Genomic DNA, 144179 nt, shown 5'->3' with positions numbered 1-144179 from the left:
GGAGCTGTGGGATCCTAGACACGGAGTCAGGGGATCACTAAACAAAACGTATAGGCAGTTAGGTGAGAGCATAGCCGGATGGACGGATGGAAGAAACAGGATCCATTCACCCGACATGCCCAGCCGTGCACCTGGTGCCACCCTGGCTGGGGGCTGGGACACAAAGGCCAATAAGCAGATACGGTCTCTCCTCTTAGGATGTTTTCTGTCAAGTTGGAGGGTCAGACAATAAAAACAAGAAACACATAATTGAAGGTACAACCACAAATTGTGTAGGACTCTGAAGGAAAATGAAAACAGGGTGTGGTGATTACAAACAGAGCAGCAGGGCAGACACTCAGGGTGGCCCCAGGAAGGTGGGTGAGAGGGGAGGGGCGGGCAGGGAGGTGGTGCAGGAAGCCAGCCGCCTGCAGAGCCGAGGAGGAAGGGCCCCGGGCGGGGGGCACCCGTGCCGCGGGAACGAGGTGGACAGTCATGGCACTGATGCGTCCAGGGCCACAGAGCAATGGCGGGCAAGAGGCCCAAGATGAAGCTGGACAGAGGACACGAGCCAGCCTCGACCTTGTAGGTCATGGGGAGAAGTCTGGATTTTGTTTGAGGCTCAGTGGGAGTGTTACTGCGGGATTTAAGCAGAGGAATAAAGATGAACTTTTGTTAAAATGTTCTCTTGGGCTTTTAGGCAGAATGTAGTTAGAAGAGCAAATATGGGAGCAGAGGAAGCAGACAAAACTCTGAGGAGGCTTTTCCAGGAGTGGGTGAGCGATGGACGATGCGGGAGGAGCGGTGGGTGGATGGGTGGACGAGGTGCGGGTTGTGGGGAGGGCCGTGCACGTCAGTCGTGTCAGGAGGCAGAATTGAAGGGACTTGCTGGAGGACTGGGGTGCGCTGGGGGCCGAGTTCGGGATGGCACGGGTCTGACTCTGGGACTTGGCTTATGATTGTGCCTCTTACTAACACAGGAAGGTGGGGTGTGAGTGAGCAGGTGAAGGGCCGAGAGAGGATCAGGATCACAGTTAAGTGAGCAAAGGCCCACAAGACAGTGAGGCCAATGTATGCATCTGGGCTATTGGGGGGAGAGGGTTAAAATAAGAGTTTTATTGAGGGGATGCTATTTAAGGCCACGGGAAGAGATCGTTGAGGGGGAGTGTATAGATAAAGAAGAAAACAGTAGCCTTCAAGAAAGGCTGATACTTAGAAATCAGAGCAGGGGGAGCCCGTGACGACAGAGAGAGGAAAACCAGAACTGTGGAAAGAAAATCGAGCACATGGTGTTTGTGCCCCAAGACAGTGCATGTAGGAGGGAGGGCACTTGGAATGCATTCTGTTGGTAGGACGTGGAAGGGAAGGAATGTTATCTTTTGCTTTTGGGAACCTTTGATGTGAGTCTTTTGGGAGAGATCCTGGGGCAGAGACCAGATGAGGTCTTGGGAGGGGGCTGCATGGTGGGGGATATGAAGAGAACATACAGATACAACTCTGCACAGTGTGGATTGGAGTTGACCCTTCAGGTCAGTGGGACTCTGAGGTCCATGAAGTCAGGAATTGAGCATTCCATAGTGCCAAGAGGGATCAGGGGACAAGTGTTCTCTATTACTACATATACACATGTGTGTATGCGTGTTATATAAATACAAAGCAGCTGGCCAGAGCATGTTTTATGTTAATGGGTGAATGGGTGAATGGACAGATTATAGGTGCAGGCAGAGGGGATACCCTAAGGAGTGAAGTCTTTGAAAGGTACAAGGATGCATCTTACTTTGTAAGAAGATGGAAGAAGGGGGTGGGGGAAATCTCAATTCAGCCGGGAAGGATGTAGGAGTTGCTGTCCGGAGGCTCCTATGAGGCTGGTCCTCAGCGCAGTGATCGTGTGGTTGAAAAAGAGAAGCGAGGAGAGGAGATGGTTATGTCAGAGGCTGGGTGAGCAAGGGAACTAGCCTGAGAACCAGCCCAAGACTAGGTGCAGTTTCCTATCATGAATGCAAAGAGAACCAGTCAACTAGTCTTTTTATTTATTTATTTCTTTGTTTACCCCCAGCAAATGTCTGTCTCTTAGGCACAGTCAGGAAGAAGACTGATGGTTGAGTTAATCACCCAGAGTAGGATTTTGTTCCAAATATCAAGGAAAGAAGGTGCAGAAAGTTGAATTTATTTGTAAGGGAGGGCTTCTAATGACAGACTGTGAAATCCAAGCTGCAATAGAGAAAGAGGGACGGGACCAATTCACTGGAGACCTGTCAGGGTTAAAGGACTACCTCAGTGGGAGCCCTTGAACAAGGGAGTCAAAGATTAAGGTTGGAGAGTGTCTTTGATGGGGTCAAAGTTTGACCAGCCCCTCTTTAATCCTCATCAACTCCTCAGTGACACCCCAAATAAACATACACTCTAAGTAAAAAAGTGTGCTTGCCATGCAAATACAGCTGTAGGATAAGTCCCTAGTCTTATCCCATTTCTAAGGAAATTGCTACTTCTAAGCCCCTCTGTAATTCCACCGACCTAGGGACCCAGAACCATATAAAACTTTCATCATGGGCCTTCAGCAGTAGCCATAACCGGCTTGCCAGTTGGATGAGTCTTTAGGCGCCAACATTGTACTGTTCCTCCCAACACCTGGGAACTCAACAGCACTTGAGATGAATTCTGTCTCCTGGCTCTGACAGCCAACTCCTGTGGTCTCCATCCAATGTTATTTAACCAGCACAGCAGTTAAAATCTCAAATCATCTTTATTGCTGCTGTGGATTTTACCATCTGCCTGAGAATGGTCTTACCTCCACATGATTAGTAAGTGATGAATGGTTCTCTCCTTTTCCAACATTTCCCCTAGAGGGTTATTGATGCCCCAGAGAGGAAAAAAATCCCAGAAAATATGGTATCCTCAGCCATTCTGGAGTGGCCTTGTAAAGACCAATCTATGATAGTAAAAACATGATCTATAGAGGCAATAGGCAGAGGAGAGAGAATGGTAAAAGTTACTGGAGAGAGAGAAAATTGACTTCGTCTTGGGAACAGGAGGCACCATAAATGCTTTCATAACTGTCTAGAATCCTGAGTGTTGCTGGCTGCTTCATCACTAAGCCAGCATGTTGGCTGTTTGTCTTTATCCCATATCAGAATGGTCAGGACCAGGTTACTTTGGTTAAAGTGCTTTTCCTTGCCAGCGAAGGTCAGTTGGCACTGTAGCCATAGTGTCTAGCTAAAGAAGAATGTTCTATTTGCAGAACTGGGTTTTGGATGACTAAAGGTCAACAGTTTCCTTCTGAATTAAAAAGAAAGGGAATCTATTAGGACAAGTCTTCTCCTGTAGGATCTCACAGCCACGTACAGTCCTGCAGTCTACAGCCCGATGCAATGAACAGTGGTCTCTGTCTAGGATGCATTAGGTGGGATCAAGGCTGCAGTGCGTTGGCTCCATGTTTGGGGACATATGGTTCTGTTCTGAGGTAAAGTCTTCAATTCCAGAGAGAAAATCTTTGTGAAATTAGTTGATTTTCTCTAAACGGACTGTGATGGCTTTTATGTGCCAACTTGGCTGGATCACAGAGTGTCCAGATATGAGGCTTAATATCACTTCTAGGTGTGCCTGTGGGGGTGTTTCCAGATGAAATAAGCATTGAATCAGGGGACTCAGTGGAGCAGTTTGCACCCCCTCTCCCCCCATGGGGGTGGGCATCTTCAGACCTATTGAGGACATGGCTAGAACGGAAGGGCGGAGGCAGACGCCGTCTCTCTCTTCTCGCCTGGTTGCTTGAGCTGGAGCATTGGTCTCCTGCCCCTGACGCTCCTGGTTCCCAGGCCTTTAGGTTTGGACTGGAGCCGTACCACCACCGGCTCTCCCGGGTCTCCAGCTTGCAGATGGCAAATTGTGAGACTTCTCAGCCTGCCTGATTGCATGAGCCGATTCCTTGTGACACATCTCTGCCTGTAGATGCATCCTAATGGCGCTGTTTCTCTGGAGAACCCTGACTAATACAAGGACTAATCGCTCTGGTGCCAACAGCACGTTCAGGAAGAGCAAACACTCTCATGCTGCCACTCTGGCTAGGTCACATTTTTCAAGGTATAATGGCTTCTCTTTGCTTAGGAAGAGAGCCTATGTTCCTTAGCCAGGGAACACAGCCTAATCAGAGACGCCCCTGCCTCTTAAGCCAGACTTACTCCACATCTTCCTGTGCACACCGGGGATCTAGGTGACCTGCATGTTCTCCTTTCCTTCAAATCCAATCTTTGCTTTTCCAACACCATGCATTTTCTCTTGAAAATACCTGTACTCACAGGAAATATCCTCTTTGAATAAAAGTCTCTTCTGATCCCAAATATATTCTTTTTTCTAATTAATTCATATAATAGATATTTACTGCATACCTTCCATGTGCTAGAAAGTTTGCTTGGATGGACTCTTTATCCAAGGGAATGAACAATTCCCACGTCACTTTTCAGAATGCTTAAAATATTTAGTAAATATTTTACGAATGAATGTGTGCTTTGGTTTTTTGTTAATCCTTCCACTTGGTTATAAGCTCCTTACTGGCTCAGGGCACACATGTTGCTTCTACTCCCTGTGAACATAGTAAGCAATTGACTTGTTCTTAACCACTGGGCAGAGAGAACCCTGAAGTCAATTAAGTCAGTAAAAATCCATCAGTTGAATTAGCCGTCATCATTTCCTAACGTGAAAGCAATCAGAGAGGCCACATTCCCAGTTGGCTGTTGGTAGATGGTTCTTTCTTGCTTCGTAATTCACTTCCTGTGGCAAACAGGCAACTCTTCTAATATTTTCAATTCTCTTTATTCATTACTTGACTTGATTAGGAGCAACCACTCCAGTATTGATAAGCATTTAATATTCTGGTCCGGCCTCTTCTGTGAGAGACTGTAAATGGGGTAAATTGGAATATTTCATACAAAGCTGAATAGGACTTCAGTTCTGCCATTTTCACTTTGTAGCTGCAGTCTTCATGGGGTGCTAGCTGTCAATGCTGTGTCTGGGCACCCGTGTCAGTGAGAAAATCCTATCATATTCGTTCCAGAATGTGTTGTTAGAACGGCAAACCCAAGCACTGCAAAGACTCCAACTACTGGGAGGACATGATACCCTAGAGTCATGGAAATGAAGGTCAAGGAATGACTACAAGCTGTCCACTTGGAGCAGATACCAGTGCCTGCCATGAAACTCATGTTCAGTAGGTATTTGTTGGATTAATAAGTGACCCGACCTATTCCTTCAGCCTGCACCCAAAATTTCCCTTAAGTCCTTCCTAACATAAGGAATTCTTAGTATCCTTCTGAGTAAGAAGGGGTTATTTGGAAAGCAAAGACTTTCCTTTTATTTTAGCCCTAGTCCAGCAAAGTACCTACAACACTAAAGGTGCTTTATCACTTTTGTTGAATAAAGACACCAAGCCAAATGTCCCCATATAAAGCTCAAGGAAGTGAAGTTCTGTTGTTAAAATGACAAGGACCTCTTCATTTCCATTAACCAATGAAATTGCCTCAAGCATCTTGAGAGAACATAATAGTATACAGCTAAAGATTATTCTTATATAAAGGTGCTTCTGACTACATTAGGGATCCAGGGGGGTTTTAGATGTATCAGGTACCCTGGAGTATTCCTCAGACACCATATAACTGACTATTACATTTCATGTCCCCTCAGTTAGGTCTCAACTCTGTTTTGGATGCTGGGGACTGATATATCTGTGGAACTCTCAAGTTGCTGACCTCTAGGGTCCATGAAGGGCACAGGATAAACTCTGGTCTTCTTCAGGGCAGATAACAGTTGTGTGTTTTTCCCTAAGAATCTTTATTTTATTCAGAGAGCTTGTTTTCTGTATCATGTAATTGAGACAAATGGAAAAACACTCATCCTACATAATGGGTAGTCTAACCTCTTTGCTTTCATCTGACTCAAGTTTTAGAATCCAAGATATAACAGAGTCCAGTCAAGCTTCATGGGAACCAAAGAGAATGTAGCTCATGGTGTAGAGGCTGAGAACTTCCAGAAAAGGTGGCCTCCCTCCTCATTGGAAATGGACACCCAGTGGAAAATCTCACTTGCCCTCAACTACGCCCCTCTGGTTGTGCTTGAGAAACATTTTGGGAATTTTTAAAGAATGACCAGAATATCTAGCATTAGTGCCTCCACCATGGGACAGACTAGAAAACCCCATTATTCAAAAAGCAATGGGTAAATCACTCAGAAGCGTCCCTCAAAGGTAGTGGGCAGTAATTAGCCCAAGACTAAATGCTGCTTTGCTCATACCTAACACATCTTACAAGCAAAACTATAAAGGAGTGAACTGTTTCTGAGTAAATATCTATCACCCAAAGGGTAAAATTTACAATGTCTAAAATCCAATCATAAATTGCCAGACATGCAAAAAGCAGAAAATATGACACATGATGAAGAAAAAATATCAGTTGAAATTGAGCTGGAACTGATATAGATGATAGAATTCACAGACAAAAAAATTAAGACAGTTATTAGAAATCCATTCAGTTTCCAAACAATTAGTAAAGACTTAGAAGACATAAACAAAACTCAAACTTTTTAGAGATGAAAACTATAATGACTGAGATGAAAAATGTAACAGATGGGATAAATAGCCAATTAGCCATTGATGAAGGAAAATATAGTGAATGTGAAGATAGTCATAGAAACTATTTAAAATGAACCACATAGAAAAAAAATTAAGGAAGGAGCATCAGTTACATGTAGAACAACCTTAAGTGGTCTAATTATATATATAACTGAAGTCTCTGAAGTGAAAAGAAAGAAGGAGGGGCAGGAAAAACTATTTGAAGAAGTAGTAACCCAAATTTTTCCAAATCTGATGAAAAGTCTAAACACACAAATCCCAAAAAGCCCAACAAATTCAGAAATGTGAAACACAAGAAATGTGTTAACTAAAGAAATTAAATTAAGGCATATCAGAATCAAGTTGTTCAGAATCAGAGATGAAGAGAAAATTCTTAAAAGCAACTCAGAGGAAACAAAGATGATAAATAGGACAGCAGATTTCTTGTCAAATAAAATGCAAGCACAAAGACAGCGGAGCAACGTCTTTGAAGCGCTAAAGAAAAAATATTGTCAAGGAAGAATTATATACCCAGGGAAGATATATGTACAAAATGAAGGTAAAATGAAGAGTTATCTAGACAGACATTACAGGAAGAATTCATCAACAGCAGATCTACACTGAAAGAAATGTAAATGAAAGTCCTTTAGGGCAGAAGGAAACTGATAACCAGATGGAAATGTAGATCTACATAAAGAATGAAGAGCACCAGAAGTGGTGACTACCTGAATAAATATGGACTTCTCTTTTACTATTTAAATCTCTTTAAAGGAAAGTTGTAAAACAAAAAAATAATATATTTTGGGTTTCAGAACATATGTAGAGTAATATGCAAATGGTAGTGGCATAAAGGCCAGGCTAGTATGGATGAAGTGGTATACTAGCATTTGAAGATACACTGTCATAAGTTAAAGATGTATAGTATAATCTAAAATATAAAGAGGTATAGTTAGTAAGCCAACAAAGGGGATGAAACAGAAATCCAAAATAAGGCAGAAAGAGAGGAAGGAGACAAATAATCACACAAATAAAAAACAAATAGTAAGGTCATAGACTCAAACCTAAGCATTCAATGATCACATTAAAAGTAAATGTCCTAAACAGCGAAATTAAAGGGCAGAGATTATCAGGTTGGATTAAAAAACAAGATTAATAAAAAAGATGCAGACAGGTTTAAAGTTAAAAGACAGAAGCAGATATACCATGCTAACACTACTCACAACAAAGCTGGAGTTGCTACCGTGCAATAAAATACTACTTGGCAACAAGGGAGAAGGAGCTCTGCATATGCAAAACAGCACTGAATCTCAAAATAATGATGCTGAGTGGGAGAAGCCAGACTCTCCACTGCAAAGAAGACATACTATAACATTTCAGTTTCAGTTCTATAAAACACAAATTAATATAATCACAACAGATAAATGGTGCTGGGGGTTGAAGGATGCAGGAGGGAGGGATTAAAAGGGGGCATGGTGAAACTTTTGGGTTTGATGGGCATGTTCTTGATTATGATATTGGTTCCAATGGCATGTACATATGCCGAAATGTATCAATTGTTTATTTTAAATAGGTGCACTTTATTGCATGTGAATAGACTTGAATTGAAAAATTAAAATTAAAGTCATTAAGATAATGATCTCCTACACCTATAGATTCTGGTTTAATTTGTCTAAGAGGGTGTCATGTTCTTAACTGTGGTCCTCCCAATTTCCTATGTTGAAGACTTAATTAACCCCATTGTGTCTGTATTCTGAAATAGGACCTTTATTGAGGTGCTTAAGGTTAAATGAGGCCATTAGTGTGGGTTCCTTCTCAATCCAACTCGTGTCTTTATAAGAAAGAAAGAGACAGAGGGATGTACATACCCAGGGAAAAGCCATGTGAGGCCTCAGCAAGAAGGTGGGCATCTGCAAGCCAAGGCAAGAGGCCTCGGAAGAAGCCAACCCTGTCCTTAGCTTGACTTCAGACTTCCACCCCTCAGAACTATGAGAAAATAAGTTCCTGTTGTTGAAGCCACCCACTGGGTGGTATTCTGTTACCACAGCTGAGCAGACCAACCAGGAGAATTCATAGGTGGCCGTGCTTTTGAAGGGCTCCCAAGATTTTCATGGGGAGCCAGAACTGAGACCTGTGCCACGAGGCCAGGCACCTCCCCTCCAGGCTGTGGAGTGAATCAGACCCTGAGACTGGCATGGTCTTGGAGCTCCTTGATGTTCATTTTGGCACCACCATCAAGAATTGTCAACTCGCTTCGGGTTTCCAGTTCTCTTTCTGAGGCTACAGCTACACCTCTACATCTTTTTGCACAGAAATTGGACAAGTTCCTTATCAAAAATTCATGTCATTCAAGTGAACAGATAGGTGTGCACACTCCACACCAGGTAGGGAGATGAGCATTCCAGACAACAAAAGGTCTAACAAGACTGGGCCAGACAAGAGCTGTGACTTCCTACCACTGAAGTTCCACACACTCTCACAGATACATAGCTGAGCACGGCATTTGAAGCAAGCTGGATCTTTTGATGTGGCTGTAGTATAACCACTTCCTGGATGTTCTATTTATTTTTATTTTTGCACTAAAAAAAAAAAAATCAGTGAACAACTTATATAAGAACCGTCAAATTATTTTTGAAGACATCCAGCCTTCCAAAATGATTGCAAAGGATTTGAGTTACAGAATTAAAAGCAGGTTCAGTGAGAACCTTCAAGCCAAGAGTAATAATTAGTGCATGCACCATAAAACTGGGTTTTAATTAAATATGCCTTTGAATAAAAAAGAAGTTTTATGAAGTGTAGTGTGCATAGAAAGCTCTCAAAGTGCTCGATGACTTCCAGAGAAATGTCAAATATACTTGAGACGTTTAAAAATGTAACTCATTTGAAAGTGAATCCAACACAGAAGAGTGATAATTTACTGAGATGTACCCTGAATTTATTTCATTCATTCTTAAATGATCAGAACATCCTCCAGGAAGCTTCTCAAGTGGCCGCCCTGCATCTTGTACATTGCTTATTTCACTGCCTCCTGCCCTTTGTCCCCACACTAGTGGATGCACAGCAAATGTCTGCTTCAGTGAGCTTTGGGGAAACACAGAACTTTTCTATCCAAACAAATACTGTCTAGAAGGGTCAGATACATAAAAGTTAGTGGCTGTCGCTTTAGTGTTTCATGAACAAAAAGCACCATTTGTCATCTAGGTACATCGCTCTGTTATATTGCTTCTGATTAAGACGGTCCTAAATGAATGTTTAATGACAGAACACCGTGTCTCTGCAGATTTAGAAACTGTAAATTAGGCTGGCCATCTCCATCAGAAGCATCTGTCTGCTTCCATATGTGTCTCTCATAGATAGAGAGAGGTGATCTTTCCTGGGGTCCCTGCAGATGTGCAGTTCCATTTGCTGGCTCCTGAAAGTACTGTTCTGAATCCTAATGGCAACCAAGCATTTATACTTCGAAGACGGTGCCACCTTGATTTCCTTATGGCTCCAAGTTGACATGCCAGACAGGTGACATCTTTGTTGATGGAAGGTAGAGAAATGGAGGTAGTGTGGTTCTCCTAGCCAGGGAGACGCCCACCCTCATGCATACAGACAGCGGAAAGCATCACCCCAAGGCCTGGGGACACTTAAATGAGCCCCTCTCCGCATTTTAGCCCACCAGCCAGCTCGTCTTTCCTTAGGGCAAAAACTCAAAGATAAAAGGAAAGTTCGGATACAAGGCGCTCCCAACTCCCTCCCACCCCTATCGAGCGATAGCAAGCGGATTTCTTTTTAAAATTCAAAAATTCTTTTCAAATGCACTTCCTATTTAGCAAATCACTTCTGGCTCATTCATACCCCACACAATGTAATACAAAAAACATCTATTTGATATGACAATGTCTGTGATGTACAGTCTCATTCTATGAATAAACAGTAGCTTGAGGCAAAGACAAGGCCTTGCTCAGACGCTAATAGGGATTGGAATTACAGTGAAACTCTAAACGGACAGTACTTATGGTAATTAGTTAAAAACCACTGACAGAAACTAAGTCCCAGGCTAGAATAACATCATTCAGATTTCAGCCTTCATTAAAACGGAAGCTACCGATTGTTCGGGAAAACGAGCTTTATCATTTGGTGTTTATCTTCCAAATGAGAGGAGTGCCCGCAGCTGGTGCGGTGTTTAGATCTTGCCTGCTCCCCTTGGGGGGTGCCCCTGCCCCCACTTATCCTGCTGGTTGGAGACATGCTCTTGGGTTCAAGGAAGTGGTCCGACCCACCCCCATCTCTCCTACACCCTGCTGTGTCAGCCCCCTGGCTTTCGGTGCATTCTTCACACAGCCATTACATGTCAATCTCCCTGTACTTGGAATAAAACCCAAACTCCTTTCCATGGCTGAAGGGCTCTGCAGCACCCAGCCCCAGCCTGACCTCCCCCGTGGGTCTCCCACCAGTCTCCTCCCATCCTTCCCCACCTCCACAACACCAGCCTTCTTCCAGATCCTAAAGCTCAGCAGGCTCCCCACTTCCTCTCCCTGGTAAGCTCTTCTTCCTGGTATTCTCCTGGCTGGCTCCTTGTGGGAGCCCCTGGACCCTCTTTGCAGCAGGCATGTCAAGTACTGTCTGTCTGCATAAAGACAGCTCAGTTCCCCGTGCCTCACACAGAGTCTAGCACAGAGAGTGCCCTTGATTAATAATGCCGAGTCAGTTAGAAAGGACACACGGCAAAGAACACCTGTTGGCATGAGAAGTCTCCCGTGGCTGGTGTCCGTGTGCTCCCCGACTCGCCCTGAGACGGCCCGTCTCAGGGACAGCATGGAGACTGTTCAGCCCAGCCACCATTTCTGTGACAGCTTACCAGGCAGTACGAGGAGGAGGGACCCAGAATCAAACCCAAGTTGTGGCTGGGATCCTGGCTCCAGATTTTGAGAAACTCTGCCTCTGGGAGAAGATACTGCAGACTTGTGAGTTGCATCGAGAGACTGGTTTTGTAGCGTCATCCCAGAGGCAGCCATTTCCTGAGCTAGACGGAATATTCATAAAAGGGTCTGGTCTTCAGTGAATGTTGCCCCGAAGACTTCAGTTCAGGAGGAGCTTGGCAGTCGTCTTGAAACAGTCGAGAGAGAGAGAGCTCTCTGTGCGAGGAAGACGTTTTCCTCCGTGGGAGCCATGTAAAGAGCTGCAGTCATTCGATTCAAATCCGAGTTCCTAAGAGAGACTGAGAAACACAGCGCCTTGTGATGAACATCTGTTGGGTGCCCGGGCCTCAGTCAGGTTCTCGGCTCTCTCTGTCTCTGAGGAATCCATGGCCTTGTGACTTAGGTACCAAATCAGGGCTCCGCAATTCTTGCTTCCCTAGGGACCCTCCCATGTGTGTCTGTCTGTCTGTCAGGGATTGGGGCAGGAGGAGAATCCAGCTAATGGTTAGCTCAGTTCAGGATGGGATGGGCAAGGTCTGCCTGTGACCTTACATGGCAGGCTTAAGGCCTCGTGGAACAATTTAGAGTTAGGAAACGATCTACCTTAGCAAATCAAAACGTGACTAGAGAAGACAGATTAATATCCTGTGAATAAATTATTTTTAATAAACTATCCCTAGAAATCAGTATGAATAATGCAAGTCACTCGATACCTAAATGAGTAAAGAATGTAGCAGGAAATTCGTAAAAGTAAACTCGAACAGTCAAAACACATGAAAAGATACTTAACCTCACTTGCAACCAGGCAACTGCATGAACAGTACAGAGATCCCGTTCTACACCCATCGAATTGGCCCACGACAAAACAAAACATAAAGCAGTCTTATTATGCCAAATATTGGTAAGGAAACATCCATTTTGGAGATGTGTTTGGTGATCACACCATAAGACAGTCATACTCTTGAGATTCAGCACTTCCCTTGCTCAGCACATATGCTAAGGGAACCTTAGAACCTGTATACAACAGGTTCAGCAGAATTCTAGTAACTCTAGGCAATTGGGAACTATATAAATGTCTACCAGTATGAAAATGGGTAAACAAATTGTGATGTGCTCATCCAGTGGAATGTTATTGTGGTCGATATGAATCATCCAGAATACAGGTACCAGCAGGGCCAACTTGGGAACCATATTCAGAAAAAGAGCAGGTAAGAAGGAGCAAAAGACGTTGCTCAAACAAAGGAGAATCGGGAGCGAACTGCAAAGTGATAGGAGACCTGAGAAATCGTTATTTTCACATTGCAGACATAATCACGTTAACCTTTCTGTGTAATGCCGTCCCATCCCATTTTTACATGTCTATGTGTACTTCCTATTTATTTTTACAAAATGAGGTTCACATTGCATTGTATGTAGATTTATATATATTTTTTTCAGAAACAAATTCATGTCACATGCCTTTCCCTATGCTATTAGTATTCCGCAAAGCAGGCTTTCCTATGGCTGCTTGATAAACTCCACTTTTGCAGGAGTTTTCATGTGTCAGTTGAACTGTGTCTGCACCGAGAGAGATTTTCCACCATGAGGCAGTGGTCACCGTGAGTCCATAGATAAGAACCGGTTGAATTAATTCCCTAAATCCCGACTCACTTCTAGAAAAGATTAGAACTGAATTAAAAGAGCAAAGGGACAGTAACTCAGTGATGAAATCTGTGTGAATGATTTGCGGGCAGGGGAAAAAGAGGGAAGAAAGTTAATTGTATCTAAAACAGTTCTTAAGAGAGGATGAGCTCTGACAGTGGAGCTTGAAGCTTTGCTCCATATTTCCTGGCAGGCACGAAAAGCGGGTGCAGGACGAGGCACATGGCTTCCGCATCTCAAGGAAAGAAGTCCGGCGCTCCTAAGAGGACCTTGTCACATGGGTCATAGGATGCTTGAAAGCGGCAGGGACCCATTGTCTTCTGTGCCATACATATGACTGTTTCTTATACTGACCTTGAGGCCCATCAAGGGCAAAGTATAACTTGCCATTCATTTGGGATAATTCGAACCTGAAGCGCAAGTGTGTACCTCCCATGTGGCTGTGTCCCAAGGGGGAGCAGGGCTCTGTGACACTATAGAATGACTTAGTGATTCTCAGTCACACCAGCAGGGCGCACGGACAGGCGCCGGGGAGGGTGCACCTTCAGAGAGGAGCATCTACAGAGGGCCAGCTGGGATGTGTGGTCATCCTGGGCCCGGTACAGCCTGCAGAGCCACCCACAGGGGCCCTTCCTTCGGGAACCTTACCAGCCCCGCTGCTCCCGGGTTGCACCGCTGCGTTCCGAAGCTCCTGTTCTCCGGACTCACTAGTACGATCGTGGTCACCAGGGGCTTTAGTTGTTCCTGCGTCCGTCATCCCCTTGAGAGCAGAGAGCTTATGTCTGAACTCCTGATACCCAGTAAGTGATAAGTCAGCTTCTGTGGGATGGGGGAAGGTAACCGGTTCAGCATGCTGGCGTGTGGGATTAGAGGCAGACAGGTCCATTTTGTAAGGACTGGCTGGCTCGCTTCTGGTGAGAGTGTGCGAGGCTGGAGACCTTTCCCAGCTGGATGAGACGACCCAGCGCCTCGTGGGATGTTTCTTAGGTCTGACTCCCTCATAAGAGTTTTGCAGATGAGTCCAAACCACAGAGTAGGTTCACCGGTGCAAGTCGCTCTTCAGACTTTGGTGGGGGTGCCGGGGTCCCCCTTCCGTGGGAGACTTGCTGGTGCATGTCCCAGGCGTGTCTGGGTTGCTGCCACTCTGGTGGAACTAAGGGCAATGCTTGTCCTCACATTTGCTTGGTAGGAAGCTCTCTGCACAACTCATCTTCACCTCTTGAGTTCATCGGTGTTCATGAAAGACCCCAGACACCTCCCAGCTTCAGGACCCTGGGGAACGGAATTTCCTTTCCTTCTTTGCTCCTTTCCCTGTTGGGGAAATGGAATTTTTGCTCCTTGCCTCCTTCTCTGCTGTGCATCGTGTGACCTACACAGAGGGCCTGGAAGCTGTAGTGAAATTTTACAGCTTAGCTTTTAACTGGTTCCTGTCTATAAAATTAAACACTCACAATAGATTAATAAGTGTCTTAAATTCTTAACCACTCGCTCAATTAGGTGGAAAAAACATAACACTGTCTAACAGTGGATTGCTGGGGAATCGTGCAGAGCATTGGATTTACAGACTGCAGTTTACGGGGGGAAAGCTGGGCTGGGGCTTGGAGGAGAAATAGAGTGCTTCTTTCCGGTGAGGGACAACAGTTAAGGCCTTGCACCTCCCTGGCCGGGGTCACCAGCAGCTCTCCCAGAGCCTCGTGGGAGCCTGTGAAATGAGGGGGCCTGCTGCCACCCAAGCCCCTCCCTCAGTCGGGTCTCTGTCCCGTATCCAGGGGGACCCTTCGTGAGATCACAGCCATGGCTTCTCTGCTCGGAATCCGGCAGTGGTGCCCTAGCTCACCGTCTGAGCCTAAGTCCTTGCCACGGGCTAGCAGGCCCTGCACGATGTCCTCCCCTGCCTGTCACCTGTCAGACCTTAGAGGATCGGCACCACTCCCTTGCAGGATCAGACCCTCCAGGACTTGCGTCCCTTCCTGACCTGTTAGTCCTGGAAGGATTTGGCCCTCCTTGTCTATCAGACCCTAGTGGACTGAACCCCCTACTCAGCAAACCCTTCAGGACTTGGCCCTGTTACTGATGAAATCTGTAGGAGGTGCTCCTCCCATCACGCCCGGCCGCCACAGGCCCCTGTCTCATCACCTCCCTGATTTTATTCCTCCTCCTGCCCAATGTCGCCTGCTCATCCTCACTACTCTGTTCGCAGTGTGTCCAGGGCAGCAACTGCTTGCACCTCAGGACCTTTGTGCCTGCTACTTCTTTTGCCTGCAGGGGCTCCTCTTTCCTTAGATGTCCTCCTGCCTGCTTCCTGCACATATTGACTGAAATTTTCTTCTCGGGGAGCTTTCCTCAGTTACTTTGTTTGTCTCAACAGTCCCTCCCTGACCGTCTTCTCCTTTGCTTTAGTTTTCCTCTCTGGGCCTTCGGTTGTCTTGTGCCCTGCAGGAGCAGAAGCTCCATGAGGGCAGGGCCGTTGTCTGTTCTTTTCATGCCACAGCCCTCGCTCCTCTCATGTGCCCGGCCCAGAGCTGGCATGCAGAAACTCTTATGCATGAGCGCGGCTATGGGCGAATGAATGTGCGTTTCCCGGGGTGCTCTGCACCACGCCCACTTGGTGAAATGGTTCTTGCTGGCACTGACAGATAGGAAAAAGCCCTGGACACCAATGATCTGGAGAAGTTCTGAGTAGGGTGGCATTCTGCCCTCTCGGGCTCTCTGAGCCCCCTGTGAACACCCACAGGACGATGCCGTGTGCAGTTCTTCCAAATCCACGAGTGTGTGAGCCTCTGGGAGGATGCTTTGGGGGACACTCTGTGGGACTGGGAGGGACACTGGAGTCCCCCTGAGCACCTCCTCCCTGTGCGGAGAGAGAAACCCCTCTGTGAGTTTGGACTGCTCTTGGAGCTGCGTCTGAGCCCCTGGGTGCATATTCCCAGGGCATCTTGGACGAGGCTTGATGCAGGACATGCCCTTCACAGGGATGCTTGTTAGAACCGAGACAGGGAACTCGGGGCGCCAGTGGTCCTGGAACCCCAAGTGAAAAAGCCAACAGTGCTCAGTGAGGCCTCACGGCTCGGGCGGTGCCGCCTCTCCCCAGATCTGGTCTTAATGGGCCGACCCAGGGCCTCCCGCTGAGATCAGCGCCAATCTCCCTTTTAAAGGGTTTTCAAAACCTGGAGTGTGGGAACTGCTGCGTCATCCTCTTCTGACATCTGTGTAAGGTGTTCCTGTGAATTCCCCCGGATCCTGGCCTCTCTCTGTCTCTGCACAGGGACACCAGCGACCCAGGTGGAAGGCAACCGGGGCGGATGAGGGCCACTGTGTCATGGGACCACCACATTTTGGAGCCTTTGGGAGGACTGGATATGCTGAGGATCCTGCAGTCAATGGCCAAGACAGAGGCAGACAGACCCTCTGCCTGATGCTGCCTGCCCTTCAGGCCTCCCGTCACTGGACAGGCCTCAGGGGCCTTTTCATGGCGAGAGGCCAGACAAATCCATTTTCAGAAGAGATGTGTCCCTCTTTAAAACAAAAGTCATCTATTTTCCCAGCTAGAGACCCTGATTTATCAAGTCATTTCTTCAATGTATCCATGGTTAGATCAGGGACCCCGATTCATCTCCCGTCTGTCCTCCATCTGACCCTCAGGTGCCCCTCTTCTCCCAAATGGATTGGAAACATCCAGGATTCTCTCCTCCCATTCCCCTGCACAGCGGCCAAGGAAATGAAGTGCAGGTGTGCTGCCATTTCACTCAGGAACATGGCTGTGGCTGACAGGCTCTGATGCAGCCCCTTGGTCCCCACTTCCTGGTATTCCCACCCTTTCCCCTGTCTCCTGAGTGTGGGTGGAGCACGGGTCTTGCTGCTGATCAAAGAAATGCAGTCACGGAAACAGGGTGTATGAGATCAGTGTATGCAGTCCTCCAGCATAACAGAGTGTAAGCTCTGTCTTGCCAGGTGACACTCACTCTCCTGCTGAAGGAACAGCCTCCCACCTCCTGCCCCCATCGTCCAGCCAGCAAGCCTCAGTCAGGCAGCCTGCAAAGAACACAAGCTGTCGGAGGCAGACCTTACCTGTCCCAGTCGAGCCTCGACTGAGCATGCAGCCCCACTGACAGCCTTGCATAGAAAGCGCTAAGCGGTGCTGGGATTCCTGACCCACTGGAATGGTGGGATGATGCGTGCATACTGTATAAAATTTCTGAGTTTGTGGCAACATTATCTTGCAGAAATAATGAATAGATAACTTCCCTTCACATGTCTCCCTTACTAAGCGCTGTCACACAATTCCATTGAAACTTCTCAACTACTTCTGTGCTCTTTGACCTTATAGCCCTTTGACCTCAGCACTCCAGTATGGCTCAAGGGATTCCTCAGCTGTGCTCCCCACACACACCTGGAGCCTGGGATGGTTTGAGTTCCAGTTGGGTTCTCAGTTCACATTCTGTTTAGGTACCTGAGTGGTCTCCTGTACCCGTTGGGGGTTGGCAATCAGAGAAACCTAAAACTATGAAGCCCCTATTCCTTTCATCTGTTTTGGGGATCCAGCTGTCCCTGAAGATGAAGCCTTCATGATGCTATAGGGTCAAGTCCTAGAATCCTGGGAGATACTGAGTTGGTGAAAAAAACGTGTTCTTTGCTGTGGTTGAAAGAATGTCTTGATCATCGGTCTAGGCAGATACACAACCAGCTTTCAAATACAGAATGAGGAATGAACCTAACTTTGCTGATGCTCCAGTACGCCAGCTGCTGAACTAGGCATTTTGCAAACATTTTCATTTAATTTAACCTGAGATGGAATAAGAGATGCATGCGGGAATTTACGTGCATTACACAGCTAGTAACGGTAAATGCTCATCAGTGCAGCTGTTAGTTTTAGAGGCTGGTCACCGTACGGGGTGTTTTACATGCATTATTTCATTAAATCTAACAACAAGCGTCTGAGGCAGGATCAATCCCTTCTTTCTTTTTGGCTAGAGAATGAAATTGTGGCTTCATCATTTGCCCGAGTGCACTAGAGTTTAGTCCTGAGACAAAGGCTGGAATCGTGGTGCACATTCCCTGAGCATCTCTTTACATATATTAGCTCTTTAGGAAGCGGTCAGGCTAGAAACCAAATTCAGGTCTGTAGGACTCCAAATTCTATACATTTAACCCTGATTAATGCTCTCTCCACTTGTGGGAGTTATGAAGAAAGCAGTGATCCCAGATGCCCACAGCCCTCGAGGCCGCTATTGCCCCCACAGCTGGAATTTCCTCTGGGCATATTTGTAGCTACACAACTCGGGGAGCCCATTTCTAACAGTTTCCCCATTGCCTTTTGGCGTTATCCATTTTTAAAACCAACGGGTGGCATGGAATCTCTGATGTTTAAGCTGTAATGTCTTCGGTTCAAAGATGTGCCATCTAACCGATTCTTTCCAGCTGGTACGTCTACCTCTTTGAGAAGCTGAAACTCACATGGTCGGTTGTGGACTTCGGACAGAAGGACGGCACGGAAGTGCTCATCACTCTGGACACAGCGAAGCACTGTCAGCTGCACGGAAATTAACTACCCGATCAAATGATGGGAAGTCATGTCTTTTGCCTTAAGATTTCTCTTGAAGAAGGGCAATTTGTTATTTATGGGTCTGGCCGAGGTACACTGCTTCCTATTATGATAAGTCTAACTGAATGTCCAGTGGCAGAATACGGTATCCGCACAGAGTCAGACACTGCAAATTAGACTGACCACCTCTGCGCGGCACACCGTTCCTGTGGAGCTGCCTGTCACCTCAGCGTGGTGAGCGGAGGGAGGCCCTTGCAGATCTGGCATCAGCTGGGGGACTGGCTCCCCCGGCTGCTAATCGTGCAGGTGCTGCCTGCTGGAAGGAGGCTACTGCGAAGGCCCGGCTGAAGTCGGGGCTGCAGGAGGACTCCTGCCCTGCGTGCCGCTCTGGCCCCTTCACCCCCTGCCTCTGCAGTGCCTCACTCTCCTTCAGGGCTTCCGGAGCCCGTTGTTCCTTCTCTCCGCAGGGCCCACTGACCCTGCCCTTCCTGTCTGGAGCACGTGTTTCCTGCCTGCGCTCTCATTTCCCCCTTGCCTCGCTGCCCGCCCTGCATCCTTCTGGCTTCTGCAGACACGTCCTTCCCCGGGGATGCTCCCCTCGGCCACCTGCGCAGGGACCGCACGCACACTGCCTTGGCCTGCTCTGCCTGCATGTGTGGATGACTATCTCCTGCACGAATCCTTGGGGCCTGGGGGGGCTGCTCTCTGCACCTCGGCAGCCCTGAGGTCAGCGCAGTGCCTGGCATTTTCCTAGGAGCAGTTCCTGCTCTGCCAGAGGCAGAAGGATAGTTTGTTCCAGCAAGACAAACACAGTGAGTGTATTTTTCAGCTTGCCCTTTATCACCCTTCTTTCATGGCTGTGTGTTTAAATTTGGCTAAAAACAAACATGAGTTTTAAGATAAAGGGAAGGGGTATTGTGCGGCAGAAATTAAGTAGCTATGGCTGCTGGCATGGTTATTGACCAGCTGTGTGTCCTTGGGCAAGCCAAGTCACACTCTGGTCCTAATGTCCTCATCAGTCAGGCAGCAATAACAGTGCCTGCTCTGCATCTCCACAGGGGTGTCCTTAGGACCACCTGACACACTGCAGAATTGCTCTGAAAAGCACAGAGAGCTCCACAGATATACAGAGGCATCAGCATATTCATTAATAATACAACAGGCTGTTCATGGCTCGCTGATACGAACCCTAAAGAAGACGTCCGCATGGACGAGGCAGCCAGGAGTGAAGTGCCTCGCGGCTTCAGCGCTGTGTGTAACCATAACCGCAGGTGGGTTGCAGAGATGGAGCCGAACAACTGCATTTCAGGATGACAGCAAATAAAATGTGTGTAACAGTCTCCAGGGTCCTGGTGCTGAGCTCGGCCTTGGAAGGCGGGCGGAGTAAGTGTTCACAGCACCACATGCCCCCCACCACCCCAGAGATGGTGGTACAACCGTGGCGAGGACTTACTGGCCTGAGTTCAATGTGTACCTTGGTGATTTTAATTTATTGGGGTGACCTCGTGACAACACAGAGAGGCCACTGCCATTGAAAGATTCATTGCTTACATTTCCTGAGAAAAGAAGTCACTCCCATGGGAGGCATCAGTGCTTGGCAGAGACAGAAAGTGGGCAGTGGAAAGCCCAGGCCGTGGCCTTTATTGAGGTTTCCAATGGAAAATCGGGCAAGACATGGCCCAGTATGCAGTTGAGGTTCGGACAGTCTGAATAGTCCCGGTGGGCCTCAGGCTTTAGGGATGGCCTCTAGCCCTTGGCGCCTGGCCCTGGGGTGATGTAGGGTCGGGGACGTGGGTTTGGTGAGTGAGCCAGATACAGGTGGTGGCTGCTGAATTCATGGTGGGTTGGTGGGGTCTCCCTGGATGCCAGGCATCCATCAGAGCCAAGTGTCCAGCCCAGTTCTGAGGTGCTGGTGGCCAGTTCATGTCTAGTTTGGACTCTGCTGATGCTCAGCACCCCCCGTCACCCCCGGCTGGTCTCCCTGCTTCTGTTCTTGGTTCCTTCCACCCAACGACCACGGAGCAGCCAGATTGCTTCCAGCGGGGCTGGGCCTGCAGGGTAAGCTTGGGGCCACAGCTGGAGGCACTCAGCCCCATCCCTGTGACACAGGGTGGATGGTCTTTGCATGTATGACATGTGCCCGTAAACAGACGCAGGTTTAAACACCCCCCCAAAATGTTGGCGGGAGTCAAGCCCTCCGAGGATTCAGACTGTATACCTTCTAGAGGCTCCTGCAGCAGGAGGTGAACCGGAGGCTTTGGCTTCTGTGCAGTCGGTGGGGATTGAGGGCGTGCTCCTGACTGCCTGTTACGGCCCCTGCCAGAGAGCTGTGCAGCCCACCTCCTCTCCCCTGACGTGCAGAAGCCCACAGCCCCAGACGCGCAGGCGAGGCCATGGGCTCATTCTGGCCACTGCAGTGTGGCAGAAAGCGGTGTCAGACGCTTCCAGGCCCGACTGCTCACGGGTCCGTGTGCGTCTCTCCTCTCGCCATCTGCTGGCTGGTGACGCATCCAGGGAACTGCTCTGAGGCCCAGCAGACAGCAGAACCACAGGACAGAAGGAGGGGATGCCAGTTCCCTGGCTCATCACTTAGAAGGCTGCCTCGGAACACCCAGCACGTTATGAGCAAAAGACAAATCCTGTGGCACAAGGCCACCGAGATCTGGGGCTGTTTGTCACCGTGGCCTGCAGAAGTCACTCTAATGCAAGAGTGGAGAATGCAAATGACAGGGAGTGATGCTATGATCCCGGCTACCCTTGCACCCGGTCTGATGACCTGCTGTAAAATCAGCATTACTGAGGTGTGCTTTATGTGCGGTGACGCACACCCACTTTCAGGGCACAGCTGGGTGACTCTTGACAGGTGGGTTTACCCAGGCACCTGCCACTACCACCAGGACGTGGGACACGCTCATCATCCCAGAGTTCCCTGTGCTGATGGAATCTCTCCATTGAACCCTTCACTGCGTTTTATTCTTCAGTTTCTGTTCAGACAGGTCACTGTTTTGGAGGTGCCCGGCTCCTCAGGCCCTGTGAAAACCGCTTCGTGTTCAGCAGAGGTGTGACGTCTGGGTCATGCCCCCAACTGCCGCGCCCTCTGGCTTCTGAACGGCTGGGACTGCGCGGGTGACGGGTGTGTTGGATGGTTGGCTCTGACGGTAATGCCAAGGGAAGGTGGAGGGGGCTGAAAACCTCCCTGAGGGACTGGCAGCAGGCAGGAGAGAAGGTGCTCGCATCTGCATGAAAGGTGGGGACACTCACAGCGTGGGGGTGGTGGGGGAACAGGATGGGGTGAGTTTGAGCTGGGCCCTGGCTGAGAGCTGGGGGTGGCAGAGTGTCGGGGCCCTGCTGTCTGTGTGGTGGCCCCGGGACATGCGGGCGGGTGTCTCTGGCTGGTCCTTCCACTCAGGACAGGAGCTACTCAGACCTCAGAGACACCCCGGTGCCAGTGGTGAGGGAAAACAGGAGACAAAAGAGGGTGTGCAGGGAGACGGGGGCTGAGGTTGGGGTCCCAAGGCCTGCAGCTCTGTAGGGGTGAGGAAGGTGACTCCCCGGTGGACCCAGAGAAGCGACCCATGGGCTGAAGGAAGGCATGAATGTCACCTTCTGCCTGGCACCTCCCACCGATCCCGCGTGGTGCACCGCCTCCCCTCCCCACCGCTCTGTGCCCGGGGGCCGCCCTGATTCAGGCACCACGGGCCCTTGGCCGTCCAGCTGGGCTTGGCCAACGGGGCCAAGAAGCAGAGGCTGGGCATTCATTCCACTGGTTCTCCTTCGGGGTCGCAGTGGGATGGCAGGTCCTAGAATAACGACATCAGCTCCCTCCAGGCCCACCCCTAGCCCCTCTGATCTCTGGGTCCCAGAGGCTGCTCTGCCCGTCTCTTAGGCCAACTGTTACCAGCCCCAGACCCCGTGGTTTCCCTACACACTGCTCACACCTCTGTGAAGTTTCTTTCCTAAATGGTGCTCCAATGCCCATTTTGAAGGTGCCATCTATTTCCCTTTGGAAACTGATACAGACATCTGTCATTGGCTTTAAAAGTAAATCTACATTCTATCTATTGAAACTGTTCCCTGTAGGATCCTCTCCCAATCTGCCCAAGTTACAGAAGGCACGAGAGGACTTCACTGTCCATTAGCACTGTGGCTGTGCCCAAAACAGACGCATTTGGAAGACGGGAAAGACCTTGGCTTTCTGGAAAACCTGTTTGACACCCAATGATGTTTCAAGAATTACCGAAAATTTTCAAGCACAGTTTTTATTCTCTAACCTTTCCTTCTGGTCCAGACACCATCTCTTACCTCTAGGTGCTCCAAAAAACTCCTTTCAGGGTGCTCATCATTCGCTGCCTTCTGGAAATGCAGGTTTGGGGCTCAGCACCCCTCCTGCCCTGCAAAGGCAGGCAGGGGTGTGGCTAGGCTTCCTCACGGATGCCTTGCAGGTAACAGACCCCAAATGGCCCTCCAGGCAGCCTCAGGGAAGAGCGTCTTCTGTCTGCAGGTGGGTGGGCTCTCCTGGTGTGCATTCTTTAAATACCACCTTTGTTTTGGTATATTCTAAGTTTATTTTCTCCGATATTGAACCAAGTGAATGGGTTTCCCAAACTGTTAATAACCAGTTATGGTAACTGATACACAGACCTGAAGAAGAACCTTCTAGAAGCCTACTAACTCGCCACTCCAAGCATTGTTTTTCCACTGGGCTCAGTAGAGGAAGCAAAAATAAATAAAGCAGGAGCTGTGTTTTGTGTACCTCTTTAAATTGCCATTGTCTCAAAAAAAGTCAAGTTACCTCAAGAGAAGGAACCAGCCATGAGCCTGATAAATGCCAGAGGGGCAGAGGGGCACCCAGCAGGTGGCTTTGCCAGAGGGGCTCAGAGGGGAAATGCAGGAGAAAATGCCGCGATGGGGGCCGCAGCACGTGAAATCACCCCTAATGTATTCAGACTGTGAGAGAGGTCTGGTTTTTAAGTTAGGTTCAAAAGCCCATTTAAAAAATATGAGTTGATACTGTAAACTTGGAACTGCGGTTCTCAAATTCAGAAACAATTCTCTCATCCTTCCACGCATATTTCTAGCACTCAGATTGCATCCAGTCATAACCTTGCATATCATTTTATCAGTTAATGCGACATAAGAGCTGTGGGCAATTTCCACATCAAAATCACAGGGCAGAAAAATACTCAGTTGGCTTGGAGGAAGCTAAGATAGCCCATCAAAGTGATGGGTGCATCGCACACAGCTTCCGACCTGCTGCATTAACTCGTTCCGAGGCCAGGAACAGTTTGCACCGTCCCATCTCACTGCCTCGTCCACGTCTCCCTCTGTGTTGGCAGTAAAGAGAATTATATTGAAAACCTCTGTTTTCCTCATGTTGTGTTTTTGAATGGCCTGAACCTACGTGCTGCCCCAGGGTGATTTCACCGCAGCACAACGCCTTTGCTGCAGAAAACAACACATGATTACATCAGCTTCACACACAACAGAGACTGTCCTGAGAGCAAGACTTCCGCCACGTTAATATGGATGCTCCTGGAAGGCCTGTTATGGGGTAACTACTCTGTACACCCAGAGAACGTCCATCTGAGCTGACAAAGCATGACAGTGTCATTGCCAGCGATGTTTACAAGTGTATCTGTAACGTGTGAGCATGGTGGACATGCCTTTAGAGACTGACTGTGTGTGTGTGTGTGTGTGTGTGTGTGTGTGTGTGTGTGTGTGTGTCCCCCACTGTCCACCTGAGGAGTCTGCTTACCTGACAGCAGACAGGGTCACCTGAGCACACAGCCCACTGTATGGGAATCACTTTCCGAAGTGTCAGTCTGGGGCTGCAGAGCGGCGACAGGGAGAAGCTTGCATTTGGGGAGCAGGTGCAAAGCCCCTTTTGGGTTTGGTGGAATTTGAACTGCATGGACTTGCAGTGTGCCACCTGTCACCTCAGATGGATGCCACTTCAGCTGGATGCCACCTAGCCTGATGGCTGCAGCTCTTTGTGACTCTTGCTGAGTGGTGTCATGGGCTGACTTGCGTCCTCCTGATATTCATGTGCTGGAGCTCTAGGCCCTGGCTTCTCAGGGTGTGACTGTATTGGAGCGAGGGCTTTAAAGAGGTGATTAAGGTACAGTGAGGTCCCATGGGTGGCCCTGATCCAGCAGGACTGGTGTCCTTATAGGAAGAGATTAGGACACACATGCACACAGGGACGACCCTGTGAGAACACAGGGTGTGGGTGGCCATCTGCAGGCCTAGGAGAGAGGCTTCAGGAGAAGCCCACTCTGTTGACATCTTGGTCTTGACTTCCAGCCTCCAGGACAGTGAGACATAAGTTTCTGCTACTTAAGCCTGCCAGTATGTGGTGCTTTGCCATGGCAGCCTGGGCAAACTGATGGGTGTGAGGCCACCGTGGCAGACGTTCAAGCCCCCAGGCAGCACGCGTCCTGGGGACCTGCTCGAGCAGAGAGGAGGGCACCGTGAGGTCACATCCTGCCCAGCTGCCCAGCGGGGGAGCAGGTGGGGGACTGGGAAACGCCTGGCTGCACTGAAGAACTGGCTTGTCTGGAGAAAAATTAGGAGAAGGAGCTCAGGCGAGTGGAAGGAGCGGGGCTGCAACGCCACAGAGGTAGGGGGGCACCTCTCCTGCTCCCGCCTGGCCCCGGGGGCATGTCCGGCCTTCCTCTGCTCTCTGCAGAATCCTCCGAGGCCGTCGGCTGCCACCCGGCTTTCTTTGTAGTTTACCTACAGCAAACATCCATGGGACATCTTCCCAGGCGCCTCCCTGCCCTCCACAGCCCGTGTGCCCCACGCCTTCTGACCACACCTGACGGCACCAAGGGGGTGCCTACCCCCGCGAGCCTCTGCTACTCTGTCTGTGGGAGTTTGGGATTGGTGACTGGAACCTTCTTTTGTCAGAGCAGTGGACCCATCCTGTGCACGCCCCACCTGGACCACGAGGAGCCTGACATCTTCAGAGAGAAGGGGCAGCAGGCGTCCCGAAGAGTGGGGGAGGGAACCACGTGGACACCGTGCTCCGGTTCCGAAGCTCCGTCCTAAGGCCCCATGTGAACCCGCTCCTGGGTTCTGGAAGTCACCCCTGTGGGCTTTTGAATAAACGTGTGCCTCTACCCATCCATTTTTGTAGTTCTTGCCCTTCACACCAGCTTTAATCGGCTTCCATGACTTGCCATCCTGGAGTCCCAATTAATTCTGGCCACACACCAACATCCTCTTATTCTCTGAGTACAGAAGAAGGTGGCAGTCGTATCTGATTGCAGGATTGATTTCTGGCTTGCTCACTGCTGGAGACGCACCCTGGCCCGTTGCCTGGCAGTCCCGATAGCCCGATGGCTCAGTACCTGACCACCTCTCATCCTTCCCACAGCCGCCTGGGGGTCAGCTGGGCCCTGTGCTAACTTGTTACTGGGGTGGCCAGAGCACAGCCCATTGGGAGAATCCAGCTGTCAGATGGGAGCAGAAGCCACTTGGACATCATCTGACCCCAAATGCATTCTGTAAGCTGGGAGAACTTGCCTTCCTACATAAATACGGCTGCCCACGGGGACCCCGATTGCTCCAGGGAGAGCCTGCCCACCAATCAGCCACAGCAACCTGACTCTACTTTGTAAGCAGAGCAGGTTTCTCTAGCTCCAGCCCCGCTGAAGTGTTCATTCTGCTCAAAAAGCCATTGTCCTCTCTGGGCCTCCCGGGCTAACTCACACGTGCTCTGGGCACGTACCCCTAACTTGACGCCTCCAGGCCCCGGGCTCCCTCCCCTGCTCTCCTGTCCCTGTCTTGGTGTTTCTCTCCCACATAGCTAACATTACATAAAACAGAGACGCATATTCAAAAGGCACTTTCTGCTTTAATCAGGTTTGCGGGAAAGCATGTCTAACATGCTGCTTTACCCAGCTGATAAAATGTTTGACATCTCCCAGGGCCGTGGAGGATCTTGTCTAAGAGCTCCATTTTTAAATGCCACTCCAGATCCCCCATCTCTCATTTTTAAAAGCACTTGTCCTACAAAGTGTTATCATTACCAAAAATATTAAACAGAATCTTCAAGCTCTCAGAGTTGTCATGTGATTTTGCTGGAATACAAATCAGCGCCGCAGTCAGATCTCCCCTCTGTGAGGTGGGTGAGCAGGAGGGCGATGGACGGGGCTGGGGGACCCCACCCTCACCCTCACGGGGCATCCGTGCCATGCACGCACAGGTGTCAGGGGTCCCGTAGCTGCTCGTGTCTGTGTCCAGGCGCAATGTGGGCCCTGAGAAGCAGGGCTTTGCCACGGCCCCCTGGCCATACTGGAGTCGCCTGCTGGTCAGCTGGTGCAGTGGTGACCAGCTTCAGAGCCCAAGGTGGACAAACCTGCCTCTTCCAAGGAGATTTGCCTCTTTCATCAGCTGCCCAAAGTGGGCCTGGGTGTAAGTCAGCTAAAGGCAAAGTACACTCCATGTGACTATTTGAGCTTCGTGAGAGGCGCTTGTGGGGTCACCACTGTTACGTGTGTCTGACTTTTCCCCAGTGCTTGGATACAATTCGCATTTACTGTGGCCCTGACACACTCCCAGAACTCAGGAGTAAAAACAAATCCTGCCAGTGTCCCCTCTACAGCAGCATTTGGGTGGGTGGGTGTGGCCTACTGGAAATGGCGTCATTAACCTGGCAGTGTTACATGAAGAGCTGGCCACGGATCTTGAACTTGGAGTCGGGCCAGGGGAGCTCCGCCTCGCTGTCTCTTTGGTGTAAGGGGGCCCCCATCGCTGGAGGGGCCGGATGCCTCTCTACTGGGAAGGGTGAAGAAGGGTCTCCCGCAGTAAAGGGGCCTGGATGGGATGACTTTGCTCTACAGGAACTAGGGAGTCATCGAAGGTTGTGAGCGAGGAGTGGTTTCAAAGCAGTGTTCGGAGAGAACAGGCTGCTGTGGCCGTGCGGGGTGTAGGCTGCGGGGGGGCCCTGCAGGGGTGGTGCTCGCCCCTGAGGGCACGAGGGGTGGGGATAGAGACAAGAGGGGAGGTGTGGAGACGTGAACCCACGGGATGCACCTTGAGGTTTAGGGACAGGGCCGGAGCAGAGGCGAGTGGAGGATGGCCAGCCTGTGTGAGAAGAGGCTGCCGCTGGCGGGTGCGGGCCTGACTGAAGCCACGCCACCCTTGAGGTGACTGGAAGTGTCCTTGAAGTCTCTGCCTTCCAGCTGACGGGACTCGGCAGCCCCTCCTCTTCCTCTGTCCAGAAAAGGATCGTCAGGCCTGATGAATGAGAGCCCACAAATCCTCCTCCTTCCTCTGTGTGTGGAACGTGCCTGAGCGTCAGGCGAAGACCTAGGCCCGGTGTGTCTGCACACCCGCGGTCACACTACCCAGGACCTGGGGGTTTCTCGGGACCAGACTTAGACTCTGATCAGCCCAGATTACAGCCGATGAACTTGGCCATGTGGGAATGTCGATTGCATGTACAAATTTTGCTTTGGGAGAATTCTGTGTTTGTGTGTGTGAGCGTATGTGTAGTGTGTGCGTGTGTGTGAGAGAGACGGACAGGAGGTATATATAGAATGATGTAGGGAAGCACGTCTTTGTGGGAAACCGGATGGCCTTGAGGAAGGGGGCCGAACGCAGGGAGCCCCCTGCTGCAGCTGCCGCGCCCGGCGTGGGCCTCGGAAGGCAACTGAGCGAATCCCGTCTGATTGCGCTCTGGCTCTCCTCACCCAGGTGGAATAAGTGTGCATCAGACTCTCCTGCCTAATGAGAATTTAAATTCTCAACTTCTTTGGAGACGTGAGCCTGCAGTCTCGGCGTGACGCACATTCCTACGCCCTCCGCTGAGACAGGAGGCCGCCCGGGGCCCGGCCCTCCACCCCTCCTGAGTCCCCCACACGGGCCCCAAGGCCTGCAGACCGCACCCCGACGGCAAGGGTAACAGCATGGCAACCATTACAGCCTCCGGCTCAGAGTCTAACTGGCTTCACTGGGTCCAAGAATGTTTACGGAGCTGAGTGAGCGTCTTCCCTGGGCCAGGAGAGAGGGGCCAAGGGACGCGCAGCCGCGGAGGAGAGACGCTTGCTGTCTTGACTCACGGGACGGCGCAGAGCCTGCGCCTGGTCTGGGCCTCACCGCCCCAGCTGCCGAGCTGCACGGCCTCGAGCAAATTACCGAACCCCACACAGTTTCCACGATCGCATCCATGAAGTGACAATGACAATCGTCCCTTGGGGACCTTGTGAGGAGCCAGTGAGTGATCTGTGGAAAACAGCTTGCCCTCGGCCAGACACATAGTAAACACTCAACGAACGCCCGCCATGACTCGGAGCAAGCTCACAGGCCCAACATAGGGGCACAGGCCTCTGGGACGTGCTGAAGGGGCTTTTCAGAAGCATCATGAGTGATTCCAAAGTGCGCTTCCACGTCTCTGTTCCCAGGTGTCTCATTTTTATTAGTTCGCGCCTCCTGATACGCTCTGGGAGGCAGGTTTAGGTATCTAAGGCAGCGCTGCTGTGCTCCGCATTTACGGAATGAACGCTCACGGTGCTCGGAGAGGGGCTGAGGTGCATGTGTGGATGGGCAGACAGGAAGCCGGGGCAGCGGGCTGCGGGGCCTGGGAGGCCACCTCCCTGGGTGGGCGCGTCCCTGCATCTCTGGCTTTTATGGAAATAAACTCTCCTGTGCCCGCAGGGTGTCCCTCCCCAAACTGCCTCCGTGGCCCCTCGTGGTGCGTTACCCTTGGAGCTTCTCCCCCCTCTGGCCCTGCCTTGATGCGGAGGAGCGAGGTCACCAGGTGGTCTCGGCTTTGGATTTCCTGCTGTTCGGGGGTCCCTGCCCCGAGTGACCATGGTAAGGCTTCACGTTTTGCCAGGGTCACAAATACTAGTAATCACGGAGCCCAACATTCGCCAAGCACCGCTCAGTTGACCCAGGCGGGTGGCGGGGGCCTCAGCACCTCTTGGGTTTGCTGGCCACTTAACCAAGCCCAGTGGAGTTGTTCTTCTCCACATGGGAGATGAGGGGGCGCACACAGAGCGGGGTCACTTGCCCAGCCACGCAGCGAGGACGTGCCAGAGGGATGCCATTGGAATGGCCCCCTCGCATGCAGCCCCCACCGCGCTGCAGCCCCTCACCAGGCCCCCCCAGGGCCTGTGCTGAGCCAGCCAGGCGGAGTGCAGGACGTCTGCAGGCACCGACTGACGAGGTCCAGGGGAACTCGAACTTATTTGGTTCTCTCCATTAAAAACTCATCTCCTTGGGGATGGGAGAATTCGATGGCCACCCCAGGACCACATCCAGCCCTCAGGGGCGCTGCCCGTCTCAGTCCCCCTGAGCGTCTGGGTGTTGGAGGGATGTGCCCTCTGATAACAGTGGCCCTTATCTCAAATTTTTGCTGCCCCTGGAGTCCCAGACAGATTCTTAATCTGGCATTTCCCTTCACATCCTCTTTCTGATGATGTAAAACTACCCTCCTTGGTCCAACCCTACGTCCTCCTTAGACTGGAATTTATCCTTGCGAATCAGGCTCCTGGGAATCAGACGGCGAGGGTGCTCATTGGCCGTGACGTGGCCCACAGACTGACTTATCCAGGCTGAGGACTTATTGGGCATCTGCTCTCGACCAAGCCCTGAATGGTTGGTGCCGCGATGCACTGATGTGACCCACCCCACCCGCGAATGGGCAGCACACCTTTGCAGACTCCTCTGTCACAGGCACAGACCTTTCTCAGGAGTCCAGCTGCACATGGGAGCCAGGGCCTGGTTATGTAAGGAGACCCTGGCATTCGCATGGCATCATTTTCTGAAGGCATAACTCCAGAGACCCTTCACGGGCCTGAGGACATCCTACCAAGGAGGCTTCAGAATGAGGCCCTCACTGGAGCTTGTATCCTGCACTGATTGTGATGGTCAGTGTTCTCTCGCTTTCCAGTCTTTCTGAATATATGCAGTACATATTCCTTTTAAATGTTTGTTTTGAAGTAACTGTTGACTGACAGAAAAGTGGCAAAGAGAGTAAGGAGCATTCACGTAGACCCTTCACCTGACTGCTCTGAAGGTGACAGTCTTATGTAACCACAGTACAATTACCCAAACCAGGAAATGAAAATTGATGCGATATTAGTAGCTCAACTTCCCAGACCTCAGTTGAGCTGCCAAAATGCACCCACTAATGTCCTTTTTGGTTCCACATTGCATTTGATTTTGAGTGAGTAAGGTTTGTGGACCCCGTGTAATGGGAGCTGTGAGAGTCTCATCAATGGATTGAAATCTCTGTCTGTGGGTCTATGGACACCTGCTTTTGTGGCCTCTCATTAGATGTTCTGATCCCAGAATTTTGAACAGAGAGAGGTCCAGTTTAAGACTTGAAGAAAAAAAATTAACCTTTACAGTTCTTGAATTCTCTAAAATTTGAAAGAAGACTCTTTTCTCTGGGAAGCATTTTTCCTCTTAGTTTTTGACACATCTGTTATTTTCCCCAACAAATAACCTTGAGCCTTCTGTCCTGCTTTCCTGATGGTGAAACATGACAGTGGCTTCCTGATAATATATCAGGGAGTGGTAGTTCCCCCACATAAATACAGCCTTCCCTCCACAGTGACCAAATCTTAGTTTGTCAGAGCAGCACTTATGTTCCTTTGCAAGAAAGACACTGGGGAGAGTAATAACAGAGGAACTGACAGCAATGTTCCCTGACTTATTTGGAAGAATAAAAATAAAATATATAGAGAGATATGAATTTTTTTCCTGAAAGAAAATGAATTATTCTTTGAAAGTTAGTCCATCTCTTGGGGGCACAGTGTGGAAAATTAGATTTTAATGGCTTTGAAATTGAGGTTCCATGGGTCAATAGTACCGGGTACTTGAAGTAAAATGACAAATCTATTAGAAGAAAATCAAACATTTTCCTGTGCATCAGAAAGGCAGTCAGAGGACAGCAAACATTGTCTTGGACTTCTTCTTGTGTACAGAAGGCAGCAGAAAAGTACCGTTTCTGCTCAGTCTTTTGAAATCATTGGGCAAGGATCACTCATGGATGTTTTGACTCTCCCTGAGTCAGAAAGGTTGCTGCTTTTGGTCTGGATTGCAAAATTTTGTTGAAGGCAGTTTTGCAAGATGGGTGTTTTATATGCCTTTAATCTTTGTGTTGCATAGAACACACTTTGCTGTTTCTCAGATGACTTTCCCCAGTCAATCCTGGTTTCCATTTGTTTGGCTGGCTTACACCAGTTCTGAGGCACAGAGCTTTTATGCTTCTGGTGGGTGATGATGAGATTGGCACTGCTGCCATATGCAAAAGCCAAGTCTGATTTTTGTCTTGTGTTCCTGACTCAGAATCTTATTTCCTTTTAACAGAAATGAACGTTCACACTGTATATGAATGCATCAACTCATTCATTAAGTCATGCATTTCTTGATCCCCTCAACAATAATTAGTCTGGGTACACTAAGTGTGGAGTACATTTCTGGGTATTTGGAATACCCTGCATTCCTAGAGCAGATAAGTCAAGAAAGAGAGAGACAGGCATATATAAAAAGGCCCACAGCCACCTGTTTAATCCCAGATGGGGTGAAGGCTATAAGGCAGGTTCAGTGTGTGATGAAGCATCAGATCAGCTAATGATGACCAGAAGTTGGCCAGGAGAAGGGCTTTCCAGGAAATCACATATGGATGGCCTTTCAGTCACCTTCACCACAGCCCAGGAAAGGACATTTTCTGTTTTCTAGGTGAGCAAACTGAGGGGTGGAGAAACAGAGAACTGGCTGGTCACACAGCTGACTGGGTGCAGGGTGGGCAGCCTCCCTGGCCACCCCTGTGTTCTTACAGTTAGAAATGGGTTTCATAAGAAATGTCATTATTCTCAGTCTGCGGGGAGGAAGGAAGAAGAGGATCAGATAAATGCCCAGCGTGTGTAAGTGAGTTGAGAGTGGGGTGATTTTGGAAGACAGTCCTGGTGTGGAGTGCAGGGAGCCCTCCCAATGATGCCTCCACCCCCAAATCCTAATGCTCATGGTGACAACCTGGAAGACACAGGCAGATGGTTCTCCTGCTTGAGGACTTGGTCAGTGCTCAGATCCTGTCCCGTGATGACTCTGATGGAGGCACTGGAGTTCTCTGGACCACATTTCCACAGGAAAGGAGCCACGGCAGAAAAGTGGGCAGGCTGGTCAATTCAGTGACAGAGTCAAGATCCAAAATGCTCACCCCTGGACCGGACCGTGTGCCCTATGGGCAGGGGGCTCCCGTTCCCTCTTACCTGCTTCTTACTCAGCACCTGGAAGAATGCCCCACAGCTCATGGTCTATTGAAGGAAGGAGGAAGGGAGGAAACTTTGCTAAAATTAATATGAATTATGAATTAATATAAATGAATATGAAGGTATGACATTTTTTGAGTGTTGTCAGAAAAATCCTGCCTTAGTTCCAAAATGCTAATGTACACAAGATGACCTGGAAGACTCAGTTCCCTAGCATCCAGGATGAAGATGCACAGTCTCCCACACGTTCACCGCCGCTCCCTGCTCAGGCCTGGCCCCATTCCAGGAGCCACATTTCAAGGAATTTTGTGAAACTAGCGCATCAAAAGAGATGCCTTGGGGGAAGGATGGGGTGGGGTGGGGTGGGGGCGCAGATCACCAGCAGTGGAACATTTCAGTCTTCGAGGAGTTAACTGGGAGTGTCCACTCTTGGGGGATGAGATCTGCCTGTGTTGCCCACACTCGGGACCTTCCCTCCTGCCTCTGTGCTCTGCCCCTGCTGCTCTCTACCCGGAACGCCCTTTCTTGTTCTACTTTTAAATGCTTTGCCCGTCTTTAAACCCAACTGAGATGCCCACCCTTGTGCATTCCCCAGCTCCAACTCATCCAGAACTCAGCTGACGCCTTCCCCATCCTGGGGAGCCGGAGCCCCCTTACCGGTACTTTGGGATCATGGTGCATGGTGGGCATTTGGAAATAATACCCAGAGTCCTCTCCAGGCCAGCGGGATTTCAGGTCCTGAGTGGTGAGAATTGGGGACGGGGGCCAAGGTGAGGGGCCTGGGATGGTTGTCAGTACAATGCAAGGCCAGGGAGGGGTCTAGGCAGGGGGCTTCGTCAAACCCCTGCGTGTTCATCTACGGGCTGCAGGGCCGGGCCTCAGGCCCGCCTGGCGTAGGTGCTTAATAAGTGCTGAAGACAAGGATGTAGCTTGAACATTCTGCAAATGACGCCAATATTAGTAAAAGTCTCATGCCCACTTGGTTTTCATTTTAATGGGTCTCCTCACAAAATAAAATCACACATGTAAGAGTCGAGAGCTCCTGGGGTCTTTCCATTTCTTCAATCCATGCCGCTCTTCACCATGAACTCAAGGCCTCTTTTGAAGCCATTCACACATAGAAGGGGCTGAAGTGACCCCAAGCCGTGGAAAAGCCGGAGTCACTTTCTTTCCTCCCAAAAGCTTCCTTTTGTTGGAAAACTTCTGCCACTTTGGGGGCTCCTTATATGAACTGAGTTTTTAATGGTATGGAACCCCCAGCCCCCCTCCCCTCCCCCGCCCCGAGCCTGACCGCGGCCCCCCCCTGCCCCCCGGCAGCCTGGTCTAATGGCCTCGGTCAGGACGTCTGTCCGGGATGGGGGGGATTCGTCCTGGGTCTCAGTCCTCGCAGAGCTGGGTTTGGAGGAGCCCCCTGCCCCTCTCAGCAGCCACGCTGTCCTGCCACAGCCTCTGCCAGCCTCTCTAAGACACAATCTCCTTTTAAATCTGAAAATTACCTTTCCCTAGATGCGTGGGCGGTGCCAAGCAGCAGAGCCTCAGTATTCCCTTACCTGAGAAATGCAGTTTTCCTGGATCCAAGACACTAACCTGGCGCCCTGACTTAGATCCGAGGGGAGACGCTGACCGGGGATGAATCACCTGCACCAGCAGCCCCGCCATCCCCGGGGGGGCGGTGCCAGTGCTCCCGGAGAAGGTGGCACTTAGGGAAGAGCCCGGCCTGACCTCCCTCCTCCTCTTTCTTTTACTAATTAAAACACAGCTGATGCCAATTAAAACACCACAAGCGCTATTATTGCTTTTTTGTGTATCCACAGACCAGGGATAATGCAGAGAAATGAACTGGAAATTCCTCGCTTGCCAGCAGGCCACCGGTTCACTGAAACGCTGGCTCTGGGCTTGGCTGCAAGCTGGCCTGCGGGGTGCAGCCACCCACCGAGACTGGCTCTGCCTCATGGGCCAGGTGGTGCTCAGGGTGGCAGGGGCCAGCAGCCATCGCCTGAGCTGGCAGACCTGCAGGTGCTGGAAGTCACACCTTCCAAGCACCTTGGATGCGGGTGCAAACCCACCTCCTGCTCCGGCCCACAGTGCAGGCCCAGCCAGGGGCCAGGGGAGGCCCCCAGTACTCTATGGGTCACTCAAAGACCCCATCACCCACGCCTCCCCTTACAGGCCAGAGAGAAGTGACTGGGACTCGTCTGTCCAAATAGCAGCACCTCCCGACTCCCCGATGTCTGATGTCCCCAGTTGAGCCGTTCTTCCTCTGCATTTGGAGGCCGAGGAGCGTTTGAGACTCTGCGCCTGGTCAGTGAGGCTCTGGGGGAAGCAGAGTGACGCAGCGGCTAAGCACATGAGCTCAGCAGTGAAGTGAGGTCTGGGTTGGGGTCGCTGGCTGGTCAGGCACCCAAGGCCTCCTTGACTCACCTTGAAACGTGGAAGTACTGACACTTCCCTTGTAGCGTTATTGCATTAACATCACTGCCGTGTGAAAGTCCTTCCAGCCCCTGGCACAGGGGCGTGCCCAGAAACGTCAGCTAGCCGGGCCATCCCTCTCCAGCCAGAAGCCTTCCCCTGGAGGACCAGTGGTTACGGAATGCAGGTGCATAAAGCATGTGGTGCCCTGTGTCTCTGTGCGCTGGCATCACCCGGGGTCTTGGCCACGTCCAGACCACACCCAGCCGATTAAACTGGGATTCCCCATGTGCTGCCCAAAGGTGGAAGGACTGATTCAGTCAGAGCCCCTACCTCCGCTCCGTGGAGCCAGGCGGTTCCGGAGGGCATCGGTGGGGCTCTCTTACTGTCTGAACGTTGGTGTCCCCCTCAGATTCATATGCTGAAGCCCTGACCCCAACATCATGGTATTTGGAGATGATTAGGTTTCAGTGAGGTCATGGGGTGGGACCTCATGATGGGGTTAGTGTCCTTAGAAGAAGAGCAAGAGACGCCAGAGAGCCTCCTCTCCCCCACGTGAGGACACAGCAGGACGGCAGCTGTCTGCAGCCCAGGAAGACGACCCTCGCCAGATGCTGATTCTCCCGCCACCTTCATTTTGAACCTCCAGCCCAGCCTCCAGGACTGTGAGAAATCGACGTCTGTGCTTAAGCTGCTCTGTCTGTGGCATTTTGCTGTGCAGGCTGAGCTAAGACAAGCACACGATGAAGGCCATCAGTGCACGAGCATTTCCTGTAATAATTTTTCTGAGAAAGCTGCTAGTCCTTGGAATGTTCTGCCGTGTCCATTGCATTGCACCCCTGCAAGTGGACTGTGGCCACATCAGGGGTTCCCTGAGAGCCCAGGCACAGACCACAGAGAGCTTCTCTGACGCCCATGAGACCCCCCACCCTGCCCAAGGGCGGAGGCCAATGAGGCAGGCAGGGTGCCATGTGGCGCAATCTCCATGGTGCGCTGCAGGACGGTAGGACCAATGGCGTCTGTGCAAACCCTGCTTTTAGGAAATGAGATTAAAAACAAACCCCTTCAATAGGGGTAGAATACTATAAGTCTTGGCAAACCTGCTAACACAAGGTATAGCTGCTGGCATGAGGACCCAAGGAAATAAAGTACACGGTGACCTCTAGACATCCACGAACACTTCCTGCCAGGCATCTAAGCCAGACAGTAAGAAACGGAGTTTGTGTTTATGTAAGTGGGAAACACTTGGCTGACAGAGCAGCAGATATGGATACAGACGATGTTTCCCACTCAGCTTGTCTGTGGACCCCCGTGACCTTGAGTGAGTCACCATTTCTCTCTGGAGGCTCTGCCGTGGCCAAGTAGACTCAGTGGGATGTTGACCCAAGGGCCAGCCAGGCTCCCTAGGGGGATTTCAAAAGACAGAGTGGCTTTTGATGAGTTAATGTAAATGTGGATTGCAAATTTACGAGAATCCCCCAGTCCGATGTAGAAGGATTTCTTCTTTACAGGGAAGAGACACCCCTTTTAATTAAAGGAATGTAGTTAAGGACCGCAGCACATTTCCTCATGCCTCCTGTCACCTGTTGGTGACTGCTGAAATGTGGAGCTGGGGGAGACCATGAGACCTCATCCTCTATCTGTGGGGAATGGTGCTGCGATCAGCTGGTGATGTCTGTCCTGGGCAGCTGCTTTGCCACGCCTGACCCAGAGGTCTGGGCTGGAGTTTCATAAAGAAAAAACAACGTCCTGCATTTTTGTTTAGCCAGAGACATACTCTGACCACCTGGCAAGAGGTCACTATCATTTCCAAGAAGACTGCAGTCTTCCAGAATGCTCTGTCTGCAAATCCAAGCCTACGAAAGGGTGGCCAGCACAGTTAACCAGGGCGTCCTCCTCCTCGGAGGCATCCCAACGCTGAGATGAGTCAGCAGCTGTAGCCAGGGAGACACAGGATGCAACGTGGAATAGTTTCCAAGTGCGGCTGGAAGTGCTTGTGCAGTGAAGACACAGGGCAAGCTGTGGGAGGACCACTGGTGTTCCATGATTTATTTGGCTTAAGACAACACCAAGAACTGCCGTGTACATTCGAGTCTTCTTACATTTAATCTCCTTGTTGCAAGAAGCCCTTCAGCACTAAAGACTGAGCTGACTTTTTAAAGATGGAACTGAATCCACGTCCTCTGACCCTTCCTAAGTTTATACTGAGGTGATAACCAAGTATCGGTGGTTTAAATATTTGTAGAAACATAGAAAGGCTGATACTGACTGGATCTGCTTTAAATGGCAGGTGATGACCACACATTTAATGAACGCAGATTCTGCTAAACACACACAATGACAGAATGTGCTGAGACTGAGACTTGGAACGGAATACACGAAGTCAGACTCCAAGGAGCCATCACGTCGGTGGTCGGCCTCTGCTGGGGAGACACAGGTTGGCCAGGAAGTGGTGGCCTCCGCTCGCTGTTGGAAATCATGAAACTGACACCCATGGGAAAGAGCAGCGTCGCGGGCATGGCTGCCTTCTGCAGTCCGACCGTAGAAAGGATCGCTCCTCTGCCTGCGCCCCAGTGAGTGCTGCTGGTCTCCACCAGCATTAAGTGCATGTGCTTAACTGATGCTGGGATTTGAACAGTATGAACATAATGTTGAATGGATGGTGGCCTGAGTCCATGGTCATGTAGTGGGTGACCTTGGGTGATGGATGGGCAGGGAGCCCAGGGTGCTCTGCCTCGACAGCCAGGGCTTCACCCAGCTCCTGCTAGGAGGGCAGGATGAACCAGCTTCCAGGTGGCGTTTGCCACTCTTTGCGCACTGGTTATCGAGGCTGAGCCTGTCTTTACAGAGAACTCCCTAGATCCAAGCTCCCATGCTCAGCACCCATCCTGTACCCAGAGAGCTGCCACCTCTGGGTACACGGAGACCTCAGTGTGGTAGCACGTCCTGCCCTACAGTGCGCGGGAAGCCATCTATGGTCAGTGGCAGCAGAGAAGCCCTTTCTTCCCTGCAGCTTGACGCAGAAGCCAGATGTACAGGAGGGAGGCGGGGGAGGCGGGCTGGCCGGGGGCCCTGATGGCCGCGCTCACCCCCTGCCTTCTACAGCGACAGGGCAGAGCTGAGCCAGGGGCCCAAACCCACCACTAGGGCTGTGATGCCCGACCCACCCGGACTAACAGGTCACTGCTGCTGTGTTCAGATCAAGTCACGTTGTCTGACTAAACAAATTCCTTTGGAAAAGAAATTACATTTCAAGCTTACATGGCATTCAGTAAAATGAACTAGAAAGGTAAATAGGAAATAAAAGGAAAGTAGTAGAGTGTCCGAGGCTCATCTGACTGCCTGCTGAAGGCACCAAGCATCAGAGCAGCCCTGTGTTTGGAAGAGGTCAAACTAGAACAGGCCTGAACATCCTGCTTGGGGTCATCAAGATGTTTGAGGTAAGAGGAGCAAGCTCCCTCATGATAGGGTGCTGTGCTTGCCGACCCTCCGGGTGCCCCCCACAGGTTGTCTCTAAAACATCACCCTGGGGTAGAGTCTGTTGTCTGGGGAGAGGTCACCCAGGAAAACTTCTGGTCCTCAGTGTGAAGACAAAGCCTGGGCCTTCAGCCACTCTTTGCACAGTCTAGGGAGCAGAAGTCAGTTCTGCCCATAAAGCGAAGCCCTTAGGGGTCCTGGGACCACCCTCTTCTGCTCGGACTCCCCTGGTCACCTTGCTCTCTTTACTGCCCAAGACTCCTAAGCGTGGATTTCAGCACGTCTCCTGTGGAGCAGGACATGCTTCAGTGGATCATAGGCTCTCAGGATTCTAGATGTCGTCTGCTTCATCAGCCATACAACGCCCAAATTCCTCTCCCATGTTCTTGGCAGCAAGGGAGGGCCTGGGGTCAGGGGGCAGAAGGGAGAATCGTTCTCCCAGGCCCACCCATTCCAGCTTAGGGCCTCAGCAGGATGGCCCCAGTGACCCACCCGTGCACGGAGGGCCTGAGTGTGAACTGAGGAAAGCTCCCAAGACCCCAGACTGGCTGGCACCCGGCACAGGCTTGGCACTCACCCCCTGCCAATGGAGGCCCTTGATGGAACCCCACATCCAAGCATGCCTGGCCCCAAGAGAAACAAATGGGGTTTTGTTTGCTACCTGTCGGCATCATTAACTCTTTTGTGATTGCTCATTAGAATGGTTTGTTGGTACTGGTCTGTGTCGGCTGACTTACCATAATTAAACATGGAGCAGAATCAGGGGCTAATTTGCTTGTGGGCTGGTGTGAGGCATGGCTGTGATCCCTTTTGCTCTGGTTGGGTTTGGCTGCGATGTTCGCATTAAGTCACCATCCATGCCTCTCCCCAGGGAGTCTGTTTACTCGTGGCTTTGGACTTCTTCCAGGCGAGCTGAGGATGCCCTCATGCTATGATGACCCTGACTAAAACTCTGTTCACTGCACAAGCTCTAGGGATGCAGATGAAGAAAAGGCAAAATGTCTTGAATTAACCTCATCCCTTTTTATAAGAGCAACCATATCAGCTGGCCTCTGTTGAATGCTTATTGTGGGAAGGCACTTCACCAAGTCCTCTAAAGATATGGTCTCATTTAATGCCTACAAAGCAGGCACCATTACTATCCTCGTTTTATAGGTGAGGAAATAGACTAGGGAAGACACATAGGATGTGCAAGGACCCACTGTTAGTGCCTGAGCCACCTGAAACCATCATTCAGACTCGGAAGACCTCCCTGTGGACAGGGCTCTGCGTCCCTACCAGCCGTCATTTGGGAAAGTAAATGGCTAAACAGACGACAGTGTCACTCAGGGAGCAGGTGCGTCTTGAGGACTTGCTCTGCTCCAGGTTCTCTGATAAGTGCTGGGGATGAAGGTTTGCACAGAGGTGGCTGTTCTTGGGAGGTCACAGCCGAGAATGGACGGGAGCCATGGACAGGACTGGAGTTAGCGCACGTCTGAGCTGAGTCATGAAGTGTGTGTGTGAGTGTGCATGTGAATGAGTGAGCTTGCAAAAGGCTAAGTGTGTGCGTGTCAGGCTGTGCATGTGGGGGGGGTTCCTGGCCAAGCAGGCTCCTCATCAGCCCCTTGACATTCATCCGATGTTATTGGCCCTGAGGTCCTATCTCTTTCCAGTGCCCAGAATCGAGAGAGATCAATGCTTCTACACATTGAACTATGCCAACCATACACATTTTATTAATTTATGGAAATGTCAGATTGCTTTAACCAGGATACTGAACTTCTGTCCTCCAATAAATGGCTTAATTTCCTCCCAAGGATAAAGCACTCCAGTGTTTTCGGCTGACCAATTCAGCTCAGGGCGCTGTAATGTTTTCTGTCTACTCAGAGGACACATACTTCATCAGGAGGACTCTGGGGTAATGACACCAAAGGCCCATTTCTAATGACTGTCACGGTCTTGGCAAAATGCATTCCATATATTAAAGCTGATGCTTCTCGCCAAGCTGGGTGCATTCTCTGGGGGAATAAATGACCTTTTCTCCCAAGCTTCTCTCTGTTTGTGACATGAGAAGAAATATCTCCCAGTGCTGTGCCAGGGTCAAAAACAGCCCCTAAAGGTGGGGAAATGGCCCTGGTCCTAACACAGTAGATAAATCAAACTAAGGAGGTCATCTTCAGAAGCAGACAAAGGCTGCTAGAAATATCAGCAAACCCACTCGGGGGGCAGCACACCCATGTTTCCATGGGCCTGAAGCAGCTTTGAGTTCAGTGCCACATTAGAGCCGTTAGATCTAAACATCTATCTAGAGTGTTTAATTCTCTTTCTTAAAGAGGACTCCTCCCCAATTTCAATAAGCATGAGACCCCATGAAACCTGGGGAGATGAACGGTAAGTGGATATGGACATTTTGCCATGTACAGTGTTAGGATTTGGGGGTCAAGAGAATCATGAACCAGAGAACAATGAACCAGAATTGAGGAGAGCAGAATGGGCCAGCCCTTAAGATGCCACCTTGGTATAAGGATTATTTTGAGCTGAACACAGTCCAGAAGAAGCAGGTACAGGAAAAGCTCTCTGCCCGCTCTCTATCTGCCCAGAAGCAGGACGTGCATCTGTGAAGGTGTCCCCTCCCCTCTCTACCAGGAAGGACAGGAGTTTATCACTGGAGACAACGCTAGACCCCGATCAGCACCACAGACAGCTCCAGAGGAACCCACACACCCAACCTTACCACCGAGCCCTTGTCTTCCATTAGTTCCCTCACATATTTACCTCCCCAGAATCTGCTATCCTAGAAGCTCAAATCCTGTCCCTTGGTCTTGTCACTGCTCTACAGCTTTATCGCTAAGATTTTATGCAAGCCCAAGTTCTAACTACCCCTTTTTTTTTTAAATTTTCAAGAATCTTTCCTTTAATACACCTTTAAGGACACAAAATACAGCAAATGTTTATTAATGCTTATGTTCACAATTTTTCTATGTGGGCAATAAGTTGGATGTAAATATTCCATGAGAATCCAGCAGTTAACTAAAATACAGTAACCACATAATGGTATGCTACATACTTATTAAACTTAATATTTCTACAATGTTCTTAATGCCAAAGGAAAAAAATTATTATATAACATAAAGTAAAAAGACAAAGGCATAATATACTTACACATGTGAAATATGCAAAAATATGTTTACATGACAAAAATATTTGTGATGGCAAACTGTTTTGCTAATGGATATGATTAGTGGTTATTAATATGACCACTTTGGTATTCTGTATTTTTTAACCAACAGGTATTTTTGAAATTATGACTGTAATTATTCAGTGCTAAATTAAGTAGTTGCAAAATGATTTAATTTCATTAAAATAATGTAATTGTTTGATTTTTCAAAAACTTCTATAGAACACAAAAGAAACAAAGGGAATGACGTGTTCCTCTTGCATGACTGAAATTAATGAACAGGTAGAATGACGAAACGTTTTTTTTTTTTTTTGAGAGGGTATCTCTCATATTTATTGATCAAATGGTTGTTAACAACAATAAAATTCTGTATAGGGGACTCAATGCACAATCATTAATCAACCCCAAGCCTAGTTCTCAACAGTCTCCAATCTTCTGAAGCATAACGAACAAGCTTTTACATGGTGAACAAATTCTTACATAGTGAATAAGTTCTTACATGGTGAACAGTGCAAGGGCAGTCATCACAGAAACTTTCGGTTTTGATCACGCATTATGAACTATAAACAATCAGGTCAAATATGAATATTCATTTGATTTTTATACTTGATTTATATGTGAATCCCACATTTGTCCTTTATTATTATTATTATTATTTTATTTTTTTAAAATAAAATGCTGAAGTGGTAGGTAGATGCAAGATAAAGGTAGAAAACATAATTTAGTGCTGTAAGAGGGCAAATGTAGATGATCAGGTGTGTGCCTGTAGACTAAGTATTAATCCAAGCTAGACAAGGGCAACAAAACATCCATGGATGCAGAAGATTTCTCTCAAAACAGGGGGGGTGGGGTTCTAAGCCTCACCTCTCTAACTACCCTTTTTGTTTGTGCATCATCGGGTGCTCCCATGTGTATGGACAACAACTCACATTAGTAAGCTTCTGGTAGTTTTTCTTGTTACTCTGTCCTTGGTTAGTCTAATCTATAGGACCTCAGTCAGAGAACCTAGGAGGGTAAAGGGAAGAAGACTTTCCTCCCCTATAGTTTCCAGTCCTTTCTTTCTCCCAGAATCCAGCTTTCTTGGGGAGAGGGAAGCAAGCTCACTCATTAAGTCATGTGCCCCGTTAACATCCAGCGACACAAATGACAGAGCCTGAAGTCGGGGGCTCTCCACCAACCTCTGCTGCAGAATCACCCGGGGAGATTTTAGGAGCCCCCATGCACAGCCCCATCCCAGAGCAAGTGAGCTGGAATTCCTGGAGGTGATGATGCCAGTGTGTTGCACACATGGCCCTGAGGTTCTTGTCGCCACCAGGTGGTGGAATCTCCTGGAAAGCTTTATCCTCGCCTGCATCAGTCCAAGTCCCCGGACGTGGGTCCAGCTGCCTCTTGGCATAGACTTCCCAGGCCCTGAGGTGGTTCTGATGGGAATCCGAAGTGCAAGTTATTGGTCCAAGCAAGTTAAATGTGAGATGGGATTGGGGAACATAGAAAAAATGTGATCAAAGGGGAAGGTGGGTGGGGTAAATCAGGGAGGGCTTCGTGAGGGCTGAGGCCAGACCGGCTGCGTTGACCAAGATGGAGGGAGGCTCTTCCTTGTCATAGCCAGGGACTCACCAAATTAATATAGCAAGCGGATAAAGGTTAATGGGATGAAACTCAGGGTTTTGCAGCAGGACACACCATTCGCCCCTGAATGCTCTGACAGCTCTCCAGCTGACAGAGGAACACCAAGAACACCGCCGGAAAAGCAGAAGACATGGGATGTAAATGGCGATGGTGGCGGAGGAGCAGATGGGGCATGATGGGAGAGAGTGTCCATCAAGCCCTAGTATGAACACCGGGGTGTACACTTAGATGTGCATTTTTCTATTCAAATAATGTCTAGCTAGTCTAGATCTTTCCCCCACCCTTGAATGGGAAGGTCCAGGAAGAAGCCCCGAGGGGTTATAGAAATCTCAGCTGTACAGGCAGGAACTCTTCCAGAGTGAAAAATGATGAATTTTATGTTTACTCTCTGAGTACAACAAATATTAGAAGCCACCTTGGCAAGGTTTTTTTGCCTTGATCTTCAGAACTTTGGGAAATCATAGATCAGTGAATGAGGACCGCCCCCCCACCCCTGATCACCTCAAGCTTATTCAAGGCAGGAGGTAAAGACAAGAGAACAGGTTTTGATCTTGGAGAGTTGAAGTATTATTTATCGTTACTATCATCAGTTTTTTTCATAAGAAAACTGGAACATAAAAATCAAGAAGGTAGTCAAAAATATTTTTTTTTGATCAAGAATGTTTCAAGGAGAGACCAAGAATTCTTTGCCCCGCGGGGGCGGCCCTGTAGCAGGAGGTTACCAGCTAGAACAAAGCGTGACTGCCAGAAATCTCCGTCCAATCCACGGGTGGGGTTTCTCTCCACTCTCACCCTCCCACCTCCTAGAGAAAGTACAGAAACAGTGATGTTTTTAAGAGTAATAAATAAATAAATCAGTGGTGCTGGTAAAAAATAATGGATGACAGATTATTCTCCATCTTGCGAAGAGTTCCATCTCGGGTTTGATAAAAAAAGCTGCTGGAAACTGCCACTGTTGTAGGAAATTAAGAATGACCTCGTTAGCTGGTGATTCAAGGCATTCCTATCAAGATTACGGCTTCCCCGGCGCAGGAGGCGAAGGAGCTTGTGTTCTCTCCAGCTCATTTTTCCTGATCCTTATCTGGTTTTCTTAAAGAAGTTATGAAAGTGACTTATGGTATGAGGACAATGACAGGCAATGATCTTCTCAGCACTGGTAAATGAATATGACCTATGAGAAAAGTACTCTGTGTTATGTTTACTTGAGGAAATAAATCTCTTCCTGTGCCCATCTTTCTTCTCCGTCCTGTCAGAACAGAATTCACTTTCTCGTCTCATTTTCCTCAAGTTTGCCACCCACTCCTACCCTCCCTGGTTAGACGTGAATGAGAAATACGCTTCCAGCTTCCGGCTTTACCCGTTCTGACCAAGGTTTATCAAGCCCAGGTCTGTCTGCAGTGTTGACTGGCTCAGCTGTCCTATGTCCCTCAGACCTGCAGGCCAGGGGTTGGTGTCGGGCAGGTATTGAGTCCCTGGGCTCTAGACAGTGTTTGCTGTGAGTCCCAGAGAAACAGGAATCCTGTCATGGCTAGTGGCCCCCTGTGTGCTTCTTCCAGGGCCATCCTCACTTTCATGGATTAAGCCAATGCCTAACAGACCCCAAGGGCATCTCTGTGCTTCTAACGGCCCAAATTGCTCCCTAACAAATCAAGCGGTGTCGTCTAAAACCTGTTGGATTCTATTTGCTTTTTCAACCTCTTGTTCAGAAATGACCTCTCCTGGAGTATTTTGCACAGGTGCATGTGAGCACCCCAGGGTTCATTGCTGGAATTCTCTCTTTTTGCAACTGTGAAAACATGCTCGCGGTTGAGTTTTCTGTGCAGGCACTGTGCTGGGAGCTTGACATCTTTTTCTCACTTTTCCTCCCCCTGGTGCATCATTATCTTATGTGGTTTACTTCTGAGGCAACGGAAGGGAAAGGACAGTGAACGAACGTGCCTGAAGCCCCAGGAATAGTGATGGGCCTGCCTCTCATGCACCGAAAGCTCCTGCTGTTTCTTCTGGGCAAACCGCCTCCCTCTGGTCTGGGTGAAAACCAGGATTCCTCTCACTATCCCCAAATCTTCAAGCTCTGATAGTGTTTTGAGAAAATTACATTTGTGCAAACCGAAGACGTTTCTTTTTCTAGCAAAAGGATTTGGGCACAGGTTGGGCTGGGCCACCCCCTTGATGCGGGGGCAGTCCCGATCAGCACCAGAACATAGAATGTACTGCTAGGGAAGCAGGCTCCCAGAGACCCACCTGGCGCACACAGGCCTGCGTCCTTGCTGGAGGTCCTCGTGGTTCCCCAGGGGGAGGAAGCCAAAGGCCTGGCTTTCCGCCCTGGAGTCCTCTCTGAGAAGACTTGAGTGCTATGCCCATCCAGCTGTATTCACAAGGAGTCTAGAATAGGGAGTTTGCTTCCTATTTGGACAATTTCCAGAACTTTCTGCCTGCAACACATATAGCATTCTGTATAGAAATAAGTCACCGGGGGCTTTGGACGTTTTCAGAGATTGTCTGTGTTAACTGCTCATTCTTCTGGCCTCTCACCACCAACTGTGGACAACGGTAGACCTTTCAAAAACATTTTACTCGGAACCTATAAATACATTTATGATTTGTGTGAAACACGCTGATGCAGGCATGATATAGCACTATCTCTTCAACTTTCATTGAACTGGAATATAAGCAATGTCCATTTGAAGAATATTTTTATTTCTTCCCCAAAGCAATAGTCAGACATTACCTGTCACGTTAACCCTTGTCTCTTTTATCAGGATTTATGTGGATTCCTGCTGGCGGGCAGCTCTAAGTTTCTCTTTACCGACATTTTTATGCATTCCTTGATCAGACAAATGTTATGTTACATAAAAATCTTCCCCTGGGGCTTAGCGACCAAAATATTTAGTCCTAAACTTAGTGCTCAATTTCAGAAGACATGTCATTCTAGATGGCTGGCGTAGGTAAATCTTTCCCTGCTTTCTAACTTATAAAACAATAAATAAAATATTTTTTTTTCTTTGTATTTAAAAAATGCATGCTGATAATATAGAACACTTGCAGGATATAGAAAAATAGATGAAAGGAAAAATAACCCCTAATACATAACCCACCAAAGATAATAAAAATAATAAAGGCATAATTAAACACTTGGCATTCTTGCTTCAGGTTTACAGTTATTGTTAAATTACAAGCTATGGCATTAGTCAGCCTGAGCTACTGTAACAAAACAACAAAGCACCATCGCCTGGGTAGTTTAAGCAACAGAAATGTATTCCTCGCAGTTCTGGGGCCTGGAAGTCTGAGATCAGGGTGCTGGCATGGTGGGGTTCTGGTGGGGTTCTGTTGAGGTTCTGGCAGGGTTCTGGTGAGGTTCTGGCGGGGATCTGGCGGGGTTCCGGCAGGGTTCTGGCCACCCCCCATCTCCACACCCCCCATCTCCCATCTCCCCTACCAGTGGAGTTCCAGTGGCGTTCTGGTGCGGTTCTGGCGGGGTTCTGGTGAGAGCCCACGTCCTGGTTTGCAGAGGGCACCCCACGCTGTGTCCCACTGTCTCCCTGGCATCTTTCCCTATAAGGGCGCTAACCCCATCACGGGCTCCAGCCTCATGACCTCATGTAACCCAGATCTCCTCCCCGGGGCCCCACCCCAACCCCCCACTGTGGGGTTCAGGTCCGCAGCACGAATTCCCTAGAGACACCGACGCGCAGCCCATACAGGCCAACTCAAGCACAGCAGGGAGAGCAGGACACCCGTTCATCGGCTGTGCTCAGCACATACCCGTCTGAAACAGGGTCAGGCTGGCAGGGTGGGGGCCAGGGAGGGGGGCAGCGGGGCGGTCAGGTTCGCTCTGGGGCCCTGGGTCCTCCCCTTCGGCGGCGCAGCCAGCCTGTGCCCCGATGCATCCCCTCCTTTCCTTCCTTCCTCGCCCTGCTCAGTGTAGTGGTCAACATCGGAGGGACCAGGGGCGGGCAGGGAGCGGGGGCCTGGGGGCTGCAGGGGCCCGGGTTGGGCTGGGGAGCTGGAGGGGCCTGTCTAGCGGCAGCCTCGGCCCCTGCCTCGCGGAGTGCGCTCTGGGTGCCAGACAAGCTGGGCCCAGCCCCATGCAGGGTGACATGGCTAATGTCTGCCCCGACACCGTGTCCAAGTCCTCCCTGAGCCCAGAGCAGTGTGGACTGCAGGGACACACCCCAGCCTCAAGGTCCAGCGGCCTGTCACCTACGCCCACGCCTCCCACCCCCATCTCCCCACCCCCCACCTCCCGTCTCCGGTTACCTCTCCCCAAGCGCCAACCCCTCCGACTCCTCCCACCCGTCTACCGGCAGGCCCTCCCCCCACACCCACCCGGGCCCTCATCAGCCCCATCACCCCTCCCTCGACACCCACCCCTCCCCCTACACCCACCCAGGCCCTTCTCAGCCCCAACACCCTCCCCCCACACCCACCCAGGCCCTCATCAACCCTGGCACCCCTCACCCCATACACACCCATCCCACTCACACCCACCCCTCCCTCCTCCCACACCCACCTCTACCCCCACACCCACCCGGGCCCTCATCAACCCTGTCACCCCTCACCCCATACACACCCATCCCACTCACACCCACCCCTCCCTCTCCCCACACCCACCCCTCCCCCTCACACCCACCAGGCTCTCCTCAGCCCCATCACCCCTCCCCCCACACCCACCCCTCCCTCCTCAGCCCCCTCCCCCTGCACAGAACAGATCCTGATGAATATATGTGGAACCCGTCAACGACCTAGAGCTCCCTTTCTTTCTTTCCTGTTTTTTTTTTTATTAAGGTATCATTGATATACAGTCTTAGGCTTGGGTTTCACATGAGCAACATTGTGGTTACTATGTTCCCCCGTTATTACCAAGTCACCCCCCACCCCATTACAGTCACTGTCCATCAGCGTAGTAAGATTCTATAGAGTCACTACTTGTTTTCTGTGTATTCTTCCTCCCCGTGCACCGCCTATATTACGTGTGCTAATCATAATGTGCCTTAATCGCCTTATTGCTTCCTTCCCACCCATCCTGCCCAGTCCCTTTCCCTTTGGTAACTTAGTCCATTCTTGGGTTCTGTGATTCTGCTGCTGTTTTGCTCCTCAGTATTTGCTTTGTTCTTATACTCTACAGATGAGGGAAATCATTTGGTACTTGTCTTTCTCTGACTGGTTTATTTCACTGAGCATAATACCCTCTAGCTCTATCCATGTTGCTGCAAATGGTAGGATTTGTTTTCTTCTTATGGCTGAATAATATTCAATTGTGTACATGTACCACCTCTTCTTTATCCATTCATCTACTGATGGACATGTAGGTTGCTTCAATGTCTTGACTATTGTTAACAGTGCTGCGATAAACATAGGGGGTGCATATGTCTTTTTGAATCTGTGATCCTGTTTTCTTGGGGTACATTCCTAGGAGTAGAATTCCTGGGTCAAATGGTATTTCTATTTTGAGTTTTTTGAGGAACCTCCATACTGCTTTCCACAATAGTTGAACTAATTTACATTCCCACCAGCAGTGTAGAAGTGTTCCCCTTTTCTCCACATCCTTGCCAGCATTTGTTGTTGTTTGTCTTTTGGATATTGGCCATCCTAACTGGTGTAAGGTGATATCTCATTGTGGTTTTAATTGGCATTTCTCTGATGATTAGCAATGCAGAGCATCTTTTCATGTGCCTGTTGGCCATCTGAATTTCTTCTTTGGAGAAGTGTCTGTTCAGATCCTTTGCCCATTTTTTAATAGGGTTACTTGCTTTTTGGTTGTCGAGGTGCATGAGCTCTTTATATATTTTGGATGTCAACCCTTTATTGGATATGTCATTTATGAATATATTCTCTCATACTGTAGGATGCCTTTTAGTTTTCCTGTTGGTGTCCTTTGCTGTACAGAAGTATTTTAGTTTGATAATAGTCCCACTTGTTCATTTTTGCTTTTGTTCCCCTTGCCCAAGGAGATACATTCATGAAAAAGTTGCTCATGTTTATATTCAAGAGAGTTTTGCCTACGTTTTCTTCTAAGAGTTTTATGGTTTCATGACTTATATTCAGGGCTTTGATCCATTTTGAGTTTACTTTGTGTATGGGTTAGACAGTAATCCAGTTTCATTCTCTTACATGTAGCTGTCCAGTTTTGCCAACACCAGCTGTTGAAGGGGCTGTTATTTCCCCATTGTATGTCCATGGCTCCTTTATCATATATTAATTGGCCATATATTTGTGGGTTTATATCTAGGCTCTCTATTTTATTCCATTGATCTATGGGTCTGTTCTTGTGCCAGTACCAAATTATCTTGATTATTGTGGCTTTATAGTAGAGCTTGAAGTTGGGGAGCATAATCCCCCCTGCTTTATTCTTCCTTCTCAGGATTGCTTTGGCTATTTGGGGTCTTTTGTGGTTCCATGTGAATTTTAGAACTATTTGTCCTAGCTCATTGAAGAATGCTGTCGGTATTTTGATAGGGATTGCATTGAATCTGTAGGTTGCCTTAGGCAGGATGGCCATTTTGACAATATTAATTCTTCCTACCCAAGAGCATGGAATGTATTACCATTTATGAGTGTCCTCTTTCTCTCAAGAGTGTCTTGTAGTTTTAAGGGTATAGGTCTTTCACTTTCTTTGTTAGGTTTATTCTTTTTGATGCAATTGTGAATGGAATTTTTTTCCTGATTTCTCTCTCTGTTAGTTCATCATTAGTTTATAGGAATGCAACAGATTTCTGTGTGTTAATTTTGTATCCTGCAATGATGCTGAATTCAGATATTAGTTCTAGTAGTTTGAGAGTGTATTCTTTATGGTTTTCTATGCACAATATCATGTCATCTGCAAGCAGTGACAGTTTAACTTCTTCCTTACCAATCTGGATGCCTTTTATTTCTTTGTGTTGTCTGATTGCTGTGACTAGGACCTCTAGTAACAATGTTGAATAAAAGTGGGGAGAGTGGGCATCCTTGTCTTGTTCCTGATCTTAAAGGAAAGCTTTAAGCTTTTCACTGTTAAGTATGATGTTGGCTGTGGGCTTATCATATATGGCCTTTATTATGTTGAGCTACTTGCCCTCTATACCCATTTTGTTGAGAGTTTTGATCATAAATGGGTGTTGAATTTTGTCGAATGCTTTTTCAGCATCTGTGGAGATGATCATGTGATTTTATTCCTTCTTATTGATGTTGTTGTTGACAGGATGATGATGATGGATTTTTGGATATTGTACCATCCTTGCATCCCTGGGATGAATCCCACTTGGTCATGATATATGATCCTTTTGATGTATTTTTGAATTAGGTTTGCTAATATTTTGTTGAGTATTTTTGCATCTATGTTCATCAGGGATATTGGTCTGTAGTTTTCTTTTTTTGTGGTGTCTTTGCCTGGTTTTGGTATTAGAGTGATGCTGGCTTCATAGAAGGAGTTTGGAAGTATTTCCTCCTCTTCTGTTTTTTGAAAAACTTTAAGGATAATGGGTATTAGATCTTCTCTAAATGTCTGATAAAATTCAGCAGTGAAACCATCAGGTATGGAAATTTTGTTCTTGGGTAGTTTTTTGATTACCGATTCAATTTCGTTGCTGTTAATTGGTCTGTTCAGATTTTCTGTTTCTTCATGGGTCAGTCTTGGAAGGTTGTATTTTTCTAGAAAGTTGTCCATTTCTTCTCAGTTATCCAATTTGTTACCTATGATTTTTCATAGTATTCTCTAATAATTTGTATTTCTGTGGTGTCTGTAATGATTTCCCTTTCTCATTTCTGCTTCTGTTTATGTGTGTAGATTCTCTTTTTTTTTCTTGATAAGTCTGGCTAGGGGTTTATCTATTTTGTTTATTTTCTCAAAGAATCAGCTCTCGGTTTCATTAATTCTTTCTATTGTTTTATTCTTCTCAATTTTATTTATTTCTTCTGTAATCTTTATTAAGTCCCTCCTTCTATTGACTTCGGGCCTCATTTGTTCTTCTTTTTCCAGTTTCCGTAATTGTGAAGTTAGACTGTTCATTTGGGATTGTTCTTCCTTCTTCTGATAGGCCTGAGTTGCTTATACTTCCCTCTTAGAATGGCCCTGAGAGCTCCCTTTCTTATCTTCAGCTCTAGGAGCCACTCCCACCCTCACCTGCATCCTCTTTCGCTTCTGTTTCTGCTCTTGATTTTTCCAATAAAGTGGTGATTTGCAGGGTTAAAGTCAATCCGTGTAATTCTCTGGCCTCCATTTTCTCTTTCCTTCTACCCGCTCAAGGACTTTAACCTTCATTAGCACCCCTCTTAGACGTTTTCCATCATGCCCCTTCTCATTTAAACACAAGGGGAGAGCGTGAACTCTTAAATGACTCCTTGGACCCCACGTTTCCTCTGGCTGATGCACACGTACCTGCCATCCACTCCCACTCCTTCCAAGGCCTCCACTATTTTGTCTGCTTCTCCACCTCCCAGCACAGCTAAACACCCGAGACCTGGCTGCTGCCCTTCCTCTCCGCTGGAGCTGCACTTGCCAAAACGCTCATGGGAAATGGCACTCAGCTCAGCCTCATCGAGCAGCGCTTGGCTTTTCCTTTCCTAAATGCCATCTTCGCTCGCTTCCATGGCAGCAATCCTTGGATGGGTAATTCCACCGACTCTCATGGCTGGAATTTCCATTTAGATCTTTGAGGACACCCAGATCTATTTTTCCTGCCCAGACAGCTCCTGAGTTACGGATGTGTGTGTCCACAGGTCAGGGTGGGCTGAACTGGGCTGGGGTTACAATCCCCGGGGGATAACCCACTGCTTGAAGCACACATGCAAACCTGGGCATGCCCTGACCTTTTCTCATTGTATAGCCTCACCAGCTGTAACAGTGACCTCCAGATTTGCCATAGCCGTGGAAGACGGGACTGGATGGTCAAACAAGGTATTTGAAGAGTCAAGGTGGAAAGTGGCTCTTAGGGCCTACATTGTGTTCCCCTAAAATTCATATGGTGAATTTTCATGACTCATTGTGCTCTTGGTGTTGAAGTCCTAACCTCAAGGACCTCAGAATGTGACTGAATTTGGAGATGGAGCCATTACAGAGGTGATTAAGGTAACACGAGGCCATAGTGTGGGTCCTAGTCCAGTGTGACTTGCATCCTTGTAAGAGGAGATATGAGGACATAGACACACACAGAGGGACAACCACATGCAGATACAGGGAGAGGCGGCCATCTGAACGCCCAGGAGGGAGGCCTCAGGAGAACCATCCCTGCCCACACCTGGGTCTGGGACTTGCAGCTTCCATACTGGGAGAAACAATTCTAGTCATTCAGGCCCGTGGTGCATGGGGCTTTGTTAAGGTGGCCCCTGCAGCCTGATGCAGTGGCTTACACCAGTTCCGAGGTTCAGAGGTGGCAGCCTTCCTGCTGGGGAGCCGGGGTGCTGCCTTCCTGTGTCCTGGGAAGAGCAATCAGCGGTGTGACACCAACAGCATCAGCCCACCACAGGGCTGCCCTACTGTGAGCATTGTCTCTGGAGGTACCAAAGCTTCTGAGGCTCTGCACCGAGAGGGTCACCTCCGAGAACATGTCTCCTCCTGCCTCTCCTGTGGCAGGTGTTGCATTCAGCTGTTATTAGCTAGATGGTGGTGCAGAGTCAACACGCTAAGGAGAGCTGCCTCTAAACCAACTGCTGTCAGTGCTGCTGGTCCCTAACATCCTCTGTCTACTTTGCAGCCATGTGCTAACTGATTGACAAATGCAGAAACGTACGTTCCCTAAACAGGTTGCCAGCCTAATTCAGTTGGTTCCCGAAGATGGCAAAAACATGCACATTGCCTGGGAACCTTGAAAAATAGGCAGTGCTAGACACATAGGAAACAAAACACTTGGTGGGGACCACCATTTCTCGGTGGTGGATTAGAGGCTCTGAGGCCGTGCCTCCAGTCAGTCTGAGCTCTGCAGGAGTTTAACGACACGCACTACTGCAGGCACTCGTAGCTTGCCACCCAGGCAGGTCACTGTTCTTTATAAAACTAATGGCTTACATTTATTGAGCACTTATCACATGCCTGGCCCTACTGTAACCTTCAGACATATTTGATATCAGCTTCAGAATTTTTCCGATTTTATATAGCAGGATGTGGAAGCAAGGAAAATAACTTTGAATTTTAATTCCTCACCAAAAAGGTAATAATATAAGGAAGTGTATATTCAAAATTGGGGTATATCTGTATTTCATTTGATACCTATAGTAGGAAAGGAATAACCCCCTGGCAGATGTCCACACGCATCTGGGGTCATGCTACCCCACGTGGCAGAAAGGACTTTGCAAATGTAATTATGGCTCTGGACCTTAAGCTAGGGAGATTGTCCTGAATTATTTGAGTGGGACCAGCCTGGTTATAGGGGCCTTAAAGGAAAAGAATTCCTTCTGACTGGAAGAAGAGTAAATCAGTAGAGATTTGGCAAAACTGGAGCTCACAGAGCTTTTGACCATGAGAAAGATCTGATGCACCGTTTCTGGTTGTGATATACAGAGGCCCACGTGCCAGGAACTGGATTATGTCCACTCTTGAACAGGCTGGGAAATGGATTCTTCCCCAGCTTCCAGGCACAAACTTGGTCTCTGACACCCTAATTTCAGTCTTCTGAAACCCAGAGGAGAGAAATCAGCTAGCCCACCCCTGGACTTCTGGCCCATAGAGTTGTGACTGAACAGGTATTTCAAGCCATGGAGCCTTAAGCCACTGAGGGTGTGATCATTTGTTACAGCGGAGATGCAGGCAGCCGCTACAGTGTCAAGGGCAAAGCTCTGTGAGCAGCAGCGGGTCCCTGGACGCTTCCCCGTCCGGGCTCCTCCTGGTCCCTCCTGTCCCTCATCCTTCCCCAGAGGTGAGAATCAGTTACCTGGTCAGTGGGTGTAGGAGGAGCAGACTCATCCCAGCTGCACCCCCTCTCGGCTCTTCGGGATCTTCCTGTCCACAGAGAACGTCCGTTCTCCAGCTGCGCCCAGGGACCTGCTGCTCTCAGCCTCTCGAGTGGGCGAATGTAATCCTTTGGCAAATGGTTGCAAGCCCACTGCTGTTGTAGCTCTGAAGTTTTATCCTCGAATCCAGCTATTACTAGTAATAAAACTAGCATATTTACTTCCATCTGCCTCACTTTTACCTCTGATTCAATTGATTCAGAACTCGGGAAGGCAGGAGATATTTATTAACCCTCTAAAATCCTAACACATCAATCTGATCATATCATTCCCATTTACTCTGGGCATGATTCAAACTCTTAGAATGACTTTAAGGGCCCTTCACGATCTGATGCTCCATAACTCTCGGGCCCAGCACTATATGCAGTAAAAAGAGAATGCAAACTGCAAATACAATTTAAAATTTTCTGGTAGGCTTGTAAAAGGAAGTAAAAAGAAGCAGGTGAGTTTAATTTTAATAATACATTTTATTTAACCGTCATATCAGAAATATTATCATTTCAAACTGTCATCAATATAAAAATCAATGAGATATTTTACATTCCATGTTTGTGTACTAGGTCTTTGAAATCCAGTGTGTATTTTATACCTACGGTGCATCTCAGTCTGGAACAGTCATGTTTCAAGTGCTTGGTAGCCAAGGTGGTTAGAAGCTACCTGTCTGACAGTGTAAACATGGCATCCGTTTTGGTCACTCCCACCTTCGACCCCCTCCTGTCCAACCAGAGCCCGTTCTCGCATTTGTGTCATTGCTCTGCACTCTGTCCTGACTCTGGGTTCCTGGGTCTGAAATGCTCTGCCACCTCTCTCCTCTTTTGGAAGCCCCCCACTATCAGCTTGGATCTGTGCCTCCTCTGGAAAGCCTTCCCCAGGGCCCTAGATTGGTTAATGCCCTTCAGGGGCAGGTCAAACAGAGCAGCAGACCGAGGAAGGGCAGAAGGACAGCCTTTCTTGGTGTGAGAAAGCAGCCAGACCCAGTCTGACTTGTGGCTGGTTTTCTAGACTGGAATTTCGAGGTACCCCAAACATTAAGATACTTCTTTACCCTTAGTAATACCATTACATGAATATTTTGCTGAGAAAGTCAAGGCAGGGCCAGAGCAGGAAAGAAACTTGTGATTTTGTGTTACAGTATCATCATCTTTGGGTCTTACGTCCTTGTGGTTTGGAAGGCTTGCAGTATTGTGATTTTGCAATACTCAGATCCTGCAGCTTTATGGTCTAGTCATCTCACAGACTCCCACCCTTCATGTCTTAATGTCTAGAAGACCTAAAATATTACAGTTCTGATGTCTAGTAGTGTCCCAGCATTTGGACCCAGGGTTCTTTCACAAAGAGAGATCTGAGTTCACTTAGAGTAACCAAAGTCTCAACGGATGCCCCAACTCATCTTGTATTAACGTGCCCTCCCACCTTCTTAATGGCTGAAATGAAGACGATGGTCAGTTCCCAGAGCTTTCACAGATTGCTGGTGGAAATGTAAAATGGTACTACTTTGTAAAAATCACTGAAGTTTCATATGAAGCTAAATCTACCCTATGACCCACAGTTCTGTTCCTAGGAATTGATGCAAGAGACATGAAAACCTATATGTATGATCAACTCCTACGTAAGTCCAAAGCAGCTTTGTTCATCATATCCAAGAACTACAAATAATTCCAATATCCACCAGCAGGAGAACTGGGGGGAAAATGATGTGGTAAATTCATGCAATGAAATACCACTCAGCAATAAAAATGAATAAACTGCTGGCACATGTAACTGTACAGCTGGATCTCAGACACATGCTTTTGAGTAAAAGAAGCTGAAGACAAAAGAGAACATACATGACTTTGTTTCTACGAAGTTCTAGAGCAGGAGAAGTAAGCTGTGATAATGATCAGATCAGTGGTTATCTGGGGAGGCGGAGGGACTGACTAAAGGAGGCATGAGTTTATGTTTTGAGGCAATGGAAATATAATCTAACTTAAGTGGAAGGTAGATAGTTTACAGGGGTCTATTCATTAGCCAAACTCTTCCAATTGCACACTTAAAATGGTTTCATTTTATGGTATGTAATCTTATCTTAATAAAGTTAATTTTTAAATCCATTATAACTCACTAGTTTAGCATTTCTCAACTGTTGACATTTTGTTTCGGTTAATGTTTTGTCCCTGTGCAAGGCTATCCTGTGCACCGTAAGATGTTCAACAGGTCTCCAACCACCAAGTGTCACGAAGCTCCACCACCCCAGCCCTGTCCCTGGGGTTGTAACAAGGGCAAAAAGCAATGTCTCCATGCATTGCCAAATATTTCTGTGCAGGAGGAAGAAGACATCTCCGTTACTCCTGTAAGTTCAGTGCCTGGGGTATGTAAATTAAACAAGACAGGTTAACAGAAAAAACCCCCACAATTTATTTACACTTGTAATGTGCATACACACTGGAGAACTCAATGAGTAACTTGAAGGTGTGCTTAGAAATTGGGACTTGTATACCATCTCAATAGGTGAAGGACAAGAGGAGGGAAAAGGTACTTACAGGGGAAAAAATGACTTTTCTGGAAAGATAAGTGGATTGTTCAGAACACACAATATATTATGTGTGATAATATTTGCCTATACAAGTTGTGAGTGGCCTTCCCATATCCTCAAGGGCCGTAACACTCCCCTGAAGAAGGGATCTGGGGTTGTTCTAATTGTGTTCTCCTTTTTCAGAGTAGGCCCACACTCAAGAGGAATTTCTGGCAACTTTATCCCCCAAAAGTTGCTGCATTTAGTCAGACAAGGGAAGCTCTGAGCAGGCTTTTATTCTCATATCTCTTGAATCTCAAATGTTTTTGGTTTAGAATAATCTTTATAGCAAAGTGGCATGCTTTGGGATGGCATCTGCTGATCTCTTTCGTCTCCTCTAGGATGGAATTACCCCGCTGGGTGAGAACTACTGTGATGGCTTGACTTTCCTTTCCGGGCCTGCTCCTTCACCCATTCGGTAGTTCACTCGTTCATCTAACAAAGATTGTTGAGCTCTGCCCCACATCAGGCATTGTTATGCGCATCTGGGGGGCACATCTGAGAGTAAGAGAGATGCATGTCCCTGTTGCCATGGAGCTTACATCCCAATAGCCCCAGAGAGACACATTTTAAGTAAATGCTTATCTGCAACGGATGGGAGATAATGTTCAGCTGAGTAAGGAGTGCTGGAGATGGAACTCGGGTTCCATTTTTAAGGCATTGAAAAGGGACAACTGAACCAAAGTCTGAAGGAGGCGACCGCATCCACCACCTTGTTCCCCAGGTATCCCCTGGAGAACTGCAGACAGTCTGTGCAAAACCTGTGGGGTAGGCCCATGTCTCGCAGATGAAGGGAATTCAGCAAGAAGTCCAGAAAGCCTGGAATGGACTGAGGGAGAAAGGGAGACATAATAACAAAGTCAGAGAGGACAAGGAGGGACAAGCTTCTGAGGTCCTGGCAGATACCCTAAGGATCATGATTGCTCTTACAGGGTGGTAGCAATGGGGTGCTGAGAAGCAGCCAGATTTTGGATGTATTTTTAATACAGAGCCAACGAGGTTGAATTAATTGCCTGAGGGGAGAGACAATGTCTATCTTTTTTGCCTCACATGATTCCTGGTCTATAGAATGGCATTCAATTAACAATGGATGATGGACGGCTGGATGGTGGATGGATGGATGGGTGGATGGGTGGATGGGCGGATGGGTGGATGGGTGAATGGATGGGTGGCTGAGTGGATGGATGGATGGGTGGGTAGGTGGATGGATGGATGGATGGGTGGATGGGTGGATGGATGGATGGGTGGGTGAGTGGATGGATGGATGGGTGGGTGGGTGGATGGGTGGATGGGTGAATGGATGGGTAGATGGGTGGATGGATGGGTGGATGGGTGGATGGATGGATGGACACTCAGTTCTCAGATTTGCTATGATTACTAGATAAGTTATAAATAAAAGTCACTAGCATACTGCTTGGTGCTTTTTACTCATTTAAAGAACAGATAGAAGCTTTTAATGTCTTATTTTTTTTAAGTAAAGATGCCACCGAATTTCACTGATTGAAAAGAACATCCATCATTTTATTTCCAAACAAACTCAGCTTAGACCCATTCCTTCCTGCCTGTAAAGAACTTTTATTGAGGCAGAACAAACAGGTGTTGAGCAAAGCTGTCCCTTCTCCTTCCAGAACAGACACACAATCAGTGCACAGTTGCCAACTGCAGCCTAAATGTGGAACCCTCATGCCAGGTAACCAGTCAGGCAGTGAAAACATCACAGTTGGGGTTGGGCTCCCCGCGGTCCTGCTCCAGCAGTTACAAATAAGAGCAGCAGAGCTTGTTTTGGCTTGTAAAGTGAGCACGGCTGAAGCAGAAGCCATGCCCGCCTGTGAAATCTAATAAATATCAGGTACAATTCTGCAGTAGCATGTTGCTACAGATAAGCTTGCTTTGAATAGAAATGCTCACAGCGTGTGATAAAAAAATCCTTGGGGCAGACTTCGCCCTGTGACTCCCCCCTGAGGCCTCAAGGACACGAGGGAAGGACACAACCCAGCCCCTGGGTCTTCACAAAGCAGCAGGGACAGACACACAGCTCCGGAACATTTAAGAAGCTTTGTCATTGTTATCTTGCACACAGGATGCTGACCTAAAGGTATTTCTACTGATTAATGTTCTTTCTCCTGTACATGTCAAGGTGATACCAGTGATTCATTCATTTGTGGAAAAAAATTTGTTAAAAAGGAAAACTGCATGGCCTGTGTCATGCCCTCCGGGTTATCGGATTCTGGGCCTGTCCTTTCTCTTTGAGCTATTTTGTAAGCATTTGTAAATTGGAGGTAACTGATAGGTATGCACATGTTATCCTTCCTAGAAGTGGTTTAAACCGACTTCCTCCCTCTTTGAAAAACCAATTTTGTCTCTGTTTGCAACTCATCTCAACATTCCTTTATGAGATATAAATTTGTGCTGTTTTGACTTTTCCTTTGAACTGTTTATAACACTTGCCTGACTCTTTCAAATTACACGCATAAAATACAATCTTTAACTAGTGTTCATTTATATATATGCATGCTAGTCATGATTTAAAATTTTTCTAAAAATTGCCATTTTACACATTTGACCATTATTTGTTGAAGAGCAGCTGTGCACCCAGGACTGTGCTAGGTTCCAGGAATACAACGGTGAACAAGACAGGGCCTGCTCTGAAAGCAATGACATTTACCCGTGGCAAAGAAGGCTGGGAAAACGTGGCTGATTCCTTCATGGTCTGCAGCCCGTACAACCTCCGAGCTGACTTCCTGACTGCTGAGGCCAGGACGGCCAATGCCAGCCTTTTGTTCTGAGCTGATGTTCCCGTGGCTGATACAAGCCATATTTTATGTGGGAGAGGTCATATGGGCTGTACATAATTATGTCTACTGCTCTGAAAGTGCATGCTGGTGCATTCTCAGGAGAAACAAGAAAAAGAAAATCATCCATGATTCTGGTCCTGATAAATAAAATAAACCCTCCATACTCTCATCTCCTCCCTGACCAGCTAGCAGATGCCCCCACCTTCTCCTCCAGAGGCCCACCCCCATGCTCCTTCCCCAGGACCAAGCCTCCCCACAGGACTGTCGGGAACCCCGCTCCCTGTCTCCATCCCACGCCCATCTAATCCTAAAGGCCAGAACATGACTATTTACACTGAGCAAACATTAAATCCTGTTGAAGACTCACCTGCCTTCAAAGGGAAGGAGCATTGCAAATAACAAACTCACATTAATTTCCCCAACACATCTGTTGGCTGTTTAAAAAGTGGAGTCGTCAGAAAGCTTTCGTTTCAAGGTTCGAACATGAATACTATCTCCTCTCATATTCCTTCGAAAGAATACAAAAGCCAGCAGAGGAACACCTCAGATTTACAGTGAGTGCTAAAACCACCTATAAGGTGATGTAATCCTAATGTGATAAGACACACCTGTACTTCCCAAATGGTGGTGATGCAGTCAGAATTGGACCAGGCCAAGCATGAGTCCTTGGTTGCCCACACTACATGCATGCTGAAGAAGTTTGCCTGTTTCTACGGTGTTGGGGATGTGGACACGAAAATGTCCACATTGTAGATGGATGCTTTCCACAGGTACAAACTGTCCAGGCTGCAAAACACACAGAAATTAAAACAAATGAGAGTGGATGGAACAGATCAATTCTCAGCTTAGTCTGAGGTCGTTAACCAAGGCCGTGCATTGGGAGTGACTCTGGTAAGTGAAATTTTGCCACAGAACACAGCTGAATGCATATTTTGTTTTCATTAAGTTTTAAACCTGCAGCACCTCTGAGCTGTCTGTGTGCCACTCTGGTATTGTACAAAACACAGTTGGAAAATAAAAACAATGAATGAATTTAGCCATTGTTTAGCAAATAGGAATAGAACAAAACAGGTGTTTTTGTGTGTTTATTTGCTTTTAAAATGCCTTCGGATTTCACGAAAGAATCCATCTGACTTGTGGGGTAAAGGAAAGGTATAGGATAGACAGCTCCAGGCATTGTAGAAGAGGATGAATGACTTAACTAGTACTTATAAAATCACGATCTAACTGTCGTATTAAGAGGACAGATTTCTTTAAAGCCAAAGCTTCTTGTTGCTTGAGTTCTTCACTGTGATTATCTGGTTGGTTTGATGGAATAAATTATATATGAATAATATATTTTCTGAGCATTTATAATCCTCATAATACCTTTCAGTTGCGTTCCGTCATGTAAGCTTTGTCAGGCACAAATCTGAGGGCACAAACATTTACCTTCAAAACCCCATGGACGTTGCTGTACTGGTGCCAGAAGAAATGGAGCAGAGAAAGATTGTGTCTGACGTGATGATTTTTCTTCCTCTATCCTTGACCGGACTCCCTTGACCCACTTTTTTAAATAATAATTTTTCCCCCAGGTACATCTAGATATAAATAACTTTTCATTCGTGTTGTCTGAAACGCTCCTTGGAACGGCACGGCCAGAATGGTTTTTCAGTGCAGGATTTTTCCCATTAGTAAATATTCTCTGTCAATGATTCTTGTCTCCTCCTACTCTCCCCACACTCAGACACCCCCAGGGAAGGACCATAATGTTTAAGTTACCTGGGGTGCCTGTTTATCACCTCCCTCGGCATTTTCAGTGCCGTATCTTCTTTTTCTGCATTTTAGGACTGAATCAGGGTTCCCGCTACATTATTTATTCGATTTTCCATAGGTCATTTTTGCTCTTTACTCCCTCCAGTAAAATCATTTAATTTTATTATTTGTAAGTTGTAGTGAATTATGAAATGTAGCCTACTCACAAAAAAGCAGATGGAAATATGTATGAACAATTAAAAGATCTGTTATAAAATTAATATACATTTGCCCATGACTGAGACCAGGCGATAGAACAAAACAGGAACCAATGCCCTTCCGGTTACAGTCTTTCTTCTCAACCCACTGGATCTAACCCGTTTGGATAATCACATTCAAAATTTTCTATGAACCATTTCTGTGGTTTCCTTTACAGTTTTTCTTTACTTCCTGGTTATTCTTGTACTTATTTTTGTCAGTCTTGAAACTTAAGGTAAATAGAGTGGTACTGTGCACATTTTTCTGTGACTTTGTTCTTTTTCTCCACATAATATCGAGACTGATCCACGTTGATGCATACGACTGTAGTATGTCATCCTTCCTGCAGTACAATCATTGGTATGCTGGTAATTGTTCAACAGTTGGCTCTCCAGAGGAAAGAAGCCATGATTTGTACCCTTTGTCCATTTTTATGGTGTAAATCCCTCCACCATGACTGATTTCAAGCTATAATAAAGTGGTAAAGCCACTCCAAGTAGAGTTGGAAAAGAAGTGCGTAATGGGCTCTTGCAACGCTGGCTCCTGGCAGCCCTCACTGTAAGTATTTCATTATGAGGACATTCAACGTATTTATCCATTCTCCAGTTGATGGGCATTTGGATCACTTCCAGCATTGTTTGCTGCAGGGTTGGATATGCCTCCCAGTGCACATGTGTGAGGGTTTCTTCATGGTCTAAGCCTTGTCAGAGGGCATGTGGCTATTTGATCTTACTGGGCATTTTGCAGGGGCAATGGTGTTTATCAATAATTCTGCCTGAATCCCCACATTCTGCAGCTCCTCACAGTTAGGTGGGGGCTGTATGACATGTTTCAACCAAAACCAATGACTGTGAGTGGAAATCTTATTTGTCAGTTGGGCCAAAGAGTAGAAGCCCCAGTATTCTTGATAAGGTTTCAAAATAGGGCTTAACTCTTTTGAATAGGGTTTTGAAAAGAATTTCATTTAATTTGGGCAGAACTGAGAGCTTTTGTTATTGAATCTTTTTCCCCCCATTTTATTTTATTTTTCCTTTAATTATTTATTTATTTAGTTTTTTATTAAGGTATCATTGATATACACTTTTATGAAGGTTTCACCAGAAAAACAAGGTGGTTATTACATTCACTCTTATTATCAAGTCCCCCACCCACACCACATATTGTATCTTTTACAAATAACTTTTACTAAAATTTTATCATTTTCATTTTGACAACTTTTATATTTTTGTTAGATTTACTTTTGGGTGGTTTATATTTTGGATGCTCTTGTAAATCTTTTTCTTTTAATCTGTCTGTTTCTGCAAGTTTATAGAAATGCAATTGAATTTGTGTATAGATTATGTGATCTAGCAGTATTACTATTTTCTTTTAGTAACTTTGCTTCCTAATTGCATTATCTTTACTTTTCATGTTCAATAACACCATCTGTAGATAGTATAATAAAAAGTCTGACTCCGTTTCTGATGTTTGACTGTGAACTTTTAAATTTTCTCCTACTTCTTTTTCAAGCAAGTTGATGAGGAAGTCTGGGTGCCTGGAAGTGAAGTGCAAACCACTCAGGCCCTGGGCCTCCCGCGGGAACCTTCAGGCCGGTGCCACCACCTAAGCACCGTGCAAACCCCAGGCTAAAGCCCCTTTGCCTGATTTCTCAAGCCATTTTTGTACCAGCTCGGGAGCTTGCTTTGCCCTCCCCAGGAAGCCTCATTCTGTGAGTGTGGGGGGGTCATCAGTCTCCACATGCCAACCAAATTTTGAATAGGGAGTTTATCCCAGGTCTGTAGGGTAATCACAGCAGAGAATAGCCATTCTGTTTCTTTCCTTCCAATGTCATGTCTTTAATTTATTTTTTCCCTCAGATTATAGTTTTTGCCTTTAAGTCCAGTTTGTTTCATATTAAAATAGTGATGGTAGCCTTGACTTATTGGTATCTGACAAGTATGCTTTTTCTATCCTTTTACTTTGAAATATACCATGATCTTAAATTTTAGATATGCCACTGGTGAAGAACAATTACAATATTTCTACATGTGGATTGTAGTTCTGATACATTTCATGCTGGACCACTTTATTTCTATTTCTTCTGACCATTCTATTTTTCTTTTCATCTTTTAAAAAAAATTCGAATTGATTTGTTTCCTCAGTCTCCCCTGCTTCATACTTCGCATGCTGTATGTCTATTCTTTCAGTGGTTACTGTAGAAATTATAATGTACACAAGTATATTTCCAAATTATAGAATTGGCCAATGGCTTTCCTTGTTAGCTTGAGCAACACAGTAATCTTGGAACTCTTGCATCCAATGATCTCTTTCATGTTACATTTTTCATAAATTTTGACTCGTTTCATTTTTAATCCCACAGACATAGTTCTTGTACATCAGTCAATGTCTGTTTAGATTTATCATGCTTTTTGCTTGCATTTTGACCACCCATCTGGAGTTATTTATATTTTGTGCCACAAATATGTATCCTTAAAAGATCCCTTCAGGAAAAATATGCGAGTGAATTTTTTTCCTGAAATTACCATTCTTTCATCTTCATTCTAAAAGCATATTTATACTATGTATTGCATTCTATACTTGAAAGTATCAACATTTGAAGATAACATCCCAATGACCCTTGGGCTTCCGTTATTGCTGTCCAAAAGTCTGCTATCCAAAGACTGCTTCTTTGAGGTAATTGGTCTTTTTTCTCTGGCTAGTTTAAGATTTTCTCTTTGGTTTTGCCTTCAGGACTATTTTGTAAAATAACTGCATCAGTTTTGATTCATTAGTGTTTTTCAGGCATATATGCTTTTCTATCCAGGCATGCCTCACAAAGCATCCATCTGTTTTACACTGTCTGTCAAGATTGACTAGGTTACCCTACAGTAAAATCAACCCCTAAGTCTCAGAGACTTAAGACAAGTTTATTTCTCTCTTATGTTAAACATTTATTACTGATCACCTGAGTCTCTGTTCATGTCATTCTCACTGTGAAACCCAGGTGGACAGGGCAGGCTCTCTCTGGAATATTCTTGGCCATTGTGGTAGCTATAGTGATATACAGTAGTTTTCCCTTATCCACAGGGAATATATTCCAAGATCCCCAGTAGATGCCTGAAACCACAGATAATCCCGAACGCTAAATATACTACATTTTTTCCTGTACATACATATCTATGATAAAGTTTAGTTTATAAATTAGGCACAGTAAGAGATTTATAATAACAAAACAGAAAAATTAAAACAATGCACTGTAATAAAAGTTTGTGAATGTGGTCTCTCTCAAAATATTTTATTGTACAGTACTCACCTCACCCTTCTTCTTGTGATGCTGTGAGATGATGAAATGCCTTTGTGATACTATGAGGTGGGCTGAATGATGTCAGCACGGGGGTGTAGGGTTAGGCCACTCCTGACCTTCTGATGATACAGCGGAAGGCAGATCATCTGCTTCTAGCCAGCGGTTGACTGCAGGTAACTGCAACCATGGAAAATGAAATTGCAGTTAAGCACAGACTACTGTGGTAATAAAGACATAGCATTTAAACATGTGAACTACTAAGGTTTTCAACTGAAAAAGATGCGTATTGTGCTGTTCACCTTCTGTTGACCAAGGCAAGCCGACGTGGCTTAGTACAACTCAAAGTATCCTGCTATGGAAAGAAGAGACACAGAATATTTATAAACCATAATAAAATCTGTTTTTCACATTTGTGTACTCATTCCCATTCGAGAAGAATTTTCACTGCCCTGGTATTTGCATACAAGCATGTTGTATTGTTTTGATCTCATTTTCTTTTCAGTGCAGCTTGGAATTCATCCTATGATGTGCAGATGGGAGATAGAAAAATGGGTCTGGATAATAGTCAAATTCCCAGTGTCTTTCTTGCAAACCAGCTCTGGTAGGAGGAGGTGACATTTTCTCTTGCTCCTGTTCCCTGTGGTCAATACTTCCCAGGGTTTATGTCACTGCCTGGCCACTCCATCTTCCATCTTCCCCACTTTCTGTCCTGTTGTTTTGGGGAGACTGCGGTTCTTGCTCAGGGGGGTGGGAAATACCTTCCTGCCTGACAAACCAAGCAGCCCCACGGTACAGGGAAGGCTTTCCAATTTTCCAGCTGATAAAGCCAGAAGACACATAGGCGAAAGTTGCCAATTGCTTTCAGCCAAGCAAGCTTATTAATTTTTAGTGACCCTTGAAGTTGGTCCACTGACTAAGCTTTCCAATCCACTGTCCTTACTTTGAAAGTAAAGAACTTTTCCTCTGGAATCTAGCAATATGTTGATTATCAAATCCAGCTCTTGGTGGTGGCATGAGTTTTCTTCCTTCTTAGCACCATCCAGTGTTTTAGGGAGAAGCTTCTAGCCAGATGTCTTTTGTAACCAGAAGGCCCTGCAGGCGCACATGCCTGGAAAATTCAATCCTCAGGGCATTTGAGATTCATCTGCAGAATGATTTCCAGAAATGTTCCTATCCTGTGCTATGGCATATGGCCGGTGCTTGAAGCAGCCCTGGATGGTGTGCCTGTCAGCATGAGCTCCCGTGCCCACAGTGGGGACATTGTGCACCCAGTGAGGACACTCCAGTGCCAAGGTGTTGGGATAATGATGAAGATAGTGGCATGGTGGTGAGGGTGATGTAGTCCACAGGCCTCTTCCAGACTGAAATCTCCCTGTGGCTGTATCTGGGGCTGTGTGATGACTTGCAAGAGACTTAGCTGAGTCCTCCCGGTGCAGCCAGTTTCATTAAATGGAACTTGTGATCTTCTGGTTTTCCTCCCTGTCTGATTCACAGCTGGAACTAGTGGCTGCTCATGACATGTGGTGTTTGCAAGAGACATTTAGAGGCCCTGACAGGTGGCACTGGAGTCCCCTTCCTGTGAAAGACAAGGGGAGCAGGCTGAGAGGCGGAATCGGGGCCTGGCACACCGGCTTCTGCCCGAGCTCCCATCTTGCAAATATTTACTTGGACAGCCCAGGAATCAGCTGCCTTCTCTTCCCGTCTCAGAGAGGGCAAATAGCCGGTAGTCCAAGAAGATACACCAAGAACAAATGACTGGGCCCTGGCAACCGGTGAGCGGCTGCAGTTTTCCAACAGAAAGCAGTGCAGCCCTGACGGAGACTGGAGCAGGAGGAGAGGGCAGAGCAGCCTTGCAGGGAAGGTTAGGATCTCCATCCTGGCATGTTGAGATACTGATGGATAATTGTAATTAGCTTTCAGAATTTTTAATTATAGAAGTGGTATAAATAATCACCCAGCCCAGCTTCACTAATGAGAGCCTTTGTGCTCAGAAACACGGGAGCCTTTTGTTAGGTGCCCTTCAAAGTGCAGCTGTTAATGAGATGTCTTGCTGGCAGCAGGGTTTCAGGAGCAGAAGCAACATAGACACTGAAATCTGACTCATGGGAAGCAATAAGAATTACAGTGAAAGAACTGCAGAGTGAAAACCCTACATGGCTGGGGTTCCATTTAGTTTGGGTTTGGTCAGAAGATCACGCAAGGTCACATGTGGAGGAAGTGGCCAAGCTGAAGTTCACACCCAGACCTTTCTGACCCCCAAACTCCAGCTCTTTCTAACACATGACCTGTTTCACCCAAGCAGGTGCTCACTACGTGTTGGCCATCTGGCCAAGACACTGTCATGGCTCTTTCCAGTGAACCGGCTGCTCGGGTGTGTGTCACAGATGGGGCATTCCCCAGATTGCCCCTCTGCTGAGATACAGGAGTGGCCAGAGCCCCATTGACATGACGCCACTAAAACTGGCTCTCCTGGTTCCTTTCAGTCTTCTCACTTTTTTCCTAGGTTCTGGCTGCCCTGGGCCTTGTCAGGGATATTGTTCATAGGCTACACCAATAAAATGGGCATCTTTTCAAAGTACTTCCAGAGGTCCTTCGTTAAAGAGGAATTAAAGACTTTCCCCTAATGCCTCATCCCCTTTCCCTAATCCCAATAGCTGGAATGTGGATGTGTGATGGGTGGATCTCCAGCAGCCATCCTGGGCCATGAGGAGGAAAGGATGGTGGAAAAATGGCAGAAAAAGCCTAAGTCTCTGATGACCATGCAACCAACATACCAGCCTTGGACTGCTGTTAGAACTTCAGAGAAAAGTGAACTATCGTGTTTGAGCACGCCACTCTTATTTGGGGTCTTCTTGCTATAGCAGCCAAGGCTGCATACCGACTATTAAAATGTGTCTAATCATTGAGGCTGCTCTGTGCATCAGTCTTGAGAATGACATTCTAACAACGCTGCTATACATACAGTTTTTAAATAAGCTTTGTCATGTTGTTTCCTAGAAATACTTACAATAGTATAAAGATCTCCAAGGACGGTTATGAACTAGCATACAATTCAGATATTCCCAAACTTTTTGCTGAAAACCAGAGATCCTTCGGGGGTTAAGGAAAAGGCTTTTGTGATCAAATACGTTTGGTACACACTATGTACCAAATACCAACCCTGAGGGCTCATAATGTATGCTCAAGTCTCTTGGAAGTCCTGAATAAACAAATCTATTTAACTTCCCTTTCCCCCTTTTATAAAATGTTTTTGAAAAATGAAATATAAGGTAAGTATCAAATAGTACAGAAAACCTATCTGTTATCCCCAAAATATCTCCATGAGTTATTCCAAAGTGAACATTGAATTCATTATCCGGCAAGGAAAGAACGAGAATGCTGTAGACAATACAGATGCTTGCTGCTGTCCCCTCCTTCGCCATCTCACTTCTCTCTCTCCATCACTGTCCCCACTTCTAATGCCACCGTGCTCCTTTCCAGCTAGGACCTCTGTGCGTATGGAGGTATAAGTTCTCCTTCTCTTCTGTGCGTCTTCTCTCCTTCAGCACCCTGTGTGTGCTATCCATTCATTTGTTCGACGGAGCTTGGTTTATTCATCCTCTTTGCTAACTTTCTCCGTGAAACTGTACACTCCTGGCAAGTAGTTCAGGGCACTGGCAATCAAGATTTATCTCAGTCCAATTTCAGACACTTAAGATAATGTAAAACAAGGCTTAGTCCCTGAGAAAGATCATTTACTTGCAACCTCCCTGCCCCTTACTGCTCGAATGGGCTCCGTAGGGTCTCAGCACTGTGGAGATTTACGAAGGTTCCCCACATTTGGCCTGCAGCTGTATTCTTGAACCTCTAATCCTCTGTGACTCATAACAGTGAACTTCTTAGCTTCTTGCTTAAGTCTTCCAAATTGGTAGACACCCGCTGGGAAAAAGAATTCTAAATGCCAAGATTACCTCTATGGGTTTCCTTCCTCTCCTAGACTTGGGCTCCACAGTTCCTCAGCGCATTGTTAGCTCAAAATTTTCTGTTAATATTTTCCTGGATCTTCTATTTGTGTTCAGGAAGAAAAATTGGATCTAGTTTCCAAATCCACTACACAAAGAGGAAATCCCGATTTGACTTTGTTTAAGCCAAAGTTGTCCTAACATACTTGATCACACACACAACTTTTCCATGGGAAATTTTGTTGATATGCTGAAGAATGCAGTTTTGGGAAATGAATTGATTTTTCTTGCATTTGGAGTACAATTTTCATATGGCATATTTGGATAATGCATTTGGAGTACAGTTTTCATATGGCATATTTGGATAAAAATGATTCCAAAATATCATATTTACCATTTTATTTTCTGAGAAAGTAAATAAACAAAATTTAGTTTTTCTTAACCAAGGTCATAATTTTTTAAATGCTATTTGCATTTTAATAAAGATACATATTCATATTTATATTTTTATCTATTATTATTGAGGTGTGGTTTATTCATCATCCACTTGTTGAGAAAATACTGAATATTTTTTCTTTTAGTCAGCAAACGAAGGTCATGGTCATTAGCATCAGTTGTGATAAAAGTCCTTCCAGGGGCCACTGTGACTTTCTCATTCTCAGCATTTATTGGGAACTTGGTATGTGTCAGGCACTGGCCTAAGGGTTTGTTTTCACTCACTGGTTACCAAAAAGGGTCAGTGCAACAGAAGCTGCCAGCCTCCCCGATTTTCAGATAAAGGGTGTGGAACCCAGAGATGTCCAGGAACAGGCCAGGTCACACACCTGCTGTGGGAGGGCAGATGCCCTCATCTCAGTTACAATGATGCTGGGGTCACAAAATGCTTATTGTTTGGAATGCCTGGCACAACGAATCCCTCACTTGTGCTTTTTAAGTGGTTGGTTTTCATTTTCTCACCCACCCCCATTTTTTGTTGTGCATACATCACTGAATCTCTAAAAGTACAGTGTTCACACAAGGGGTCTCCACTGTACCGAGACGGTATGACTAAACAAATATGGATGAGGACGGGAAGGTGCGTCCTGGGATGGCCACACACGCTTGGAGTGCCTAAACTTCTGCTTCAGCTGTTCTTGGTGCTCTGCTTTGTTTGGTTTCTGCTTACAGCCTCATTTTTTTCAGTGTAACAATTGTTATGTTGATTACATTGGAAAACAGAAGATTGGACAGTTTCCTTTGTTCACCGCATCTGCATACATATTACACTGTGTCTCTTCGTTCTGAAAGAAGAGTCCCCATAGCCAAAACTTTTGATCTAGAAAGGCAGGTGCATGATCACAGTCCAGTTAAATAGAAATACCGGCCTTGGCACTGCCAACAAGAACCATATACCTGCTTCATGATGGTCAAGTATGGATGCCCAGGAGCTGCAGTTTGAGTCTGGAGCAGAAGGGACTTAAAAAGCACCATTCTGGGAATGACAGGTTGGTGCTTTATACTTGAGCATTAATCATACATGGATCCTGCCCCACATTAGGGGCAATGCAGAAACACGAGGGGAGTAATTTCACCTGGTGCCCTGGAGAAACCTTCAGACCAGAGGTCCCGGGGGGCAGGTGTCCACTGCAACTTCACATCTAAGAATAAATAGTGGAAAAGGCTCACACATGTATCCAGGGGATAGGAAGGAAATAAATCATAGCATAGAAACACAATGGGACTTTTTACATCATTGAGAATGAATTAAATTAGACTGGCATGTATCAGCATAGAGAACTCTTTAAACAGAATGTTGAATTTCAAAAATGCAGTTGCAGAAAAAATACATAAATATATAAGCACATAGTGTAAGCATGTAAGTATACACATGTATATAGTATATATATTATACAGTACCTTTTCTGTGGGGCTAAAACGCACTGCATGGATATAGTACTTCTGAGTACAGAAACATGAAGGGGAGGGATGCAGACCTTCAGCACAAACGTCACATCTAGAAATAGGAATGAGACAGGAAGATGCCCAGGGAACTCTGCCTTGGTGTAGACACAGGCATGGCTGCCCAGCTGCCCTCCTGGAAGGCCTTGCTGCCCTACGGCGGGAGTGTGTCCTCAGACAGCCCCCCGCTCCGGGCCGGCAACAGCTCCCCCAGGGCTGGCCTCAGCTGCACCGGTGCCTCGCCTGAGGTCAGTCACCCCGCCGCCCAAACCCGGGATGGAGTGGGGAGGGAGTGGAGGTCCGGCCCGGCCCCTTGCCCTGCACCCGGGCCTCCCTGACCCCACATTGCAGGCTGGCTTCTTGCTCTCCTTCCTCCTTACCATCCACGGTGTCTGACTCTGAGAAACGTCCCACATCCCAGACTCAGTCTGCGTCTTCTCTCAGAAACCGCAACGTGTAACAAACCCCATTAGTACATTTTATTCCTTAAAGCCATTGCTATAAAGATAAATAAATAAATAAGGCCGTGGCAAAGCCTTGGGTGCTCAAGAAGCTGACATGCCCATGCCTGGTTTATTTTGTCACACCCTGTGTCCACCACTGTACATCTTCCGTCCTGTTTTCCTTTTATTAACTTGAAGAAGGTCACTTTTGCTCAATGAAGCTCCACTTTTAGAATCTGACCTTCCAAAACAGTGACGGGGTCGATGCAGGCTGTCTGAACGAGGTAGTGAGCATGAAAGTACTTTGGTGGGAAAAACATAAGCCTCTTAATACATTTTCTCCTTTTACATCATAATCATCGCCATCATCCCCACTGAACACTTTGTGCAACACAATGGCAGGGAGTAGGGTAGGAAGGGCAAAGGTAAGTGTGTCTGTGTACATGTGCATATGCAGGTGTGTGCGTGCATGTGTGTCATAACTTCAGGGCATGTAGAGTGTGTCAGCTCTGGCTGTCTTAGCAAATTACCATAGGCTGAGTAGATCAAACCACAGACATTTATTTCTGTTTTTACTACCTCCCCAGTGAAGACAAAGGCAGGGTAAAGTACAAGGGTAGAGTGGAATTCTTCTTGGCAAACTTCCTTGCCTGGGTCCTAAGCACGATGCAGTTGGTAGGTGCCTGTAGAGACAAGAGCTGTTATTCTCACTTACCTGCAACACCCAAGGCTCTTATTTCTTTCAGAGTCTCCCTGAAGGCATCCATTTTCACCCCTATAATTTTTAGGCTCTGTCATAGTAGTTTATGAGAGTAATTATGTTTATCCTTTATTTGGCTAAAACTAATGAACAACTGATAAACAACTCAGCATTTTCTCCCCTGTTGAATAATGAATATTAATTAACCTGTCAAAAAAAGGACTGGCACTCATTACCAACTATGGCATTGACTCATTTGCATGCCAAGGCGTGGAAGGGCTGCCATGGTTTTGAAAAGAAAGTATGATCAGATGTTCTCAGAGAGCTTAAATTACCGATGGAATGAGTTTGTGGACTTAGCCACATGAGCTGCTGGGGACTGAGTTTTGGCTCCAAAGACGTGACTGGAGCTTGAGTTTTTTGATGGCATCGTAGCTTGGCATCCAGCTTCTCAGCAGTTGGTCTGAAAATTGCCTGTGCTCTGGAAGTGTATCACCAGCAAGTATCAGGAGCTTGGCCAGGGGCAGTCTCACACCATCTTTGGTGACATATGGCGGCATCTGTGCTCCTGATGGCGCCAACATATGGACGTTAAGCTCTCCTGTCCGGAGGACGGGCCAGTGTGTTTAGCCCATGGCTGGGTTTCTGCATGAACACAGCAGTCCCTTGCCTGGGCATTCAGAGTTGGCTTTGCTCTGAGCATTCTTTGGGAAGCATTTATTAAGGTTGCATCTCCCTAGGTAAGTGGTGGGTGCTCTAATCTGGCCAAAAGGAGCAGTAAAACAAAGATAAGTTGCACAGCAATTTTTATCTTTGCAGGACTCCAGGAGGGAAAAAAACTTTCTTAAATACAAAGGGATTTAACGTGCAGGAAATAGTTGGAAGTTAAATCATTTCCTATTATGAGGTAGATTTTTAAATCTAAATTAATATGGAGCTAATGAGAATGTGCATGGAAGTTGATGAAATATTAACTTTACTGCTATCATGAGGAAGGTCTCCTCCCACCACCCCCAACTCCACCACTGCCTCAAAGGACCAAGTGGAGACGAGCAAGATCAAGTGGAGACCCCCTTTTTGTCTCTTCCCCTCACTCTGAGTCCTGACAGAGGAACGTTGGCTGGGAATCACTGCTAGGTCCAAGCTTTCTTTTTTACCAAAGGGAAAACCAAGACCATAAAGCATTTATGAGTTGGACCTGATACTATCCTTCATTCATCTAGTTTTGGGCAAGACCAGAGCTCTAAAGACCAGCTTAGCTGGGTCTTTATGTGTGCAAAGGATTACACCGTGAATCAAGAGGAGCCCTGCAGAGAGCACTGAAGCAGGAGGGGGCTAGTGGGCCACTTTTGTGCACAGGAAGACAGTGTGGGGTTCAGAGTCTGCAGGCCACCCCCACTTGCAATGCTAGCTGAGAGTGCAGGAGGTTCTCAGAACCGCCTCAGGCTCAGAAGTTCTCCAGAAGGACTCACATAGCTCACTGAAAGCTGGGATACTCAGTTATGGTTTATTATAGGGAAAGGGCACAGGTCAAAACCAGCATGGGAGGAGGCCCAAGGGGCCTGGCAAGCTCAGCTCCAGATGAGCTTCCAGGTGTCCTTTCCCTATGGCGGCATGGGTGGCCCTAACTTCTCCCCACAATGACACATGACAAGTGCATGAAGTATTGTCAACCAGCAAAGCTCCCCTGAGCTTTGGGGCCCAGAGTTTTTATTGTGGCTCCATTGTCAACTGCCCACGTGGTTGGCCCTCAGTCTCCAGGCCCTCTGGGAGTAGAGTGAATACTGGATGGTCCAAAGCCTTTCTCATGAATCTGTGGCTTGACTGTCCAGCGGCCAAGGCGTCCAACCTCCCAGTAGCTGAGAGCAAAGGCCAAGCCTCTCTTCTGGGTGAAGGTTAAATCCTTTGGAGCGGAGGAACCAAAATCAAAAAGATTGGACGGCACATCCCCTAGCCTCTAAGACGGCCAAACTCATCCTCCAGGGAATGAGACCTTTGTCACTAAAATCCAAGCCCAGCCTCAGAGTTGATCAGGAAAAAGAAAAAGAAAAAAGCATATTTGTTCTTTTCTACTTTACTTATTGAAAACAGAATTTAAAATTTAGGAAAAATCAAAATAGAGAGATAGTAACGAGGCTGTGCCTTAGAAGCAGACAGGATGTTCAGGGTGAGCACATGCATGACCCGGAGGGTTCGTGGGTGTGTGAGCTCTGAGAGGGTGAAAAGAAGAGCATGAGGACAGAGGGACTGTCCGCCAGGAAGGGAGGGCGCACGGGAGCTGGGGTTGGGTGAGGGTGACGTCCCCCATCTAATCCTGGGGGTGAGAGGCAGGAAGGATGGTCAGAAAGGAGCCTCCTTAGTACTGCTTGTGGGGGGAGCCAGGTCACCTGGTTTCTCCTAGATGATGATGACTTCATTTCCCTTGCACGCAGCATAATTTTGAAGACCTCCTGAATTTCCATGAAGAAATCCATTTATTTTAGCAATAATCTTTCAACAGCATTTCCTGTTAACAGTAAACATTTCACTTCCAACAGTTTGCAGGCAGATCATTGGACTAAATATTGGGTTGTCATTCTGTATTTCCTCCATCTTCGGAGAGCCACAGAATATTCTTATTGGTGAAGAAGAAATCTGTGAAGCTGCTCTTGAGATCCTGATTATCTGAACGGGAATGCACAGGTCTGCCCCGGGACCAAGTCCCTTGCGTGAGCGCCATCACCATCCATATGGGCCTTTTGGAGGCGGGATGAGCCATGGAGGAACTCCAAAAACATTTGGGAAGACACCACTCCGTGCAGGCCGTAACCCACAAACCGCCAGGAAAACACCTCATTAGCAGGATGTGTTGCAAACCTCTAGGAGACAAGAGGAAAAGTGTCGAGAAGTCGGAGGACACCAGCTCTTCGAACAAGCAGAGCTTTTGTGAAACTGCTGAGATGGAACTATATTCACAAGCATGCTCTGCTACAATCTGACCAAGGGGCAAGAAATGACTGATGAAATCTCAATGGGCCGAGGTGGTAGTGTGACGTTCCCGGGAACAAATAGAGCTGTGCGACCCCTCAGATGCCTCCTTCCCCCAAAGATAGAAGCTCAGAGCCAAAGGAAGGGCATCTCCAGGGACCTGCCCCGGGGAGGCAGAGAGCTAAAGGGCCCTGACCTGGAGAAGGAGCCGAGGCAGCCGCGAGAGTAATTGTCACTTCTGTGCCACCGGTCGTCGTTATAGGTGTCATTAGCGAATGGAAGGTTCTCTGTTGGAGGAAGCTTGGAGTGATTATTTAAATGAAGGTTCATAAGGTAGGTTAAAGAAGAGGGTATTCTAAAAATAAGTAAGCTGAATTATCCATCACATTCAATTTATTTACCCACTGATGGAAAGAAAGAAATCTCGCTTGAGGAAAAATAGGGTTTCAGGAGACCGTTCTGGCTGCTGTGCTCGTAGACCACGTCGGAGCCCGGGCTTGGCCGCCGCCGCCCACGTTCTCATCAACTGTGTGTGGCCAGAGCTCTACACTCCCAGGATGCAGCCTTGACCAAGCGTTTGGCACATTTTTTCCCTTCCAGTGGTGATGCCTATTGCCAGAGAAAAAGCTTTTCTAGAAAAATAACCACCACTTGCTCAAACACCTGGAACATGGGGTGCAACGTTCATCAGCATTCTTTCTCATGCCCTTTTTTAGTGGGGTTCTCATCCATTTCCTAGGCTGCTGCAACACGGGGCCCCAGGCTGGGAACTCGAACAATCTAAATGTTCACTTCCATTCTGGAGGCTGGAGACCTGAGATGCAGGGGTCAGCAGGGCTGGTTCCTTCTGGGTGGCGAGGCCTCTCCCCTGGCCCTGGGGGTCTGCTGGCAATCTCTGACACATCTTCCCATGTGTCTGCACATGGTCCTCTGGTCTTACTAAACAAGCCTATTTACCACGCTTTCCTAGTCACTTTCCCCAGACTTGCCTACCCAACCTAGGAGCCCCAAAGCCCCTTTCCTTGGTTGGTGTTAAATCCAAGCTCTAACCACTGTTTGGGGGGAGGTCTGGGTGTTTGTTTCCACATGTTAATACACTTGTGTGTCTCTCTTGTGGAAACAGGATCCTTCAGGAGGGCTCTCGGGTGGACGGCCACTGGGTTTGGTGTGTCTGTTTCCTGCTGGCTGTACATAGCGTCCTCCCGTCTGTCCAGGTAGAATGTTCTGGAGGTCAAGCAGCATGTGCGGAGAGAAGCTGTGACTCATGGTTGGCGGTGAGAATGGAGTCTCCCCTGGGAGGCTTTAAGCATGGTATTTTTTCCTGTTGTAGGTTCAGGAGAACTAGGGTTCTATACCATGCTCCACCATATTGTCACGGGAATTATAGTTTTTTGCACATAGCAGTACAGAACCATCCAAAAGCAATGATTATAATTATAGTGTCTTCAAACTCGATTTCCTGGCACTCAATGGACTGTGACTGATGTATTTCTGGAGAACATTGCCCGGATCTTCCTTGGTGGAGTTTGTGTATAATGATGTTTTGTCCCAACTGAATTCTGCAAATTGGGTGCAGTGGAGCAAGTGCTGGACAGCTCGGAGATGCTGCTGCGGCTTTGGAGGGAGCAATGGGGGGAGAACAGACAGGCAGAGTGGTGGGAAAAGCTGGCGGAGAACCTGCAAGGGAGCCAAGGGCCACCTCCCTGCCCTCCGCCCCTTGCTGCCACTGCTTTGACACATGACCTCTGGATGCAGAGGTCAGGGTGCCCATTTCAGGGTCCGGCAGGCCTGCATCCGAATCCCAGGTTAAGACATGTCCCAGTTGCATGACTTTGTGCAGAAGTCCAAGCCTCTTCCCTCCCTGTAAATGGAGATGTTAAGACCCATCTCAGAGAATTAAGGTGAAATGTGATAAAGATGTGTTGATGTTCATTGCTGATGATGAATTTGACCCAAGCCTCATGTTCCTGGCGAACAGAGACTGTTCAAGAAACGCCCCCTGCCAGCCTTCTGTGCTCCCAGAAATGGCTTACTGCACAGAACCCCCTTGCCACATGACTCACGAACACCCACCTTGCTTACCTTTGACAAGGCCAGTTACAGACCCTCCAAATACCTGCTTTCTGCCTGTCTTGCCAATGGGTTTCAGTCGCCGGAAAGTTCGCTATGGATTCAATGTGACCAAAGAAAAGACAGTAGAACATTTCTTTGGGGTGAAAGGGTTTATTACCCGGCTTGTTCTCCCGGTGGTAGGTCGAGCACTAGTGTCTCTGCCACCGCCCAGAGCACTGGGCCGAGCTCTCTGTATAGCACAGTAATAGCTTATTGCCTATGGGTGTGGAAGTGGTAGCCTAGCAACAGGCCAGTTACATCATCGGGTGGTTTAAGTTCAGTGAGGATCCTGGCCATAGGAACCCCACCTTCCCCACACTGCCTCACAGATGATCCGAACTGCCAGAGGCCCCTGATCAATAAGAGTAAGATGTTTGTTAGCAAAACTTAAAAAGTTTCTCTGCTTCCTCCAGACCCCTGGACTTCGGCCTCTGTGACTGAGCCCTGGGCAGGCTGGCCTCAGGGGGGAGTGGCTCTGACCCACTGTCCCATCAGACGCTGCTCATGCTACCTGCCGCTCCCTTCTGACTAGTCTTGCTGACACCTCCATATCAATGAAACTCTTTTCCTGCCTGGCCTGGAGGCCCCGTGCGTCTCCCAGCTGGAGCGCTGCCCCTCTGCACCTCTCCCTTTTCCTCTTGCAGGAGTAATCCTTTCAAAACAATGTCTTTCCCAATAAGTCTGGATGTGATTTTTATTGACAGGGTCTGGCTGACCTGGATCTGCACCCCAGGTCAGACGCTGCCTACCTGCCTGTCCCTGCACAAATGTCAGAGTTCCCTTCTCTGTTAAGTGGAGATGTTGGGGCCAGCTCGCAGAATTGGGATTAAAGATACTACAAATGGGGAAATAAGTTTTGGAAAATATGTGGCATATGGGGACTGAAACGGATCCTATCACAAACTGCCCTTAGATGTCAGGGTGACTCATGCTGGGGAAGGAAACAACGCCTGAAAACCAGCCAGGCCTGACCATCTTTGGGCCACTTCAAAGTCCATGGGAACCTAAGCCATCGTTACACCGCCGCTGTGACCTGGGGGAGAAGCTCCAAGCTGAGATGCTGGAGAGAACGAGCGTACTAACAGCATCACAAGCACCGCAACAAACAATGTTCACAGAGTGCTCCCACCAGGGTCACAAGTAAGCCTGTTTCGTTCCTAAAACCAGGGGAGATATTCTAGTTATCAGACCAACCCCGCCCATAAGCCCCTTAGTCTTCTGCATACACAGAATTTCAGTGTAAATCAAGGTACCTCAGAGCAAAGGTTCAAAATTAATTGGCATCTTAGTATGTAAAGGGACATGGCCATATGCTTTGAATGTGCATAGCTAATGTCCTGTCACTGTAAATTAGGGGACAAATTGCTTGAAGAATATTGATGTGCCATGAATTCTGGAATTGCCAGATGCCTACAGTTGCTTTATGAATGGACTCTGATGAGAAAGGCATAGGTTTGCCTTTCTATCCTCACTTCACTGGGCAAGTGTGAGTAAAAGACCTTGGCATTTAGCTTTAACATATGTACACGGACCTCCAGGGTTCGACTCAGAAAACTTGGAAGCCCCTCACTTAAAAATATCATGTACATTTGTACATTTATCTGCTCCTTGACCTTTGAATTTGTTGACCTCTGAATTTTCACTGTCAACGTAGAATTTCCAAAAATTCGAAACAAGAGCCTTATATTTACATAAAATAAACACATGCTAAAGGCTACAGTTCCACACAGTAAGTGTGCAGGAAATCAAGGCCATGGTAAAGTTGATTCAAATAGCATTTAACAAAACAGGAATTTTACAGGCCAATAGGAACGCTTAAGAACAAAACCATTTAATATCCTATTGGCACAATAAAACCATTACCTTTGAAGTTAGAAATACACAATAGAAATCCACAGGTTACCATGTGTCTTCACAGAAGCTGAGCAAAGTAAAACTCAAGTATTTCCCTAGAAGCAGCCCTGCCAAATAGAAATGTCTGTGAGGCTGGAGGTTCTGGGCATGTGCCTTGTATAAAATGGTAACCACTAGTCACTTGAGTCTATGGGGCACTTGAACTGTGGCCAGTGTGACTTGGAAACTGGACTTAAATAAATGTGAACTTAATCAATCGTTCAGTTAGTTAATTTAATTAATTAAAATTTAGTTTTAAATAGCCACATGTGTGGTGGCTACAGAACTGGACAGCAAAGCTTAATTAAATATCTGAGGGTGAGCCTGCTAAGCAGTACCCCAAAATGACATTGAAAGGGTCTCCCCCCAACTCTGTGACTTAGTTCCAAGTTTTACTTTTTCTTAATGTCACCTTGATAAATATACTTATTTTTGTTTGGCTTTGGCTTAGGGAGATTTTTTTTTCTCCCAATCGAATTCCCTTGCAGAGTACCTACGGAGCTATTTACCGCTTTATGACTAGACAATGAGATGAGAGCTGGTTTCTTAGGTAGACATCAAACAGAGAAATGGTAAGATTTAGTAGCAGGTTTGAGCTGTAGAACGGGTCTTCTGAGTTCTGTGTTCTTTTCTATCGCTTCAAAGTTCCTCCTGGCATTTATCTTTCTCCACCCCTAGGTGAAGGCTAATTCCTTTGCTAGGGGCAGTGATCACATCAAAGTGGCAATCAACAGGCTGGGGAGCAATATATTGTATTTATATAGTATTAACTTTGATAGCCTTTGATGGTGGAGAGCTCTCAGTAAGGGCAGGTGAATAAACAAGTCAATTGACAAGCGTATTGATCCACATTCGCAGTTTTGTTCCAAATTACTGGGTTTTGATGGGCATCTTCAATATATCTGTTTAGGATAGTACATAAACTTTCTGCATGCTAGGTAGACTCCAGGGACTTGTGGCTCTGCCGAAACGGAGAAACAATAAGATCCACAAAAAAACATTGAGATTCTGGCTTTTAATGAGCAAGGGCAGCTCTCTCTGGACAGAACTAAATGTTTTACTGTTATGACTCATCAAATCCAAGTTTACAAGAGGGAGTGTGTCCCAGGAATGAACTGGGTAACTGGCCATGTTGCCTGTACTTGACTCTATGTATCTGCTTTCCTGGTGGTACATTGACATTTCTCTTGGGGTAGGATGGTTATTGTACTGCTTCCCTTCTTTGCAGAGAGTTAATCAGCAATCGATGGAGCGCCTGCCATGTGTCAGGTTTTGTTCAGGGCTCTCGAGATAAGCTGCTGAGCAAAACGGGGGAAGCTCCTGCCCTACGGGAGGCTGAATTTGTGTAGGTCCTGGGTGAGCCCGCGGGGCACGGAAAGATGTCGGCATGCCGAAGGCTCGGCTCTTCGTGCCGCCGAGCAGTGTGATGTTCCCAGAGCTCTCTGGCAGGGCGAAGACCATCTCATGACTTTGTGTTCTCTGGACCTTGGGTGTACCTCATTATTTCCATCTCCGAGCCCCCTTCCTATAGTCAATCCATGAAGAAGCCAAGGGCGTCTGGTAGTATCTTATTTATCACACTCTAAAGAAGTCTCCATAATAAGATGCGGAATGCGTCTTCTCATAAAATTTACTGGGAAGTAGTAGCAAGGAGAAATTAAACAGGGAGAGCTGTTAGAGCTTGTGAAAGATTCAACATGTCGTCTGCCCCACTCTGCGGGCCCGTGTTTCCAGGTGATAAATCCAGGTCTGCTGCAAGAAGTGTGTGGCTATAATTAACATCTTCAGTGTGAAGCAGGCCGTCTTCAGGAGCTGCCTGAGCGAGGAAAGTGGGTTCCGGGCATGAACTAGCCTAGGAATGTCCTTCCTGGGGGGAGAGGGACAGCATTGCTTGTCCATGCACAGGCTGCCGGAGATCGTTCAAAATAATCCAGAGGAGCAAAACAGTGAAATTCTCCAAATTCTTTTTGTCTTGGAAGGAGGAAAATACCCATTGCAATTGTAGACTTACTCATGAATACATTTTGAAAAATTTGACACGCAATGTTAACATGCACTCAAATATTAGCAGAACATTGTCCACAACTGTCCAATCTCATTCTTTTCGCTAACCTCTCCAAACACCCACCTTCCTGACTTCTAACACTATGGAGTAGTTTTGCCCTATTTTTGAATGTTCTATAAATGGATTCATACAGCATACACCCTTATACACCCCGTTGCTCTCACTGAATATTTTTTCAGTAAGATAGGTCTGTGTTATGAGTATTTTTGGTGTTTATTCATTCATTGGGAATGTACCAAATATGTTTATTGCTTATGGGATCTGGGAAGATTTTCAGGTCAAAGCTATTGCAAATAATGCTACTATGAACATTCTTGTGAATGTCTTTTGGGGGACCAGACGCATGCATCTGTTTTGGGTATGTGACTAAGAGTGACATTGTGGGGGTCAGTGTTAATTCCTGTTATTCACAGCTGCTGTGTCCTATGAAATAACAACAAATACTGAGTTAGCAATACAGAGCCATTGCTCCTGGGGCAAACACGGGGGGCTGCTGTGAGCCCCCTGTTGGAATACTTTCACCAAACGATTGGTACATAACCTTGTCTTATGGGTGACACCTTGTTTCATTTACACTGTTGAGTGACCAGCAACAGACTCATCACCAGCAGCCCTGTAACTCATGGCTGAATGCAGCTTATCTAACACACCTACTTTCTCCATAAGGCACATCACAACCTCACTGTGCTTAGAAACACTAGAAAGCACTCCAGCAAAACGACGACAAAGGGCACCCAGGCGTGAAAAATGTGCCACTAAATAGACCATGGAGAGGACACACGTTGACAGCATGAGCCGTCTTGAGGCAGAGAGTCAGCTGCTCCGTGCATGCCCATGGATGGCAGCGGACATGCCGTGAGGATAGATTTGAAGGGTCACAAATAGATTTTAGTGAGCAGATGAATTAAAAAATACAGAATCTGCAAATAGTAAGGATCAAATGTATGCTCAGTTTTAGCAGACACTGCCAGAGGCTTCCAAAGTGGCTACACAAATTAAATCGTTGAGAAGGGGGTAGCTGAGAACCCTGCACACAGCGGCCACTCCCCATCTTCCCCATTCTTCACCCCTCATCCCGTTCTGTCCCCCAACCCACAAAGCCCTAGGAGGTCCTAGGAGCTCCCCAACCTTTCCCTCTCTGTAGATGTGCCTGTATTGGACAGCTCGTGTAAATGGAAATCATACAGGACGTGCACCTCTGGGACTGGCTGCCTTCACGTAGCATAATGTAACTTTTCCAGAGTTGCCTATGTTGCAGCATGTATCAGGACTCCATTTCATTTTACTGCTGAACAATATTCAGTCGTGTATGCATATACTGTATGTAATTTATCCATTCATCATTGGTGAGCCTTTTGGTTTGCTTCCACGTTTTAGCTGCTATGAAAAATGCTGCTATAAACATTTGTGTTATTGTGTGGACATACATTTTCATTTCTTTTCAGTATATACCCAGGAGAAGAATTGCTGGGCCATATGGTAACTCTATGTTCAACTCTTCGAGTTGCTGTCAGATTGTTTTCCAGAGTAACTACACCAACTGACATTCCCAACCGTGGTATATAAGGGCTTGGATTTCTTCACATCCTCGCCAACATTGCTTATTATTTAATTTTTGATTCTAGCCATCCTGGAGGCTGTATTGCCTCATGGTTTTGACTTGTATTTCCCATACGACTAATGGTGTCAAGCATCTTTTACCATGTTTATTAACCATTTGTACATCTTCTTTAGAAAAATGTCTATTCAGACTCTTTGTCCTCTTTTGATTGGGTTATTTATCTTTTTATTATTGAGTTCTATGAGTTCTGTGTGTATCTATGTTATGTATATCTATTTTCTAGGTATGAATACTCATAAATAACAAAAATGCAAGCCTGGCCATTAGGAAGGAATGACTTTATTCATCTTGGAAGAGGTGGAAAAGAGCTACTAAAATAGGAAAAGTTCTCTGTCAGTAGATTTTTAAGCGTCTCAGGCAGAAAGGGATTTGCATTTATAAGGAGGAGTAGGCAAAGGTAGACTGAGCCAGGTGTGGAGACTGCGGTGAGAAGGTGCTTTGATTGGACAGCTGAGCTTGGGATCTTTTTCTCTGTGGTCACCCAGTTCTCAAGAGGGACGATTCTGTTTTCCAGTGTTGTTTAAACTTAAGGGTGGGCCAAGGTCCAGGGATTTTGGGGAGATCCAGAAAGAAATGCATCAAGTTAGCAGGCATTGTATCCAGAGTGGTCAGTGTAGACAAACCCTTTAGCCAATCACTGATGAGATGAAGAATGGGAATTCTGTGGGATTGTGTCTAACCCTGTCATTGGTGAGCAAGGGAGTTACCGTCAAGTCTTATCTAAGTCAAATGTGGAAGGATGGTTCTTCTCACTGAGCCATTTTATGCAATACAAAAGTTTTGGAGAATTTCCTGACCACCATGGTTTTTTAGGGGCACAGGACTCAAGTAAAATTTCCATTCAGTTAGATTTTTAATTTCTTTCAAGAATGTTTTGAAGTGTTAAGAGTACAGTTTCTTTAACTTCATTTCATACGTTAATTCTTTATATATTCTTCTGCATGTGACTTAGAGAAGACTTGAAGATAACTTCCTTGTTTGACAATGAAAAAGCCAGCCACAGCCCCATAAATTTCCCACTGTTTGTCTCATAAATGATTCGCTAAACTATTTGTCCACAGTGACCAAATTAACTCAAAAGACATTTTATTTATTTGATGCTACTATAAACAAAATTTTCTTAAGTTGTTGATATTTTCATTGCTATTCTATAAAATACAATGGGTTTTTGTATATTGATTTTCTTATATCCTGTGGGATCTTTAATCCTGCTTGCTGGTTTTCTTACATCTTACACTCTGCATGAATTCATTGATTTGTTCTAATAAATTTTCAGTGTATGCCTTAGGATTTTCTAAATACAAGAGCATATTATTTGCAAATGGAGATAATTTTACTTCTTCCTTCCCAATCTGAGTGTCTTTTTCTTCTTTTTGTTACCTGATTCCCTGGTTCCCTAATTCCCAAGTACAATGTGAATAGAAATGACGAGAGTGGAATCTTTGTCTTGTTCCTGATCTTAGGAAAAAGCATTCAGTCTTTCTCCATGAAGTATGCTAATAATGTAGATCTTTCAGAATCTGCCTTTTATCACATTGAGGAAATTCCCTTCCATGTCCAGTATGTGGAGTTTTGTTTTGTTTTGTTCTTTATCAGTGTTGAATTTTGTTGAATAACTATCAAGATCATGTGTTATTAATCTGTAATTATATTTCACTGTGATTGACAGACACACTAGGTATGATGTCAGTCTCTTAAAATATATTGATTCTTGTTTTATGGCCTCATATATGGTCCATCCTGGCAAGTGATTCATGTGCTCTTGAGAAGAATGTGCATTCTTACCTGCTATCAGATGGAGAGCTCTATGGTGCCATTTGGCTTAGCCGGTGTATAGTATTGTTCAAGTCTTCTATGACTTTGTTGATTTTCTACTACTTGTTCAATTCATTACTGAAAGTGAGATATTGACATTTCCAACTGTATTTGTTGATTTGTCTATTTCTCCCTTCAGTTCTCCTAGTGTTTGCTTTATTTTGTTGCTGTATTTTGTGCTTCGATTATTAGGTATATATACATTTATAATTGTTGCATCTTTGTGATAGATTCACCCTCTTATCATAAAATATCCCTCTCTAGAATCAACATTTTCTGTTTTAAAACAAATTTCAGCTGATATTAGTTTAGCTTCAGCTTTCTTATTCTTGCTGTTTGCATGTACATAATTTTCCATCCTTTTTCCTTTATTTGTATCTTTCATCCTAGTGTCTTCTTTAGACAATATAAAGTTGAATCTTTTTTTTTATCCAGTCAGAAAATCCTCTGTCTTTTGATCACATTGTTTAATCTGTTGCAATTTAATGTTATTTGTGGTGTAGTTGAATCTTTGCCAATTTAATGTTTGTTTTCTATAGGTTTCATGTCTTTTTATTATTCTAGTCATCATTTCCTACTTTCTTTTGCATTAAGTGAGTAATTCCTAGTGTAACATTTTATTTCATTTGATTATTGTTTCACTATATTTTTTTAGAGTTTTTTCAGTGGTTGCACTGAGGTTTATTATATACATCTTAGCATCAGCTTCAAATTTATGCTAGCAATTCTAGTGAGATTTAGAAATTTTACTCCTATAGAAAACCCTTTATTCTTCTCCCTTCTTGTGCTACTATTTTTATACATAGTATATCTATTTATGTTTATTTATGTTAGAAACCCAGGAGTGCATTGTTATAATTATTACTTTATATAATTTTATGTCTACTAAAGAAGCTGAGAAAATAAAGGAGAGCAAGTATATATTATAGAATATGTATATTAGCTTTATTATTTACCATTTCTGGTTCTCTTAATTCTTCCTATGGATTCCAGTTACCATCTGGTGTCATTTTCTTATTGTAGTACAACTTTCTTCTCACCCACATCCTTTGTACAGTGATTGTCAAATCCATTACATTTATATGTTTTATAGTTCCAACATTGCTTTTTAAATCAGTTAAGAGAAGAAAGGAGATGATATATGCATTTATGCTGCCTTTTGTAATTACATAAATTATTTTACTGGTGCTCTTTATTTTGTTTTTTTTTTCTGAGATTTGAATTATGTCTGTGGTCACATTTTCAGCCTAAAAACTTTCTTTGGTATTGTTAGCAACAAAATCTCTGGTTTTGTTTATTTGGGAAAATCTTTATTTCTCCTTCATTTTGACAGTTTTTCTGGGTATAGAATTCTTGATCTATGGTTGTGTGTTGGTTTGTTTCCCCAGTATTTTGAATATGTCACTCCAATGCCTTGTGTCCTTCATGGTTTCTCATGAAGTATCAGCTGTGATCTTATAGAGGAGAACTTGTATCTGCTGGGGTGCTTCTCTTTTACTAATTTCTAGACTATCTTTTGTCTTTGCCTTCTGGTAGTTTTAATTATAATGTGTCTCATTGTTTACCCTACTTGGATTTCACCAAGCTTCTTGGATGGGTAAATTAATGCATCTTTAAAAATCAAATTTGGAAGGTTTTGGCGATTATTTCCTCAAATATCTTTTCTGCTCCTTTATCTCCTCCTGGAACTCCTATTATTGGTGTCCCACATTTTTCTGAGGCTCTGCTCATTTCTTTATTTTGTTTACTTCTCTTCCTCATACTAAATAATTTAAGTAACCCATCTTCAAGTTAACAGATTCTTCATTCTTCTTGTTGAAACTGGTGAGACTCTGTAGTGCATTTTTTCATTTCAGTTATACTTTTCAACTCCAGCGTTTCTGTTTGGCTCTTTCCTACCATTTCTATATCCTTGTTGATATTTTCTATTTGGCAAAACATCATTTTCATATATTCCTTGAGTTCTTTATGTCTGGCTTCCCTTGGTTCCCTCAATATATTTTAAATAGTTGATTTGGATCTTTTTGTGGTAATTCCAATGTCTGGAATTCCAGCGTCTGGGACAGTTTCTACTAATTGCTTTTTGCCTGTGCATGGGCCATACTTTTACATTTCTTTTCATGCCTCATTTTTGTTGTTGTTGAAAACCAGACATTTTGAATTTTGTCATATGGCAGCTCTGGAACTCAGGCTCTGTCCTCTCTCCAGAGCTTGCTTTATTGCCTGTTGCAAAAGTTGTTTATTTGTCTAGTGATTTAATGAAACCGTTTTGTAAAGCCTGTGTTCTTTGTCAGGTGTGTCCAGCTTACTTTGTTTTCCATTATCTATGTGATCAACTACTGATTAGATAAATATTTCTTAAATGCATGGAACTGAAACAATTCCCCTCCCTGCAGATGTGCTGTGTGTGTGGGGTGGGGGGACGTGCCTGCAGTGCTCAGCCAAGCAATTCACAGCCTGCCCTAGCTTTCCTCTCTGCTTGCACAGTGCCTGCAGGTCAGGCATGAGTGAAATCCAGGGCCTTTCAGGTTTCTTTCTAAGAATGCAGCCGTCTCTGGTCATGGGTGGCCTTCTAGATCTCCAAGAGGTTATAGGTTTCACAACCCTTATTCCCCAAAGAACCTCATCCAACAGCTTTTCCTCCCAAGCTTGTGGCCAGTCCCAAATGCCCCAACTGTCATCCAATGTTTCAGCCATCAGCAACTAATACATCTTCCTTTAAATGTTTTCAGCTGAGGTCCTGTGGATTGGTGCCTCGGCACTGGGAGAGTCCCACGTTAGGTGAGATAAAAACAAGTCCTTTCGGCCAGTCTTCCGAGGAGTTACCAGGCAGGTCAAAACACATAAGCACAATTCTGAGAATTGTGAATGAGGTCTGTTCTGCCCCCTCTGATACCAGGACCTGTAGAGATGTTGTGAACTGTTTTCTTCAGCATCACCATTCAATTTAGGATCAGGAGATGGGAGCAGAATGATTGGAAGCACAACAAAGCTTGTTATTCTTACTGAGATTCAGGCGCTTTTTCTTGATGAAGCATTCCTCTGATTGCTGCCTTCTTGCGCTTAATTTCCAGAATTCTAAAGAGTTGGTTCTGACTTTCTGAGTTTTTGCCAGACTTTTCATTGTGTGTTTTTTTTTTTGGAGCAATGGACCTTTGGGGTGACACATTCTCTTTTTCTCTGACATTTTCCAACCAACTTTTGATTGTATTAATTGGTCTCTAATTTATGTTTTTTATGCCCTAGTTTATTTTTATACTTTATCCCTAGCTTTTGCCGTTTTTTATTTCCTTTCTTCCACTTTATTTTTTGGATTTGATTATTTTTGGATTAATCATTTCTGTCTTCACATGAAAATTTAGATGTTTGACTCTTCAACCTTTCTCCTTTTATAATATAAATACTTAAGATTAGAAATTCCCCTCTAAGTATTACTCCAGGAGTCTTTATTTGCTGTCTCATTCATTATCTATTAGCTAACAAAATTTTAAGGGGAATAAAGGGTGAACTAATAAAATATTTGATAAGTACTAAGTACACAGGAAAGCAGAAACAAGGAATATTAAACACTGAGTGAAACTGAAAATAAGTCATAAGATGGCAGATATAAACCAAATTCATCGGTCATTATACAACATACACATGGATTCAATATTTCAATATTTCAAGCAAGGTAAAGATAATGATTGTTGAACTGGCAAGTAAAAGCTCATGATTAAGAGAGATAAACCTTAAGCATGAGAACTCATAAAGAATGAAAGTAACAGGATAAAGAAGATCTACTCCATTGACAACACTAACCAAAAGAAAGCCAATGGATACACCAACATGACATAAAGTAAACTGTCAGGCAACCATTACCGCTAGAAATTAAGAATTTCATGATGTGAAGCAGATCAGTTGATCAGGAAGGTCTCACAATCCTCAGTATGTATGTGTTCATATCATCAGAATCCACCATGGACAGAACCAGAAGGAAGACAACCAACCCATAACCAGTGTGGGAGCCTTTAACAAACCCTCGCAATCATGAGTGAAACAAGAAGATAAAATATCAGGAAGGGTATAGATCTGGACAGGACAGCTAATAGAAGACTCACCTGCACATGGGAAACGCCAGACCCACCAACAGGATGCACCTTTCTTTTTCAAGTGCATGGGACCATTTGCCAAGACTGAGCATATGCTGCCCCATAAAGAAGCCCACACACATTTCCTGTGATTAAAATGATTAAAATAATTCAGAGTAGGTTCTCTGACCACTACGGCCTTAAGCTAGGAATCAGTGAAAAATCCTGCGCTGCCTAGAAATTAAACGAGTCACCTCTTAATAATCCATGGGGAAGAGGAAATGACTCTTGAAGTTGTATTTTGAATTGAATGATAATGAAGATATGCCATGTGTGGACAGCCAGTCCTCCAATCCAGGTTTGACCCTTATGCAGAAGTAGGTCTAAAGGAGCGTGCTGCAATGTCACGGCCCATGTGTGTTCTGATGAGCCATCTTTTGCCACATGCTAAATATTTAAATACACCCCGTCCCACAATTTGGCACCATTACCTTATATCTTCTATAGAACCAACATATACACTACCCTAGGGCACCGTCAGTCTTTTTGGCCATAAATGCCTATTACTAACACTGCTGGTTCTCCCTGGTAGGACTGTCTTTCAAGGTGGAAAACATTCTTTTGTACTCAAAAGTAGAAAAGACTTTGAAACTTTAGAAGCCTCTGGTCATCCAGATAACTGATTCATGTGATAAATTCATCCCTTCCTGCCCTTTAAAATCACCACCTCAGAGACACTTGACTTCCAAAGGACAGACTTCTTCTAAGTGGAAATTTAATTTCAATTACTCTATCCATAGTCCTATTCAACATACCCTCGAGTGGCACACTTACCATGAAAGCTTGTTTAATTGCTAGAAAATGGTAAAATAATCTTTTGGAACAATGTAGCAAACATAATTAATTGAAATAATCTCAAATGTGTTTCATGTGGTAATAACCACTTATGTAAGATGAACAGGAAGTGGCGGCGAGGAGAGAGGCAGTGGTGTGCGCCGTAAGTGCCAGGCTTTGCCGTAAATCCTTCTGCCATTTCACCCACCTGTCATTTTTGTATGCTTGTGTGCTTTTGTCAGATGAATGGATGAGTCAGTACCTTGTGAACTGTCGGTGGTACTGAGCAATCGGCAGTACACTTATTATCTGGGTGCTTTGAATTGAACACATGAAACGAGAAGCCAAACACTGAAGCAGAAAAACCAGATTTAAGAGGAAGATGCTTTTCACAGGAACCCGGAAAGCACAGATTAATTGCTTAATTCACTCATCCACTTATTCATCAGCAATTTAAGACCCCATTGAATTACGCATTATATCTGAAGTTGATGATTTTATCAGATTACCCCAAAGCCATCTGAACCTAGATTTGTAGCCAAGGTGAGGAAAGGAAGAATAAATCTCAGTAATTAGAGCACCTCTCTGTCCCAGGCACTTTTGCTCTCTTAGATCTTTTGACAATTCTGTTAGGCAGGGGCTGTCATCTCCATGTGACAGTTAAAGAAACCCAGAAAAGTGAACTCACTGAACATCGAGCTGATGTGTGGCACCTTCCCTGTTTCTCTGCACCACAGCGCAGGAAGCACGGACATCAGTGGGCTTCGGGCAGAAAGAGAAGCCGGGCGAGGCGAATGATGGCGCAGGCACATCTAGGAGCAGTGGGGGATCTGCCTCCACACCAGCAGTTAGGACTGCAACAAAGTGAGTCAAACGAATATCTGGTTTCCCAGGGCATAGAAAAGTTCGGTTTATACTACACTACAGTCTGTTAAGCGTGCAATAGCATTATGTCTAATAAAACAATGGACAGACCTTAATGAAAATGTATTGTATTGCTAAAATGCGCTGCCGTCTGAGCTTTCAGGGACTCATAATCTCTTTGCTGGGGGAGCGTCTTGTCTCAGTGCTGATGGCTGCTGACTGATCCGTGGTGGTTGCTGACGGCTGGGGAGGCCGTGGCACCTTCTTAAAATAAACCCACAATGAAATTTGCCACATGTATTGAGCCTTCCTTTCGTGACTGACTTCTCTGTTGCACACAGTAGTATTTTCTATTTGATAGCATTTTGCCCACAGTGGAACTTCTCTCCAAACTGGAGTCATCTTCTTAAACCCTGCTGCTGCTTCCGTTGATGGAATGTTCAAAATCCTTTGTTGTCATTTCAACAGCTTCTCGGCATCTTCAAGCAGTTTCCATCTCAAGAAATCAATTTCTTTGCTCATCCCTGAGAAGCAACTCCTCACCCGTTCGAGTGTTATCCTGAGATGCAGCAGTTGAGGCGCATCTCCAGGCTCCCCTTCTAACTCCAGTTCTCATGCTGTTTCACCACAGCTGCAGTCACTCCCTCCACTGAGGTCTCGAGCCCCTCAGAGTCGGCCAGGAGGGTTGGAATCAACTTCTACCAAACTCCTGTGAATGTTGACATTTTGACCTCTTCCCATGAGTCATGAATATCCTTAATGGCACCTAGAATGATAAATCCCTTCCAGAAGGTTTTCAGTTTACTCTGCCCAGATCCATCAGAGGAATTGCTGTCTACCACAGCCACAGCCTTACAAATGTATTTCTTACACAATAGGTCTTGAAAGTCGAAACGACTCCCTGATCCATGGGCTGCAGAATGGATGTTGTGTCAGCAGGCGTGAGAACAGCATTATGTCCATCACAGCTCTTGGGTGACCAGCTACATTGTCAATGAGCAGGAATATTTTAAAAGCAATCTTCTTTTCTGGGCAGTAGGTCTCAATATGAGCTTAAAATATTCAGTAAACCATGTTGTAAACAGATGTGCTGTCATGCAGGCCTTGTTCCATTTCTAGAGCACAGGCAGAGTATTGTTAGCATCAACCTAAAGGCCCTAGGATTTCCAGAATGTTCAGTGAGCACTGGCTTCAACTTAAAGTCACCAGCTGCACGAGTCCTTGTTAGTTCGGCCTGTAGTTTGAAGCTCTGAAGCCAGGCATTGACTCCTCTCCAGCCGTGAAAGTCCTAGTTGGCATCTTCTTCCAGCGTAAGGCTGTTTGTTCTGCACTGGAAATCTGTTGCTGAGTGTGAATTATCTGCGCCACAGCCTCTGGGTGAGTTGCTGCAGCCTCTCCATCAGCACCTGCTGCTCGCTGTGCACTGTCAGGCCGTGGAGACGCTGCTCTCCCTGAGCCTCATGAGCCGGCCTCTGCCGGCTTCCAGCATTTCGGCAGCTTCCTCATATCCGTCAGCCTGCCTAGGCTTGAGGAGAGGAGGGCCTTGCTCTGGATCAGGCTTTGGCCTGAGGGAATGCTGTGGCTGGTTTGACCTTCCTTCCAGACCACTGCAACTTGCTCCCCATCAGCAGTGAGGCTGTTTTGCTTTCTCATCATTCGTGTGCTCGCTGGAGCACCTTGAATTTCTTTAGGAACTTTTCCTTTGCATTCACAGCTTGGCTAACTGCTTGCTGCAAGCAGCCCAGCTTCTGGCCTGTCTCAGCCTTAGACGTGGCGTCCTCACTGGGCTGAATCATTTCTAGTTTTTTGCTTAAAGTGAGACACGCAACTCTTCCTGTCACTTGAACACTCAGAGGCCACTGAAAGGTTGTTAACTGGTCTGATTCCAAAATCGCCGTGTCTAAGGGAATAGGGAGGCCCAAGCAGAGGGGGAGAGACGGGGGGACGACTGGTCAGTGGGGCAGTCAGAACACACACACTTATTGATTAAGTTTGCTATCTTATAGGGGCACAGTTCATGGTGCCCCCAAACAATTACAATAGTAACATCAAAGATCACTGCTCCCAGACACCACAGCAAATATAATGACAATGAAAAAGTTTGAAATATTGTGAGAATTACCAAAATGTGACCCAGAGACATGACGTGAGCAGATGCTGTTGGAAAAATGGTGTCAGTAGAGCTGCCCGATGCAGGGCCGCCACGAAGTTTCCATTTGTATAAAACAGTTTCTGTGAAGCGCAATAAAACAAGGAGTGCCTATACCCGGGACTTGTTTTTATCCGGTACGGCAAGATGACAGACATGGAAACAACTGCCTTTGAAGGAGTTCATCACTTACAAGTGCAGGAGGAGGGGCATGTCCACACCATGTGGAGGCCCGTGGGCTGGGCACGAGGCAGAAGGCGCCAGGAGAAAGCATGGACAACAGCTTTATTATGGGTTCCACAGGAATGAGCAGGGCAGGGAAGGCAAGTCAGACAGGCTTAGGATTGGAGAGTGTGGATGATGTCATGGGCTCCGGGCTGTCAGGATGCGTCCACCTGTCTGGCCCCGGGCCCTTGGGGGGTTTGGGGCAGGTTATGGTGTGTGAGAGTCAGAGATGGAGGAGGAGCTGAGTGCGGGCTTGGATGGGTGGGTTTGTTTAGGGGTATGCCTGCGGGAAAGTAGTTTGCTCTCTCTGGGAACCCGCCGGCCCTGGAGGGCGGTCTCCCCAGGATTAGCAGGACCCTTCCGAGGTCAAAGCATCATAAAATACAGAAAACAAAAAGGATGATTAATACAGGAACCCCATAACTTCTGTTTAGGTTGTAAGGAACCAGGGCCTTCCATGTAAGGAATTTCTGAAGAGGTGACCACAGAAGGTGTAGCATTGGACAGCAAACCCCGCTTTGTTTTGGCATGAGCTGCAGATGTGCCGGCGTGAGAGAGCACTTTCTGCCTGAGTTCGCGTGGAGCACAGCAGAGAGAGCTCAGCACCTCAGCAAAACCATCCCTGACTCTCTGAGGAGGGGTTTCCCGCACCCTGAGACTCCGACTTGCAAGCAGGCGGTTTGAGCAGGGATCCCAGGAAGCACCATAGAGGGTCAGTGCAAGAGGAGAGGCCGAGGCCTCCCAGTGGAAGAGGCACCAGCAGGGGCTCTCCCCGTGGGCAGCAGAGGAGCCACCCTGCAGGGACCCTTGGAGGACCCTGTGCCCCATGGCTCGGCACTGTCACCTACCCTGACGGGGGGCTGCCCGGCATTCGCTCACCAGCTCCCGTCTGCCACCCTTTGAGGGCTGCCTGGAGGAAGGTGCATCAGTGCTCCTTCATTTCTGGGCCATACCTGCACGCAGGTGTAGAATCCCCCAAGGTGGAGAGGCAGCCAGCAGGCTGTGAAGAGGCGAGGAGCAGGCATTTGGGGGGAAGCCGCGCTGCAGGTGAGCTGGGGCGGGCGAGGGCACCTGGGAACGCTGTCAGCAGGTAAAGGGGCGGCTACAGAGGCGGGGAGAAGATGGGCTCTGCCCGAAGTCCACGGATGCTCTGGCTCCATTCCCATTCATCCAAGGGTAGAGTTATGACCACTGGCTTCCTTCTCTGGTTTCAGGAACAAGAATTTGTGTGCTTCTCCTGAGCGTTTGATCTGCTTATAACCCTGTGGGCTTTGTGCATCCCATTAACTCTCAGGTTTCCCTTTACGGGTCAATTAAAAAGGAAAAAGCTCAGAACCAAAATGCATATTTTAAGTCTTCCAAATGTTGGGATAGCTTAGATGTTACAACTTTATATTCCTTTCTAGTTTCTTTTATATATAATCTTACTCCTATTGCTCTTTCTCTTTTTATTCTGAATTTGAATTGTTGTTATATTTTATATATCCTTACAAAATATCTTGAGTATTTTCTCGAACACAGTTTTGCGTCAGGGAGGAATCTTGGTTGTTAAGTTTCAGAACCTGAGCTCAGAGCAGTTTAGACAAGAAATATGGTGATGTTTTGGCTTATATGCTGGGAAAATCAGGAAAATGTTTTGCTCCAGACATAGTTAGATTCAAGAATTCAAATAATACCATTAATATTTTTTCTTTCTCTCCTATTTCTTTTTTCTCTTCTCCATCTCTTTCAGCTGTCTGCTACATTTTTGTTTGTTTTTTTGGTCTGGCTGCATCTTTCCATTTAGCAACATTCAGTGACCACTCGTTGCTCTAGGCACATATCAAACTTAGTTTATGAGTCTAGAATCACAATGAAAACACCAGAAGTCACCTCTTCCCTAGGAGTTCTTACATATTCCCTTGGCAGTTTCTGATGAGTTCTGCTCAGGTCAACTTTCCACTTGTATGACGTAGCCTGGAGGGCAGGAGACCAGTGGGATGGGTACCGCATTAGGAGGGGAAAAGGGCTTCATGGACATGCACAGCTGCCCCAGTCCATTGTCACAGGAAATATGTGGTCTGACAGCCGGATGAGGCAGCTAGAGGGTGACAGAGGACGAGGTGGCAAAGCTATCAGTATGTGCCAGGCATTGAGTGCTTATATTGTGCCAGACTTTGTGATGAGTGTTTTACATGCATTACATCATGTCATCCTCATGGGAACTCTACAAGGTCAATTATTACCCATACTTTTAAAATGGGGAAAGTGAGACACACCTAGTAAGTGACAGAGTTCAGGTTCAAAGACATGAAGGCTGACTCCAAAGCCAGGACTCTGAGTCACTGAACTACAACTGGCTGGAGCGCCGGGACAAATGGTGGCCCCTTCTGCTCAGAGAGGGACCAGATGCCCCTGGGCCGTGGGGGTGGACTAGGCAGTGAAGCTCTTGGACATGGCAGATTTGAAATGCCTTTTCAGCATCTATGCAGCGTCAGAGTAGACAGATGCATGCTCAGAGTGAAGAAGAGAGACTTGAGCAGCAGAGAGCCTGGGACACTGACGTCACGGGCATGGGTGAGCTCCCTGGAGAGAGGGGCGAGCGAGAGACCCAGGAAGGGGCTCCGGCCTCGGGGGCCGGGGCCTCAGCATCTCATGGCAATTTCAGGAGGCGAAGAATTTTCCAGAGAAAGGAAGACCGAGAATCTGGATTAACAGAAGCCTAAGAAAGAGTGTTTCAGAGAGAAGGGTGGGTCGACAAGGCCCACTTTGCTTTACCTAGATGAAAATTAGAAAAAGTCCTTTGGGGTGAGGGGCCTGGTCACCGTAACAAAAACTGTCCTGTTGAGCGAAGGCAGGAAAACTCAATCAGAGTGGATCAAGGGGTCAGTGTACTTGCATGTGAATAAACGGGCTTAGTATAAACCGTCTCTTCAAAAGGTTTGCAGAAACAAAAGAAGGTGCTTCCACGGAGGCGGGAAAGGGAACATTAACATGTTAGAAATTAATGGATTTAGTCTGAATAGGAAATATTGGTATGAATTCATGTTCTTTTTTTTCTCTCCAAAAACACATACTTTCTGGCTTCCTCCACTGAAAAGGCTTAGGACTAATGACCTAGTAGCAATAAACCCAGTTGCATCCTGCCGTGTAGACTGGGCACCATTTCTTCCTGAAAGGAACCAGAGATGCTCACAGAAAGGCCTGCTTCCGGGTCCAAAGCAGGACATATTCAGCACGAGCCTGGGTCCCCTCGGATTTGTGGGGTGCTTTCACAGATCCGTCTGTGGGTTCTGTCAGAAAGGCCCGGGGGCCTAGAGAAGGGGCTCTTTTGGCCAAAGGTGGGACAACTTAGGGCGCTGGTGAGACTGTCGGGGAAACAGTGGCTGAGAAATCTGCAAAAGGGGAGGAAAGTAAAGAAGGCGAGTCCTGGGAGGAGGTGGGACCAATGACAGCAGGACATAAAGGAGCCCCTGGGTGCACAGGGCTGGGAGAGGTTGGAGAATATAGGGAAGGAATATCGGTCTGCCTGGGCTGCCATAACCAGGTCAGACTGGGCGGCTTAAACGAGAGACTTTTACTTTCTTATGACCCCCCAGACCAAGCGCCACTGAGGCTGGTTTCTGGGAGGGTGACTTCCTGGCTTGCTGCGTGCTCACATGGTGTTTCCTCTGGGCGTGCATGGAGAGAGCTCTCTGGTGTCTTTCCCTCTCTTTATAAGAACACCAATCCTACCAGGTCAGGCCTGGCCCTTATGACCTCGTTTAGCCTAATTGTGTCCCTAAGGGCCCTGTCTCCAATTATAGTCACACTGGGGATTGGAGCTGCAACCTATGACTTGGGGGGTGAAGGAGGACACTGTTTAGTCCATAACAAAAGGCAAGAGCCTGCAGGCGACTGTGTCATGCGGGTCTGTCTGTGCAGGGGGAGATCAAGGTGCTGTCCAGGAGACAAAGACTCGGGTCACTTAAGTAAGTGACCAAGGCTTGGGAACTGGGGAGTAGTTTAGCCAAACAGCAGAGAGTCAGGGCAGCAGAAAATGTGACAAAGGGACAGGGAGGCCTGGCATCTGCGGCGGGGCGGGACAAGAGGTCCTGAGACTTGTGCAGTGCACGAGCACTGAAGGCTCGGCTGGGACTGCTGCTGCGATGGATGCAGTGGGTCACCCGGGCAGTGCTGCTTGCGGCTGCCCCAGCCCTGCTGGAGGTGCATGGTGCAGTCGGTAGGGAAGAAATAATCACTTCACATCTTTCTGCTCAATACAGTTGGAATCCCACCTTGAAAAAACCGGTCCCAACCGGCGGAGTGAGTTTGAGGGTGGGATGTGCACCCCCATGCGCATCACCCAAGCTTTCTTCTTGCTTAATTGTGATTCTCTCCTGAGAGCTGGTGATATTTAGAAGCCTGGGCCTTGTTTTCTGTAGCAATTATGTGAGTTTAGCTAAATGGCCTTGCTGTTTACAAACGCTGGTCCAAGCAGAGGAGTCAGGAGGCATCTCTTAATTATGCCGTGGTGGGCAGGCTGCCGGGAGCTGGGATGACAGTTCAGCCTCCTGGCCTTCTCCCTTTCTGATCTGGGGGCTTCCTTTAAAGATAAAGAAAGTACACAAGCAACTGCCTATGAAATATTTTCTAGCATTAATTATTTTTGTCATTAGCTTCATTCTATTGCAATCACTCATCAAAGTAATTTCTTTGAAGTATGAGAAAGAAATTTCAAAAGGGATGTTTTAGTCCTGTTCATTACACTTGAAGTAAGAGTGCGCTGCGAGGTCTGCATCTGGAAGCACAGAGGTCTTCTGCTGTGCAAGATATATCAAAGCCCAGGCAGCTCGGAGACTTTTCCAGCAAAGGGCTGTGAAAATAGGGAACAGGGGTTGGGGTGGGGGAGAAAAATGACAAATCAACACAATTAAATCTGAAATTGCTGGCTTCCAAAATAAATTCATTCTTCTGAGTCAACGTTGTTTTGATTTTTAGATTAGGTTTGTTTTTCGAATCCATGTTTTCCCTAAAGTGATTATTTTTGGTATTTTGTACACACTTGCGAATTTCCAACAGAATATTGATATCCCTGTTGCTTGAGCCGATGTGTATTGCCGAGCAGCTGGTCCGTGCCGGCGACCACAACAGATGGGAAAGGATGGTGTCCAGAGGGTTCCATCTCAGGTTCCCCCCTTGTGCTCCCAGGCCCCCAACTGCACTGCCAGCATGCAATGGGCAGAGGAAATGAGGGAAGCCCTAAATCTGGGGAGCTTACGGTTTAGAGGGGTTTAAGGAGCGTGATTTCCATACACGGCTGGCTGCTCTCAGGCCAGGAAGAAAACAGGAAGGGCAAGGTCTTAGGGATGTTCAAGGGAGCGGGTTGGCATCCAGCCTCAGCCGGGGGCCTCAGGACAGGCTTCACAGGGGAGGAGGGGTCTTTGAAAGCTGGGCTGAAGGGGTGCAGAGGAGTTAACATCCATCCAAGAGGCCTGAAGGCCAGCTTGGGTCATGCCAGGTCCCCGTAGGACGGAACAAAGGTCCAAGATGCGGTGGATTTCCCACCTCCTCCAGATGTCAGGTCTTCCTGCCCAGCGCGTGGAGGCCTCTGCATCTCCCCCTGGGAGCCGGCTGTGGCCTGGGAGGGGGTCTGTGGGGCTACCCCGCGCCGTCTCTGCAGACGCTCACGGCCAGTCTGTCGGATGGCGTGACTTAACAACCAGAGGAAGCAGAGAGAATTTGTTATTCTGGAATCTTTGTGAAGAAAATGAAGTCAGTTTATAGTTCATTTTGGACTAATTACAGCTCCTGCAGGGGAGAGAGAGTGATCGGTACGGGGAGACCGGCGGCTTCCTTGGCGGGCGTGGGACCCTCGCGTGAGCTCCCCGAGGTGCAGGTCGCCCTGGTTCCGACTGGCCCACTGGGCCGTCAGACCCACCCACGCGCCCCCTCCCCTGCCCAGCGGAGAGCCGGCGCGTGGGTGCGCGTGGGTGTGCATGTGCGTTGCTAATGCCAGTGCTGGGCGGGAAGATGCCGGCTTCTGCTGCAGAGATGCCTGCCTGCCTTTGCCTGGTCCTCCCCTAGTGTGATGGAAAACTGGCGGAATGAAAGACATATGTTGCCTCTGTCCCTGGTCCCAGAACTCCCCAAACCCTTGGGATTTCCTGAGTAACTAGGGTGTCTTTTGCATGCTAATGAGTGACCCACGGTGGGCCCCTGGACAGCGTCAGGGCAGGACTGGTCAGAAGAAACCCAACAGAGCGGTTAAGGGGCTGTGTCTTTCAGCCCCACCCAGCGGACAGAGGCCCTACAGGTTCCCTGACTGATGGCCAGCGATTTCATCAATCATGTTTATGTAGTGAAACCTCAACCTAAAAAAACCCTAAATGAAGGAATTTTGAGAGCTGCTGGGTTGGTGTGGAGGGGATGGCTTGCCCAGAAAGGCCAGCCCCCTATGTCTGGCCTAATGTATGTCTTCCATTTGGCTGCTTTTGAGGTGTATCCTTTACAGTAAAAATGTAATAATAAGGGTAATTCTTTACTGAGTTCTGTGAGTTGTTCTCGTAAATTATTGAAGCTGAGGTAGGATTGTGGTAACCCCTGAATTTGTAATCAGCTGGGGTAAAGAAGGGCTTACGTGGGGCCCCCCTTTGCAGTTGGCATTTGAAGAGGCAGGCAGTCTCGTGGGAGAGAGCGCTTACTCTGTGGGGTCTGCACGAGCTCAGGGTCGTTAGTTTCAGAAGTGGGTTGAATTGCTGGATCCCAGTTGGTGTCAGAGACCCGGTTATTGTTAGAAAACACACACACAAAGACCATATATGTTTGTGGCAGAATGAAGGTGGCCAGCTTGAGACGCTACGAAGCCCATGACTCCATTCCAGATGTTAATCATAAATGCCCTTATTTAGGAGTGTCTCTGTATATCGTAGCCTGACCAAGGCTTTGACACTGTAGTTCTTTTGTGTTTTGTGGTTTTTTAAGAGAGAGAGAATGAAACGCATCGTGTCTATGGACAGCAGTGAACCCTTGTCGTTTACAATCTGGAATCTGGAAACCTGAGACAGAGTCTCAGAGACCCACCCTCAAGGGGCCAATAGTCTGGTCAGAATGTCAACTTCTGGGTGGAAATTAATGAAACAAGAAAAGTGCAATGATTTTAAGGTCTCAGAGATGTGTTTCTAAGAACATAGTTACTCCAAGAGATGTTAGAAGGAGTGGTAGGGGAGGGCCGTGCTGGCTGTCCGACCTACTCCACGCCTCTTCTGAAGGGTGCATTGGCAGTGCTACTGACGAGCCTCCGAGGAAGTTCCTACTTACTGCTAGCAGGTCTTTCTCTCGGTTCGCTAAGGAGAGATTTGCGCTTCCTTTGTGGGTCAGTTCACAATCCCCTGAAACTAATTAAGCTCAGAGCAAAACTCCAGTGTGGAGATGTTTACTTTTCGCTCCTGATCATCAGAGCTGGGGTGATGAATACAGCCCTCATAAGTTCCACATCCACAAAAGCTTCGTACATTAATGTGCAGAAAAGACCAGACGCAGCGCACAGCTTGTCATGCTCCATAAAAATTTAATGGGAAATAAAATGCGCTGTACAGAAGATCAATACTGTTATTCTCTTTCAGCAAACTGTGAATTATTGTTTTCATAAAATAATAATAATGCCAGCATATTGATATTGAATGGCGACTGGGTCTGTTGTCAAAAATAAAGTTGTATTTAATCTCTTAATGTCTTCCTGCATAAACACCCATGTCAGGAACCTGAGCATATGTCACTCCATAAAGACAACATTTGATCATTTTCCTGCTGCGTTCTTTGTTATTTCAGCGGCACCAGTGCTCTGATGACGTGACTTACTTCTGAAAGGGCAGAAGTTAAAGATCTGTACTGGCCACCCCATGACCCTTGAAGAAGCTCCAGAGATGCCCTTGTTTAGAGGGAGGAGGGGATGGAGAGAACACCAGGGGGCGGGGGGCCGTTTGCCTCATGGTCTACATGATCCCTTCCAGCACATAATACCCACGACCCCATAGCCCTGCCCTGGGTCACACTCATTTCAGGGAAAGAGCAGAGCTGCCACTTGGCCTGAAGTTGTCACAGCACATGGTGGGCAGACCTCTCGGCGGTGCAGACGTCTGCACAGGAATGTTCTTCCTTCCCTCACTCTCCCAGCTGACCGTCCCTTCAGGCCACCTGGTGGACCCCCATTCAGCATCGGGACCTGGCTTCTCAGGTGTGAACCTCCTCACCACATTCGCTCAGGGTCCTTGTTCCTTCACGTTGACGACCCAGGACGCTGTTATGGCATCTGGACATATCAAAACCCTGGTGTTCATGTTGGCATAAAATGATGGCAGCCTGAATGGCCACCCACTGCCCTGCCTCCACCCAACTGGCATCCAGCTGCATGTGGCCGTACCTGAGGCTTCTGGGCTGGTGGGTATGTGGGGCCTGGAGGGGTCACCGAGGCAGCAGGCTGGCGTTGGGAGTGCGGGGTCGTGTCTGTGAGAAGCTGTGCAGGGTATGGTCTGTTCTGGGCCGGCGAGGGGCCGTGGCAGCGACTGGGCACCCAGAGCCTCGGGAGGAAGGAGGCCCTCCTGCCAGTGCCTCATCCTAGGAGGCCTGCTGGCTCCTAGGTCCCCAGGGGGCTGGAGGACAAAGGGGCTGCTGCCCCAGGAGCCCCAGCCCTGGTACCCAAGAAGGCTGGGAGGACAGAGGCCCTGCCCTGTGCCTGGTTCTGGACGGGGAACAGACACCTTGTCACCTACCGCCCCTGAGAGGCTGCTGAACCTCAACCACAGGACGTGCCCCCAGGTCCAAGGACCAGCAGAGCCATGACCCCGGGGCCCTGCGCCCAGCATGAGGGACGAGCAGACCACCACCTGGCGGGCCCTGGGGGGCTGAGGGGGGCTGGAGAACGATTTAGACAAAACAATGAAGAACAGCTGAGGAGATCCAATTTCAACATAAGCGGACCTCCTGGAAAACAACAAAATAACAAAAAGTGACTTTTTTACTAGAAGATTGAGTAGATTAATTGAAGGTTAGCGTAAGTCAGTGTTAGGAGCCAATTCAGTGGCCTAAAGCTAGGGGTGCAAATAAGGGCCCGAGGGTGGCCCACTGCCTGTTTTGTAAATAAAGTTTTATTGGGACACAGCCACACCCATTCATTTGTGTAAAATGAAGTCATATTTATGACTGCTTCATTGTAACAGCAGAGTTGAGTGGCTGGGGTGGACCACACAGCCCGCAAAGCCTGCAGCGTTGACCACCTGGCCCTTTGTGTGTACAGTTTGCTGACTTCTGGCCTAGAAAGTGAATGCAAGACATTTCTCAAGACCCAAGCAAAAAGCCAGATATGGAAACACTAAGAATAAAAACAGGTGATCTAGAATTCACATCCCAAGCCCTGCTATGAGCACATCAGGAGCTGCAGGGAAGAGCCAAGCTCAGACGGAGGGGGGATATGCACAGGAGCCCACGGTCAGTCCCCTGCGCTCTCCTGTGCCCTCCTTAGGGAGGGGCTTGCTTCCCCTCACTGCTCCCGAGTACCTGGGGCCGGGGGCCCACCCAGCCGAGCTCAGCAAACACCTGCTGTGCGCGCTGCTTCGGTTCCGCGGTCCAGGCACCTCCACCCACCTTTTCTCCTTCCCAGGAGGCTCACCTGGATGGACTGAATAATGGGCTTTTCCGCCTTCCTGCTCCCCATTAGACCAGGCTCCTGAAACTCACCCCCTGGTCCCTCCAGTGAAGAGCTACGGCCCCGGCTGTCGTCAGCCCCTTGCCCCTCGCCGTCCAGGGAGCGTGGCTTACCCTGCCTCACCCTCACTCACCAGCTTGAGGGTGGCATGTTTCCTGATGAGATCCTGATATACATGTATTTTTTATTACAGTAAAAAATACATAACACAAAATTCACCATGTTCACCCTCTTTAAGCATACAGTTCAGTGGCCTTAGGTACACGTATGCAGTTGTGCAACCATCCCCCCATCCATCTCCAGAACTTTCCCTCTCAGACTGGCACTGCTCTCATTAAACACTAACTGCCCTTGTCCCCTCCCCCAGCCCCTGGAAACCTCCCTTCTTCTCAGTCTCTATGAATCTGACACCCGTACGTCCTTCCATGTCTGGCTCATTTCACCGAGCATAATGCCCTCAAGGCTCATCAGGGTGCAGTGTGTGCCCAGCAACTCCTTGTGTAGAGCTGAATAACATCCTGTCATGTCTATAGCACACTTGTTGAGCCCTTCATCTGCTGATGAGCGCCTGAGTGTTCCCCACATTCAGCTATTGTGAATAATGCTGCTAGGAACAGGGGTGCCCAGGTGTCTGTTTGAGCCCCTGCTTTTCAGCTCTTTTGGACAAATACCCAAAAGTCGAACTGCTAGATGTAACTGATATATTTATTGAATGAATGAATGTGCTAAGAAAAGACTTAAGGATACATAATAAAAAAGCTGACATGTTCCAAGCAGGACTGATGGAAGAGAATATAAACTTTGTGAAATTCTGGAATTCCAATGATAAGAAAAAAATAAGCATGCCTTCAATAAAGAAAAACAAGATACTTGAGAAGGAAAAAAGAGATTTGGCTTCTGGCTCTGACAGACAAACCTGAACTAGACAAAAAAAAAAAAAAACCCCACAGAGAACTAGAAAAGCTGAATAAATAAAATTAAATAAATCTATTCAAAGAGCATAGCCCTTCAACGTATAGAGAGACCAAGACATCAGGGACCAAGAGCAGGAAGAGAAGTCCTAGAGATCCCTACGACCTCATCTCTGGAATTTGCACACCACCTGCCCCACAATCTTGGTTAAAAGTCAGAAGGCAGCTCAGATTCAAGGGGATGGAGACACTGACCATCTCTCACGAGAAAGGCAGTCAGATCTCATTGCTAGTGTGGACACAGGAAGGTAGGTTCCCTGGGGGCTTGTTATAAGGATCCGTCACAACTTCCAAATAAACAAAGGAGAAAAGAGAAGTCAGCAGCAACTTGATCACACTAGAGAAATAAACAGGGAGAAGTAACCTGGAGACAAGCAAGTTACCAATGTAAAGCGAGATGGAAGAGGAGAGCCGTGCCCGGGACATGCCCACTGAACATGACCCGGGTGGGGTCAAAAGAGGAAAGCCCACATCTCACTCACCAGCGTGTTATGGAAACATAAGGAACAAACAATATTATTAAATGTTGTGAAGAGAAGAGGACATATATCAGCAAAGAGATATTCTCTCATTTTAATAGTCATTTTATTTTGTTTTAAATAATTTAAATGAGGTTTATCTCAGTAATGCAAGGTTGATTACATGTTATTAAACCTATTAACATAATCCATTCTATCAGAAAATAATGGAGGAAAACCTAGTGATGCTGAAAAGGCAATTATTACAATTTAAATACCATTGATAATGAAAAAGCTAAGTAAAACAGGACAAAACAAATACTATTTAAATACGATAAAAATTATGTAAGCAAAAGCAGCAACAAATATCCAAAATGGCAAATACTAGAGTGGTTTTAATTAAAGTTGGTAACTAAGAGATATTCACTATCATAATTAGTATTCAATGTTGTTTGTGTTGTTTATGTGTGTAGAAAAGGCAATGATATAAGAAAACGAAAAAAGTATAAACACTGGGAAAGAAGAGATAAAACCATCTTGTTTTGTTTTTTGCTGATATGATAGTTAAGTGAATAAATAACTAGAATTAAGAAAACTTTGAGAAGATGGTGGCTGAACAAGAAAGACCCAAAACTCAGTCATTTTTCTCTATTTCAGAAATAAGCACCTGAAACGAATAAACCACAAAAAAGACATAAGACATATATGGAGCAGAGACAGAGAGAGACACAAGGACAGACTTGCTCCACGTTGTTTGTTTGGCTGGTTGATTTGGAGGGTTATTTTGGAAATGTAGAAAATAAAACCCTTCAAGACAAGTAGTGACTCTGTGGCATCTTACTACACTGATGGACAGTGACTGCAGTGGGGAATGGGGGGGACATGATAGTATGGGTGAATGTAGTAACCACATTGTTTTTCATGTGAAATCTTCCTAAGAGTGTATATCAATGATACCTTAATAAAAAAATAAAACAACAACAACAACAACAACAAAAACCCTTCAAGCGTATGTGAAAGAATTGGTAACTGGGAATAGCTGAGAGCAGATATCTGTTCCCATCAGACATTGAAACAGCGATTTATTCAATGAAGTTCTGGCAGAAAGATCAGAGGGAAAATCTAGAAACAGATCTCTGGATGGGGAGCATTTACTTCCCTGCAAGAGGACAGTAGCACAACTCGCAATCTTTCTGGAAGGAAATAAGGCCAAACTCCTCTCTTTCGCCACCTAAAACATGAACTACGTATGTGTTAAAGACAACAGCAGAAAACATAAACGTTTAGAGAAGGAGATAATTCTTTAAGCAGGGCCAGAAACCCAGAAACTATCAGATGAAATACAGATTTGGTTACATCAAAGAAAAGCTTCCCATGCAAGGAATGACAGACCAAAACAGACAGTGATTTAAAAAATATGTGCAGTGCATATGACAGGCAAAGGATTAACAACTGTCATCCAAAAGACCCTTAAAAACTAAGTGAAAGAAGATAACCCAACCAAAAATGGGCCAAGGTATCAGGAAACAATCCAGGTAAGAACAAACCCAGATGAGTAACAAATGGGGAAAGACCCTCACTCATCAGAAGTCAGGGAAGTGCAATTTGAAGTTAAAATGAGCTATCTCTTCACAACAACCAGGCCATAAAAATTTAGAACTGGAACACTTACTGTTGGCAAGATAGTCCATAGAGAGGGTACTCACCAGTGTCTAGTGGAAATGTACATTTTTACAGCCATTTTGGAAAACATTTGACAACATTAATTAAAATAAAAAATATACATTCCATCCTACCACATAAAAATACAAATGCCAGTGCCTAAAGTTACATACATATAATGATAGTTTCTGCAGCTTTATTCCAAGTAGCTAAAAACCAGAAGAAAAGGAAAAAAACACCTTAATACCTTCCAAGAAAAGAACGGCTGAGTGAAAAGAGGTACATTTCACTAATAGAATAGGAAACACTATGCAGAGATTAGAAGAATGAACTAGTTATATATACAAAGACCCCAGTTTAGAAGGCAGGGACAAAATTTTGGGTGTGCATGAGAAAAATGTAGGTATGTTTATATATAATTATATGGTAATGGTGAAGAATATGGAAGGACACACAGTTATTTGCAAACACAGGTTAACATGGGTTGGGAGTAGGGGGGTCGTGGTAGATGTGGCAGGAGAATGGGAGCAGAGGTACTAGTATTAGAGGGGGGAGGGAGGAACGGGGAGGCGGAGAGGGAGGGAAAATTTTTAAACTTCATGTATAACACGATTTTGTTACTTTTGATTCATGTAAAAGAATGTGTGTGTGTAATGAGCATAAATATGGTAAAAGAAAAAGTCTCCGGTACTGTGCACAGAGATCCTGTCTGTGTAAACTGATTTCTCCCATTTCTCTTCTGAAGTGGGGTTGTAGAATGAGCGGGGGAAGGGCACATGTGTGCAGGTAGGCTGTCCGGGTCCCAGCCCCACTCTCTGTGCCGGCCTGTGGGTTTGGGCATGCTCACCTCTCTCTGCCTTCTTCCGTTATCTTAAAAATGCAGCTAATAATTTCATCCATCTTCTAGCCTTGTGATGAGGATTAAATGAGTAAATCCATGGGTACTTAGCAAGTGCTATTTCTGTTACTAAAATTATTTATAAGACAGAAAAAAGCTACTAATTTTACTTTGTCTTTTTTTGTTCACCTAATAAAACCCTAACTAATACTAGTATTTATTTTTCCTGGAATCTCTTGAGTTTTCCTATACAATCATGTTGGTGGCAAGGGGCAGGGGGCATTTTACTTCCTCCTTGTCCTGACGTTTAAAATTTTCTTGTCTTATTACATTTTCTTTAACATGAAACTTTTTAAGTATGATGAATAATAATGGTGATAGTAAGCATCCTGTCTGATATTTTCATGGACATCATTTCAGTTTTTCACCAATCAGAATGATAACTCATACTTGGTTTGAAGAAAGTTTGCCATATTTAACTAGTTTCCTCTATTTACACTTTTCTTAGAATTTTATTATGGCTTGAATTTTGTCCAATGTCTTCTTAGGATTTTTTCACATCTTTTTTTATTCCCCCTTTAATGTGTTGAGGAAAAATTATGGTGGCACATTTCCAAAAATCAAACCATGTTTCCAGCCTTTAAATAAGCCCTACTTGGTTATAGAATTTTGTTCTATTGGTACATGCCAGATAGGAATTTTTTAAAACATTGCTTGGAATAGTCACATCTATTTATGTTGATAAATGAAGCTGGTCTATGAGTGAATTTACTACGCTTTGTGCTATGGATTCAGAGGTCAGGTGCACTGTTCGCAGGAGTTGTGTTCTTTGTGAAATGCTCAAAGGCCCCTGGCAGGTGAAGGAGGGGCTGAGATCCAGCCTTCGATCGGCCACACTGTGCACATCTGGAGCACATCTGTGTCTGTCCATACGCAGGATGCTTTTTGCCCACATCATTCTGGGCGACCCTGTGTCCCCCCAGGGGTGGGGCCTGCTGTTTTAGTTTGTATGAAGACACCACAAGGCTGGAGGCACCAGGATATGATAATTGAAAATTTCCCATATTTCTAATGCCTTTAAAGTGTCAGTTAAACTGGAGTGATCTGTCCATATCAGAACTTAACTGAAAGCTCATTTAATCATTGAATTGTGGTTCTTTTATAAATTGCCTATTCAATTTCCTTTCTAAACTTTTCCTTGTCAAGTTTTCTATTTCTTCTGGGGTCAGTTTTGGGATCACGTCTATTTTTTTTAAAGAAATTTCCCCCTAGAAATGGAAGCACCATCACCAAAGGTGGTGTGCCAGATTTTTTTTTTTTAGCAGCAGCGTTTATGGGGGCAAAACACTTGGAACAAAGGGACTGCCGGAAAAAGGGAAGTGAGTAGAATCTACTTTGAAATGGCAACGGTGCAGAGTGTCATGTAGCCATTTAAAATATGAGCTGAATTAGATGGACTTTCTGTGCTGCGTCGTAACATGTGAAGAGCAAGCTCTGGAGAAGTGTACACAACAGGATCTCAGTTTCCGAACTAGGAAATGACCAGAAACTGCTCCAGAGTCGGACCTGGAGACACTCTGTCTGCTTGCGATCGGCTCGTGCTGTGTGGTCCTGGTCACATTCCTTCACCTTTCTGTCTCCTGAGTCTTCACGTGAAAAATGGTAATAATCATGGTCACTGCCTCAGAGGGCTGCTGTGAGGACTGGGTGGCATCCTGGTCAGTGTCGCGTGCACAGCAAACACGCTCTAAGAGTTCACTATTGTTTTAGGTATTAATATGAGCACAAACACGTACATGATCACGTGAGCACAAAAAAGTTGTGAGTGGAGGCACACCAAGTTACCTATAGGGAAGGGTGGCTGGTATGGAGAAAAATGTAAAGAGAAAAAGACCTTAAATTAAAAAGAAACAGACAAGAGAGATACATCTCCACGTATGTAGAACCCTATACATGTGTGTATATGTATCTGCATGTAGGAATGCATGAAAGAACGGTCACCATGCCTATTAGAGAGAGAGAACTTTAAAAAAAACTCTGGGAAATGACATGATACTAAGAGACCATGGAGAGAAAGCTCTTTTATTCAGTTGAAAGAGAAAGGAAAAAAAGAACAATTTCTGCCAGGAGTGTGAGAATATCCAAGGCAGGATGCCAGAGCCCCCGATGGCTATGTCTTCCTGAGTGAAAGAAAAATTGAGACAATGTCTCTCTATTATTAAAAAAAAAAAATGCACGGGTGGAGGAAGGGGGAGGTGAGCTGTTCAGTAACAAACGGTCGGAGAACACCTGTGCATTTCCAAGGTCTCCTCTGCTGCTGGGCTCAGGAAGCCCGTCGGATCAGGATGACAGGGGTCATTCAGCAGCCACACAGCAAGGCTTCCAACACCCGCACCTCTTCCAGGGCCAGACACTGCAGTCCCTGCACTCCGCGGAGGCCGCTTTGTGAGTCCCTTACAGTGCATCTGCTGTTACCGTCATCCTTCGGAGCAGCACCATTATTGTATGGCTATTGACAGATGAAGAAACTGAGGCTCAGACAGGATGGCCCAAGGTCCAAACCTCACCTGACTCCCCTGCCCTTTGCTGTCCTTGCACAGGCCCGCTCCTGTGGCGTGTGCCCCATGTAAAACCATGTGCAAATAAGCCAAGAAACTCAAAATGTTTCTCTCTTGAGCCTCTCAAATAGGTTTAGTCTCAGCTAGTCTAAAAGAGGCAACAATTTCTAAACTGTGTTTACTCATTTACTGAGATTATCTTTAGCATCTTAAGAAATAGGACCAGTGAAAGCAAACTCTTACTGAAACCCATGATGCTTTGGTAATAAATACTGAGGAAGTATTTGCCCAGAAAATCCTCTCTAAGGTTGCAAAACAAAGGCAGAAGATGTCTCTGAGATGAATTGATTTTCCTGAAAAGATTCTGTGGACCACAAACCATATCTTGCAAAACTTCCCTGACCAAGCAATTCTTTGCCGTGGGGCAAAATCCCCAATTAAGATGGATCTTCAATATTCTCCAAACACCTCACTTTATCTTATATGAGGTAATTTCATTTTGGAGTTGACAATATTATGAAATTGGAACAAATCCCAGGGATCCAGAAATGAAAGCACTTAAAAGTTTGTGACATCTGTTTTTATTAAAAGTTGACATCGTTTATCAAATAATATTTATAGCAACCCCCTTCTCTGGTTCAAGAGAGGTCTGGGTTCCAGAGAAATCGTTTATTGGCTTATGTTATAAAAGAACTGGAGAGCTCTTGAAATAACAATAACGCTATAGGTATTTCAAACCCTGCAAAATCCACACTGGTATTTCGTCCTGACAATCAGCAAATTCACTTTCTGAAGCACCGATTTTTTACCCCAGACACAGTTCAGACTGTGGTATAGATTGTATAAAATGTTGACAATACCTACCAGCCTTATTATAGAGTTTCTCATAGTCCAATCCTTTACATTAGCCTCAAAAAAGGCATTGAAGAGATTTAAAATGTTAGCAGAGCCCAGAGGGCGCTCTGTGCAGCTGTGATCTGATTGAACCTGGCTCGTGGTAGCTCTTAAGTGTCCCTTGCATGACCCATCTCTTGACAAGCCCATCTCCGTGTCTCTGAAAAGGTTACACAGCAATGACCATATTTCACCTCATGATGTGCAAAGACCTCAGGGTAGACAGGAGCACCGCGGGTCCCCTCCCTGGGCGTGCAAGGAGGACAATCGCCTGCCATGGCTGCAGAGTGGGCTCTTGTCTTTCCTGGCGTTCTGTCCTGTTTTGTATCATTCATGAGTCTGCACATGGTTTTTGATGTTCATATAGTCAACTTTATTGATTTTTGCATTTTCTGACTCCTTGGTTTTATACCCAAGATTATGAACGAACTCACACCCGCTTTCCTTTAAAAACGTTTTTTAAGGTCTACATGTTCTTATGTCAAAAGAGACATTAGAGAGTGAGAGATGTCTGCTGATGATTGTCAGTTTTAATTGTGAAATCTCACACATGCAAAACATTGTATGCAACATACATGGTGTGTAAGCAGTATTAAGAGAACCTCTGCAAACTGAAGTGCAAGGGTCTCCATTCCATCACTGACCTGACTGTACCTCTTCCCATCAACCTTCCTCTCCCGTGGTCCCCACCCCACAAAATAACTTCTTCTAGGATGTGCACTTACCCTTTACTTTTCTTTAGGGTGTCACTAAATATGCACATGTCTATAAACAATATGTTTGGTTTTGCATGTCTTGAACCAGTTACTGTTCCACCATGTACAGTCCCCAAGCCACCTCTCCTTGTATAATCACAATAAACTTCTACATTTTCCCGCCTTCACTCATGCCTTCTCTCTGCTGAAAACCTTCCCACCACAGATTCAAAGCCAAGTTCCTCAGGGTTGATGCTCTCCAAGCTCGACCTGCCTCCTCTGCCTTCCAAGCTCCCAGGTCTCCATCTCTGGACTTCCACATCTTCTACTTTCTGCATTCCTCACTCCACTCCCACCCTCTGGCCTCGTGATGTTCTTCCAGCATGGCCAGACTACTCCTGCCCCAGGGCCTTTGCACTTGCCATTCTCTGTGTCTACAATCTTTTCTCCAGCATCCACATGGTGCAGTCCCTTCCTTCCTAAGCATTGACTCAATGTCGCCTTCTCCACGAGGCCTTCTGGGCTGAAATTTAAGCGACGCTCTTTCCCGCCTGCCTTTGTACTGACTGTCTCTGCAGCACCACCTCCGTCTGCTGACTACATATTCAGTCATGTGCACATATTTCCACCAGAAGGTAAATTATGAAGGCCGAGATTGTGTGCATGTGCCCACACCCCCCAGTGATTCATAGAGCACCTGGCATGTAGTAGACCCTCAACACATAAATATTTTTGAAGAATGAACTGTATGCATCCTTCTGCAGCTTGCCTCTTTTGGGCTCAGCCTGAATTATCTCTGCCTGTCTGGGTATCTCGCGGTCCTTTCATTTCCACGGCTGTGCACCATTCCACAGTGTGAACGTGATACACTGGGATCCACTCGCCCATGGATGGTCACTTGGGGTGTTTCCTCTTGTTGCCAGACCAAGGATAATGTTCGAAACAGCATGTGTTTCTCTCAGTGAACATGTACAAGAACTTCCAGCACATTCCTCACTGAGTCTATTTTAATTGCCATTCCTGCTGAATTCATGGTCCAGCACATCTCCGATGCCGTCATCTTCCTTACCTTTGCCTGGGTTGCGGTATTAACATGCAGTGCTTGACAGTGAGCATCTTTTCTCTGAAAAAGTCTAAGTTAGTCCTAAAACCCAGGAGCCACGGCCTGGGGCTGCCTGGGCTGGATCTGGGTCGTCGGTGGGGGCAGAGCGATGAAGGGGATTGTCCTCCGGCGTCTGTGCCGTGTCTGACCCCAGGGGAAGCACCCCAGGCATGATCAGGATGGGGGTTCCCCGGCTTTCAGTCCCCTTGAGTGTGGGCGTAAGCTGTGCAGCACCCCTGAGCCCTCCCTGCTGGAACTGTTTGCTATCAGAAGAGCACGACACGCTTTGCAATGATCGTGTCCCTCCGACATCTTCAAGCCTCTCCATCATTTCCACTCAGCGAGCTGGCCTCTTTGGGGAGCGATTCCGTCTTCCCCTCAAGTGCCCTCCTTCACTGCTGTCTCCACCTGCTCCTTGAAGTTTATGACAGAAGAGTAAGGCTGGCACATGACGGAGAAACTGCAGAGAAATTCTCCTAGTCTCGGGCTTCCAGGAGACGCCCGCGTCCCTTCCGAGGAACAGTGCTGAGATGGCTGCACTCTGCAGATCCAACATTTTCGCCATAACTCAGGGACATCTGCCAGATTTATTGACTGGTTGGAGAGACAAACCAGGGAATCATTTTCTGCTCCAAATCACCGTAAGCGTTGGGAAGTGACATGCGATTTTATAAGTGTGTAGAGAGCCTCACAACTTTCAAAAATGGGAAAAGAGTTATTAAGGTGTCTCTGATGTTTTTATAGATGCATTTAGATATTGACTTGCCTGCTGTAAACAAGACCTGCCAAATAATACCGACCTCGATAACAATTCATGTTTTCTTCTCCCTTAAAGCACGGGGCCTGAACCTCTCTCTTCCGTACCTGGGCATCCCTCCAACGGCACTTGGACGCCATGGTCCTCAATGGCTGCTGAGGATCACACTGGGTGTTCCCACCTTAGAAGGAAGGAAGGGAGGGAGGGAGGGAAGGAGGGAGGGAGGAGGGATAAGCCAGGGAGCAGATTCTTCCCCGGAGGCACAGCTTGGAACCTGGACATGCCACATCCACACGGCCACTCCTAAGGAGGTGTGCTCTCAGCCTGGCGGCCACGTCCCCAGGCAAACGCTGTCACTCCGGGAGAGGCGTGGGGCACGAGGACCTTCTGCCGCAGTGGGGACCGCAGCCCCCCAGTCCCCATCGCCCTCCTCCCAGCACCGTGCCCGCCCTCGGGCTGACAGAGGAGGCGGGAGAGCCACAGCCCTGCAGACCCAGGGGAGAGCCATGCGCCCTGTGGCTCGGCTCCTCCTGGCCATGGACATTGGTGCCCCGTCTTTGCCCCCCGCCTCAGGCACCTCGCCTCTGCAGCAGAGCCCCTGCACCCTCCCCCCCCACAGAAATGCCTTGGCGTTGGGGTTAGCCTGGCAAGTGCCCGATAGCTACGGATCTTCTGATTTCATCAGGACGCCTACAGGGGGGACCAGCGTGCTGCTGCCCGGCCGGCGCCCTGCGGGGGACACCGTGGCCCCTCCGGCACATCGGCGGGGCTGGGAATACACGTCCTCTTTTCCTTCCTGCTTCAGCTCGTGAGCAGCCTGCACAATCCGAGTGCCGGAATCTCTCTTGTTCTTCAGGAAATACCCATAAAATTTTATTTGCCCTTGACAAATATTCTATCTGGTGATTTATAAGAGGGGCTTAATGTGCCCTTTGAATCCGGGATACTTTATTCCTCCGTTTAACACTTGGCCCTGGGCCTTCCCGGGACGCGTCCCTTTTCTCAGAGGGGGGCCTTGTCCCCGGTGCGGGGACGGTGTGCGCCCTGTGTCTCTGGAGTCAAACCTGGATTCACGTTTTGTCTCAGTGCTGTGTGTCCCTGGGAAAATTATTTCCCTCTCTGGGTCTCGGGTCCTCATTTTAAAATGGGCACAATGATCATACCTTGCATGGCTGTGAATGCAGTTCAGGAGTGGGTGTCAGAGCCCAGATGCAGAGAGTCCTCCATAGGCTCTAAGAACTTAATAAAGCCCTTAGAATCTTGGGGTTTGGGAGCATGTAAGACGCTCACCTCCCGCTTCCCAGTGGTTCAGAGGGAACCAGATGCAGCCCCTTTGGGCCGAGTGGAACTGCCAGGGGCTGGGTTTGGGGTTCCCTGTGCCACTATAGTGCCCTGCACCAAGCCGGCCCCCCTTCCCTCCTGTGACACGAGCCCAGAAGCAGGGCGTCTGCAGGGCTCCTGGGCGCAGCCGCTCTGACGCTGGGCTTGAGCCTCCTCACCGTATACTCGCCCTCCTCCAGGCTTCTGCCCGGCTCTGGCTGCCCTGAGCACCCTGGCCTTCAACCCAGGACCCCCACTTGCTGCATCTCTGAAGGCACAGCCGCCAGCTCCCGGAGGCCCTGACCCCTCTCAGGCCCAGTCCCAGTCCCTGGCTCTCCAGTCTGGGCCTGTGGAGTTATGCGTGTGCTGCCCTGGGCCTCATGGACCTGCCCCGGAACAGGGGCTGGCAGCCCTGGGGGCAACACCTGGCAAAGGAGAGTGCCCCTTCTCCGTCAGCTCATCTTTGCCATTCGTGGATGAAATACAGGTGTTTTGGGGAGCGGCGTTAGCAAACGACCTGTGCTCAGGGGAAAAACCATTCAGCGAGGCCAGTCCTTTGCTCGCACAGTCTTATCTACATCCAGCGGACTCCAAGGCGCCGGAGTGACGCTGTGGCTTCCTGGTCAAGGGCACCTGGTTCCGCCTGTTCACAGGACAGCCTTGAACCAATGACTTAGTGTCCCCTTGAAGGGTTTCCTCACCTGCAAGACTGGGCACCTGAGTGACACTTACTTCAAGGAGATTTTTGAGGGTTAAATGAGATGATGTATGAAAGCACAGATTTCTGGCATGTAAGCACACGATAAAGAAGCAGTTCCTACCATCCCAATGAACAAAACTTCAATGCTTCCATAATCTTCCTTAGTTTTCAGGTATACTGGTTTGCTGGGCCCAGTGTAACCAGAGCAGGTGGCTTAATCATCAGGTATCTATTCTATCCCGATCCCGGAGGTTGGAAGCCAAGACGGAGGCATCTGCAGGGCTGGTCCTCGTGAAGCCTCCCTGCTGCGCGTGCAGACGGCAGTCTCCCTGTGCCCTCACGCGCTCTCCTTCTATGTGTGTCTGTGTCCTGATATTTTCTTAAAAAGCCGTCAGTTACATCGAATCAGGGTCGCCCTGTGACCTCATTCTATCTTGATCACCTCTATACAGACCGTATCTGCACAGACAGTCACCTTCCAAGGTCCTGAGGGTCAGGACTTCAACAGATGGATTTGGGAGGAAACAATTCACTCCGTAACATGAGGTTTCTGGGATTTCAGTTTGCTTAACAGATGTGTTTGGGTGGTAATATTTTTGTTTTTTTGTTAGAAACCATTATGTTTATTTTTTCTTAATTAAAAGAAAAACAGATTTCTCCTTCCTTTTGCAAACATGATTTGCTTTCAGATATGAATAAAATGATAGGAAATGGAATCTGTGCCATTAGAGATAAAAACAGTCATGAGTTTTAATAGTTCATTTTGGTTTTCGGTGTTGAAATGAACTTGGGAAAGATGATACCACAGCTCCAGGCCATTAGTTCTCTGGCCACATGGCAAATAGCTCTAGAACTTTAAAATAAACGAACAGACACATGAAACCTCTGAGCACCCTTTACTACCAACCATCAGCTATGATGCTGGGCCGCACACCAACCTTACAGGCAGCCGATCAGGCAGTGAGCTTCCATCAGTTATTGCTTATTGATTTTAAAGCACAAACATACAGATTAAAATATAAATAGATGCACCTCTGGGTCCAAGGTGGCAAGAAGAGCCGGTTAGTTGCAAGAAAGCCATCAAGGTATTTAAGTTTTAAAAGGATATTTATCTGTCTTGGTTGCTGAGATAAAAGGCTGGAATAGGTAATGAAAATGCCACCAGAGACAGGCGGGTGAGGGTCCCTTCCCTGGAATCCATGTTCAGTGAGCCCGCATTGACTTGCCCCAGGAGGTGGAGCCAATATCCAGGGCCCTGACCTCCACGGGGAAGCCATCTGGGCAAACTGCACCTGCTCAAGCATTCTCATTACCCAACTGAGGGTGTTTCCCTGAGGAAGAAAAGTGGCTCAAGAAGTAAAATCATTGCAGTTCTAAGAGTTGCAAATCTTTAAAAATACAGAACACATAGTGATTTCAAGCAATCCATTGAACAGAAATTCAGCCATAAGGTATGAAACCTTCACAGCAACCCACTGTCCACTGGATTAAAACAGATTTCTCCCTTCGGCATTTGGGGAGCTTCCCATATAACCTGAGCTGGTGATTCCAAAATTTGTATCTAACACCCAAGCTGGACCTGCCTGGATTCCGCTCTCCTCTGAGAGTCTCCCATGCCTGCCTCCTGTTTCCCCACCGCCAGGCCCTCCAGGGGCTTGTCCAAGGCTCGTTGCCGCCATCCCACCCCCCCAGCCTCAGCGTTCATCCCCAGTATTCGTGAGTCTTAGCTCAGGGGCCTGCAAGCTTCTTGAGGAAAAACACAGCATCTCTACCCGGTGGAACCTGGAACATGAACGAACTGAAGCTGAGCTTCGCACAGAGATAGCTGCTTGCTTTGTGACTGCGTGCAGAGCATTCAGGAAGGAGCAGTTCCTCGGCCCCAGGTTTCTGGGTATTCGGATTCTGTTTCCTGGGGGGAAGCTTCTGGATTGTTCACAATGAGCAGAAGTGACATGGGGTGCAGGGGAGCTCAGGCTGTGAAATGGAAGCAAAGGCATAGAAGCGTGGGGCTGCCAGGGAGGGGGTCGGAGAGCCAGACATGGGGATGTGGGACAGAAATGTCAGTGTGCGGTTTCCTCGTAAAGGGACACCTGCGGGGGCGGAGTCACCAGGGACCCTGCTAGCACCCTGGGAACAGGTACAGGGCCGCGGGGGGCCCTGGGTCACAAGCACAGGGATGGGCACAGGGACGGCCAGGGGGTGTGGCTGGAGGGGGCTGTTAGGAGCAGGAGACTGGCTCAGGGCTGGTTTGCCCCGTTTTCTTCCTTCCCCATGCTGTGCCCGGTGAGAGAATTTGCAATCACTCTGCAGTGCAGCCCAAGGCTCCTTAGGGACGCAGCTTTGCGTGATGAAAGAGTAATTCAGAGAGCCACAGGGTCCTGCCTCGCCGTGCAGGTCATGGGAATGTGCTGAGGGAGGGCTGGCCTCACCAGGCATCGGGAGATGCATCCCCTCCTCCGGCTGCAGAGCTGATGCATAGAAAGATGGGAAGAGATCTGATGGTAAAGTGCTCATCCCTCCTCATTTACCAGCCATCCCACCCACACTTGTCACCTCCTTCTCTCCTACATGTCCCAGAGCTCAGCAAGGACGCCTCCTGGGCATCTCTGGAGTTGTCATGGAGTGCCTTCCCCTCACCTCTCCACCTGCTCAGAAGGTACTGGCTTCTGCACCCATGGCCCCCTGCAGGCTTGCTGAAGGCTGTCTCTGCCTCTGCCCCACTTTGCTGACATGGTACCCTCCGTGCACCTCCCAGAATTGGCCCCTTGGGCAATATTTACCGAGTGCCATTGCTAGTGGGCACATATGTGTCTTGGCCCCCATCTGGACTGTGAGCACTTGGAGGGCACGAGCTGCTCCAACAGCACTGGTGCCCCTTCTCTGGGTTCTCTGAAGATTCACCGAGCAGGCAAACTAGACCTCAAAGTTTGCTGTGTTCCAGACAGAACCTGCTCCCTAACCATGTCCTCCAGACATGCATCCTAGATGTGATAGGCAGAGGGTTGGGTAGGGGTGTCCTCTGGGAGCACCTCTCCCTGATCCCAGCACTGCCAGCCCGGCTTGCTCGCCCCCTTTTAGGTCATGATCAGGGACAGCCTCAGGCCTCGTGGTGCCATTCCCTGGGGTGACTGGGGGATGGGATGTGTGGTTGAGCCCTGCAATCACTCAGAGTGATGGGTTGGTTCAACACAGAGGGCAGCAGGTTACAGCCAGAGGCACAGCACAAGGGAAGAAGGACCAGGCCTGCTGGTGCTGGTGGGATGTGCCCTGAACCTTTGCTGGCTCTTCCAAGGGTCTCCTAGCCCAGGTCTCATAAGGATAGCAAGTTAGGGAAACTTGGGAGTGACCAGAGAACACCTCCAGGTTCTCACCGACACAGGAGGTTGGACTTGGGCTTGACCCCAGTGTGAATGTGTGAGCTTCTAGAAAATGCATTTGTTTAAATGTTTAGCACCAAGGGCTGTAGGCTGGCGAGGGCATCTCCATCAGCTTTCTCAGCTCCCTGACAACTGTCAGTGGGCACACTGCCCAGCAAGGGGCCCGGAAGCCTGCGCCAGCTCACCATGCAGAAGCAGCTCCGTCTCCCCTCCAGGGACTTGGAGGGGACTAACTCCAAATAGGGGGAGCATTGTGTGAGCACTGTTGTGGAGTCTAGCACACAGTGAGTTCACAATAAAATTAAAGATGTGTGTGTGTGTGTGTGTGTATGCACGTATTTATAGGTAGATATTTGACTTTCTTTCCATTTGCATACACACAAACACTCATCTAGCCATCTAGACACACACACACACACACACACACACACTCACCTGTCCACCCATCCATTCATCCTTCCATCCGTGTAGACACCTACATACACACACACACTCGCATATACCCATCCATCTATTCATCTGTCTAGACACATGTCCATCCATCCATCCAGGCACACACACACAACACACTCATACATATGCCTACAATGTAACTGAGGTCTTCTCGCTAGACCAGTGGGCTTCCCACATGGCACCCTGATCAGTAGGATCCCTTTGATGACTGGGAAAGTGGCTGATTGATTAGCCCATGGAAGATTCTCCCCTGAGCTTTGGTGATCTGGCCTCATTTAACAAGAGGCGTTGACCCCTGCCCACTGGCCCATTGTGACCCTGCCAAACTGTACGTGGTTTGATTGTCCAGTGAGGGATGAGAACTTGCCTCTGTCGGCTCACACAGGGGAGAGTGTGCAGTGTGGGTACGCGTGGGGATTTTATGGGGCCTTGCTGCCATAGCGACTCCTTTCCTCTCAAGCAGAACAGGAAGTTCTGCGTGGATATAATTTTTACATCTCCAAATGAGCTTGGCTGCAAAGCTTGGAAGGGGAGGTGACAGGATTGGAGATACACCTGTTAGCAGCAGTCCTACTGTGAGCAATTAAACCTCTGACAAAGGAAACAGTAGCTTGAGCATCATGTGTATTAATATTCCCAACCTCGTTGTTCCCCAACGTTTGAAACACAAAAAAGGCTTTTGGAACCTATTGGAAACTACTGGAGCCTACTAATGCACGCCAACTCCTGGTGAGCCTTGAAATCGAAGTCAATTTGCTTTAATAAAGCTGTTTAATGTTAATTTAAGGTGGACCTAGGCCAGGTTTAAGAAAATTAAGAAAAATGTAGTGGGTGGGCACAAACGAGCGTCCTCCTGAGCTAGGAACAAAGGGGTGCCAACTGCCTCTGCTCCTCAAAACTATTAAACAGTCTTTTGGGTTCCACAGGAAGCAGAATTCTCCCACTCAGATCTTATGCTTAGAATTTCAAATCCTCAGGCTGTTTTGATGGAAGTTTAATCTCTTTATGCTGCTACTGGAGAAGAAGCTGTTATTAAAATGTGTTGTATAAGATCTAGTTGATGATCACAAAATTCTTTGAATCTTTTGAAAATCTTTTCATCAGGAAGCAGTATTTTCATAAATTGGAACAATGGTTGTCAGCGGCACGAACTTGGGGATGGAGGGAGGAGATGGAAAGGGGTTGTGGCATCTGGCTGTTCTTATTTTGTTTCAACACGAGGCCCTGTTGACCTCGCCAGAAAGCTCACCTCCCAAATTAAGTTTCTGGAAGTTGTTGGGATTCAGAAACTGCTCTGCTCAATTATTTGAAGCAGAAAGGATTTGTTGACAAAAATCCTTTCATTCCCTGTCTTTGTTCTTAAATCCGATCTCACCATTAAAAGTGTGCTGAGTATTTAGAAGAAATAAAAAGACCAATTTGAGTGTGCCGTGGTGAAGCTTGCCTTCCCTTGGTCAGGGCGGAACATTCTAGAGGAAACCCCCTGAGGTTCCAAGACCACCGTCAGGGTGATCTCAGGGCCTGGCCCCCTGGCGGCAGGGTGGGCCGCACCCAGTGAGCTCCCCTGGTTATCCAAAGTGCTTTTCGGAATGGAAATGTTCGTAAAGGGAGAAAGGTGGGTGTCGGTTCATTCCTTCGTACCCTGGGGCAGCGTACCATCCGTTGTCAGCCTCCTGCTATAGTTTTATCTGTTGAATTTCTAGGACATGCTGGGCACTGTGCTAGACATTTTAGAGTCCACTAAATTATGTATTCCTCATAATAGTCTGGCATGGGTGGTGTGATTTTTCCAATTTTGTATATAAAGATAATGGGTTTTGGACAGCGGAGCAGATGGCCCAGGTCAGGGAGCTGGCGGGAGGCGGGGCAGGGACTTGTGTCTGCAGAGAGGCCTTCTTCCACGGCAGCTCCTCATCTCCATGACCGTTGTCACAGACATCGCCACTGTCATTTTGTTGTTATGCTTAGAGATCCCAGTGTGGGGGTAACTAATTTCCTGCAAACATCGCATTTGCCAGGGTGAAATGTTAGTCATACCAGCGTAATGGTCTGATGGGGTGTGTGCTCAGAAGCTTCCCAAACACGTTGAAAGGAAGACAGGAGCCAAAGGAGAAATTCTGTTTTTTTTTAAGAAACATTGAATGCCAGACTGGAAAAGTTCAAATAGGGATTCAATGAAGACAGAAGTAATGGAGGTGAAGATCCCCACATCCACAAACCCACAGGGAGAATGGGTGAAAGGGTTTTCCTATGCCCTGAGGCACAACGCATGGGGTGGTGTCAGGGCCCATGTCTTATCCTGGTAGTTCATTCAGCTTTATTGTCCAGGCAGGGGCTGTGCCCCAGAAGCAGGAGGCTGAAGACAAAGGGCCTGCTTTCAGGGAGCTTACATCTAGTGGGAGAGGCAGACCGCAAATGAGCACGTGGGTATGTTTCCTGCCAGATCTATGGAGAAACAGAAGAGTGAGGGGGTTAGAAGTTACCAGAGGGGCATGGGTGTGGCTAGGGTGTATGACGTTGTTGGGAGGCCCTGCTGGGAGAGGTGTGAGCAGGGCCTGAGAAAGACAGGGAATGGGGTACTTGGAATTTATTGGGCTCTAGGGAGACATGCTTTGCAGCAGAAGAGCCGCCTGTGCAAAGGCCCTGAGGTTGAAGAATGCTTCTGTGTCTGCTGAGAATCGGCAAGCAGGTGAATAAAGGTGGAGAGCCACAGACGAGTCATGCTTATTGAAGTCAAAGACCTAGCCAGGGGCCTGTCATGTGGGGCTGTGGGAGCCACAAATAAGGGCTTCAGTGAGATGCAGGTCGCCAGGAGGGGAAACAGGACAGTGCTGGCCTGGTCCAGGTGGAACAGTGGGGCAGGGTGAGATGTGTTCAGAGCCCGGATGTAGTTCCAAGGCAGAGGCAGCAGAGTTTGCTGATGGATTGGCTGTGGGTGAAAGGGAGAGAAGTTAATGGTGGTTTTCACCTGAAAATCATAAATGAGATGAAGAAGACAGGGGAGCAGGTGTTGATGGGCAAACGGTCAGAACTGGATTACAAACGTGTACAGTTTAATCTCACTTGTAGATCATCAATGGACATATGCAAGAGGTACTCCTATGCATGTCTGCAATTTTGCAGTTGGGCCTAAATATGGCATTCGTGGAAGAATTTAGTCAAGGGGTGGAATGTCATGAGAAGTGGCAGACAGATTCTAAGGTGGCTTCCACAGTCTCCACCTCCTAGGGGTCCTGCCCTTGTGAGATCTCCCCCCTCCTCTTGAGTGTAGAGGGCCTGTGACCTGCCTCTAGCCTGACAAAGGTGGCAGGATGTATGTGATTATGCAACCATGCATGTTTGGAGGTGTTACATGGTAAGACTGCAGTGCTTGGTCTTGAGGAGATTCTGTCTTGCTAGCTTGGAAGAAGTGAGCTACCTGGCTGTTAGCTATTATTTGGAGAAGTCCACAGGGCCAAGGGCTGACAACTAGCACAAAACAGAGCCCCTGGTCAAGCAGCCTTCAAGGAACTGGGAGCTACAACCACCATGAGCTGGGAGGTGGACGCTTCCCCGGTCTGGCCTCAGATAAGACTGCAGCCCCAGCTGATGTCCTGATTGCAGCTTTGTGGCCCCCTGAGCCGAGGACCCAGTTAAGCTGTGACCAGGAAAACTCTGAGGCAGTACTTGGGTGTTGTTGAACACTGCTGGGTTTGTGGTTATTTGTTATGATGTGGCAGAAAGGTAAGGAGTGAGTTCCAGAGAGGGGGCTGGCTGGGCACTTGGTTCAGGCCAGTCCCCATGAGGAGGGCACAGGTCAGTGGTGCAACCTGCACCCCAGGAGATTATTCAGAGAACTAGCACCAGCCTAAAGTGAGCTGCGTCAGATCCGCTCCAGCTGATCTGAATGTGCTACACTGGGCAGCAAGGGGCTGACTGGCAGGTTCCCAAAAGCCATGCTCTCCCCCAGGCTGTACTGCAGCAAATTAGCTCTAAATAGAAAATGGAACATATGGATCAGGAGATGTTTCCTATAAACAAGAGCCCTCTGGGCTGCACTCCCTCCAGATTTAAGAGGAGCTCTTTCTCTTTTCTTTGTCCCATCCTGCTCCTCACTTATGAGGCCAGGAGCCAAATCCTCCCTCCAGTCAGTGTCTTCTGTGGTTATTTGCAAAGGGATTTTTATTGTAACCTCAGAGTTTTCCTTGTCTGTCTTCCAAGTGGTAAAGGACAGGTGCTCCCAGGCCTCCCTGTTGACTGTCCAAGCAGGTGGCTCCCGGCTTCTCTACTGAGTTCCAAAAAGTGTACTCGGTTTCTAAGCCAGCTCATCTTGTTGTTCTGCAGGGATACATCTTTTCTTACTGAGGGAGTATTTATAGACAGCAGGAGAGGAGACCATGCCTCTTCTAATTGCACACCGGTTGGGGAGAGTTTTCATTCATTTCACCAGCATTTACAAAGTACCTGCTATAAACAAAACCGTCTTTCACCTGAGATGCAAAAAGGATTGAGGTATGGTCCTGGCTGCATCAACTGATACCACCACCCACAGCACTGCTTTCCAGACAAGTGTGGCTACTTGAGGGCTCCCACCAGAGAGGCCACACTGGCCCTTTGCTTTTCTTCCTCCTGTCCACCCATGATCACGACACCTCCCTCAGTCAATGGACAGGAAACACCAAGATCCAAGCCAGGCCAGCCCATCTCACTGCTTGATGACACCCACCTTGTTTGAAACCAGAGCTCCATTAGGAAAGAAGCAGGCATGGACAACAACTGAAAACACACAGCTGTTCCACTTTGTAACTGCACACATGGTGGGGAGACCATGTCCTTTACCACAAGGAAGATGAGCTCCCTGGGTTTTATAACTTCCATCAAGGGCATTCACACAACCATGGAACTGATGGATTAAAAAAACCCTGATGTTGGATTAGACTGCATTTATAGAGATTGAGAACTGGTTACTGCATGCAGGGTAACCCACATCTCTTCTCTTCTAGAGGCTTTAGTTCTCTGCAGCTCTAATGTAAGATCAGAAACACGGGTCAGAAGGTTTTCTGCAGAGGGGTCTCACTGGGTACAAGAGCAAGTCACGTGTTATTTTGGACCGATCAAAACGTCATTCAAAGATTCCTTTTGGACAGCTATTGGTTCAGACCCCACCACGTGTCAGGCGCTGTCCAAGGTTCTGGGGATTCAGCGTGACCAAAACATACACAAATACCCTCTCTCCGTGCTTGTAGCCATGTGAGTCATGGATTATTTTGAGTTTTGCTTAAGATGGAATTGGGGAATTGCCTCAGTCACTGATTTCCCATTTTCTAGGGCATTGGAAGAATCTTCACTCTAGGTTTTGCAATTTGTCGAATTTGAATCTATGTTTCTGCAGTGGATGGGAGCTGGAGGCCTGGAGGCAGAGACCTACCCTTGCCAAAAGGCCATGTTCCTTTCTTTTGCGTTAAAGGCACAAGTCTCTTTCCAAAGACGAGCTGGTCTTTAGTGCACAAATGTCCAAACTGAACTTGAACATCCCATTTGTTTTCCAAAGCCACAATCCCTCCCACATAAGTGCATTACCTGCGTCTGGTGAATAACCAGCGACAGACTCAACATCCCAGGGATCTATTTTCACACAGTTTAAAAAAATGCAAAGGAATGATGCTCCTAAGCAAAGTGTGTTAGGTGTTTTGGACACACGTTAAATGAGATTATTATAGACTGAGAAACCGTTCCTGCCTTAATTAGAGAAAATCTTGGCACTCATACTGGGAAGCTAATTGGTACCATCAAAGTGCTGAAAGAGTCCTAATTTTGCTACTTAGAGGCACACCTGGTGACTTGCCTCTCAGTGGTGCCCAAAGACTTGGGCAACGAAGCTATAAAAAGTAACAGCTGTGGCGATGCCAGTGTTCACACTCACACGGCGCTGAGAACTCGCTCCTGGGCGTGTCCTCCCACCGCAGGGGAGACAGAGAAAGCTGCAGAGAACAGAGGGAGGCACCCACCTGGGGGCGCAGCCTTTAATGGGGGTGACGTGGAATGTCTCGAACAATGGGATTGTGAGGGGATCTACCTGACATGGCTCCCATCCTTCTCATCCAAAGGCAGGGAGGCGTGGGGAAGAGGATTAAAGGGACTTGGGACACTTCAGCCACCGTGCCTTTCACGGGAAGGAAGAGAGGAGGAGGGGGTCTCTAGCCTTTAGCTGGGCGATTGCAAACTGCAGTGCAAGAGTCCTGAGGAGAAGATGGGGCTGCAGCGTTATGGGCCACACGCTCGGGCTTGGTGGGGCCTGATCCGGGGGCTTGGGTGGGTTCTGGGGGTGGGGGTGCATTCTCATTGCCCCACCAGGAGACTCTGGGTCAGCTGCCTTCTCCCCTTTCCTGTTTCCCTCTTTCCTATTTCCACACGGTGATGCTCAGAGGCCTTTGAGGTCTAGACGAGGCTCCTTGGGATTGCAAAGCAAGCCAGTCTGTGTTGCATGGCTGGTGCCCGTGACCCCTTATCATACAGCCTTCCTGCACTGCTTTCAGTTAATCTGAATAGTTCTGTGAGTCCCACCTGACACTTGGGCAGGATGAGCACAGCTTCGTGGATCTGCCAGAACAGAGCATTCCCACTCAAGGTGAGGGGTGTAAAGCAGAAACAGCTTCAGCTCCGGGTCTAATAGGAATCTTCTGCTTCTAAGGTGTGCAAAGCAAACAAAGATAGTGCAAAAAACTAACACACACACACACACACACACACTCACACACACACACCAAAGACTGACCATCCTTGACCATCCTGATTCTCATTAAAAGCTGTGATTTCTTCTCCACCCCTGACTCACCTTGTAGTTTGGGGAAAAATCTGACAATACCCCTTTCCCAAAGCTTTGCAGAATCCTTATCTGAAAAAAGGTGTTTGAAGACTGGCCTGTCTCCCAGGAGAGCATCTCTGGATGAGTTTGTCTCTGAATGAAGCCTTTTGAGAGACCAGCACTTACGTAAGCGCACACTCGTCTTATCACCAATGAGGGAAGTTTGAGAGGCTGAAACCAGCCCAACGGGGAGATGACAGCTTACTTCCCTTCTCCTCCTCCATAGAGACTTTTCTGAAAAGCAAGATTTGTTGCCATTGAGCTGAAGACTTCAAAGCATTTTCCAAAGTAGGGCACAGGTGACTTAACCAGGGCAAATGACTCTTTAAAGGCTTATCCTTAAGTACTATTCTTCTTCGTAAATAACCCCACACTTCAAAGAGTGTAAGAAAGATTCAGAAGGAAATTGAGGGAACTCAGTCTGGGGGGGTGGGGATGGGGCAGCGCCCTTAAGTCAGACTGTGGTGACTCAGACCAGCAGCAATCCTGAGGCAAAGCCGTGGGCTTGGCTTAAAGAGGGTTTCTTAATTTTTGGATAGGTTGACTTTTTAAAAAAGCATTCCCTTCTTTAAAGATACAGAAAAAGTGCCTTAGCTGGAGAAAAAGGCTGAAATAGGGGTAACTTGTGTGTGATTCCAGAGAGAGGGAGGGAACGCGGGAGGAAGGGCAGCCAGCACACGGTGCCACCCAGACGCGCCGCAAGGGAGCAGCGCCTGAACCACAGCAGACCCGGCTCAGTGTGAATTTCAGATAAACAACAGATTCATTTTTTAGTATAAATACATCCCATACAATATTGGAGAGACACTCATTACCAAAAATTATCTGTTACTTATCTGAATTTCAAGTTCACCTGGGCATCCCGTCCTTTAGCAGGCCACCCTGACCGGGCAGGCCCCGAGGCGCCCTGCGGGGTGCGGCCCCGAGCTGCCTGCTCGAGGGCGCTCATCCCCCTCTTCCTGTCGACGGTTTCCAGGTGGGGTGTGGACACCTGCACACGTCTGGTTGTTGGCATGAAAGAGCTGAGCAGGTTTGCATAGGGCTCCCACACCCCACTGGGCACCAGAGGACCCTGGAGGTGGGAGCTCAGGGGGCACCAGGGGCCTGCTGGAACGTTCTGCCAGGTTGCACCTGCATAAAGGCGGCCAGCAGTGGTCATGCAGGACCGGTCCCTGTGACAGTGGCTGGGAGAGGAAAGAGGCCAAGGGGGCTGGCACAGGGTCCGAGACACGTCTGAAACGCACAGGTTTCTGGGCAGCTTAGGAGCAGGGGTAGGTCTAAATAATCCATTTATTGGTTCTCTCAATTGTGAGCATGATGGGCCCTGTGCAGAGCAGCGCCACAGACTCAGACCCGCTTCCTGCTCCTCAGGAGGCCCACGCACGGGCAACCCAGAGGGCTGACTGTGTGACGACAGGGACTTCAGCAGTGTAGCCCCCTGTTTCCTCTTTGCCTGGAATAGGACCAGACTTGGCCCATAGAGGTGGCTTGAGGCAGGAAGGGCACTGGGGGCGTGGAGACACCGCAGCAAAGGGAAGGACGTGGGAGGGTCGGAGGTGGGGTCACACAGGGTCAGCACAGATGAGAGCGCAGTCCTCTCGCCAGGGCCAGTGGGAGACCCATTTGGGGTTTTTATACAATGGAGAGTAATAATCAGATCTGTATTTTTAAAGTCAAACTTTCACCTTGAAATAATTGTAGATTCCCCTGTGGATGTAAGACTAACACTGTTTTCCCCGATGGTGACATACTGCAAGGTTATGGTACAATATCACCCCTGGGATATTGACATGGATACAGACACAACATTTCCATTTTCACAGGCATCCTTCGCTGCTGCCGTTCGGTAGCCACGCCCACTTCCCTCCTATCTCCAAAGTCCCGCTCAACCCATTTCTGTAATTACATCATTTCAAAAATGATGGTCTCCATTTCGATAATTTCATCATTTCAGGAATGGTATATAAATGGAGTCATAAAGTACGTAACCTTTCGAGATTGGCCTTTTTTTCACACAGCATAACTCTTCGGAGGTTCATGCAGACAGTTGAGTTTATCATTGTTCATTTCTGCTGATGAAAAGAAGAAGTACATGGGATGGATGCACCACAGTTTGTTCGACCAGTCACCCCGTGAAAGAGATGGTGCTGTTTCCAGTTTGGGCCTAGTAGACATTTGTTCACAGGCTTTTGTGTGACCACAAGTCTTCATTTCCCTGGCATAAATGCCCAGGACTGCAGTTGCTAGTTTGCATGTCACTGCATGTGTAGTTTTCAAGAGAAGCCCCAACTTTTCTCCAAAGTGACTGCCCCACTTCAAATCCTCACCGGCAGCTTCTCTGCACCCTTGCCAGCATCTGGAGTTGTATTTTTTGTATTTTGGCCCTCATGCTAAGGGTGTGGTGGCATCTCAGTGTGACTTTAGTTTGCATTCCCCTAATGGCTGATGCCGTTGAGCACCTCCTCACGTGCCCTTTTGGCATTTGCACGTCCTCCTGGGTGAGCTGTGTCTTCAGGCCGTCGGCTCATTTTCTAACTGGATCGCTTTGTTTTTCTCTGTTGTGTTCGGAGAGCATCTTATTTGTTTTAGATACTACTCTTTCCTCAATATGTAGTTTGCAAATATTTTCTGCCAGTCTGTAGCTTGCTTTTTCTTTCTCTTAACAGGGTTGTTCAAAGAGCCAAGGATTTTAATTTTGATGATGCCTAATTTATCCGTTTTTCTTTGAGGGGTTGTGCTTTTATTGTCAACTCTAAGAACTCATTGCCTGGCCTAAGTCCTGGAGATTTTCTCCTGTGTTTTTCTTTCTAAAAATGTTATAGTTTCACATATAATTCCATTGTTCCTTTTGAGTTAATTTTGTATACGGTGTGGAGCTTAAAGGTTGGGGTTCCTTTCTTGGCTGCGGATGCCTCCGTCTGTTACCCATATGGACCCTTCAGTGCTGTATTCATTTCCTGGGGCCTCCATGAACAGGGTGCCTCAAACCAGGTGGCTTGAACAACAGAGATTCATGTAAAGATTCATACATGAAAAGATTCATAGATGAAAAGACATAGATGGTCTTTGCAACATGGTTAGTAAAAGGGAAAAATGTGAAATAACCTCATGTCCATGAACTAGGAAATGTGTAAATAAATTGTGCCACAGTCCTATGATGGAATACTATTTAGCCAATGGAAAAAAAAGATTTTGTTTTGAATCAGCCTAGAAAGTGCTCAAGAAATGAAGCTGAATTTTAAAAGGCATCATAGAATTATATGTACAAAATGGTCACTTATGTAAATAACAAAGCACATATAACACGCTGAAAATGTTTCACAGATTCACATTGTGTGTATGTGCATGTATGTGCACTTGCATAGTAGGTATCTAAAAACTTTAGTTAAAAAAAGATACTAACTGTTAAAAGAAAATATTCCGACACATGTTAAAATGGTAGAGACTTTTTTCAAGACTATTGCGATGGGAGAGAGAGATTGAGCTCAACTCTGAATACAACAGGGGCAAGTAGGGAGCTCTACCCAAGGGGCAGGGTGAAGGGGGTCAGTGGAGGGGAAGGGACTGAGAAGAGAAAACAGAGCTGGGGGATTTTTGCTAAACTGATTCAACTAGATTCTTGCCAAAGTCAGGCCAGGATGATCGGATAACAACGGTGGGAGATTAGGAATTTGATCAGATACCCAGGGTTGTGGGGGCATTCTTGCCTACCTGACCTCAGTAGGATCCTTGCTACAGACTCAGTAGGCTGAAGACAGACCCAGAAATAAAAAGATGGCCCCGAGGAGCCTGTCCAGCACTTGGTCTAGGAGGCAGTCTTGGTCAGTGCCCAGGTCTCAGTACTGAGTCCTCCTGGGGGGCTTCCTATGGGGGGGAAGTCAGAGATGAACTCAAGGGGAACTTTTAAACATACAGATCATTTCCTTTGCTTTCAAAACAATCTGAATTGACATGACAAATGACATTAAAAATATGCTGAATACAAAAAGTTTGTTACACTTTTCTCCGTGCTTTTCTATACTTGGAACTGAAGCAGAGTGGCTTGGATGGAGGCACATGGGCACCAGTGACAGACTGTGGCAGAGGCAGTGGTGGCTCGTGGCAGGATGGGCTAGTTGGGGCTGAAGAGAAGACTGCAGACCGGACAGAAGCCCGGAGACCTGACAAGAGCCAGGCCTTTGTTCCAGTTACTGATCGCTGCAGGTCAAAACACCCCGAAAAAAATAATGCCTTTCCTTTTCCTTCTGTGACATGACATGCCGGCTCTTCCAGGCTCCCTGGCTGCATTTGGAGGTCGTTTGCCTCGGTTCCGTGGTGGTGGCTGGCATGGCCCACTCAGCCTCCCCACACGGTCTCTCATGCCAGGGTCCTCTCTGAGCAGCGTTCCAGAGGACAAGCCCAATGAGGAAGCACCTCAAAGGTTCTCCATCCCTTTGCTGATGTCCCATTGCCCAGAGCAGGTCGCACCGCGAGCTGGGTCTGCACAAGTGCATGGGGACCCTCGCCCAGACAACCCACCGCAACAACCTTACACAGGGTTCAGGTAGTGTTGTCTGGACATAGAGATAAACAATAAGCAACTTAAATGCTAACCAACAACTGCAGGAGAGGACCAGACAGATAAATTCACTGAAGAATGAGGTGTGATAACTCGATCATGATCAATTACTATCAATTGAGGATTATTATAAAGGTAAGAAGGGCTTTAACAAGGGGCCAATAGCACTAAATATAAAATAAAGGATCAATACATTTGATTACACTAAAATTAGGCATGTTTGCCTGAAGTGGAAAAGACGTTTCAGAGAGCAGAAGGGATCTCAGCAGATGCGCTCTGCAGAGGACCGGTGCTCAGACGATAGTCAGAACCTGCATTCGTCAACCTGGAGAAGATGAACAACCCAACAGAATCCATCGATAGCCCCTTTTCTTGTGTTCTTTCATGAGATGGCCAGTCAGGGGTGACCACAGAGAAGACAGAGCAGAAAAACTCTGTTCCACTCACAGGTCCTAGATACGGGAGGCACACACATCACACTGGGCCATGTGGGGAGGCGCTGGGTGCCCAGCGGGGAGAAGATGGGAACCTGGGGGCCCTTTACCGAGCTTCAGCAGGAAAAGCGAGGCAAGCGATTGTGAACAGTCCAGGATTAGCTAGTTTAAATAGTCTCAGTGGGCTGCGGGCTATAGGAGTGGCCTCCGTTGCCAGGCCCCAGGCTCTGGGATGATTAAGGCAAAGGAATATTGTTTTCTGGGATGTATGGGTCAGATAGAGGAGGTGTGGCTCGGGGTTAGGTGCTAGTCTTGGGGTAGGATCATCAAAATGTACAGAAAATTAAAAATATATACGATACAGCCTCGTAGACATTATATGGGCATGCTGAAAAAGATGAAATTCAACTCAATTGATCAATAAACATATATAAAGATACCCTAACCCAGTTACTGCTAAGGAAAATGCAAATTACCAGCACGAGGAGATACCCAGGCACGTACATCCGACTGGTAAAAGCTTGCAGACCTAGTGACAGGAGGTGTTGAGGAAGACGGGACCTGTCGGTGTTCCTGCTTCCTGCTGGGGGGCTGTGTATCCAGGGCACCCAGCTAGGGAATTTTCACAGCAGCAAACTGACAACACCCCAAATGGCTACAGCTGGAGAATGGAAAACTGAGTTGTGGGGTGCTTGACATGGAAATGAGTCAACCCCACCAGGGTCGAATCTCACCAATAAAAGGTAAGCTGAAGAAGCAAGTCACCAAGAACACATACAGTCTGATGCTTTTTATAAAGAGCAATAGCGGCAGAACCCAAACTCTTGTTCAGAGGTTCATGCATACGTGGCAAAGCACTAAATAGCTGGGGAGGGGCATGGAGCAGTGCGGACCCTCTAAAACCCTGGCCAAGGTCCATTTCTTGACCTGGGTTATGGTTATCCAATTGCCCCTTTATAACTATTTGAAAGAAAAGAGTAAAAATAGGGCTTGAAGGGGACAAAAGTGGGTGGGGAGCATCAGAGCAGGGGCTCTTGCAAAGAGGTCAATGGCTTTTCCCGGGCACAGCAAGCTGCGCATCCTGGGGGGACATCTGAAGATGCAGCTGGGAAGGAGAGTGATGGGTTAGACAGGACAGACAGAGAGGGCAGGACGGATTCCTGGATTTCTGGCTTGTTTACTGGGTTCCCTGTGGGCTGTCTCCCAAATACGCATGGCTGGCTTTGCCACGGAAAATCAAGACTCTTATCTTTTTGGCTTTGTGGTGAACTTGGGGCATTTGGTCAAGCAGGTAACTGGCCCTGGGGTTTCGGTGCTCAGAGAGGATACAGGAGCTGGAGATGCAGGTGTCAGAGGGGCCTGAGTGTCGTGTTGGCCAGAGCCCTGGGTGTGGGTGGAGGTGCCGCTAGACACGCAGAGACTGAAAACACAGGCTGTCTGGGACAGAACCCCTTGAACAGGTAGAGGAGTTCAGAGCAGCCGGAGGGTCACCTTGGGCTATGGCCTCCCAGAGCACATAGCCTGAGAAGGAGCTGGTTAATGATGGATGCAGAAAGGTGGGGTGTGGTGATCCTTAGAGATGTGCTTTGGGTTTAAAGCATGAAGATCACTGGATGCTTCGACCAGAATCTCCTGGACGGGGTGGTGGGGGTGGAAGGCAGACTGAGAAGATGGTGGGGGGCTGGGAGCATCAGTGTGGCTGCTCTGTGTCTGCCTGCAGAAGCAGCATGCAGGGGCCCCGAGCCAGGCTTCCCGCACATGCATCGCCAGTGCAGCGTTGCCCACGTGCTGTCTGTTGTACCTGCCCCTGTACCTCCACACCTGGGAAAGGGGTCCTGGCACAAAGTAGGTCCTCAATAAAACGTGTTGCATGTGGAGTGAAGGCACCCAGAGTTCTCAGCACCAAACTAAGCTGGGGAGACATCATTTAGCTTCCATTTCATGCAGCTGTCTTTTAAATATTTACACCTAAGCAGAAACGCTTGCTCGGCTATGCAAAAGTCATTCATTATATGTGCATGTTCGAAGCAGCCCTGTAATCACGAAATGAACTCATGGCAAACTGCAGACTGACTGTGTTACATCATGTCAGTAAAGGAGACGTCAAGGCTTCCTCTTGCCCGCCAGGGCTGGACTCCTGGAAGGGCTTTGCAGCAGAGGTCAGGGAAGAAAGGGGAGCGGCGGGCAGAGTTGAGCTCCATGAGCGCTCTCTCTCCCTCAGTCCTCAGCTGTGCCCCTCATCGGGATGCGAGGCAGGCAGGGCATCCCCAGCAGCAGACGGGGCCTCACGCTCGGGGGCCCACAGCTGGCACTCGACAAAGGTGGGATGTGGGTCCACACCGTCCGAGCTCACAGCCCCCCACTCAGACCTCTGCCTTCCAGAGCCAGCCATGCTCTCAGGTGCGAGTTCTCAGGGTGCAACGGCCACGGGTCGCTCTGGGGAGGAGCCACAGACTGAAAACTTCCCACGCGGTGTTTGCGACTTCCCCACACTCGGCGCGGGGGCTTCCCTCCCGGTATTTTTATCTCCACTAAGTCCTGGAGCTGCTTCAGTACATCGGGAGCGAGCCTGCAAGCACCCAAGGGTGCTGCTCAGAGCAGCAACCGGGGAGGCAGGACCTTGTAGAGCTAGAAAAGGCTTTCTTCACTCAGACCAAATCAAGCCGCTGCCTCTTCTAGGAAGCTTTTCATGATATTCATCCAAGTTTCCATAAAACACGTTCCCTGAATGGACTGTATGAGTGTCGTCCTGTGTCGCTCAAAACTGTCACCCAGCTATTCTGGCGACCTTGCTAACTCAGCCAAAGACCTGGTTCCCTGAAGGTGCAGGAGGGACTGAGTCTGGCATGGAGAGACCTCCAAGCTCCCACCCCTGCCACCGGTCTTACAGTATTTGTGAAATAATAAAAGCGCAGATTCCAAATGCCCTACATGGGGTCTTTCTTTTTATGCTCACACAAAAATGTCTTTTGAGAGAGATGCTGTTATTGGGTGCATTTTAAAGATGGGGAAGCTGAGGCCCATGGCACTTATATAACTTGCCCAAGTGACACAGTTTTTTGGAGGGGGGAATGGGACTCAAATCTCAGCATCTGAAATGAATGCAAACTTCCTTCAAAGGGCATCGCCATCCAGCTCGTCACCTGCTGTGTTCTGGGCCCCCAAGCTTTTTAAGGGAAGATAAGCTTTGGGGTGGGAGACAGGTCAAGAGTCTTTCCAGCTCCGTGCTAAATAGCTGTGTCGGGTTTAATCAGGTTCAGTCTGGAATGTTCCTTCCCCCTTGGCTGGGCTCTTCAGCTGGAGGACTTTCTCCAAAGTGAGCGCCGAGGAAGCAGCTCATTAAGAGAACCAAGGGTATTTGTTCCTCTGCTTGAGGAACTGAGGCTAAAACTTTAAATCTGGGGGAGCTGGAGGGACACGGGCAGGAAACAAAAGAAACAGCAATTCTGAAAGCACACAGATCAGCCCAGAGGCTCTTTTCAGTTTTTATCCGTCACTTGCACACACAGGGTTTTATGTGCTGCGTCTCCGGCTTTCTTATTATGATTATTTCTCATCAATTCCAGAGGCCCATTTGTAGGATAAGTACAGTGAGTGTAGTTTGCCTGGTGAATACTTTTATGTGCAAAGCTTGCATCCTAAAAATGGCAATGACAGCCGTGGCTGGGAGGGAAGCATTTGACTTCTGCAGCGGAGAGTCGTTCTTGACTCAAAATCACAGCATCTGGGGGCGTCTGCGGCCAATCAAAAACGAGATGACCCAGACTGTGTAACGACGCGGCTTCTGGTTTTATCTTTATTTTTCAACTCCAGATGCTACAGACTGAAACACGGATTTGTTCTCAGAATCAATTCCTGGGATGTGGGCCAGGTTCCGGATGGTTAGGGACACAGCACGGGAGAGAAGGGCACCAACGCAGCCCGCAGCGCCATGTGGAAGGGGGAGAAAAGTTTTTTTGTATTTCTCAAAGCTTTGATTTATTGCCATATTCACGACTTAACTGTAGCCTGAGGCCCTTGAAGTGAAGTGGTGGGGGGGTGGCGAGAAACGATGTGACAATGACACGTCTGGTGGAAGGCACAGCTGCGTCTGCCTAGAGAAGCTGCCCCCTCCCTGGCTCTAGAACCACGGCAAATAGTCCTGCCTTGCAGGCTGTCTCCTGGGGCCAGAGAACCAGCGACATGGGGAACATCATTAGCCTCTCTCCTGCCTGTGGGTGCCTGGGAGAAAATCACACTCTCGATAGAGCTGTGTGCATCTGTGGCTGCAGTTTCCGAATGAAGATCTACAGCCGGTGGTCTCTGCTCAGGGTAACCTCTGCTCCTCATTAGGTGCTCGATACGCTCTCCTGTCCAGGCCACGGGGGCGGGATCACGCCGAGGTGCCTGCAGGGCTGAGCAAAGGAGGGGAGGAAGGGGACTGTTTGGGAAGGGATACTGGGAGTTGTTTTTGCCTCTTCCAAATCTGCCGTTGTCACCAGCCATCAGCCCTGAGTGCCACCATCTCCCAACTAGCAAAAGCCAGGGGAGGGAGGCCGGGCTGTCCGCTGAATCTCCCTGCTGGCAGTGGACTCAGGCACGGTCGAAGTTGCCTGCTGCCCAGTCTCCAGCCAAGCGGTCTCCCGAGGAGGAGGCTCACCGTCCCCTCTTCGGCGCAGTGCGCTGGGATACAGAGCAGGGGGTATGAGCACTTTGGGGTGTTTTGTATTCCAAGAGGGCAACAGATTTTTTTTAAACGCCTGTTAAAGTGTCCGGCCACTTAAGCAACATCAGCGTTGAGCATCCTCAAAGAGCTCTGGGGGGTGGGCAGGAGGGGTGGCTCTGAGTGTCCCTGGGAGGCCAAGGAAGCCGAAGGGCTGGGGGAACTTTACTTCCCCCTCAGCCTCCCAGTGGGCCTGGAGATGAAACTGACACCAGGCAGATTAACAGGAGAAAAGCACACAGGTTTTTACATTTACACAGGAACCCTACCAGGGAAAATGAGGACCAAAGAAGCCATTAAACCCGGATGCCCAGCATAGGCTGAACAGCGAGGCTGCCGTGGGAAAGGGTCGAGGGGGCCCGAAGGCAGGCAAGGGTTCCATGTGCCAAGGGATGAAACGTCTCGTTCCTCCGTGCACAGGGGGCAGCTTCCCCACAGGAGTTTTCTGTCCTCCTTCCAGAGAGAAGCAGGGATTCAGAGCGCCCTTTTGCATCTGCTGTTTTCCAAGTGCCTCCGGTTCAAAATAATCCTGTGACAAACTGACACATTTGGGGGCGTCACATTGTGCCGTCCTTCAAAGGGATGGGGAGTCGAGACAGAAGCAAAGCCAGCTTTTTTTTTTTTTTTTAGAGGGCATATCTTATATTTATTGATCAAATGGTTGTTTACAACAGTAAAATTCTGTATAGGGGACTCAATGCACAATCATTAATCAACCCCAAGCCTAGTTCTCAACAGTCTCCAATCTTCTAAAGTATAACAAACAAGTTCTTACATGGAGAACAAGTTCTTACATAGTGAATAAGTTCTTACATGGTGAACAGTGCAAGGGCAGTCATCACAGAAACTTTCGGTTTTGATCACACATCATTAACTATAAACAATCAGGTCAATTATGATTATTCGTTTGATTTTTATACTTGATTTATATGTGGATCCCACATTTCTCCCTTTATTATTTTTATTATTATTATTATTTTTAATAAAATGCTGAAGTGGTAGGTAGATGTAAGATAAAGGTAGAAAACTTAGTTTAGTGCTGTAAGAGAGCAAATGTAGATGATCAGGTGTGTGCCTGTAGACTATGTGTTAATCCAAGCTAGACAAGGGCAATAAAACATCCACGTATGCAGAAGATTTCTCTCAGAACAGGGGGGGTGAGGTTCTAAGCCTCTGCTCTGTTGGTCCCCAATTTCTCACCTGATGGTCCCCCTGCGACTGTGCCTGTCTAGGTTGTTCCTCCCTTGAGGAATCTTACCCGTCTCTGGCTAACCAGTCATCTTCCGGGGCCATACAGGGAGATGTGAAATTGGTAAGTGAGAGAGAAGCCTTATTGTTTGAAAAGGTTAGCTTTTTACTTCTTTGCAGATTTATGCCCTGTGGCTTCTATGCCCAGCATTTGTCTTGAGTATCTTTAGCACTTGGAGGAATTATGATATTCGGTAAATTCGATATGAGGCACGAATTCTATTTAAGGGTTGTAATTAGGAAGAAAGAAGAAAAGCTATAGAAGTAGCAGGCTGAAGAAAACATGGGAAGATTGATTATTTCTTTGACATATCTTCTTGTAGAGTAATTTAAGCATGTATAGGTTTTAAACTACTGATTAAATTTCATGCATACATTAACATAATAGGAATACAGTTACATAACCAAAGCAGATCTATAATTACCAGCCTTCTCCAGTGAGGCCAAGAAAACCAGTTAGGCACCCTAGGTATTTGTGAAAATTTGTCTATGATATGATGGATATTGTCCAACTGTACTTGAACAGTCTGAGAGAAATCAGACAAATTAAAATAGCCCATTCCTGGGAACTGTTCACATCCCATATGTTCTTTTAACAGTAGATAGTCTGTAGTTGTAAGATTTTGGAGTGCTACAATTTGCACTTCTCCTAATTCTTGGTTGAGTTCCAACAGTGTAGATCCAGTCAAATTTGTTGTTTCACTGTATGCACAGGCCAGCTTAGATATCTCCTTCCTCATTCCCATGGCAAGTCCAGGAACCGGTGGGATGAATGCAGCTAGAATTGCAGCATCGCCTGGATCTTTGTTGGGGTTTTTTGATGATCATCTTCTGCTATGACTCTTCCAGAGAGTGCTGATGTTGGAAGTTCTTCTTCATATCGTATCTTAGTTCATTTTCTGGGTAGCCAAATTAGGCTTTGATCCTCTGTATAAACACAAACAGACCCTTTGCCCACACTTTGATCTGTCCTTTATACCATTGTGTAGAACTCATTGGAGGTCACCACACAGGAACTGCTTTTTTTTTTTTTAAGAGAAAAGAATATTATCAGAAAAGTGTACCTCCATATCTGATCATCTGACACCCTTTAGGTGATCAAAGTTAAGGATATTTAAAGCGTGCATTAATCGTTGATTTACAGTTAGTTTTATCCTATCATGGAGTAATCCCCCTTTTCTTTCTTTCTTTTTTTTTTTGTTATCTTTAATCTACACTTACACGAAGAATATTATGTTTACTAGGCTCTCCCCTATACCAGGTCCCCGCTATAAACCCCTTTACAGTCACTGTCCATCAACATAGCAAAATGTTGTAGAATCACTACTTGCCTTCTCTGTGTTGTACAGCCCTCCCTTTTCTCCTACCTCCCCATGTATGTTAATCTTAATACCCCCCTACTTCTCACCCCCCCTTATCCCTCCCTACCCACCCATCCTCCCCGGTCCCTTTCCATTTGGTACCTGTTAGTCCATTCTTAGGTTCTGTGATTCCGCTGCTGTATTGTTCATTCAGTTTTTCCTTTGTTCTTATACTCCACAAATGAGTGAAATCATTTGGTATTTCTCTTTCTCCGCTTGGCTTGTTTCACGGAGCATAATACCCTCCAGCTCCATCCATGTTGCTGCAAATGGCAGGATTTGCCCTCTTCTTATGGCTGAGTAGTATTCCATTGTGTATATGTACCACATCTTCTTTATCCATTCACCTACCGATGGACATTTAGGTTGTTTCCAATTCTTGGCTATTGTAAATAGTGCTGCGATAAACATAGGGGTGCACTGATCTTTCTCAAACTTGATTGCTGCGTTCTTAGGGTAAATTCCCAGGAGTGGAATTCCTGGGTCAAATGGTAAGTCTATTTTGAGCATTTTGATGAACCTCCATACAGCTTTCCACAATGGTTGAACTAACTTACATTCCCACCAGCAGTGTAGGAGGGTTCCCCTTTCTCCACAGCCTCGCCAACATTTGTTGTTGTTTGTCTTTTGGATGGCAGCCATCCTTACTGGTGTGAGGTGATACCTCATTGTAGTTTTAATTTGCATTTCTCTGATAATTAGTGATGTGGAGCATCTTTTCATGTGTCTGTTGGCCATCTGTATTTCTTTTTTGGAGAACCGTCTGTTCAGTTCCTCTGCCCATTTTTTAATTGGATTATTTGACTTTTGTTTGTTGAGGCGTGTGAGCTCTTTATATATTTTGGACGTCAAGCCTCTATCGGATGTGTCATTTACAAATATATTCTCCCATACTGTAGGGTTCCTTATTGTTCTATTGATGATGTCTTTTGTTGTACAGAAGCTTTTCAGTTTAATATAGTCCCACTTATTCATTTTTGCTGTTGTTTTCCTTGCCTGGGGAGATATGCTCAAGAAGAGGTTGCTCATGTTTATGTCTAGGAGGTTTTTGCCTATGTTTTTTTCCACGAGTTTAATGGTTTCATGGCTTACATTCAGGTCTTTGATCCATTTTGAATTTACTTTTGTATATGGGGTTAGACAATGGTCCAGTTTCATTCCCCTACATGTAGCTGTCCAGTTTTGCCAGCACCACCTGTTGAAGAGACTGTCATTTCGCCATTGTATGTCCATGGCTCCTTTATCAAATATTAATTGACCATATATGTCTGGGTTAATGTCTGGATTCTCTAGTCTGTTCCATTGGTCTGTGGCTCTGCTCTTGTGCCAGTACCAAATTGCCTTGATTACTATGGCTTTATAGTAGAGCTTGAAATTGGGGAGTGAGATCCCCCCTACTTTATTCTTCTTTCTCAGGATTGCTTTGGCTGTTCGGGGTCTTTGGTGTTTCCATATGAATTTTTGAATTATTTGTTCCAGTTCATTGAAGAATGTTGCTGGTAATTTGATAGGGATTGCATCAAATCTGTATATTGCTTTGGGCAGGATGGCCATTTCGACGATATTAATTCTTCCTAGCCATGAGCATGGGATGAGTTTCCATTTGTTAGTTTCCCCTTTAATTTCTCTTAAGAGTGACTTGTAGTTTTCAGAGTATAGGTCATTCACTTCTTTGGTTAGATTTATTCCTAGGTATTTTATTCTTTTTGTTGCAATTGTGAATGGAATTGTTTTCCTGATTTCTCTTTCTATTGGTTCATTGTTAGTGTATAGGAAAGCTACAGATTTCTGTGTGTTAATTTTGTATCCTGCCACTTTGCTGTATTCCGATACCAGTTCTAGTAGTTTTGGGGTGGAGTCTTTAGGGTTTTTTATGTACAGTATCATGTCATCTGCAAATAGTGACAGTTTAACTTCTTCTTTACCAATCTGGATTCCTTGTATTTCTTTGTTTTGTCTGATTGCCATGGCTAGGACCTCCAGTACTATGTTAAATAACAGTGCAGAGAGTGGACATCCCTGTCTAGTTCCCATCTCAGAGGAAAAGCTTTCAGCTTCTCACTGTTCAGTATAATGTTGGCTGTGGGTTTATGATATATGGCCTTTATTATGTTGAGGTACTTGCTCTCTATTCCCATTTTGCTCAGAGTTTTTATTATGAATGGATGTTGAATTTTGTCAAATGCTTTTTCAGCATCTATGGAGATGATCATGTGGTTTATGTCTTTCTTTTTGTTGATGTGGTGGATGATGTTGATGGACTTTCGAATGTTGTGCCATCCTTGCATCCCTGGGATGAATCCCACTTGGTCATGGTGTATGATCCTTTTGATATACTTTTGTATTCGGTTTGCTAATATTTTATTAAGTATTTTTGCATCTACATTCATCAGGGATATTGGTCTGTAATTTTCTTTTTTGGCGGTGTCTTTGCCTGGTTTTGGTATTAGGGTGATGTTGGCTTCATAGAATGAGTTTGGGAGTATTCCATCCTCTTCTATTTTTTGGAAAACTTTAAGGAGAATGGGTATTATGTCTTCTCTGTGTGTCTGATAAAATTCCGAGGTAAATCTGTCCGGCCCGGGTGTTTTGTTCTTGGGTAGTTTTTTGATTACCGTTTCAATTTCTTTGCTCGTAATTGGTTTGTTTAACTTTTGTGTTTCTTCCTTGGTCAGTCTTGGAAGGTTGTATTTTTCTAGGAAGTTGTCCATTTCTTCTAGGTTTTCCAGCTTGTTGGCATATAGATTTTCATAGTAGTCTTTAATAATTCTTTGTATTTCTGTGGAGTCTGTCATGATTTTTCCGTTCTCATTTGTGATTCTGTTGATTTGTGTTGATTCTCTTTTTCTCTTAATAAGTTTGGCTAGAGGCTTATCTATTCTGTTTATTTTCTCAAAGAACCAACTCTTGGTTTCATTGATTTTTGCTATTGTTTTATTCTTCTCAATTTTGTTTATTCCTTCTCTGATCTTTATTATGTCCCTCTTTCTGCTGACTTTAGGCCTCATTTGTTCTTCTTTTTCAATTTCGATAATTGTGATGTTAGACTATTCATTTGGGGCTTGTTCTTGCTTCTTCAAGTGTACCTGGATTGCTATATACTTTCCTCTTAAGACTGCTTTCGCTGCGTCCCACAGAAGTTGGGGCTTTGTGTTATTGTTGTCATTTGTTTCTATATATTCCTTAATCTCTATTTTAATTTGTTCATTGATCCATTGATTATTTAGGAGCATGTTGTTTAGCCTCCATGTGTTTGTGAGCCTTTTTGTTTTCTTTGTAGAATTTATTTCTAGTTTTATACCTTTGTGGTCTGAAAAGTTGGTTGGTAGAATTTCAATATTTTGGATTTTGCTGAGGCTCTTTTTGTGGGCTAGTATGTGGTCTATTCTGGAGAATGTTCCATGTGCACTTGAAAAGAATGTATATCCTGTTGCTTTTGGATGTAGAGTTCTATAGATGTCTATTAGGTCCATCTGCTCTACTGTGTTGTTCAGTGCTTCCATGTCCTTACTTATTTTCTGTCCGGTGGATCTATCCTTTGGGGTGAGTGGTGTGTTGAAGTCTCCTAAAATGAATGCATTGCAGTCTATTTCCCCCTTTAGTTCTGTTAGTATTTGTTTCACATATGCTGGTGCTCCTGTGTTGGGTGCATATATATTTAGAATGGTTATATCCTCTTGTTGGACTGAGCCCTTTATCATTATGTAGTGTCCTTCTTTATCTCTTGTTACTTTCTTTGTTTTGAAGTCTATTTTGTCTGATATTAGTACTGCAACCCCTGCTTTCTTCTCCCTGTTGTTTGCTTCAAATATGTTTTTCCATCCCTTGACTTTTAGTCTGTACATGTCTTTGGGTTTGAGGTGAGTTTCTTCTAAGCAGCATATAGATGGATCTTGCTTTTTTATCCATTCTATTACTCTATGTCTTTTGATTGGTGCATTCAGCCCATTAACATTTAGGGTGACTATTGAAAGATATGTACTTATTGTCATTGCAGGCTTTAAATTTGTCATTACCAAAGGTTCAAGGTTAGCCTCTTTAGTATCTTACTGCCTAACTTAGCTCACTTATTGAGCTGTTATATACACTGTCTGGAGATTCTTTTCTTCTCTCCCTTCTTATTCTTCCTCCTCCTCGATTCTTCATATGTTGGGTGTTTTGTGCTGTGCTCTTTCTAGGAGTGCTCCCATCTAGAGCAGTCCCTGTAAGATGTACTGTAGAGGTGGTTTGTGGGAAGCAAATTCCCTCAGCTTTTGTTTGTCTGGGAATTGTTTAATCCCACCGTCATATTTGAATGATAGTTGTGCTGGATACAGTATCCTTGGTTCAAGGCCCTTCTGTTTCATTGTATTAAATATATCATGCCATTCTCTTCTGGCCTGTAGGGTTTCTGTCGAGAAGTCTGATGTTAGCCTGATGCGTTTTCCTTTATAGGTGACCTTTTTTCTCTCTAGCTGCCTTTAAAACTCTTTCCTTGTCCTTGATCTTTGCCATTTTAATTATTATGTGTCTTGGTGTTGTCCTCCTTGGGTCCTTTCTGTTGGGGGTTCTGTGTATTTCCATGGTCTGTTCGATTATTTCCTCCCTCAGTTTGGGGAAGTTTCCAGCAATTATTTCTTCCAAGATACTTTCCATCCCTTTTCCTCTCTCTTCTTCTTCTGGAACCCCTATAATATGGATATTGTTCCTTTTGGATTGGTCACAGATTTCTCTTAACATTGTTTCATTCCTGGAGATCCTTTTGTCTCTCTCTATGTCAGCTTCTATGCGTTCCTGTTCTCTGGTTTCAATTCCATCAATGGCCTCTTGCATCCTATCCATTCTGCTTATAAACCCTTCCAGAGTTTGTTTCATTTCTGCGATCTCCTTTCTGGCATCTGTGATCTCTTTCCGGACTTCATCCCATTTTTCTTGCGTGTTTCTCTGCATCTCTGTCAGCATGTTTATGATTCTTATTTTGAATTCTTTGTCAGGAAGACTGGTTAGGTCTGTCTCCTTCTCTGGTGTTGTCTCTGTGATCTTTGTCTGCCTGTAGCTTTGCCTTTTCATGGTGATAGGAATAGTCTGCAGAACTGGGACGAGTGACGGCTGGAAGGACTTCCCTTCTTGTTGGTTTGTGGCCCTCCTCTCCTGGGAGAACAGCGGCCTCTAGTGGCTTGTGCTGCGCAGCTGCGCGCAGACAGGGTTTCTGCTTCCTGCCCGGCTGCTGTGGAGTTAATCTCCGCTGTTGCTGTGGGCGTGGCCTGGCTCGGGCAGCTGCTCCAAAATGGTGGAGTCGCGTTGGAGCAGGAGCTGCTGGGAGGCTATTTATCTCCGTAAGGGGCCTCCCTGCTCCCTGCAGCCCAGGGGTTAGGGTGCCCAGAGATCCCGGATTCCCTACCTCTGGATTAAGTGGCCCGCCCTGCCCCTTTAAGACTTCCAAAAAGCACCCGCCAAAACAAAACAACGCCCACCAAAAAAAAACAAGAAAAAAAATTTTTTTTTAATTAAAAAAAAAAAAAAATTTTTAATTAAAAAAAAAAAGGTGGTCGTTCGTTTTTCTTTATTCTCCGGTGCCAGCCTCAGGCCTCTGCTCACCGGTCTTTCTGCCCTGTTTCCCTAATATTGGGGTCCCTGTCCCTTTAAGACTTCCAAAAAGCACCCGCCAAAACAAAACGACAACAACAACAACAAAAAAAAAGAAATTAAAAAAATATATAAATAAATTAGTAAAAAATGGCCGCTCGTTTTTCTTTATTCTCCGGCGCCAGCCTCAGGCAACCGCTTACCAGTCCTGCTGCCCTGTTTCCCTAGTAACCAGGGCCCCGCGCACGCACTGTGTCTGCGCTCTGGCCCGGATGGCGGGGGCTGGGTGCTCGGCAGCCCTGGGCTCCGTCTCCCTCCCGCTCTGCCTGCTCTTCTCCCGCCGGGAGCTGGGGGGTGGGGCGCTCGGCTCCCGCGGGGCCGGGGCTTGTATCTCACCCCCTTCGCGAGGCGCTGGGTTCTCTCAGGTGCGGATGTGGTCTGGATATTGTCCTGTGTCCTCTTGTCTTTATTCTAGGAAGGGTTGTCTTTGTTATATTTTCATAGATATATGTGGTTTTGGGAGGAGATTTCTGCTGCTCTACTCACGCCGCCATCTTGGCTCCGCCTCTCGCAAAGCCAGCTTTATGGCTCCGAGTGGGGCTCAGTGCCTGCGGGGACGGGGAGGTATTTCAGGAGGCCCAGTTTCTTGGCTGTTTGGTGCCAGAAAGCCAGTATATCCAGATCAGTGAAGGGCCCTCGGGTTGGGGGCTTGGGCTCTTTTGGGGAATCACAGGAAATCAGAGAGCATAGGAAGGGTGAGCCAGACACAACCAGATGTGGTCAACCAGCCAGGAGGAGGTCATATATTAATTCAACCTGGAATGGGGCAAAGCAAACTCTAAAATCAAGTCTAAATTCTGCCACTCGCCAGCCCCTCCCGCAGACCACTAACAGTAGGCCCGAGAGCAGCATCTGTGTCCCATAGATGAGCCACCAAAGGTCCGGTCCACAGGCAAGCAGGAGGCCACGTGCCCGCCAGCCCACTTGTTCTTCTGGGCGCAACCAGCTGCCTTTATGGGGACTCTCTGCCCTGTTCTCCCCATCTCTGCTTGTTTCCCCCTCCCCTGCCCAGTGCCCTGTCCCCTCCCTGAGCCCAGGGGTCCCTGCACACATGGGCCTCGTGCCAGGTTGCTCTGTGAAATGAGGCGGGACTCAGACGCTGCTCCAAGCGGGGCATCCAGCCCGGCCGAGGGGAGTGTTCCACAGCCCCCGGACAGAGGAGGGAGACACAGGTGCAGCAGGGCAGACACGGCCTCCAACTTGTAAGGTCACTTTCAGAATG

The sequence above is a fragment of the Manis pentadactyla genome, chromosome 4 (assembly GCF_030020395.1).
Source record: "Manis pentadactyla isolate mManPen7 chromosome 4, mManPen7.hap1, whole genome shotgun sequence".
Lineage (NCBI taxonomy): Eukaryota > Metazoa > Chordata > Mammalia > Pholidota > Manidae > Manis > Manis pentadactyla.
The sequence above is the reverse complement of the archived record's forward strand: the minus strand, read 5'-3'. Positions refer to the sequence as shown.